At 40.1% G+C, this 144,179-nt stretch overlaps 2 protein-coding genes and 1 long non-coding RNA gene across 5 annotated transcripts; 1 reads left to right on the forward strand and 2 right to left on the reverse strand.

Annotated features, from left to right (window-relative positions):
- Window positions 1-1,621: 1,621 nt before the first annotated feature.
- Window positions 1,622-75,943, forward strand: PLA1A (phospholipase A1 member A). The gene is given in 17 exon segments (XM_043995738.1): window positions 1,622-1,787; window positions 2,753-2,947; window positions 6,251-6,596; window positions 9,568-9,928; window positions 11,510-11,627; window positions 23,588-23,672; window positions 32,525-32,723; window positions 35,044-35,221; window positions 35,453-35,561; window positions 38,995-39,096; window positions 52,504-52,593; window positions 55,253-55,420; window positions 61,615-61,704; window positions 62,527-62,639; window positions 72,506-72,550; window positions 72,552-72,670; window positions 75,675-75,943. Coding segments are annotated over 16 exon segments (2,295 nt in total). The 5' UTR covers window positions 1,622-1,787; window positions 2,753-2,860; the 3' UTR covers window positions 75,760-75,943.
- Window positions 14,708-18,724, reverse strand: LOC122749386. The gene is made up of 3 exons (XR_006355675.1): window positions 18,514-18,724; window positions 16,093-16,238; window positions 14,708-14,802 (listed from the first exon to the last, which is right to left on the reverse strand). It is a non-coding gene; the product is annotated as an uncharacterized LOC122749386 (long non-coding RNA).
- A 31,954-nt stretch (window positions 75,944-107,897) lies between the features above and the next one.
- POPDC2 (popeye domain containing 2) lies at window positions 107,898-139,447 on the reverse strand. 3 transcript variants are annotated; one of them, XR_006355484.1, is made up of 5 exons: window positions 138,519-139,447; window positions 123,110-123,218; window positions 117,773-118,310; window positions 113,467-113,609; window positions 107,898-108,513 (listed from the first exon to the last, which is right to left on the reverse strand). XR_006355484.1 is itself a non-coding variant. In XM_043991144.1 (4 exons), exons 1-4 carry the CDS (start codon window positions 139,007-139,009, stop codon window positions 108,419-108,421), a joined length of 1,089 nt encoding a protein of 362 aa, XP_043847079.1. In that variant the 5' UTR covers window positions 139,010-139,447; the 3' UTR covers window positions 107,898-108,418. The 3 variants fall into 3 exon arrangements, 1 of the variants encoding a protein (XP_043847079.1); XR_006355483.1 differs by lacking the exon at window positions 113,467-113,609; XM_043991144.1 differs by lacking the exon at window positions 113,467-113,609 and having other exon boundaries at window positions 117,917-118,310.
- Window positions 139,448-144,179: the final 4,732 nt, after the last annotated feature.

The following is a 144,179-nucleotide window of genomic DNA, read 5'->3' on the forward strand; positions in this document are numbered from 1 at the left end:
GTAATTTTTTTTTGCGGGGAAATGGGGGGTTAAGTGATTTGCCCAGGGTCACACAGCTAGTACGTGTCAAGTGTCTGAGGCCAGATTTGATCTCAGGACTCCTGAATCCAGGACCAGTGCTTTATCCACTGCACCACCTATCTGCCCCTATATTAGTCATTTTGTACAAGAAAATTTGAATAAAAGAAAAAATGAAAGAAAGTGAAAAATAGCATGCTTCAATCTGTGTTCCATCAAATAACAATTTTTCTTTGAAGGTGGATAGTATGTTTCATCAATAGTCCTTTGGGATCGTCTTAGATCTTTGTACTGTTGAGAATAGTTAAGTCATTCATGGTTCCTCAAACAATATTGCTATCTCTGTGCACAATGTTCTCTTGGTTCTGCTCACTTTACTATACAGCATTGTTTTTTTCGGGGCAATGGGGGTTAAGTGACTTGCCCAGGGTCACACAGCTATTAAGTATCAAGTGTCTGAGGTCAAATTTAAACTCAGGTCCTCCTGAATCCAGGGCCCGGTGCTTTATCTACTTCCCCACCTTGCTGCCCCCTCAGCATTTTTTTTTTTTTTAAATAGCAAAGACCTGGAAATAGAGTAGGTGCCCACTACTAGAAAATTGCTAAACAAATTGTGGTACATGAATGTAATGGAATATTACCGTTCTGAAAGAAATGATAAATATAAAGATGAATATGAAGAATCCAGAGACTCTTGGGAAGACATATAAACTGATACTGCATTAAATTAGCAGAAAGCCAGGAAAAATGATATATGCAATGACTACAACAATGTAGACCAAAAGAACAAAACAAAACAAAACAAAACAAAATGCTGTGTCATTGTAATGATCGAGTTTGACCCCAGGGAAAAGTTGAAAGAACACACCTCATTTCTTTATTTGGAGTGGTAGGGAGATTAGGGGTGTAGATGTTCTGTCAGATATCGTTGTAGGACTGGCCGGTTTTCTTGGACTGCTGTTCTTTCTTTTTAATCTTTTAATCTTTGTTACAAGGGATGACTACTGAGTAGGGAATGGTTTTATTTGGAAATGAAGGTGATGTAGAAATATATCAATAAAAATAAAATGTAAAAAGGAACAGGAAAAATACTAAATGAAAAGAAAACCACATCGCACTGTGTTACGAGATGGCTCCTGAGTAGGGAAAGGGGAAGGTGGTTTTGGGAAATGAACTGAGGTACGAACAAAAAACCATCAATCAGGGAAAGGCTTTTAAATTTTTTTTAGAAAAAGGAAATATGAGCTGCATTAAAATCGGATATATCAAAGGCTCCATAGGATTCCTTCTTAAATCGGCTCTGCCTGACGGTTGGGTGAAGTACCCCGCCTTCCCCGGGGCTCAGTTTTCTCATCTGTAAAATGAGGATATTCCACTTTTAACATTCTCTGGTCCTCGGACACATTCCTCGGCCCTTCCTGCAGAGGAGCAAGGGAAGGATAAAATTCTTCCCAACGGGTAGTTGGCAGAAGGTTCAGAAATAGAGAAGTTCTCTGAGGTGCCGCGGGCTCGCCCTGCTCGGGTCCCTCCTGCCACCTCTAAGGGCGTGGTCATCTGGGGAATGAACCTCTCCCCTTGGCCAGGCTTTCGCACGAGAAGACCCGGAGCAAGCGGGAAGACAGCTCCCGGAAGAGCCGCATCCGCCTCCGATCGGCAGGCGCCTTGAACTTCGCTATGATTGGCTAGTGAGTCTAAGCTGAGCCCGATCCAAGGCCAAAGCCAAGAGCGCTTTCTCTTTCCGAACCTCACGCCCCACTTGCGAAGTGAAGGTATGGGGAGGGGGTGGGGAGAGGGGTGTTTGTCTCCCCCTGGGATCCTTGGCATAGAAGCGGGGCACGAGCTTGGCACGAACATGAGTGGATTTCCCCAGGGATTACCTACTGCTAGCTACCTGGGTGGGTGCTGGGTCCCCGATCGCAAGGCTGAGTGGTTTCTGTTTCCTTGTGTTTGGAGAAGGACCCTTCCTGAGCACTGCTTGTTCCGAAACCGCACCGTGGCGCTAGGATTTCCTAACAGCTACTGCCCAAAGCCCTTGCTTGATGAAGCCAGTGAGTGGCTCGCAGCCTAGCTGTTTTGTTTCTCCACCCATAAAGCCGAAGATTGTCAGGAAACCACTGTCTGGTTCTTATTTTAGAGCATCTGATTCTGTAACTGTGAAAGTGAAGGGGTCTTCGCTTAGCTGGCATATTTCAAAAGCTTTCTCTACCCATAAGGAATCTCTTTGTAGGCTACGGGTTAGAAAAGGCAGCAAGAAGTTGCTGCACTCTGGGGGGGTGGGGGTGGGTGGGTGTGGGTGGGTGTGTGCGTATGTGTGTCTGTGTCTGTCTGTGTGTCGAGGTTTGGGTTCAAAACTCTATTCTGAGTCACTAGTTGTGTGATCTGGAGCAAGTTACTTAATGTCTTTGAAAATCAGTTTTCTTACCTGTAAAACTGAGGTAACAGCTCCCTTGTTTACTTAAGGAGGGAGAAAGCTGAGTCTGAGGACATGGGTTCAAATGCTGCCTCACCATTTACTGCTTATGTGACATTGGGCAAGACACTTAAGCTTTGTGGGCCTCAGTTGCCTCACTTATAAAATGAGTGGGTTAGATTATATGACCATTTATCTGTGATCCCAGGACCTTTCAGGATCTCAGTTTCCTTATCTGGAATAATAATAATGATAGCTAATATTTATACAGCACTTTAAAGTTTGCAAAGCATTTTTACAAATATTCTTGTTTGATCTTCATAGCAACCCTAGGAAGTGTTGTTCAGTCATTCAGTCCTGTCCGACTCTTCGTGGACCATAGAACACCAGGCCCTGCTGTCCTCCACTAATTCCCGAAGTTTGTCCAAGCTCATGTTCATTGCTTCCATGATACTATTTATCAGTCTCATCCTCAGCTGCCTCCTTTTCATTTTACCTCCAATCCTTCCCACCCATGAGGTAGGTGCTATTATTATTCCCATTTGGGGTAAGTGACTTGACCAGGGTCATACTCCTAGTAAGTGCCTGAGGCTGGATTTGAGTCTTCCTGACTCCAGACCCAGAGCTCTATCCACTGCCCACCCAGCTGTCCTAATGGGCTATATAAATGCCAGTTATTGTTATTTTTATGGTTATTATTACAAGTGTGACAAAACCCATCTTAAATATTTGATGATGTTAATGGTAAAATGACCAATGATTGTGAAAGAAGAACCCTACCGGGAAAGGTTGAATAATAGCTCTGAAAATTCCCAAAGAAAATCCCTGAGAAAGTAGAAACCCACACAATCTCTAAGATTCATTGAGAAAAGCAGGAGTGTTTAGAACAGAAAGAGCACTAATTTTCCAGTCAGGAGATTATAGATTAGGAGCTAAAAGGGGTTTTAGGGATCATTGAATCCAATGAGAACCAGGGAGTCTGTGACTTGTCCAAGGTTATATGGAAGGGTGACTGGTAGAATCAGGATTTGAACTTAGGTCCCAATTCTGTCAGTCAAAAAAGCATTTATTAAGTGCTTACTATGTGCCAGACATTGTGCTGAGTGCCAATAGGTACAAAGAAAGAGCGAAAAAAGTCGCTGACCTCAAGGAGTTTATATTCCTTTTTTTAATCTAATTTTTTAAATAAACAAGTCTGTTTTTGCTGTCTCTGTCTCTGTCTCTGTGTCTGTCTCCCTGCCCTGCAGCCCCCACCACCACCACCACTGTGTGTGGGGAGAACCAAAACCACAAACAAAAGCCCTCTAATATGCATAGTCCAGTAAAACAAACTTCTTCTTTGGCCAGGTCCAAAAAATATCTTGATCTGCAATTTGAGTCCATCACATCTATCAGGAGATGAGCAAAGCAAAGGTGTATACATTCTAATATGAACTTGGCAGCCAAGTGAGCGGATAGAGCACTGGGTCGGGAGTCAGGAAGTGCTGAGTTCAAACCCTGTCTCTGACATTTATTAGGCATGTGTCCTTGGGCAAGTCATTTAAGTTCTAGTTGCCTGAGTTTCCTCGATTATACAATGAGTATAATGATATCACTTTGTGGGGACCAAATGGGATGATAGTTGCAAAGTGATGGCCACAGTTCCTGGCACGTAGCTGGAGTTATACAAATACTAACTATTATTATGAATGGGGTAGATAATGTGGCTCTAGAAAGGAATATACATAATTACAAAGTTCATGTGAGGTAGCATCAGAGGAGAAGGTAGTGCCTATTTTGAGGACTGGGAAGGGCTTCTTACTTGAGGTAGCCTGCAAGCTAAGACTTGAAAGGAGTTTAGGATTCTAAGAAGTAGTGATGAGAAGGGAGTGTGAGAGCCACTGCAAAAACACAGTTTAAGCCTGTTTTTGTAATAGTTTGAGGGAGAAAGAACGAGGGTCTAAATTCAGTGAATACGGTGCCTGTCACATAGCAGGCGCTTCATAACTGCTTATTTAATTGAACTGGGCTGATGGCTGTATGAGTGAAGATAAAGGGAAATATGTCAGAGATGTTGTGAAGAAAGAAATTATATGATTTGGCAATTGATAGAATATGTAGGGTTGAGAGAGGGTGAGGAGTCAGATAGTAGTGAGGACATGAGCTTGGTGTCCTCAATAGTAATAGGGAAATTCAGAAGCTGGGTGGGTTTAGAGGGAAAGATAATAAGTTTTGTTTTGGCCATATTGAATTTGACATGTCTATTTGACATCCAGTTCAAAACATCTAATAGGCAGTTGGTGATGTGACACAGGAGAGAGACTAGGGTTAGACATGTGTGTATATGTTTGTATATGTTCATGTATACATATGTATACACACACATACACTCATACGTATACACACATTTATTAAGCATCTACTCTGTACCAGGTACTGTGCTAAGCACTGGGGATACAAAAAGAGGCAAAAGACAGTCCCTGCCCTCAAGAAGCTTACAGTCTGGTGGGCAGCTAGGTGGCACAGTAGATAAGGCACTAGCCCTGGATTCAGGAGTACCTGAGTTCAAATGTGGCCTCAGACACTTAACATTTACTAGCTGTGTGACCCTGGGCAAGTCACTTAACCCCAATTGCCTCATCCCAAAGGAAAAAAAAAGAAGCTTACAGTCTAATGGGGGAAGAAAATGTACAAACAAATATATGCAAAGCAAGTTATATATAGGATAAATTAAAAAATAATTAACAAAGGGAAGGCACTAGACTTAAAAGAGGCTGGGGAAGGCTTCCTATAAAAGATGGTATTTTAGTTGGGATTTAAAGGAAGCTATGGAGGTCTGTATGCAGAGTAAAGGAGGGAGGGCATTCTAGATGTGTGTGTGTGTGTGTGTGTGTGTGTGTGTGTGTAAATCATTTGTATTAGAAATGAAAACTGAACCCCACAGGAGCTGATGAGATCACCAAGTGAGTATATAGAGGAAAGAGAAGTGAGGTCAGGACAAAGCCTTGGGGGATTGTTGTTGTTATTCAGTCATTTGGACCTCATTTGGAGTTTTCTTGACAAAGATCCTGAAGTAGTTTGCCATTTCTTCTCCAGTTTATTTTACAGATGAGGAAACTGAGGCAAACAGGGTGAAGTGACTTGCCCAGGGTCACATAGCTAGGAAATGTCTGAGGCCAGATTTGAACTCAGGAAGAGGAGTCTTAATGACTCCAGGCCCAGCACTCTACCCACCACATCACCATCAGCAGAGAAAGACAGAAGAGGATAGGATGAAAAGGTATATATATGAAGGAGTTGGTCTTGGCAAAGGGAAAAGCCACCTTTCCATCTGGTGTGAAAGGAACACCCAGGGAATGGCTTCAATTTTTTATGGTGAAGTACAAGGAAAGATCTTCAGCTAAGAGGGTGAGGGGAGTATGTGGCAGCCAAGGCTTGAGGAATAAAGAGAGGGTTTGGAACAATCACTGTGGTTATTTGAATAGCTCTTAGATAAACAAGCATTCTGTACAGAAAACTGTGCTAAAGGCTAATGAAAATATAGGGTTGGTATAAGAAACAGGTCCTGCCCTCAAGGACCTTACAGATGAACAATGATAGCTATGACATAAGATATTATATCCAAAGCATAAGTGCATCAGGGAGGTACAAAGCAAAATGAGATGTGAGGAGTACAGTAATTCTGACTGTACTCAGTTTATAGGTACAATGACCCTGAGGACATTCCAAAGGTCTAAGTAGGCCACACTGAAAGGAGACTGTTATTTGACTTCATCGGGCCTCTTACAGAATTAAACTGGACATTCACAGATGGACCATTCTTTTCCTTTGTATGTCATGCAGATTTTCCCAAAGAAAGCCCATTTGGGATGCACGATGTGCACAGAACTACAAGAGAAATACGTAGCTGCCATGGTACTAAGTGCAGTAGGTGATGCCCTGGGATATTTCAATAAGAAATGGGAGTTCCTGTTGGATGGGGAGAAGATCCACCAGCAGCTTGCTGAGCTTGGAGGATTGGATGCCATAGATATTGGAGGCTGGAGAGTCAGTGATGACACAGTGATGCACCTGGCAACGGCAGAAGCCCTCATAGCTGCTGGGCAAGAAGAGGACTTGACCCGGGTGTATTCCCTTCTAGCAAGATACTATAAAGCATGCATGGATGACATGGATGGCCGAGCTCCAGGTAATCAGCATTTTAGGGGACTGGGAAGTCAGGTGTGTTTAGGTGGAAGAGAAATGTTGGTTGAATTAGATCAGGTTATGGAGAATTCTTCAGTTCCTTCAACCATTACCAGTCCATTTTGTAAAATAGCTGTAACTCCAAAATGGTAAAATGAAAGAACTATGGATTGGAGTCAGAGGACCTGGTTTCAAATCCTGCCTCTTCTCCTTGCTACCTAGGTGACCTTAGGCAGATCACTTAACCGCCCTGGGCTTAGTTTCCTTATCTGTAGATAGACTGATTGGGATTGGGCTATATGGCTTCTAAGTCTCTTCCAATTCTAAATCTATCATCCTGTGACCTTTCAGGGGAATTGATGCAGGCCAGTTTTCCTTGTTGTACTTAAGTGACATGCTTCCTGGATTATCTAATTTACTAGTCTTATGCCCTAGCCTAGGAGAGATGTTTCCTTTATATGGAATCTGCTCTGCTTTCATTTTTCCAACTTTCTATATTTTGTATCAACTGTCTACTGGATAAATCCTTTTTGACGTCTCAGAGTAAAGTTTGATTCAGCACAATACCTCCGTGATGAACAATTCATCATTTCCCCCCTGTGAATTGCATCTTCCTTCTCCCTAACTTCTCCATTTCTGTGGGTGATTCCACTGCCTTCCCAAGTCACCAAGGCTCGTAACATCATCGATTCATAATTTCCTTTGACTCTTCTTTTTCCCCTTACTGTATACTTCCACTCATTAACAGCTCCTTTTGATGCCACTGCCCTAAGAGCTCCAGCTTCACAGCTGCAGCTTGTTGGATTAGAGGCAACATGGTTCATAGAGTGTTGGACTTCAGAGTCAGGAAGACCCAACTCCTGAGTCAAATTCTACGTCAGATACTTAATAGCTGTGATTTCATTGCTTTGTGCCTCAGTTTCTTCTTCTGTAAAATGAAGGGATAGACTAGATTGCCCCTAATATCCCTTTACATTCAGAATTTAATGGATTCAGGAGGACCTGAGTTCAAATCCAGCCTCAGACACTTGATACTTACTAGCTGTGTGACCATGGGCAAGTCACTCAACCCTCATTGCCCTGCAATAAACAAACAAACAAACAAACATAATTAAATAAATAAATATATTTAAAAAATGGCTAAATAAATAAATGAATGAGTGGGTGAATGAATAAATAAATGAATGGATGGATGGATGGATGGATGGATAAATAAATAGATGGATAGATGAATGAATGAATAAAAAATAAATGAATGAATAAATGGTTAAATAAAAAATAAATGAACAAATAAATAAAAAAATCAATCAATAAATAAATGGATTTGGAATTTAAGATTGACTCCTTCCTTTCTATTCCCACTGCACTCATAATTCAGGCCTTCATTTTTTCTTGTACCAACTTTTATAATAGTCTCCTAACTCATCTTTCTGCATCCAGGTTCTTCCCTCTCTGATGCAGCCTACAAACCATTACCCAAATCTCCTTCCACTCTGATCCCATCCTTCCCTTTTTCAGAAACCTTCAGAGGCTCTCTACTGCCCATTAAATAAGGGACAGGCTTTCCATTCTTGCTTTTATGGCCCTCCACCACTTGACTTTGGTTTTCTTTTCCAGCTTTATCTCATCATACTCACCTTCTCTTAGAAATGTTGCCTCTCTTTTGTCTCACATTCTCTGTAAGCTACTTGCCATCTGAACCTTTATTCACACCATTCCTTATGCCTGGAATGGTCTCCATCCACCCCACCCTTATCTCTATTTGTTGAAGACCCTCCTTTCCTTCAGCTCCAATTATCTCTTCTACAAAACCTTTCCTCAACATCCATAGGTGAAAGGAAACTTTCTCCTTAATATTTTTTTTTTTTTGCAGGGCAATGAGTGTTAAGTGACTTGCCCAGGGTCACACAGGTAGTAAGTGTCAAGTGTCTGAGACTGGATTTGAACTCAGGTCCTCCTGACTCCAGGGCTGGTGCTTTATCCACTGCACCACCTAGCTGCCCCCACTCCTTAATATTTTTTCACAGTGTTTTGCCGTGGATAGAGCACTGGCGAGAGAGAGAGAGAGAGAGAGAGAGAGAGAGAGAGAGAGAGAGAGAGAGAGAGGCAATCTGTATTAAGTGACCTGCCCAGGGTTACAAAGCTACTAAGTGTCTGAGGCCGGATTTTAATTCAGATCCTGTACTCTATCCATTGCACCACCTAGTTGCCCCTAGAAGACAGCTACTCTTGAAAAGTGACATTAACACATGGGGATGGTAGTTAGGGAAGGAGAGCAGATGCCAATGGGGAAGAGCATAGGTATTTGGCCTCCACTGTCAATAGTTACACAGGCAGTATATAGCTGATGGCTCAGACATGCTGAAGGATGCTCACTCTGATCCAGGGCCCAAAGCCACACAGGTCTCAAAACTATAGAGACAAAGAGCTGGTGTGACAGTATTAAGAGGCTTCCCCATCACAAGTGGATTGAAGAAATGAGGTAGTGAGGACCATTGAATAAGGCTATTGTCTGAATTGTCTAGTAGGGAATGAGAAATGAGGAGCAGGGACCCAAGAAACTTAATTTCGGCTGTGCAGAGGCAGCTGGTGGCATGCTGGTAGAGTGCTGGGTCTGGAGTCAGGAAGATGAGTTCAAATCCGGTCTCAGACACTTACTAGCTATGTGACCCTGGGAAAAACATTTTAACTCCTATAGTTTCCTTAACTGTAAAATGGGAATGATAATAACACCTGCCTCTCAGGGTTGTAGTGAGAATCGAATGAGGTAGTATTTGTAAAGTACCTAACACAATGCCTAGCATATAATAGACTTTATATAAATGCTTATTCTCTTTCTCCCTCTTCCCGCCTCCATAAAAGAGGCTGCCGGTGGGATGAGGTGTGGGCCCTTGGGGCTGGGGCCAAACTAGTTAAGCTAAGTTTAATCAGCCCACAGCTGGCACTGATACATTCACAACTCTAATCCTTTACAGGTGATGCCTCTTGGAACAATGCATTGAAACTGAAACCAGATGAACCCAATGGATGGAGGATTCCTTTCAACAAGAATGAGGGGGGTTGTGGTGCCGCCATGCGTGCCATGTGTATTGGGTTAAGGTTCCCACATCCTGAACAACAGGACACTCTGATCCAAGTGAGCATTGAGAGTGGCCGCATGACCCATCACCATCCTACTGGCTACCTTGGGGCTGTTGCCTCTGCTCTCTTTACCTCTTATGCGGTGAATGGCAAACCACCTCAAGAGTGGGGAAGGGGATTGATGGAGGTCCTCCCAGAAGCCAAAAAGTACATTGTCCAGGCTGGCTATTTTGTGAAAGAGAATCTTGAATCTTGGTGAGTCAATATGCATAAAGTGCTATTTGTTGGTTTCCAGAATGCCTTGGTTATATGGTGGAACTGATGTTTTCCAAACAGTGGCTCAGAGAGAAGCCTTCAGTAAGTACCTTTACCTTCTCTAGCCTCTCTGCCCACTTACTTAGGTTTTCAGGAATAGCTGCTGAAAAGTTGGCTGTAGAGGGAGACATCTTGGTTCAAATCCCACCCCTAACGTTCATGCATTCAAAATCTGTAACCTAAGATAATCAAGGAGGTCTGAGTGAACATACAGACGATCAGTCTAAGACTCTCTTCCCCCCCATTTTATTTGCTGAGTTCACATCGTGCTTTCCAGCTTCTATTTGCTACTTAGAAGCACCCACACGTGATGGTGATTTTCATGATGTATTTGTTAGTACAAATTCAAAGATACACTATTTTCTGTCTTCCCTTGATTCGTGTCACTGATGCATTGCAACACTTGGCTATGATCATTGAGAGCTGGCTTTTTTCCCCCCTTAGCTAATTTTGCAGTGTAGGAAGCCAGTCCTACAATTTTGCAGTGTTGGAAGGTAGTCATATAACTTCCTTTTTTCTTGGCATTCTAGAGCTCACTCTACTCTATCATTCTTAAAATAAGAAAGGCATGGGCAGATTTCTCCTGAAGACTCTGGTTGGTTGTGTAAGAGTCTAGTATTCCCCATTAAAAGGTGAATATTTGCATAATGCCTCCTTCTCTCCCAACACCTCCCATGAACATTTGATTTTCTGTTCCCATTCTGCTATTTGTAGTAATATACTTTGTATCAATTTCATTTGCACTTAAATCTCTATATGTTGCTCCTCATTCCCTCCCCCCCCCCAGTATACCTTAACATCCTTGAAGTCAGGGAATATTTCATTTTTATCTGTGTCTACAGGGCATTATAGCACAGTGCAAACTTGGTACACAATAAGCATTTGATAAATGCTTGTTGAATTGAATTCCTTTAGTTGAGGGAGAACTGGTTTTGCGTGGACAAATATATCTACAGGTATAGACATATCTCCTAGATCTAGAGCTTGAAGAGACTTAAGAGCCTTCTAGATCAACTCCTTCATTTTACCTATTTGGAGAACTGAGGTCCTGGCTTATTAAGTGGGTTGTCAGGGTCACACAAATAGTATCAGAGATGGAATTTGAACCCAAGTTCTCTGACTTCAGAGCTAATGTTCTTTCTCTTATACTTTACATCCATCCATCCATCCGAAAGAATACTTTGTTTGGAGCCAGGATTCTTGAGTTTGAACCACAACTCTGACACTGCTCATGACCATAGACAATTCATGGATCTTCTCCACATCTATTTTTCACATCTGTAAAATGGGGCTAATGCTACCAGCATTATGTACCTACCTCATAAAATTGTTGTGAGGAAAGTGATCTCCAAATTCTAATTAAGCCTCATGGAAACGTCAGTAATTTTCATTTTTATTCCTGCAGGCTGCTTGCTATCAGTCTGCAGATTTCCTTATCTGCCTTGTTTTTCTACTATGGGTTGTTGACTTTGGGATTTAGAATTTACTGCAGATTTTCCCCCTCTTATTTTTTGGCTACAGGGACTACTTCAAAGATCAATGGGAAAAGTACTTGAAACTTCGAGGAATTTCAAATGGTGGACCCCCTACTTTCCCAAAGCCCTACGGTGTGAGAGAGAGAGAACAATTCTACAAGTCAGTGAGTTATTCTGGCTGGGGAGGCAGTAGTGGACATGATGCTCCCATGATTGCCTATGATGCCATCCTTGCTGCAGGAGACTCTTGGAAGGAACTTGCCCATCGGGCTTTTTTCCATGGTGGAGACAATGACTCCACAGCTGCCATTGCCGGCTGCTGGTGGGGGGTCATGCATGGATTTAAGGGGGTTAGCCCCTCCAACTATAAAAATTTAGAATATAAAGATAGATTAGAGAAAGCAGCCAAGGCTCTATATGCTCTCCAGTCAAAGAAAAGTTCAGCAATTACCTGTTAGGGACAAAAATGGTTCTCTCCTTATTGGTAATAACTATTTGTTGAGGGAGAAAATGATTATAACCTCCTTTCTGTCTAATCTAGCACTTAGCACAATGCCTTTCCCATAGTAGGCACTTAATATATGTTTATTGACTGACTGTCGTGCCTCACCTTTTCCAGAGCCAAGAGATTTAACTAAGTAGTCAAGGGATTTTAAAGCATTGTCATATTACCTTTGGAAGATTGCTTTATACCCATCCTACTCTCTGAACCCTATGCAATCATAGACCAGGCTCCATACGGTCATTACTCTCTTCAGCTCCAACAGTGACATAGGCAGAACTCTAAAAGAAATCTGAGCTAGTATTTCAAGAGAGGAGGTGCCTTGTTTGCAAATCTCACTTTTCACTCAACGTTTCACTCACTTTTCATCAACTGCATGTCTCAAATGAGACAGAGAGGTAGGGAAGGGGAAAGGAGAGAGCTAAAATATGAACACAGAATCAGGATTTTGAATGGCAAGGGACTTTAGACGTCTATTCACTTAGGGATATCTTAAGCTTGAGGAGCAAGGGGCAGGATAGGTGAGGCTGCTGAACAATACCAGTAAAAGATGCAGGATGGCAGAATCTGTATCCCTGTGGTATACTTCAAAATTGAGTGTCACTTGGTTTCAGGCCACCATTAAAAATGTTTGCAGTGAAGACTCTAGCTTTTGGGATAGGAATTCAGTATTTGACAAAAACTGCTGGGAAAACTGGAAGATAGTATGGCAGAAACTAGGCATAGACCAACATCTTACACCTTATACTAAAATAAGGTCAAAATAGGTACATGATTTAGACATAAAAGGTAAATTAGGAGAGAAAGGAATTGTTTACCTCTCAGATCTTTGGAAAGGATAACAGTTTATGACCAAACAAGAGATAGAGAATATTATGAAATGCAAAATGGATGATTTTGATTACATTAAATTAAAAAGGTTTTGTACAAACAGAAGCAAGGGATCCAAAATTAGAAGGGATGCAGAAAGCTGGGAAACAATCTTTATAACCAGTATTTCTGATAAAGGCCTCATTTCTAAAATATATCAGAAACGAAATCAAATTTATAAGAATCCAAGTCATTCCCCAATTGAGAAACGGTCAAAGGATATGAACAGGCAATTTTCTGATGAAGAAATCAAAGCTATCTATTGCCATATGAAAAAATGGTCTAAATCATTATTGATTAGAGAAATACAAATTAAAACAACTCTGAGGTACTACCTGACACCTATCAGATTGGATAATATGACAAATAAGAAAAATAATAAATGTTGGAGAAGCTGTGGGAAAATTGGAACACTAATGCATTGTTGGTGGAGCTGTGAACTGATCCAACCATTCTGGAGAGCAATTTGGAGCTATGCCCAAAGGGCTATAAAGTTGTGCATACCCTTTGACCCAGCAATACCACTATTAGGTCTCTTTCCCAAAGAGATCTTAAAAAAGGGAAAAGGACCCACATGTACAAAAATATTTATAACTGCTCTTTTTATGGTAGCAAGAAATTGGAAATCTAGGGAATGCCAATCAGTAGGGGAATGGCTAAACAAGTTGTGGTATATGAATGTAATGGAATACTATTGTGCTGTAAGAAATGATGAGCAGGTGGATTTCAGAGAAACCTGGAAGGACTTACATGAACTGATCCTGAGTGAGATGAGCAGATCCAGGAGAACATTGTACCCAGTATCAACAACATTGTGTGTTGATCAACTGTGATAGACTTGACTCTTCTCAGCAATACAAAGGTCCAAGATAGTTCCAAAGGACTCATGATGGAAAATGCTCTCCAAAATCCAGAAAAAAAGAACTATGGGATCTAGATGCAGCTTGAACTATACTATTTCTATTTTTTTTTGTTTTTCTTTTTTGAGGTTTTTCCTTTTTGCTCTGATTCTTCTTTCACAGCATTACTTGCTGTCCTGGGGAGGGGGAGTGAGGGGAAGGAGGTAGAAAAATTTGAAACTAGAAATCCTATAAAAAAAATGTTGAAAACTATCTCTACATGTAACCGGAAAATAATAAAATACTTTTATGGAAAAAAATGTTTGCAGTGATTTGGAACTATGCCCAAAAGGCTATAAAACTGTGCATGTGCATACCCTTTGATCCAACAGTACCTCTGCTAGGTTTATATCCCAAAGACATCCAACAAAAGAGAAAAAGAGCTATTTGTACAAAAATATTTCTAGCAGCTCTTTTTGTGGTGGCTAAGAATTGGAAATCAAAGGGATGCCCATCAACTGAAGAATGGCTAAACAAGCTATGGTATATGATGGTGATGGAATATTATTGTGCTATAAGAAATGACAAGCAGGATGATTTCAGAAAGTCCTAGAAAAACTTATATGAATTGTTGTATAGTGAAGTGAGCAGAACCAGGAGAATGTTGTGCACAGTGACAGCAGTACTGTTCAATGAAGAACTATGAATGACTTAACTAGTCTCAGCAATACAATGATCCAAGACAATCCCAAAGGACTAATGATGGAGCATGCTATCCACCTCCAAAGAACTAATATTGACTGAACACAGACTGAAGCATGCTGTTATTCACTTTTTTCTTTCATTTTTCCTTTTATTTGAGTCTTCTTGTAGAAAATGACTAATATGGTAATGTTTTATATAATTGCACATGTATAACCTATATCTGATTGCTTATTGTCCCGGGGAGGGTAGAGGAAGGGAGGGAAGGATAGAATTTAGAACTCAAAACTTTAAATAAAAATGTTTATCAAAAAAATGTTTGCAGTGGCAGGGGACATCAAAGTTTCTTTGTTTCAAGTGGCCTCAAGGTCCTTCATCTGCTTCCGGCCAGCAGGGTGCATGTTCCAGCTCTCCGGTTATATCCATCTAGACAAGAATCAGAACTATCTTTTAAAAGAAAAGGCACCAGATCAGAGAGACTACTGACATTTGATTTAAGCCTGTGCCAATGTGTTCCACATCTACACTGTTTTATTACTTGAGGGAATAAACTTTCAGTGTAGGAAAAAAAAACCCAAAAAACAAAGAAAAAATGAAATCCTTCCAACTGGTCCTGGGATATCACGCTTATTAGACTACTGACCTCCAAGCGCAAGAGGGAGAATGGCAAGAATCATTTTTGCCCATGGAAGAGGGCTGTTTTCCTTTTGTAGCCACATTTGCATATGTGTAGTAGGCACTCACGGAGATACAAGATTATGGTGAAATCCCTGCCCTCATGAAGTTTAAAATCTAGCAGTATGTGAGCTAACAAAGGAATTTCTTCAACTGTCTTTGGTCAAATTCATTATACACTGCTCCGTGGATTTTGAAGCAAAGCATGTGTGGAACCATAATTGTAGTTGTCTGAGATTGCCAAGTACATTGTAGAGAGTAGGGAATAAAATGACATTTTCCTGGGCAGTCATTCATAACAAAATATTTTGGCCTGCAGCATTTTCACAGGCCCCGCCTACACAGAACCTTGTTCCCCTTAGCTGCACTTGACGGTACCCACTTCCTTTTACTTGTCCTCTGTCTCACTAACGTAGGCAAGCTGGAACATCTGCGGGCTACAAGTTCCTGTGAAGAGGCTTTTGTGTCCTATGGCACAAAAAGAGGCCGGAAAGGAGATCTATATTTGTGTTTCAAATTTCCTTCAGTGTGTCTTGATTTCCTTGAAGTTGGTGAGCATGTGGATTGTCATCACTGAGTACAGACCCCCACATGTCCTAGAGGTTTGTCCATAATCCTGATTTCAAATCTAACCTTGAAGACCTGAAGCTGAGAGTGTTATACCCACTCTTTGATCTGTCCCCAGGCCTGTGATTTTGATTGGGCTCAGTCCTGGGGAGCCCGGGCTTTCATGAGAGAAGGCTCCTTTTTCTCACATACATTGGCTCATTGAACTTCCTACTCTGGCACCACCAGGGTTTTTTTTTTATGTAAGCCTTATATCTAGGACTTTCCCAAAGAGGGAGATTAAAAAAAAGTCTATCATGTACAGATTCAATACAATATGACACTGAACAGAATAGCATTGATTCCATAACAACTTATAGGTATTGGTACAATCTGATGGGAGAATGACACTTAAACCCCATCAGAACATATTGTAGTTTACTGTACTGCTAATTAGACATTCGACATCTCCTTTTGGCATTGCACTGTCCATACCATTCCCGGTCCATTTCTGGTAAATTGGTGAGGCTTGGACTGATCCCCTTTTTGGCAGTCATCTTCTCTACCAGCAGCCCACTCTTGTTGTGACAATCATCCACTCCTGTAATTGGATCCAGGACCTCACAAGGTCAGCTCCAAGCCTGGACAAAATGTCTACCTTGAGAATGGTGTTTGTTTACCCATTCCCAAAAGAAAACACAAAGCAGAAAAGACTAGTAGAGACCCAGAGGCAAGTTGAGTGCCACATATTCCCCACCCCCACTCCCCATGCAATCTGTGCAAGAGAGACAAAACAAAGTGCTTCCTCCTTGCTACACAGGAGAGTTGTAGCCAAAAGGCTGAACTGGAAGCTATCTATTCTTTTAATTGATGCAGTCAGTCATTCAGGCAACTAAAATTTAGTAAGTACCTAATTGTATCAGAAATTGCACTAAGTGCTCGGGATAAAAAAAAAAAATGTGTGAAAGACAGTCCCAGTCACAACCTAATGCAGTTCCTGCCATCTTCACCTTCCCCCCCCTTCCCCCTGACTCCCACTGTCATGAGGGATAGGGACAACTAATGCATCACTCAGCATTCCCCACATCATCATAAAATACAATGTCTGTTTGGTCCCGAAACACACAGGCCCCCAAACACCCATGTGGTCACTGGAACCACAAATGGCAACCTAAGCATGTTCCATGGTGGGGAGAATGTCTCTCATTATTCAATTTTTTTTTCTTGCCCTCATAAATGATCAACCAATAGTTTGGTATAATTGCTAAATGAATCAAGTCAGTGCACACTGCAATAAAAAGATGCATGAATCACTAAAGAGCCGTCCAAGCCAGTGAAGCTCTGAGATCAGTTGTGAAGGGAGGAGAACACTAGCCTGTTTCATCATATATTTCTATAGCTATTGTATGTCAAAAGTGTACATGTGACATCTGTAGTATAGTCGAGGTGACAGCTGTCTTCAATGTTTCTCATCATATGACCTGTGACCTATAAATAGATTCACAGTAGGGGGGAACCATTCATCAGGTCTCATGTCTCAAATATTGGTTTAAACCATATGGCCATTGTCACTACAGCTGGAGGAGAATGACATGAAGTTTGTGATTTCCTGCCATGAGCTTCTTTTGTTTTTGGTTTCCACCTTGCCAGGGTGCTGGGAGATGGGAGGAGGTGACAGTTCATGCATGCCTACTTTTACTCCTCTCTAGACAGATGATGAGGATGCAGTACCTACTGTTCAGTTGCTGCTATTGCTCCAGTAACCAATACCCCATTACTCAGGAAGAGGTGAAGTCATTCTCTTGGACACTTGGGATCAGATGACATCACTTAGTATCTGGTTACAGAGAATTAGAAAAGCAAGGAAGGACTGAATGATGGAGTCTATGGATTCTATACCATCCACAGCATGATTTGTAGACTACTACAAATTATTTACTCCTACATTGTTTTAATTTGATCTACCCCACATGAAGTAGGCAAATAGCCATTGTGTCCATTTCACAGATGGGAAATTGATGTTCAGAAAGGTTAAATTGCTTGCTCTAAGTCATAGGACTGGTATGTCTCTACTTCTCATTTTTTTTTCTACCCTACCTTTTACATCACCCTCTTCAGATTTCAGTTCAAAATCAAAGTTTCTATTCTTTGTCCATATTTCAGGATGCCTAAATCATTTTTTTTTTTTTTTAGTGAGACAATTGGGGTTAAGTGACTTGCCCAGGGTCACACAGCTAGTAAGTGTTAAGTGTCTGAGGCCGGATTTGAACTCAGGTACTCCTGACTCCAGGGCCGGTGCTTTATCCACTGCGCCACCTAGCCGCCCCCTTCCTAAATCACATTTCTGATCTAGCCCAGTGCATAGCCAGGTGCTGATAGGCTACAGCCACAGGGGCTGGTGACTTTCAACAATCTCTCTCCTTTACCTGTCTTTCATGTTTGTCCTGGGTTCATTGCTCTGGGCTTCTCTGCCTTCTCAATAGAGGATCTTGGCTCCCAGTGAAGAACAATTCTATTTTTGTCTCTATGGTAAGGGGGCCTTCCCAGTTGGGGAATGGCAGGGAGGACATAGATACTGGTATCCAGAATTCTACACCTGATGCAGGAATAGAACCGGCAGTATTATTACTCCATAGAAAGGGGAATGCTAAACAGTAGATAATTATAGTCATTTGAAAGTCTAGTTTCCAAGCCTCGTTGGGACATTTGCTATTTTACATTTCACTTCCACTGAAGACAGCTCAATCAACCTCAAGTGGGCTCTTTCCTTTCCAGTGAATTGATTCTTTCTATGGGTTACTCTATCCCTGTTAACTTCTCTGCCAAGGCCTCTGCTGCTGACAGTGTTGCTGTGGCCACTGCCCCAGTAGCTGGTGCTCAGGACAAAACTACAAAGTAGGCAAAGCTTGTTCTTACCTTTCACTGCAGCATCCTTTCTCTATCTTGGGAACCTTTCTTCTCCCCTCCACTCACATTCACTGGTGCCTCCATGCAGTCATCTCTGTAAGCCAGGGTGCTTTCTCTCCCTAGCCCCCAACTCTGCTTCTCCTTTTCCTCTCTAGATATCACTCTCCTTCCCCCTAATTAAATTTTGCTTCCTTTGTCACTTAGGATCTGACAAACTACTTTCCACAGGGAGGTTAAAGGGAGAGACTTGCTACTGTAAGGGAGTAAAATTCTAGCTAGTCTGTCTAAAATATCTAATGAGTGGTCGCCAATAAATTAGAAGCTTTAGCAAGAGTTAGACTTTTAAGCATTTATTAAGGAGAATAAGAATTTGGTGAAGAGAGAAAGGCCTAGATTCATCTATCTATCAAAGGGAGAACGGAGCAAAAGAGTCCTCATGAAAGAGAGCGAGAGAGCCAGCCTCACCCCCTCTTCCTCCCATCAGCAAACGTCACTTCCTGACGCCAAAGAAAAGCCTTCTCCTCAAGGTGGAGCTTTCCTACAGTAAGTCTCCAGCAGGTGGCATAATTCCAATCGTTACACTACCCTCCCCCACCTTCCCCTTTTTAGGACAATGCTTTAACCCAGTAGTTCCTGAACTTTTTTTTTTTAAATATAGTTTCAAAATTGGTTTCCTTTTATGTATTAGTTTCATTTTATGCATTTAAAAATATTATGCTGAGAAGAAATCTCTAGGCTTCACTAGACTGCGGAGATCTAACAAAAGGTTAAGTAAGATTCCTTGCTTAATCAAAGCAATGAGCCTCTTCATAGAATTTTAGGCAGCACTGGGAGGGAGGAGGAGAGGGACATTATTCAACAAGACAAGCAACATAGTATAGTAGAAAGAACATTGTATTTCAAGTCACAATATGTGGGTTCAAGGCCCAGAACCACTGTGTGTTTTGGGGCAAGGCATTTAACCTCTGTGAACTGTGGTTTTCTTTTATGGAATATGGGGGTGACACTGTCTTCCCTATTAAAGGAGACAACAGATGTGGGAGAAAAGTACTTTATAAATTGTAAATGAGTTAGAGTTTTTCCAAGGGCCTCAAATGCTACCAGTGTAGATAGACCTGGGTTGAGGAACCAGGAGCCTGGGGACCTCAGTCAGTGAGCAGTTTGTGCTGTATACTTATGGTGTACTTGTGGTGTATACTTATTTTCAGTGCCTATTGAAGATTCTAGGCCCTGTTCTCTCTTTTTAATTTTTCTTCTTCTTCTTCTTCTTCTTCTTCTTCTTCTTTTTCTTCTTCCTCTTCTTCTTCTTCTTCTTCTTCTTCTTCTTCTTCTGCAGGGCAATGTGGCTTAAGTGACTTGCCCAAGGTCACACAGCTAGTAAGTGTCAAGTGTCTGAGGCCAGATTTGAACTCAGGAACTCCTGAATCCAGGGCCGGTGCTTTATCCACTGCACCACCTAGCTGCCTTAATTTTTCTTCTTAATATCAATGTCCAACAACTAGGACAATCCCCAAGCAGCCCATTCCTAGGCTGGTTCCTGCCACTTAGGTAAATTTCAACTGCTACCATCTGGGAGAGCAGGGGGGATTTCTTCTCTAAAGATACCAACTTGGGAATTAACAGCTTTTCCCCTTTCCATTCTCCTACAGATCTCCTCCCCTTAACCAAGTTCCACCCAAGTAGAGCTCATGCAAAACCAGCCCTTTAAAAGTTTATGCTATGGGATTGAGGGTGGGGGGAGTCACGGGAAATAAACACAGGATCATAGAATGTTAGAGGTAGCAGGCACTTTAGAGATTATCTAGTCCCACCTGCTCATTTTATGAAGGCCTATAGAGATAAAATGACTAGCCCAAGGTCACACAACCATGTAGTGGTAAGAAAAGGACTAGACCCAGTTTGCTTGGATCTCAATCTAATGTCCTTTTTACTATACTAAGCTGTCTCTTTGTTTTGTTTTTTTAAATGAGGCAATTGGGGTTAAGTGACTTGCCCAGGGTCACACAGCTAGTAAGTGTTAAGTGTCTGAGGCCGGATTTGAACTTAGGTACTCCTGACTCCAGGGCTGGTGCTCTATCCACTGTGCCACCTAGCTGTCTCTTAATGGGTTAGTTGCACATGCAAGTCCTCATAAATCAACTTGTTTATCACCCCCTGACCCAATTCCATGTAGCTCACTGCCTGCAAAATGTAGATGTGTAGAATTTTAGAGTTGGACAGGACCTTAAAGGTCATTCAGAACAAATTCTCACACAAAGCAGGAAGCTTCTCTGTAACAATCCTGACAGATTATCATCCAGCCTTGGTTTGTAACAGTTTTAATAGTTTTTTTTGTTTTTGTTTTTTTACAAGGCAGTTGGGGTTAAGTGACTTGCCAAGGGTCACACAGCTAGTAAGTGTTAAGTGTCTGAGGTCGGATTTGAACTCAGGTCCTCCTGAATCCAGGGCCGGTGCTCTATCCACTGTGCCACCTAGCTGCCCCTGTTTTAATAGGTTTTTTAAAAGTTCTTCCTTATATTCACACAAAATCTTCTTCCCTGTAATTTCTCCCATTGTTCCCAGTTTTCCCCTGTGGACATAGATAGATGGATAGATAGATGACAGACAGACAGATGGATAAAAAGAACATTTTGTTAAGCATTTACTATCCATCAGTCACTGTGTTAAGAGCTGAGTATACAAATACAAGAAAATATGATAGACTCCTCAAAATACTTACATTTTAATGGGGGGAAAACTTACATCAAAGAAAGCTGAAAAGTGGGAGAAATTACCAGAATTAGGGCAGAGTTGGGAAAAGGAGGGGGAGGGGAGAAGCAGAAATCAAGGGAGTGAGTTGAGGGTTTTAGACAGGAGCCTTCCCTAAATAGTTGTCTGGGAGAAGGAATCAGGAGATCAGAACCTCGGGCAAAGGTTTCTACAGTGTGGGAAGGTTGCTGGTGAGAAATAGAAGTCCAGACCTCTTCAAAATCTTTGAAAACAGTTATCCTATTCCCCCTAAATTTTCTCTTCTGAAGACTAACCATCTCCAGTTTCTTTAACAGATTTTGACCTTACTACCCCTTTACTTTGCCCCTTTATATTGGGTGTCCTCCTCTGGATAAGCTATAGTTTATCAACAACCCTCTTCAAATCTTGTGTTGAGAACAAAACACAGTAATCCATATCTAGCCCAGGAGACATTGTAGTATACTGGACAGAATGCTGACCCTAGAATTCAAGATTCTGGGCTCAACAGGATGAATCTAAGTGATGAGATGGCAAGTGGTAGTCATTGTGGTGCAGTGGAAAGAGCCCTGGATCTGGAGTCAGAGGAACTAGGTTCAAGTCTGGCCATGCTTACTATACAAGTGACCCTGGGCAAATCACTTAACATCCTTTGGCCTTGATTTTCTCATCTGTTAAGTGAGAGGATTGGAAGAGATGGCCTCCAAAGTCCCTTCTGGATCTATGATCCATAGACTATACTGCCTCTTTTGTTCTGAATACTAACCTTTGAATAACACTGAGGACTTGATACCTTTGTATCCTTAGCATCAAAGTCCTCATCTCTAAAATGTGGATAAAGATACTTTCGTTACTTGCCTCATGAAGTACTTGTGAGGAAAAAATTTTGTAAATCATATAGTGCCATATAAATGTGAGTAATGATGATGATACATATTGTTCATACTGAGCTTGTATTCCACTAAGACCTGCAGGACCTTTTTCAAATAAACTTATTAAACTAGTTCTTCACTTCTCCTGTACCTATGCAGTTAGATTTTGAGCTGGAATGTTTTTCATTTATGCTCCTAAATATATGTCTTTCTACCAACTGAAATTTAACCAGACTGAGTTTAACATGGCTCTATGGATACAAACCAGAAAGCCCAGAAAGCAAATCAAATGTGTGTGTCCTATTGATGGTGAAATGTCCTGGTCTAGAAGCTTTAACCACAACCAATTCACTGCATCCTGCTTATGCCTAGCTCCCCTTCAAAGCCACTCTGTCTGCCATTATCCTGCTCTGGTTATAGATTCACTATAGGAGAGGGAATGAATACTGATGGGCTAGAGCAGCTGCAATGAACCCACCACTCTATCACCACCTCAAGAATCATGCTGTATGTGACAAGGTAATCTCGATGTCAATACCCATTGAAGATGTGAGTTGCTCTTTGGTCAAAGAGGTATTGGCACCATTCAGTAGCACCCATTTACAATGTTCTTTACAACAGCCTGATTTAATATGTCTGCTGTTCACCTCCTTGCCTAGGGAGGCAGTGGTTGCAATGGAGAGTATAGGAAACACCAAGATTCCAGTCCCACTTCTGCTCCTAACTTGCTGAATGACTTTAAACAAGTCCCAAGATTATACAACTTTTCCTTGCTGAACCTCAGTTTCCTCCTCTATAAAACGAGGGGGTTGGATTAGACCAGGAGTTCTTAACCTTTTTTGTGTCATGGATACCGTTGACAGTCTGGTGAAGCCTATAGTCCACCCTTCTCAGAATATTGTTTTTAAATGCATAAAATAAAATACATGGGATTACAAAGGAAACCAATTATATTGAAATTCAGTTCTCAAAATAAAAATTTTTTTAAAAAAACATCATATTCACAAACCCCAAGTTAAGGACTCTACGACTAGATGATTCCATGAGAAGGGGGGGAGGGGGGAATGGAAAGGTCTAAAGCAAGACTACCTAGTTCAGAATGTTTCCAACATTCCAAGTTGAAAGGCACCTTTATTGTAACTCTATTGTTATAGACATATTATAATGGGAAGTGGGAGGGGTACAGGAAACAGTTTCCTGAAAATGTTTGATGCAAAGAGGAAGGAGAATATGTCTAAATATCCTCTGGTTTAAAAAAAAAAAAAGCCAGAAAAGCACCCAGCACATTTATTTCCACTGGGGAAAAAACAAAAACTTTGGCCATTGAACAAACACAGACTGAGTTGATTGCTACATTTTTCTCTTTTTGGGGTCATAAGGCCAGTTAATGATTAGGATAGTACAAGCAAATATTCATGCCTGTCAGGGGCTGGCTTATTTGACTCTTCTACTAAGTAGGAGTTCACTTCATTCCCATGCCCTAGGAAACCTGCTTCATCATGGCCATTAGTCTCAGAAGATGCCTCTGTTTCTTGGGGATACTCCTGTTATTCTCTTCTATGGGTTCAGGTAAGGTGTTTTATTTTTTAAAATCTTATTCTTGACATATTTTGCTAATATATCACATTCATTTCCAAATACATCCCATCCATCTTCTCTTCCCACTGAAGCTATCTCTTTCAACAAAGATTAAAAGAAAAAGAAGGAAAAAAATTGTTTAGCTAAAGCAAAACACCATTGACATGTGACAAGTTTGGCAATATTCTATACACATGGTCCTTCACCTTCCCAGAGAAGGGAGGCCAGGTAAGATTTTAACAGAAATGAGAGGGATCGGGCACCTCTTGTTCAGTTTTGTCCAGCAATGACTTTGGCTCTCAATATTATGTTAATGTGGTATTAATTCTGGGATGTCCCTAAAGAGTCTTTTCCCCCAGTAAGCTTGATTTTTTTGTTTTTAAGTCTGAAAATCACATGAATGACAGTAAAGATAGAACTTTCTCATTCTAGAAACACCAACTTCCCCCAGGGTGATTGACTCATCTTTTAAAAGTCAAAGTTATTCAGATTCACAGACTAGCATTGGGAGGGACATAAGGAGGCCATCTAGACTTGGCTTGACATGAAACTCTATGCAATCTATTTAGGATGATAGCATCATAGGTCTAGAGTTAGAAGGGAGTACAGAGCCTGTCCAGTCTAAACCTCTTATTTTACAGATGATGGAACTGTGGCCCAGAGAAGTTAAGTGACTTGTCTAAGATCACATATGCAATAAATGGCATGGCCAGAGTTTTAACCCAGTTCCTCTGACTCCAGATCCTGGACTCTTTCCATTGTATCACACTGCCTCCCATTTGCCACCTTCTCTCTTAGAGTCATCCCTTCCTTTCCATTCATTCTGCCACTACTCAGATCTAGTCCATTATCACCTCTGGTTTCTACAACAGGCTCTGGACATTCTATCTATCTGTCTCTGTCTCTTTCTCTTTCCTGTGTCTCTATCTCCTATCTATCTTTGTTTTTTTTTTTGTTGTTTGTTTGTTTGTTTTTTTAGTGAGGCAATTGGGGTTAAGTGACTTGCCCAGGGTCACACAGCTAGTAAGTATTAAGTGTCTGAGGCCGGATTTGAACCCAGGTACTCCTGACTCCAGGGCCGGTGCTCTATCCACTGCGCCACCTAGCTGCTCCTCCTATCTATCTTTGTCTCCTGTCTCTCTCCTTTCTTTCTGTCTGTGTCTGTTTCTGTCTTTCCCCTCTCTCTGTCTCTTTCCATTCTGTATCTCTATCTGTTTCTCTATTTCTCTCCCTCCCTCTTATGCACAGTTGCTAGAACAATTTCCCACAAACATCACTTGCATCAGTTTTTCACAGACTTCCTGGCCTGTGGAGAAGGTCCATTCAGACCCTCTGCTCTAACCATGTTAACCTACTCATTATTATATCTCTTCCACTTATGTGTTTCCACTTCCAAGCCTTTGAATGTGTTTCTACTTATTCCTGCAATCTCTGCCAGCCCCTCTTTGCCCATCTATGTTCCCTACTTCCTTTTCCTCCAGGAAGCTTTCCATGGTTGACTGCAGCTCACCATTTATTCCATTACTTATGGTCACATCAACACTTGTTAAGCATTTGAGTATTAGTTTGAATTTCATGGCTTGTTATTCTGTAAGTGTTTTCTTTTGTTCTTGCCTGAGAGGTCCTTCCTAGGACCTGGGTTCAGATCAAAGTTCTGCCACATACTACCTGTGTTACCTTGAGCAAATCTCTGCAGTTCTCTGGGGCCTCAGTTTTTTCATCTGTAAAATGAGAGGATTGGACCAATGAGAGGGTAGTTATACCTTTCCTATCGTAGATTTAGTTCTATGGTAGGAGTCATTATGGTATAGTAGATGGTGCACAGGTTCTGTAGTCAGAGGAACAGGATTTAAATCTTATCTCAAGGGGCAACTAGGTGGTACAGTGGATAAAGCACTGGCCCTGGAGTCACCTGAATTCAAATCCAACCTCAGACATTTAATAACTGTGTGACCCAAGGCAAGTCACTTAACTGTGGCTGCCTCAAAAACAAAATCTTATCTCAGACCCTTACTGTGTGACTTTGGGCAAGTCACTGAGCTTTCAGTTGTAAAATGAGGAGTTTGACTAGATAATTCTCTCTCTCTCTCTCTCTCTCTCTCTCTCCACACACACACACACACACACACACACACACACACACACCTTTAACTATAACTCTGTATATAAATGTAACTATATAATTGTGTATAGCTATATATAGTTAGAAAATAATAAATACATATATATTCATTATTCATTGTCTCATTTGAACTTCACAACAAAACTGTCAGGAAGGTAGCACAGATATTACTATCACCATTTTATAAACAGGGAGAATGAAATTCTGAGTTAAGTGACTTTCCCAGGGTCACAGAGATTATAAGCAGCAAAGGGGGGATCTGGACTAAGATTTGGAACTATTGTAACAGCTTCCTATTTGGTCTCTGTGGATAAGTTTCTCACCACTCTGCTTCCTTTGACACAACTACTAAAGTGATTTTCCTAAAACACAGGTCTGACCATGCTACTCCTTCCCTCAATAAATTCCCATGGTTGTCTATTACCTCTAGGATAAAAATATAACCTTCTCTGTTTCTATCACTACCTGGTCTCCACTTACCTTTCCAGTTTTATCATGCCTCACTTCCCCTTTTGTACTCTACAATTCTGACAATTTGCTCTTCTTGCCGTTTCTATACAGGGCATCCTATTTCCTACCTTTGTATCTTTCCATTGACTGTCAGCTTTTCCTGGAATACCTTCTCTCCTCACCCCACCATTTAGAATTCCTTGTTTCCTTCAAAGCTCATTTTAAGTGCCACCTTCAACTTGAAGCCTTTTCTGATTCCCCAGCTCCATTTATTCCCCTACAAAATTGTCTAGTATTTATTTTCATGGATACAATGTTATAGACATAGATGTTGTGTACCCTGATAGGGTAAAGCCTATTTGATTTTTGTCTTTGTATTTCCATTGTCTAGTACATAGTAGACACAATAAGTGCTTGTCGATCATTAAACAACCTTCTCATTCTTAATAACAAACAAACCAGCCTTCACTTTGTGTTGCCATTCCTTTAAGCTGTTCTCTTGTGTCTTTCCAACTCCAAGAATTGGTTACACTTGTTACCTCTTCTTCCTTACCACCCACTCACTTCTCATCTCTTCTCAATCCCTAATCATCTACTGAAACCACATTTTCAAAAGTTACCAGGGGTGCAGCTAGGTGGCGCAGTGGATAGAGCACTGGCCCTGGATTCAGGAGGAACTGAGTTCAAATCCGGCCTCAGACACTTAACACTTACTAGCTGTGTGACCCTGGGCAAGTCACTTGACCCCAATTGCCTTACCAAAAAAAAAAAGTTACCAGGGATCTTTTCACTGCTAAAAACAAATGTTCTTTCCTTGGTTCTCATACTCCTTGACTTCTGTAGTTTTTGCTTGATAACCATCTCATTCTCCTGGATATTCTCTCTTCCCTCAGTTTCATGAAGGAAGCTATTTTCTCCTGGTTTTCTTCCTACCCAAAAGGCCACTCCTGAGTCTTTTTCTTTGCTGGTCATCATCAACCTCCCACTCTCCATAGAATAGGTGTTTTCCAGGTATGCTTAGGGATCTCTTCTCTATACCATCTCCATTGATCTCATCTCACATGGGTTTAATTATCATCTCTACCCAGATGACGTCAGATCTATATATTCAACTCTAATAGTTCATCAGGCCTCCAGTTCTGCCTTACTAATTGCCCATCACATGTCTATCTGATGGTTCATGTCAATTCTCTTGCCGATTAATCCTTTGTGCAGTGGCCTAAAGATCATTCCAAGGTTTACATACTTCTAGCCTGGTCAGTCGCTGATAAAAACCTTTCTGGAACTAAAAGAATTGTACACAGTATCAACAACATTTTGTGATGATCAACTGTGATGGACTTGGCTCTTCTCAGCAATGCAATGATCCAAGACAATGCCAAAAGACTTAAGAGTGGGAAATGCTCTCCACATTCAGAAAAAGAACTGTGGAGTCCAAATGCAGACCGAAGCACACTATTTTCACTTCAGTTGTTGCTTTTTTTGTTATTGTTCTTGTTTATTTCTTCTTGCGTTTTTTTCCTTTTGTTCTGATTAATGTGGAAATATGTTTAACATGATTGTAATGTATAACCTATATCAAATGGCTCACTGGCTTTGGGAGGAGGGAGGGAAGGGAAGGTGGGAGAAAAATTTGGAACTCAAATATATCTTTACATGTAATTGAGAAAAATCAAAATAAAATTAAAAATACCCAATAAATAAAGAAATAAATAAGAGTCCTTCTGGAGTTCCCTATTGACTAGAATAAAAAGCAAACTCCAGCATTTCAGGCCCTCATAATCTGGCTGTATCTTATCTTTCCAGCCTTATTTCACCCTATTCCCCTACACAAATTCCTCTAAACTGGCATTCCTTCTGGTCTGTACATTTACATAAGCCATTTACTTTCTGGAAATCCACTCCTTTATAATTTATGACTCTGCATACTTATTTTCTGTAGAAATTCAGTTCAGATGCCACCTCCTCTGGAAAGCCTTCCCTGATCTCCTCTCCCCAGAAGATGTCATTGCTCTCTCCCTCCTGAACTTACTTTATATTTGCTCCTCTCTGCAATCTGCAGCTTCCTGCTCTGGCCTCATAGTTGGGTCCATGCTGTTAAAACCTGCATGGCTGAGGCTTCTAATACTGGAGCAGATATAACTATCAGACTGACAAGGTATAAGAGAGTCAGATTCCCACTGCTGGTTTCTTTCAAAGCTCAGCTCAAATCCCACCTTCTGTAAGAGGCCCTTCCCCATCTTCCACCTTTGTTGATGCCTTCCTTCTGAGATTATCTCCCATCTACTCATATCTCTTGTTTGGAACATTGTTGTTTGCATATTATTTCCCCACAATTGAACATGGGCTCCTAGAGGAAAGGGGCTGTGTTTTTGCCTTTCTTTGTGTCTCCAGAACTTGGCACAGTGCCCAGCACGTAATGTTCACTGACCAGTTGACTGACACTTTCCATCATCAGTTTTCAGCATGAGAAAATGGGCATTATCAAGACCTTCTTTTATTTTGCTATTCCGTTCTTGCACAAGAATTGGAAATGGTGCTGTCCCCATGTTTGAGGACTTATGTATTTTATGTAGCACCCTAGTATTTAAACTCTTCCTTACCCCCTTCCCCTCCCCGCCCCCTATTATCTTGGTGCTGTATGGGCATGTCAGTAAATGGGCTTAGGCAATGGAAACTATGGGGGCAGCTAGGTGGCGCAGTGGATAAAGCACCAGCCCTGGATTCAGGAGGACCTGAGTTCAAATTTGGTCTCAGACACTTGACACTTACTAGCTGTGTGACTCTGGGCAAGTCACTTAACCCTCATTGCCCTGCAAAAAAAAAAAAAAAAGGAAATGGAAAATACAAAGTGTCAAAGAATCCAGGTCATTTTGTTACCAGCATGATCACTCTGAAAATAAGGCCAGCCTTTTTAAAAAAATTGGTGTGGTACCAAGGGTTATCAATAATTTTGTGCTTATAAGAATCTATTGGATCCATCGGAGGGTGTACTGTTTTGTTGGGTTTTTTGTTTGTTTGTATTGTGGGGCAATGAGGGTTAAGTGACTTGCCCAGGGACACAGAGCTAGTAAGTGTCAAGTATCTGAGGCCAGATTTGAACTCAGGTCTTCCCGAATCCAGGGCCGGTCCTTTATCCACTGAGCCACCTAGCTGCCCCCTGGGTATACTGTTAATGTTTAACAACTGACTGCAAAAAAAATGCTCAACAGACTTTTAATATTTAATCTGCATAATTGACAATTTCTTCATTACTTTCTTAAATATAGAAATCAACAATAAATCAAACCCCAATTTGTATCATTTGCCAATTTCCTAGGTGTAAATGCTCATGTGGAAAATTTAACAATCAGCTCAAAAGCTGGGTCAGCTCTGGCACACCTTTGTACTTGCTGACCCTTGGTCCTTGTGCTCCTAAACAAAGGAGAGATCATTGGAGATGAGATTTTAGGAATATTTTCGTTTACTTTTTAAAAAAATGAGTTTTTGATATCTTATGTTTTTATATCACAGTCATTTCTGGAGAACACACCTCTTTGCCCCATACCCAACATACTGATTCCTCCTTTGAGACAAAGAAAAAAAAATTGAGCACAAACATTTTCCATTATCCAGAATCTTTACTGGTTTTCTTTCTTTAAAAAAAATCAGTTATTATTGGTTTATTTAGTATTTGGGTTAGTATGCCACTTGAAGAGATTGCCTTGCTGTACGTGTAGAAGGTTTTTCATAATATAGAAATTTATAACAACTGGTGTACATGTGCGTGTGTGTGTGTTTTGCAAAAATCTGGTCCTCTAGAAGGGTTATGCATGGAGACTTACTATGGAGCTCTTAAAGAGAGGCGAAGATATGCTTAGCAAATTACTTCATGGTGTTAAAAGTCCTGCAATGAAATGAATATTGTACAAAGATTCTAGAAACTACAAAGTGTCAAAGAATCCAGGTCTTTTTGTTGCCAAAATGATCACTTTGGAAATTAGGTCAGCCGTTTAAAAAAATGTTGGTTGGCTACCAAGGGGTATCAATAATTCTGAGCTTATAAGAATCTATTGGATCCCTCAGGGGGTATGCTGGAAAAGGGAATGGCAAATCACTCCAATATCTTTGCCAGGAAAACCTCAAATGGAGTTATAGTCAGACATGACTGAAAAATGACTGAAGAATAGCAACGACTTTCTAAAGGGTATGATAGATAAGGGGCCCTGAATGATGGGCTTTTCAAGCAGGTCAAATTCCTTATCTGATTAGTGACAGAAGAAATGTAAAACCTGTGAACATACCCTAGTCTCCTTGAAATGAGAACTGGTAAGGTGGTTCCTTGTGCTTTTTAAACCCTATTTGTTGTTTGCATACTGAATGCTGCATAATACTTGTTTTGCACAATAATTAAGTAGTTGGTATAAAGTACATCCAACCCCCAACCTCTACACACACACACACACACACACACACACACACACACACACACATCACTGCCTGCCTTATATGTGTTGTAATTATTCTTTTGTAGAAGAGCTAGTTATTCAACCTTAGGTCTTTTGAATCTAAATTCAGTGCTATTTTCTTGTTTTTTGTTTTTGCTTTTTGTTTGTTTGGTTTTTTACAGGGCAATGGGGGTTAAGTGACTTGCCCAGGGTCACACAGGTAGTAAGTGTCAAGTGTCTGAGGCTGGATTTGAACTCAGGTACTCCTGAATCCAGGGCCTGTGCTTTATCGACTGCGCCACCTAGCCGCCCCCTTCTTGTTCTTTTGACTTTGAAAGCTATCATCTTGCTTCCACATCAGCATACATCATCTCAGTGTGACCACATCCTGGCCCTAGCTATGGGACACTGTTCCTTATCAAAGATCTCTTGATCAGCATTTCCTCTCTGATCACAACTCTAAATATAATTTCTTCCAGTTTCTCAGCACAACTGCTTTTCTTAAATCATTTTAACGTTTCTATTTCACATGGTCCCTAAATTCCCCTCCTGACTGTGTTGGATTTCCCCCCTCCCCAATCCTTAAAGTCTAAAACCTATGACTGCCTACCTTTATTTTTTTTGAATTCCTATTACTATTTTTTATTTTTATATCTTTATTTCTAAATATATCCCTCCCTTGCCCTACCCATTGAACTATCTCTTGCAATAATGAATAAAAAAAAGACTTCAGCAAAACTAGGGAATTTTCAAAAGAAAAAAAGGAAAGTATCAAGAAAGAAAAAGTACTCCAAATCACTAATAAGAGAAAAAAAATTTAAACAATTCTCAAGTTCTACTTCATAACTCTCAAGTTGGCAGAGATGATTTTTTTTTAAAAAAAGGAAATGGCAGTTGTTTGAGGGGACATAGGAGGAAGAGAACACTAATGCACTATGGTGTGAGTTGATCTAATAATTCTGGAAAGCAATTTGGAACTATACTTTAAAAATCATTAAACCCTTTCACACAGCAAAATCACTACTAGATCAAAGAAAGAGAAAGTAGATTCATATGTACAAAAATGTTCATAGCAGCATTTTTGTAGTGGAAAAGGAATGGAAACAAAGTGAGTGCCCACCACTTTAGGGATGGCTGAATGAATGATAGTATATGAATTAATGCAATTTTATTGTGCTGTTAGAAATGTTAAAAGGAACGGATTCAGAGAAGCATAAGATAGCTTGTAGAAACTGATGCAAAGTGAAGTGGGGAGAATCAAGAGAATAATTTATTCAATGATCACATGATTGTATAGTAGAATAATTTTGAAAGACTTAAGAACTCTGATTAATGAAATGACTAACCATGGTTCCAGATGGCATTCTTCCCAGCCTTTAATAGAAAGGTGATGTGCTTACCAGTGGAGCAGAATGAGATGCACACTTAGGATTATTTTGCTTGATTGTATTTTTTTGTTACAAGGGAAGGCTTTTTGAGGGCGGAAGGGAGAAGTGAAAGTGATGCCAAAAAAAAAAGAAAAAGAAAAGAAAGAAAAATGCCCCCAAAGGTGTTTTTTTTTTAAAAAAATAAGGCACAAACAGAACAGAAGGAACTTCAGAGGGAGACACAGATAAGCAGGATAGTTTTGGAATTAATATGTTAAATTTACTTTATACTTTTTAAGAACTATACTTCATATTCCTTTTGCATAGAGAAATGTTTATTTGTTGATGCTTGTCAAATTCATAAAGTTTACAAATTTGAAAAGAGAATGTAAACCTGAAACATGTAACCCTTTATTATTTTCTTTGTCCCCTAAAACATGAATAAATAGCTTTTACATTTCTTGTTTTCTTCCACAGGTCACGAGCTTCCCCTCGTACAGCAGTGCTCTGACTTTCAGAATGCCAATTTTCTACGGGGCACCAACCTCAATGTCCAGTTCCTCCTCTTCACCCCTTCAGATCCTAGCTGTGGGAAGCTGGTAAGAAAAAGTAGTGACCTTCAGAATTCTGGTTTCAACACCTCTCTGGAAACCAAGATAATCATCCATGGATTCAGGTAAGAACAAAAAAGTCAATAGGATCTCCTTAAAGAGCCCATAGTAGATGCACAGTGTCCCTTGATAGTAAGTAATATTGTGTTCAATAGTACCATGAAAGTACAATGGGAAGAGGGTAGGACTTGCTAACTAACTGCCTATTCAGACACTCAAGATTTTTTTTTTTTTTTGGTGAGGCAATTAGGTGACTTGCCCAGGGTCACATAGCTAGTAAGTGTTAAGTGTCTGAGGCCAGATTTGAACTCAGGTCCTCCTGACTCCAGGGCTGGTACTCTATCTACTGCACCACCTAGCTGCCTGACACTCAAAATTTTAACAGGGCTTTATATAAATACATATTAACATAATATTACCAGTTCCTGAAGTTACATATAACCTAACCTTTCTGGACCTTAGTTTCCTAAACCATAAAATAGGGATTTTGCATTAGATAATCTCAAAGATCCCTACCATCCAATCATCTGCCAAAGGAATTTTCCAAAGTGATTTTTCAGTTCTTACTATGTCACCATCACGACCACCCATGTCCTCTCCAAACTCAATCAACTTCAGTGGCTTCCTATTAACTGCAAGATCAACTATAAAAGTCTTTTGTTTGACTTTTAAAGCCCTTCATAATCCAGTCCCTTCTTACCATCCTAGTCTCCTTACATTTTACTTCCTTCCCCTCCTAGCTTCCCAGACTTATTTCAAGGCTCAGCTAAAGTCTTACCTTCTGTAGATGACCTTTCCTGACCCTAAGTTTCAATAGGCTCTCTGATAATGACTTATTCCATGGGCCTTGTTCTCATTTTCCAGCATAGTGGCATAAGCTTTGGACTGGAAACAAGGGTGTTAAAGAGCATAGAAATGCCAGTTGTAGTTATTATTATTATTATTAACTAATAGTCACCAGGTCTCCAGTCTGGTGATAACTCAGTTCCCTGAACCTTTTACTGCATTCCTGCTAAGCTCAAGCAATGTTTATAGACCAATATAGGGGTATGCTGGTAAATGTTTAACAACCAGCCTGTCCAGGAGAAAATATTTGAACATGTACATTTTAGAATTAGACTGACATATAAATGCTTTCATGGAAAATTTAATAATAATTACCTCTCAGTTTGAGCTGTCTGCAGCACACCCCTGATTAGAACTTAGATAATTTTTGTAATTGGAACTTGAAGGAACTGTAAAGATCATTTAATCAAGTGGCCTCATTTTATATATAAAGACATTAAAGTGACTAACTCCAGGTTAATGGAATAATGGCAGAAACAGAACTAGGTCTCCTGGCTCCTAGCTCAGTCCTAAGCTACTCAGAAGGCCTAGAAGTTAGGTCTAGTTCCATTACTTATTAGTTGTGTCACACTGAGGAAGTCACTTAACCTGTCCTAGAAAATATCCTGAGTGGGAGAGATAGCCAGGTTGTCGAAGGGCTTCAAGATCATACTATATGGTGATTGTTTGAAGGACATGGAGCTGTTTTTCCTGGAGAAGAAAAGCCTTAGAAGACATAACAGCCATCTTCAATTATTTGAAAGCCTGTCCTGTGAAAGAAGGATCTGAATGGTCCCAGAAGGCAGAACTAGCAACAGTGGGTACTACGGCAGAGATATAGATTTAGCTCAATATAAGGAAGAACTTCATAACAAAAGCGCCTCAGGAACCCCAACTAGGTTTTCTTGGCAAAGATATTGGAGTGGTTTGCCATTTCTTTCTTCAGCTTATTTTTCAGATGAGGAAACTGAAGCAAACAGGTTAAGTGACTTGCCCAGGGTCATACATAGTAAGGATCTGAGGCAGGATTAGAACTCAGGTCTTCCTGACTCCAGGCCTGACACTCCAGTCACTGCACCACCTAGCTGTGTGGGTAGATAAAGGAAAACTAAGAGAAATTAGAAGCTTCAGTAGCAGTACAATACAGATTCTTTCACCTGGCACTTCTGAATAAAAGGCAGCTAGGTGGCACAGTGGATAGAGTGCCAGGCCTGGAGTCAGGAAGACTCATCTTCATGAGTTCAAATCTGTGTACCAAGCACTGCTATGATTTATGATAACCTTCTATTCTTTTTTTTTTTTTTGGGTGGGGGCAATGGGGGTTAAGAGACTTGCCCAGGGTCACACAGCTAGTAAGTGTCAAGTGTCTGAGGTCAGATTTGAACTCAAGTCCTCCTGAATCCAGGGCCAGTGCTTTATCCACTGTGACACCTAGCGCTCCCCACCCCCTCCTTTCTACTCTTTCTTAATCTGGGCTCTCTTTCTTGTTTTGGGGCCTTGGAATGGGTCCCAGAATGGAGGGAAGGAGTTTCTTTTATTTCTTTTTATCACCTTCCACAGGGCATTAGGAACCAAGCCATCTTGGATTGATAAATTCATCCACACTCTCCTGCACGTGGCTAATGTGAACGTGATTGCGGTAGACTGGGTTTATGGATCCACGGGTGTTTATTTCTCAGCTGTGGACAATGTGATAAAACTTGGTCTGGAAATCTTCCAGTTCATCAGCAATCTGCTGGTAAGACACAAACAGGATCACTTGTGCACAGGGTGAGGGAGGGACACATAGGACAGGCATTGGGGGTGTTAAACACTTTGGATGATGAAGGCTTCCCAGCATTTGGATGAAGTGTCTCGTCTCCAAGGGTATGTACTAGCTAAAGAAGTCCAGAAGAGTCTGTGCTGAGTTGGTGAGGCCTGACTCGACTTGGCCAGCTCATCATAGCTATCCCATCCCATCCCATTCCAGGTGCTTGGTGTATCAGAGTCTTCTATACACATCATTGGGGTCAGCCTTGGAGCACACGTTGGGGGAATGGTAGGATCTCTCTATAAAGGCCAGCTGGGAAGGATCACAGGTAATGTTCAGTCTTGGCTTTCTGTCATCCACTCTGTGTTTGGAAAGAGTCCCATTAGACTATGAGATCCTTGAGACTCTTTTACCTTTCTTTGTACCCCCAGTGCTTAGCACAGAGCCTGATACATAGTAGGTATTTAATAAATGCTTGTTGCCTGACTGACAGACAGTACTAACAGTCCTAAATATTGCTGGCATAGGAAGAAGAGATTATAATATATTGCTGATTTTAAACTAGTCATTCCTTTCCAGAATAATGCTATTGTATTATATAACAACATTAACCAATATGGCTTAGTAAAACTAGAGGGCCAGCCTTGGAGACTGGAATACCTCAGTTCTCATATTGGTTTTTTGACCCTGGGCAAATTACTTGACCTCTTGGTGCCTCAGGCAATTTTCTAAGATTTTTTTGAGTTGCAGAGAAGGTATTGATCTATATTGGTAAAGGAATTTTTCACTGGGAGCTTCCTACACTGATGAAATAATAGTTCTGGTAAAAAAATAAATACACAGCATGAATATGTCTACATATATTTATATTAAATACATGTGTATCTATATATACATTTATATATTATATGCTATATATGCATATGTATAATATATAATACATAGATGGTATATACGTATATATAGCACATGTATATATGTAGAGGTATATAATATATAGCATATGTGTATATACATGTATATAAATATTATCATATGAAAATCTGCAATTACTATCAGGATCATACATATAGAGCTGGAAGGGACTTCAGAAGTCATCAGTCTAACACTCTCATTTTACATCTGAGGAAACTGAGGCCCAGGGAGTTTTACTGACTTGCTTAAAATTACATAGGTGGCGCAGTGGATAGAGCACCGGCCCTTGATTCAGGAGTACCTGAGTTCAAATCCGGCCTCAGACACTTGACACTTACTAGCTGTGTGACCTTGGGCAAGTCACTTAACCCTCATTGCCCAGCAAATAAACAAAACAAACAAAAAATTACATAGGTAGTAAGTGTTGCTATGCAAAATTTAATAATTTAGATGCAAATGAGATGGTTGATGAGTACTTAAACTATCTGGATTTGATGGAGCTGCCTTATTATCCAAAATAATTTTATGAAACCTTGGATTAATGAGATCAAAATGTACTCCAACTGAACTCCAAATGGAACCCAGATAATATAGAAGTGAGTATAAGGCAAACCCCAGAGTTATTTGGGTGTTACATATCATTTGTCTCTCCAAATGTCTGAGAAGTTTATAGCTAGCATATAAGTCCCCTTTTGAATCATATACTCTTTTCATATTGTTTGTTTTCAAGTTATCAAACTGATTTGTATTTCATATAATCTTGTTATAGTGTTTGCTTTTAAGTTGAACTGTCCAACTGATTTGTATTATGCTAATGGAACTGAAAGCAGCTTGTACTAACGAGCTAGGAAAAGCAAAACTTAGTCAATTTGGATCTGATTGATTTACCAATAGAGACATATACTAAGGTCTGTAACCAATGAATGGTGAAAGTTTATATAACTTCACTAAAAAAAGAGTCGTTGAACTTCTTAGGAAGGAGTCTCTGCATATACATGCCTGCTTGCTCCTGGGACTAATAAACTGGTGCTATGTTCTCCTAACTGTTCTCTGCTCTGTTCTGTGAGATCCTCATTCCATTTTCCCATAGGACAAAGGTATGAAAATATATTTTTTTCAGTGTTAGGAGGTAGGACTTGAACCCAGCTCCTTTGACTACAGAGCCAGTATCCTTCCCACTACACCAAACTTCCTCCCTAGTACCATTTTCATCAGTCTTTGTAATATAGGAGCATATGATAGGAAGAACCCAGGATTTAGAGTCAGAGAACCTGCATTGGGATCAGGGCTCCGAAACATGTGACCTATGTAACCCCAGGCCATTTAATTATATAAATATTTATTAAGTGCCTACTATGTACAAGGCAAGGTGGCTAGGTAGCCCAGTCAATAGAGCACTGGGCTTGGAAGCAGAAATACTCCTCTTCCTGACTTAAAATCTGGCCTCAGATACTTCCTAGCTATGAGACCCTGGGTATGTCACTTAACCCTGCTTGCCTCAGTTTCCTCATCTGTAAAATGAGCTGGAGAAGGAAATGGCAAACCACTCCAGTATCTTTGTCAAGAAAACCCCAAATGGGATCAGGGAAAGTTGGATATGACTCAACAACAACAAAATGTGCAAGACACCACTGGGGATACAAAGTTTTAAAAAATGACCTAGTTCTTGCCCTCAGAGCACTTACATTCTATAGTTAAGTTCCTTAAACTCTCCAAGCCTCAGTTTCATTTTTTAGTAAAATAATGGGGTTAGACTGAGTCATCTCATAGGCTCTTTTATCTCTAAATCCTATGACACTCCAGTGGAGAGAGAGCTGGACTCTGGGTTTGAGTCCTTGGCTGTAGCACTTACTAACTAGATTCGTCACAGTCTCAGTGAGTTTCCGTTTCTTTATAAAATGGAGAGATTAGTACCTGGCACTCTATATCCTAGGGCTATTGTAAGGAAAATGCTTTGTAAACTTTAAAGGATTACATACATAAAATGTGACATTATTCTTATTCAGTGGTGCTTTAAGCCATTCTAATTTTATAGATACAGAAAAAGAGGAACCAACAATACCGCCAATCAATTAAAAAAAATTTTTTTTTAAATTTTATTTATTTTTTGAGGGGCAATGGGGATTAAGTGACTTGCCCAGGGTCACACAGCTAGTAAGTGTCAAGTGTCTGAGGCCGGATTTGAACTCAGGAACTCCTGAATCCAGGGTCGGTGCTTTATCCACTGCACCACCTAGCTGCCCCCACCTCCAATCAATTTTAATAAAAAGGGAGGAGGAAGTATGTGAAGTTAGTCTAATTCTAAACTACATCTCTCCCAACAATAATTAGCTATTTTTCAGTGGGCTCCACTGAAAAGGGCAATAGGCTTTCTTGGGGTGTGGTTCAATGGGACACTTATGTGGGGTGGGCTGAAAAGGGCAGTGCTATTGATCCCCCTTTAAATCTTCTGCCCCAGGTAGTACCCTAGTTTCCCCACCCTGGCTATAGCTATCCTCTCAGCTATCCTCACTGAATGTTCAACAGAAGACTCTACAATTTTCAAAAAAGCAAAATTCAGTTTGTTGGACCCAACATGCCCAGTTCTTTTTTTGTTTTGTTTTGTTTTGTTTTTGCAGGGCAATGAGGGTTAAGTGACTTGCCCAGGGTCACACAGCTAGTAAGTGTCAAGTGTCTGAGGCTGGATTTGAACTCAGGTACTCCTGAATCCAGGGCCGGTGCTTATCCACTGCACCACCTAGCCGCCCCCATGTCCAGTTCTAGAAGCTACAATGATTATAGTTGCCAGATGGCCTTCCTCTTCTGGCAGGGAAAGATGTTTCAGAAATCAGTGCTTTCATTTGCAGGTCTGGATCCAGCAGGTCCGGAGTACACCAAGGCCAGCCTTGTAGAACGACTGGATCCCGGGGATGCTTTATTTGTGGAAGCCATTCACACAGATACAGACAGTAAGTTCTGGAGTCTTTCCTTCTTCTGGTCTCAGGTATTGGGGGGGGTACAGAACACCTCAACGTTGGCTACAACTTTGCTGCTAACTAGCTCTGTGACCTACACAAGTCATTTGACCTCCATGGGTCTCAGTTTTCTCATCTGTTAAATGGAAGGGAGTGACAAGGATGTTCTAGATGATCTCTAAGGGCCCTTTCAGATTTAAAATCCTCTAATCACTGAAGCTAGTGCTTTTATTTTTAGCTCTCAGTGGGTAGGAATATTCTCATTCATAGACCAGAAATGTTTCTTTGGAATTCTTGTTTTCTGACTCAGGCCTAAACACTGCTGATATTTGTAAGTGGGAGGGAAACGGAGAGAGAGCAGGCATAGCATGTTTGGAAAGTCAGTGCTTTTTTTCTTTTCATGGATTCTGTGGTTTGGGGGATTCCATCAACACAACACCCCCACCCCCACCCCCACCCCCACCAAGACATACACTGAGAAAAATGAGTTCAGGCCTTGATTCCAGTGAAGGGAGTGGTGATTTGTATCCTTCCACAGTGAGTTAAGAGAAATCTAGCTTTGGGGATCTTGCCACTGACTGGGCAAGTCATTTAACCCCTGAGTGCCCCAGACCACTCTCTAAGATGGCCACGTACAGATATATTGCCCATCTGGATCATTGGAGCAAGTTTCCAAGCTGAAGTTCATGTAGTGATAAAATCACAGGTTTGGGGTTGGGGGGAAAATGTAGCACTTCTTTCTCTTCTAATAAAAAATAATCACTCTTAGTACTAGAGAATATTAGAGCTGGGAAGGTCCTTAGAAATCAACTACTCCCATGCCATAATTTTACAGATAAAGGAATTGATCCAGGTCCATGCTTCTCTATTTTGCAAGGTGAACAAATCATTCTTTCCCTAAATTTAGTAAGTAGGTGACTTATCAACTACTCACTTGTTTCATCAAGGGTTCTTACCTCTCAGGCATGTATTTCAAAGCTCAACTCAAGAAGCATTTATTAAGTGCCTACTATGTACAAGATACTGAAGAACACAAGGACAAAAATCATGGTGTTGTTTTTTTTTAAACCGGGCAATGGGGGTTAAGTGACTTGCCCAGGTTCACACAGCTAGTAAGTGTCAAGTGTCTGAGGTCAGATTTGAACTCAGGTCCTCCTGACTAGCCGGTGCTTTATCCACTGCGCCACCTAGCCGCCCCAAAAATCATGGTTTTTGTCCTCAAGGAGTTAATGTTCTATTGGATATTTACTGCTATCTCTTCCCTGGGGTATCCGAAAGAAGTCACCTCCAGGACACCACATCAAAGAACAAAGGATGAAAAGGTCTAGGGGGCAATGAGGATGATTATCTTGAAGATGAAGGTTCTCTCTATTATGGGCCCTTTGCATCTATTTCTTTCAACAGCTCTGAATACAGGCAGAAAAGCATTGGAGAAACCTCTTTGATCTGTTTACAGGGTGTTGTATTTTTTAAAATAAAAAATAATTTTATTCCAGAGCTCTTCTTGACCCTCCTTTCTGGGAGGAGAAATAAGGGAGTAAAGGGAAAATCATTTTCACTTCCATACATCAACATACTAGGAGTTGGGGTAATCCTTCCAACTCTGACCCATGTAATAAGCACTAAATGTATGTTTAATGAAAATGAATCTCATGACAGCACCTGAGCCTCCACTCATCAGCTAGGCTAATAGTAAACCATAGGAATCTCCAGGCAAAGACATTGCTAGGGCAGCCGTCTGGGCATAGGGTAAAGAGGACATCCATGGGGCACACTAAGACTGGCCTCCAGGGAAACCACACTCTTGACTTTGATCCATACTTCCCACTCTCCCTGGTAATAGAGAATCATTAGATTTCAAGGTAGAAGGGACTAACTTTGGGCAAAACATTCCATCAAAACTAACAAAGAAACAACCATTTTCCCTCTTTAATCTCAAGTTTCCTTAGCTATAAAATGAGGAGATTGGATTGGAGGATCTCTGAGGTCTCTTCTAGTTCTAAATGAAGTTCCTTTCAGTGTTGAATCATATCCTAATGTCAATGTGAGCCTTGAATTGTGAATTGTTGATAAAAATTATACTACAGTGGGAAAAGTGCTGGATTTGGAGATATGACATCAAGTGGTAGTTCTACCTTTGTGATTTTGGGTAAGTCACTTAACTTCTGGGGGCCTCAGTTTCCTCATCTGTAAATTTGGGAGTGAGAGATAAGTTGGCCCCTTCTACCTATAAATGATTCAATGAGACAATATAGAAATATACTCTAGTTGTCCCTCTGTGTGGGAATCACCAGCAAGCATGCATCTGTAATCAAATTTTGTTTTTCATACCTGGCATCCTATGAAAAAAAAAAACAGACCAGAGACAGGGAGGAAAAATAAAGTACCAGTTTATGTGTCCCAAGAACAAGCAGGCACGAATCATGTAGCAATTCCTTCCAAAGAAGGAGCTTGAAGACTCATTTTTTTGTGGAGATATATGAACAGGGTGTTATCAATTTCATCAGCATGATACAAATCAACTTAAAAGCAAACACTATGACAAGAATGTATGAAATACGAATCAGTTTAACAAGTTCAACTATAACAACATATGAAATATGAATCAGTTTAATAATTTCAACTATAACAAGAACATATGACATGCCAATCAGTTTGATAGTTTGAATTAAATAAGATTATATGATTCAAAAAAAGGGTTTGTTAAGGACAAGGTTTCACAGATATTTTTATAAGCTAGGAACTTACTATCCTATAGAAAGAAGTGGTTAGATAGGGACTTACCTGCTAGCTATCTGGGTTTGGTTTAGAGTTCATTTGAAGGGCATTTTGATCTTATTAATCCAGGTTTTCATAAAATCCTTTTGGATCATAAGGCAGCTCCATCAAATCCAGGTGCTTCATACATTCCTCATCACACAATTGATTCATAAACATCTCATTGAAAATCAGAAAAGAGATAGGAAATAATAGTCAAGGAAACATTCTTTTAATAGTGTGCCCTTTGCTTCATCAAAGCATGGAGATATCTGCCAGAGCACTGGTAAACGTTTAACAACTGCCTCTCCAGGGGGAAAAAAGTATGGTCAATATATTTTTTAATGTAATCTGCATTTTTAACATTTTTCCATCACTTTAAAAAATACATTTTTATTGATATCTTCTATTTCTTATCATCATAGTTAACCCAAATATCCCTCCAAGAGAGTCATCCTATATAACAAATGATATTTTTTGGAGGTTAAAATAATCAGCACAACTGATCAATACATTGAAAAAGTCTGAAATTATGTACAATGTGTAGCATCTGTGGACTTTCCACTTCCATGAAGGGGGAGGTGGAAGGGTGTTCTCTCATATCTCTTCAATTAAGTCCTGCTTGATTTTTATAATTTTGTTGCGTTCACTTTTGATTTTTTGGTGTGTCTTTTTTCCATTTACATTGCTGTAGTCATTGTGTATTATTGTTTTCTTGGCTGCTTATTTCACTCTGTATCAGTTCATATAGATCTTTCCATGCTTCTCTGTATTCATCACAAGCACCACTTCTTAGATGCTACAATTTGTTTAGTCATTCCCCAGTTGATGGGCATCTACTTTGTTTCCAATTCTTTTGGTTTTTTGTTGTCCAGTAGTTTCTGACTCTTCATGAACCTTTCTGGGGTTTTCTTGGGAAAGAGACTGGAGTGGTTTTGCCATTTCCTTCTTCAGCTCATTTTACAGATGAGGAAACTGAGACAAACAGGGTTAAGTGACTTGCCAGGGTCACACAGATAGTTAAGTAAGTGTCTGAGGCCAGATTTGAACTGAGGAAGAAGTGGCTTCCTGACACCAGGACCTGTCTTCTATCCACTGTTCCACTTAGCTGCTCCTTCTAATTCTTAACTATCCCAAAAAGTGCTGCTATAAATATTTTGGTGTGTATAAGAAATTTCTTCTTACCAATGTAATAATGGAGTCTCTGATTCAAAGGATATGGACATTTTTTTGTCACTTTATTTGAATAATTTCAAATTGCTTTCCAAAATGGTTGTACCATTTCATAGCTCCACCAAAAATGAATTAGTGCAGTGGTAATTCCACAACCCTTCCCACATTGATTATTGCCATTTTGGGGTCATTTTGGCCAATTTTCATGTGTGAGGTGAAACCTTTGAGTTATTTTTATTTTCAGTCCTCTTATTATTAGTGATTTGGAGCATTCTTTCATGTAATTGTGAAAACTTTGCAATTCTTCTTTGGAGAACTGTTTATTCATATCCTTTGACCACTTATCTATTGGAGAACAGCTATTAGTCTTCTATATATGTATTGATTGTTTATATAGCTTAGATACTGTCACAGGAGGTGGGGGGGGGTCTTACATATTTCTCTTTAAAGAATTACACCCTCTCACACAATCCAATTAGAATAAAATAGTCTTTTATTTAGGTGCTTAGAGAAAGTGACCAAGATGGAATTCAAAGACTTCCCTTGAGGGGAGGAGGGAAGGATATAGATGGGGTGACCACCTGAGTATGGAAAGTTCCCTTTGGTGGGGGAATATTCCTGAGAGTAAGGGAGAATTTTCTTTCTTTCTTTTTTAAAAGCAAAATGATCCCATCTTTAATACAGTTTATAAAATCTATACAGAAATAGGCAGATTTATACTTGATTTTTATCTTGCATGGGCATGAGAGATAATGGGAACATAAATCTCTATGGAATAATAAAAATATAATTTTCTTTTGAAATGATAGTCCTGACCTGTGGAGTTATCTCTGTCTCCTAGATCAGGTAATAGCCATGCTTAACTGACTTTTTTTGCTATAGAATTTAATCTTCTCCTACTTAGATGTGTCTATCCTGATAGCTAGTTTGGCCAGTTTAAACTTTAATAGTCCCAATTCCATGTCATTCCCTACTTCTCTACATGTAAGGGAAAAGGGGGGGGGGTGAAGATTCTTATTCTGTAACTGCTTCGAGCTGAACAGGGTTGAAGAAATCACGGCGGGGGGGGGGAGAGGAGGGAGGGGCTTGGTCTGGAGGGGGAGAGGAGATGTAAGGGCACAGGATGTAGCTGCCATGAGATTGAGAGACTTGAGCCTGGATGGAACAGACTTTAACAGGAGGTCAAAGAGGTATGGGCAAAAAAAAAATGAAAAGGATTTGAGGTGACAAGAATGCATGTCAAATAAGTTATACTTAAGGTTTTTATGATTCAGTTTTAAAATGTATAACTAATAACAGACAGATGACAAAGCCAGATTCTTTTTGTTTTGTTTTTCGGCAGGGCAATGAGGGTTGAGTGACTTTCCCAAGGTCACATATCTAGTAAGTGTCAAGTGTCTGAGGCCAGATTTGAACTTGGGCCCTCCTGAATCCAGGACTGGTGCTTTATCCACTGTACCACCTAGCTGCCCCCTCAAAGCCAGATTCTTATACACTTTAGTTGTTTAGAATATAAAAGGCCTAGAGTTTCTATACATGCATCTCACTATAGTAACCCATTTGCAATACCAACCTAAGGGATGAAGAACCAATAGTATTCATGTTGAGAAGAGGGACAAAGCTCTCAGGCAATAATGCTTCCCTAAGCTTCATGTACACTGTAGGCAGAAGCTGTATAGATAGCCAATTGCAGTGGGCCAGGCTTGAAATAAGTCAGGTGGGATAGTTTTCATCCAATGTGTGATATTGGGGAAATTAAGTCAGGAGAATCCTTCAGCCCTTGCTAAAAGTCATTTTCCCAGCCTTTCCCATGACAACCCACCCCTGCTGGCACCATGGCTCCTCAATGATCATACCTGGAGTTAGGCTCAGAATAATATAACAATCCTATAATGTCAGGTGCTTTTCATCCTTAATTTAGTATTACACAAACAAATTTTGCCTCAAGATGCTTAATAATAAATGAAAGAGTTGGGATAGCTATACTGCCTTCAGAATTCCTTTAAAGAATGGGAACATATTTAAAGTGATTAAATAACAAACATAGGTAAACTCAGATTTCCCATTTTAACAGAAAAAAATTTTCTAAATTGATATCCAGATATAAGAGAAAGTGCTTTTCCACTATAGCTAATACAATTGTTCAGCAATTTATACATTATAAGGAAATTTAGAAACATAATACCTTAAAGCAATGTTAGGACTTTTTAAAAAATTTGAAACAAAACCACTTAATTAACAATCAGGTGTTCTTAATTCAGTTGCATGTGCTTTACTTTATACTTTACACAGAAAATCTATCATTATGCATTATGAGACCATAAATGGAAATTTTCTAAGGCCTAATACTTTTAGCAATTTAAAAGAAAAAGACAATTATCCATAAATTCACATAGTACATCTGATAACATGGCAAGTTTCCCAGCTAATGTTTAAAATTTCTTTACTCCTTTCCTCTAAAGAGCTGAGACCATACCTTAGAAACTTATCAGATAAGGAGTTGGTGTGGCTGATTTTTTTTCCCTTTTCTTCAGCAACTTTTTTTTTTTCAAGATTTTTGCAGCAGCAAGTCTTAATGCAGACAGGGTATGATCTGCTTTACCAGAGTTAACTAATTAAATCAAAGCCAGAAGCTGGGCTTAGGGTAGTGTTATTCAACGGTTAGAGACTTAAAAAAATATTTTTTTCTTTAAAACTTTTACACATTACAAATAATTCCTGATTTTAAACTATTCCACTACAAAAGATTTCAAAAGTAGCAGTATATAACAGATTTCAACCATACTAAATCCTTGGGCACTAGATGTTATCAGATCACTCCTCTCCCCCCACAGCAGAAACAGCCTTGAGGAAAGGGGCTCAGCCTTATAGTAGAAGCTTCCATGTAGAGACAGAGGGGCTTTAGGGCATGGGGTATCCTCCATTTTGATTCAAGCCCCCTGTAAACATTTCGGAAATTAAAAAGAATCCATCAGACTCACTCTTCTTGTGGTGTTGCAGCGATTAACCTTGTAAGCAACAACTTTCTGTCCAGGCACATAATCATGGCAATTGATAGATACATATTGATAGGCACATAAGACAAGATAGCAAACTAGAGCCCACTGCCAGTGTGGTAGAGGCTGATTTGGCTTAAGGCCATGAGGGCTTTCTCTAGTACAAAATGAGTCCATTTTTTTCCTCAAATTTCTATGTTCCAAGGTCAAATTTAGCTCAATCGTTACAAATGTACGCAAAGGGAAATCCCTCAAAATATTCTCTCTATCCCATGGCATAGGCCATTAGTCCAATTAGTGCTGCCAAAGGGGAATCCCTCCAAATATTCTCTCTGCCCCAGGGAAGGCCCAGAATATGTCCAGACAGCGGGCAGAGCTTTTAGTGAGGAAGGGAGACACCAAGTTTCCGGTTGCCCCTTGCCATCTTGTGGAAAGGCTGACCCCCCACTCCCCCACACAGTACCCCTCCGTGAGTACAGGCAAGGGGTAAGGTCAGGTGGGAGAGATAATAAATGAAAAGGAATTCTTACCTCTGGGTTTTGTGTCCAGAGGAAAGAGGAATTTCCTTTGCCCTATGTTGGGTGCCAGAAATATGTCACTAAGGAAATAGGTGGTGGGGGTCCTTTGACATTCCTTTTTAAAGAATTACACCCCCCACACAATCCAATTAGAATAAAATAGTCTTTTATTTGGGAGCTTAGAGAAAGTGACCAAGAGGGAAGTCAAAGGCTTCCCTCCAGGGAAGGACAAAGCTTTTATAGATGACTGATGGTAGGGGTGGGGGATGGATGGGGTGACCACCTGATTATGGAAAATTCCCTTTGGGGGTGGGGAAAAGATTCCTGAGAGTCAGGGAGAATTTTCTTTTGAAATGATAGTCCTGACCTCTGGAGGTATCTCTGTCTCCTAGCTCAGGTAGTAGCCATGCCTAACTGATTTTCTTGCTACAGAATTTAATCTTCCCCTACTTAGGTGTGTCCATTCTGATAGCTACTTTGATCAATTTAGACTTTAATAGTCCAAACCCCTACGTCCACCCCACGCCCAAAGGGAACTTTCCATAGTCAGGTGGTCATTCCATCCTCTATGAAAGCATCAGCCTTTCTTCTTTTAGAGGATCTAGATGTCTTTAAGATATCTCCCCTTGAGGGGAGTCTTTGACTTCCCTTTTTGTCACTTTCTCTAAGTGCCCCCCCCCAAAGGACTATTTTATTCTAATTGGATTGTGTGCAAGAGGATGTAATTCTTTTTTTTTTTTTTTTGCAGGGCAATGAGGGTTAAGTGACTTGCCCAGGGTCACACAGCTAGTAAGTCTCAAGTATCTGAGGCTGGATCTGAATTCAGGTTCGCCTGAATCCAGAGCCAATGCTTTATCCACTGCATCACCTAGCTGCCCCCAGGTGTAATTCTTTAAAGAGGAATACCTTAGGGTCCCCACCACCTATTTCCCCATGACAGATACCAAACCTTTATCAGAGAAATTTAATTAAAAGATTTTTTCCTTTTCAACCATTTCCCTTCTTATTCTAGATGCATTAATGTTGTCTATGCTGAAGCTTTTTCAGTTTTAAGTAATCAATTATTCTATCTTTTGTAATTGCCTCTATCATTTGTTTGGTTACTCATACCTGTGAGAAGTATATGATCTATTTCTCTTCTAACTCTTTTATAGTATGATCTTGAATGTCAAGGTTGTGTATCCATTTAGAACGTATTGTGGAATATGGTATAAAGTATTGAGCTAAGCCTAATTTCTGACAGACTGCTTTCCCAATTTTCCCAGCAGTTTTTATCAAATAAGGAGTTTTTTCTCTAGGTATTTTATGTTTTCTATTTTACCAAATGCTAGGTAATTGAATTCTGTAGTTTCTGATTCTCTCTTGTCTAGTCAGTTCCATTGATCTCTTTATTCTTTAACTAACATCAGATGGTGGGTTTTTTTATTGCTGTTTTCTAAAATGGACAACTAGCTGGAACAGTGGATAGAGCACCAGGCCTGGAGTCAGGAAGATCTGAGTTCAAATCTGGCCTTAAACACTTAGTGGCTGTGTGACCCTGGGCAAGTCACTTAACCCTGTTTACCTCAGTTTCCTTATCTATAAAATGAGTTGGAAAAGGAAATGGCAAACCACTCCTGTATCTTTGTCAAGAAAACCCCCTGGATACAATCCATGGGGTCAAATAGAGTCAGACATATCTGAACATCAACAAGCTTTAGTCTGAGGCCTGCAAGTGCTATTCTCCTTTGATCCCTATTTTTTTCATCATTTCTCTTGATATTCTAGATCTTTTGTTTTTCCAAATGAGTTTTGTTATTATTTTATCAAATTCTATGAAGTAACTCCTTAGTATTTTGATTGGTGTAGTATTAAAAAAATAAATTAACTGTGGTAGTATCGGCATTTTTATGATATTGGATTAGCCTTACCATAAGCACTGAATATTTTTCCAGCTATTTATGTTTTTTCTTTATTTCTATATTTAGAACTTTGCAATTGAATCTATACAAGTCTTTTAAGTGCTTTAGTAGGTTGATCCTCAGATATTTTATGCATTATGTAGTTATTTGGAATGGGATTTACCTTTCTATTATTTCTTCTTTGGTTTTGTTATTATTATATAGAAATGATGTTGATTTGGTGGGATTTATTTTGTAGCCTGAAACTTTGCTGAAGCTATTAATTGGCTAAATTAGTATCTGAAAGAAGATAAAAATCTATTAGTATTGGGGCAGCTAGGTGGCGCAGTAGATAAAGCACTGGCCCTGGATTCAGGAAGACCTGAGTTCAAATCCAGCCTCAGACACTTGACACTTACCCTGGGCAAATCAATTAACCCCATTGCCCCCCCCCCAAAAAAAAGAAAAGAAAAGAGAAAAGTTTCTCTATGCCTATACTTTGTTTTGGGCATAAAAGAATCAATTAAAAAAAAACAAACTTCTATGCAGTTCTAAGAAATATGTATATTCTTTTACTTTCACATTTAGAAGATGCTAAAAGTCTTTTAACTCTAGTTTCTCCAGGAATTTGTTCAGTTCCATATTTCTCATTTTATTTATCTTTCTGTTAGATATCCAAAACAGAGAAAGGAATATTAAGGTCACCTGTCATTGTTGTGTTACTGTCTTCTTATAGCTCAGATTTTTTCTTTATAAATTTGGATGCTAAGGCATTTGAAGCATATAAGTTTATTACTGATATTGGTTTGTTGTCTATGGGTTCTTTCAGCAAAACATTGTTTTGTTGTTTATTCCTTTTTATCTTTTGAATGTTTGTTTTTGCTTTGTCAGATAGCATGAATGTAAATCCTGCTTTTTTGATTCACTTGATGCATGGTTAAAATTTTTTTTTCTCCATTCTCTCAATTTTATTTTATGTATTTCATTGTTTTTTAAATGTGTTTTGTAGGCAACAGATTGTAGGGTCTTTTTCTTTATCCAATTTGTCCCTCTTTTTCTTTTTATTGGATCATTTGGTCAATTCACATTTAAAATTATGAGGGGTTTAAATTTTCCTCCATCTGTCTCTTATATACTTTTCTAAGTTATGATTTTTTTCCTCTTATACTGCAAACACTGTATTATGTTCCTTCACTTACTTTACCTTAATCTTTTTTCTGGGGGGGATGGGGCAATGAGAGTTAAGTGACTTGCCCACGGTCACACAACTAGTAAGTGTCATGTGTCTGAGGTCAGATTTGAACTCAGATCCTCCTGAATCCAGGGCTGGTGCTCTACCCACTGTGCCATCTAGCTGCCTCCACCTTAATATTTTTTTAAAGATGACTCTGTTTCCACTGGCCCTTTTTGTCTCACTCCCGATCCCCTCTTCTCTTTCATTTTCCATTTCCTTTTGGAATTTTGCTTATTAGTTCCTTTTTCTCTCCTGCCTTTATCTGATTATATTAGTTCTGCTTTTCTTTTTTCTCTCTCATCTAGATAAGTAGATTTTTCCTTCCTTTCCTTTCCTTTTATTTTTTCTATCCTTTTCCAAAAATAATTTTTTTCACTCTCTTCATTATTTATCTTCTCCTTCTGTCTATTCTAGACCTCCATTCTCTGATTCATAACTGCTAGAATTATCTGGTCTCTCTCTTTTCTCTGTATTCCTATGCTATCAAAATTTGCAGGGTATCCATTCTGGGTTCTCCCCTATAGGCGGTTTCTGCCACTGCCTTGTAAAGTTTGTCTTGTGTGTCCTCCTTTTTCACTGGCATTCACTCCCAGAACAATGCCAGTTATTTCGGTTGTCAAGGAGACCACTTCCCTATGGTAGGATCCTGTCTGAACCATGTTCCTGATTATGAAGCCCACCATTGTTCTATACTCTTCCCTGGTTACCTTTCTTCCCTTATTTTCCTTACTTCTCCTCCCTGGGTCCATGTTCTCCCACTCTGGGACTAATTGCCACTAGGAATACCAACTTCTCCATTTCTTTTTTTTTTTTTTTTTTTGCTGGGCAATGAGGGTTAAGTGACTTGCCCAAGGTCACACAGCTAGTGTCAAGTGTCTGAGACTGGATTTGAACTTAGGTCCTCCTGAATCCAAGGTTGGTGCTTTATCCACTGTGCCACCTAGCTGCCCCCAACTTCTCCATTCCTGAAGTAGGACAAGTGACTTTTCAAGCACACATTCCTGAAGCCACATCCAGTATAAGGTCCCCATCTTCATAGATCATCTCTCTTCATCTATAGGAGTATTTATCAGTAGAGCTCCTTCCCACTGCCAAAGCAAGGCCTCCTTCCTTTTCCCTACTTTTCAATCCTTCCCTCTTCCTCCTCCCACTCCAGTCACTCTTCTCTTTTTGAGACATTGAAGGTCACCTTCCCCTCATTGTTAGCCCTATGTTTGAAGGGGGCATATCTCTCTATTCATCTGCTCCCTTCACCCCATTCATGTACCCCCCAATGTTGTTTCATATTCCAACAAAAAAACCCACAACAAAACATCAATTCATTGGTAGATAGGATGTTGCCAGATTATGTCCATAATGCCCTAGGCCTTTGTCTTTACTGTTACCTCTACAGGACTTATGCTTTTGTCTTTGTCTCCTTGTGCACATTTAGAAAGAAGTTTCTTATTGGTTCTCTGCTATTACTTTATTGTTGCTACTGTCTTTGGCTACTCTATGTATTCATTATTTTTGCATTTCTGTTTGGGGTGTTTGAGAAAAAAAATAATCTCTTTAGTTCCAGTTTTCTTTCTAAAAATGTTTCAGATACCTCTTTATTATTGAGCATCTATCTTTTTTCATGTATGGTTAAGCTCAGGGTAGATTAACCTGAGCTGAATCCAAAACTCCATTGCTCTTCAGAACACATTATTCCATTACCTTTTATATTTTATGGTGAGTACAAAATAGTCTTGTGCAATTCTAATCTCCTTTCCTTTGTCTTTGAAGGTCTTTCATTCTCACCTCCTTTGTATCTGAAGGTCTTTCTCCTGATGGCTTACAGAACTTGTGGTTTCTGAATTGAAGCTTTACATTTAACCATTATGGAGTTTGCAACTTTGAGTTTTTCTGGAAATGATCTGTGAATTCTTTCAAATGATATTTCATTTTCTATGTTCAGAAGTTCTAGATAATTCTCTTTTATTATTATTTATTATTTCCTGCATTATGATGTTAAGGTTTTTGTTGTGGTGGTGGTGGTGGTGGTGATCCTTTTTTTTTTCCTTTTTTTTTCTTGCATTCTAGGCATTCTAGTGCTTGGAGACAGCTGAAGTTACTTTATTTTTGCTGCATAATTTATGTTTTGGAAAAGTTTGAGAGGACAAAAGGGACAAGAGAAAATGTTTAGTCTTCCATATTGTTCCTCATGTGACCTCTCCATCACTTAATTGTAGACAGTCAACAAAGCAATACATCAAACCCAGCCCTCATTTATAGCATTTGCCAGTTTCTGAAGCATAAATGCTCATGCTGAAAATTTAACAATCTGCTCCAGAATTATATTCATATATTTTTTAATTACAAAAAGTTAAAGTTCTTCAAAGTATGGAACTCTTATACATTCATAGACCTAGATATAGAAGGGACATCAAAGGCCATCTAGTCCTACCTGCTCATTTTATAAATGAGGAAATAAAGGGTGACTTGTTCAAAGTCACACAGGTTAGAGGCAGGATCGGGACCCAGGTCTTCTGTCTCTAGAACCAATGTCTTATACGTAACCTGCCCTATATGCTTTGAAGTCTGGAAATAGGCTCAGTTAAAGTTTGTTTTCCCCAACTCTTAGGGGAAACAGAAGCTCCTTTGGGCCCCAAAGAAAGATACTAATATATTTTTGTTTCATTTTTGTTTTTGTTTTTTGCAGGACAATGAGGGTTAAGTGACTTGCCCAGGGTCACACAGCTAGTAAGTGCCAAGTGTCTGAGGTCAGATTTGAACTCAGGTCTTCTTGAATCCAGGGCCAGTACTTTATCCACTGTGCCACCTAGCTGCCTTGATACTAATAGATTTTAAACTTCTTACAGATTTGGGTATCCGGATTCCAGTAGGACATGTGGACTACTTTGTCAATGGAGGCCAAGACCAGCCGGGGTGTCCCTCATTTATTCATGCAGGTATATTGGCACATAACATCATAGATTAAGAACTATAAGGAATGTCAGAAGTCTAGCTCCCTCATTTTACAGTTGACAAAACTGAGACCCAGGGAGACTAAACAGCTTGCCCCAAATTACACAAGTGGTGAGAATCAGAGGTGGGATTTGAATCTGGGTCTCCTGATTCCAAAGCTGTGCTCTTTCAACTTCCATATAGCTAGAGACAGGGGGTTCTTCTACTTCCCCTTAACTCAGGAAATAACTGACAAGTAATGTTGACCTCTGGAATAAGCTCCTGAATGTAGATCACAAGGACCAATGACTATGATTTCCTTTGAAATTGTCTAAAGTACTTACGATGATATTTTAAAAGAATGTTTTTATTTTATTTTTTCTTAATTACATGTAAAAACAATTTTTAACATTTGTTTTTTGTAATTTTTGAATTCCAAATTCCCTCTCTACCCTCCTACCCCTTGAGACGGCAAGCATTTTGATATAGATTAGATATATGCAGTCATGCAGAACATATTTCCATATTAGCCATGTTGCAAGAAGAAGGAAAAATAACAAAAGTTTAAAAATATGCTCCAATCTGCATTTAGATTCCATTAGTTCTTTCTCTAGAGGTGGATAGCATTTTCTAAAATCATAAATCCTTTGGAATTATCTTGTTTCATCGTATTGCTGAGAATAGTTGTCCCTTAAAGTTTATCATCATACAATATTGCTGTTACTATGTACAATGATCTACTGGTTCTTCTCATTTCACTTTGAATCAGTTCATATAAGTCTTTCCAAAATCCACCCACTTATCATTTCTTATAGCACAATAGTTTCTGTTATAATCATGTACCATAATTTGTTCAGTCATTTCCTAATTGATGGGCATCCCTTAGATTTCCAATTCTTTGCCACCACAAAAAGAGCTGCCATAAATATTTTGCTATATATAAGACCCTTTCCTTTTCTTTTTCCTTTGACCGCTTTGGGATACAGACCTAGTAGTGGTATTGCTGGGTCAAAGGATGTGCACAGTTTTATAGTCCTTTGGACATAGTGTAGGATAATTAATATTTTGAACAAGGAAGAGTGTAGGGGATATTGAACAGGTGCCTGTGAGGCCCAGGGTCCTAGGTGGCAGGACTAAACTTAGGTGTTTTTGAGACTGGGCTACAATCCAGAGTACCCACCCAAGTTTTTAACAACCCCAACTGCTCCCTAACTAATCTCCTAAAGCAGCAACATCTCTTTCCCCTAGGGCTCTGACTCCTGGCTAAGCCACACTTGCAGCACCCGCTACAAAGCTGAGTAGGATGGCTTCTCAATTGCCTGACAGCTGGGTCGTGGGGTGGGGAAGTGAGAAATATTTATGTGGATGACTAAGGTGAACATAAAATGTGTGCTGTGGGAGACTTGAAAACATTTTTGCAGAGTGACAAACAGTCATTTTAAGAAAGTGGTGTAGAATTTCCAACAAGATGAGCAGGCAGCTGCTCTCCCCTTAGCACTTTCTCCAAGCAGTGGAAAAGTCCTGAAGGGGCAGTTTGAAATCACTTTATCTGTCATCTTGCATTTTAGGGACACAAATACTGAATAGGACCAAAAAAAAGGAGGTTCACAACCCACTTTGGCTCCCAATTCTAAAGGCTTTATAGGGCAGCATTCCCTTCAGTGGTAGGAAAAAGATTATTTTTTATGCTTTGGAGATATTTATTGAGAACCCTTAACCATGAGCATACTACGGCTATTTTTTTCAGGGAGGCAATCTAGACCTCTGATTTCATTGGTATCTTGGAGAAGAGAACCCCACCTTATGTAGAAATTCCTCTTAGTGACACAAATCAACAAATCATTGTAAGGAATAGTGTTAGAGTCACCTGAGACACAGATGTCAAGTACCCACATTTGCCTATTATCAGAGGCAAAGGAGGCAGCTAGGTGGCTCAGTGGATTGAGCCCTTGGCCTGGAGTCAGGAAGATCTAAGTTCAAATCCAGCCTCAGCCACTTACTTAGCTATGTGACCCCAGGCAAATCTCTTCATCTTTGACTGCCTCAGTTTCCTCCACTGTAAAATGAAGACAAAAACAACACCTACTTCACAGAAGGGTTGTTGTGAGGATCCAATGAAATAATTTATGAAGTGCTTAGCACAGTGCCTGGCACAAAGTAGGTGCTTTATAAATGTTTATTCCCTCCCTTCCTTTCCTTGGCAACTCTCTCTAAATATTGTTTGCTTCTCTGTTCTGAAAAACATGCTACTCCATCAAGTTGGGAATTATTTTTTTTTTTGGAGGGCAATGAAGGTTAAGTGACTTGCTCAGGGTCACATAGCTAGTAAGTGTCAAGTGTCTGAGGTCACATTTGAACTCAGGTCCTCCTGAATCCAAGGCCAGTGCTTTATCCACTGTGCCATCTAGCTGCCGCCTCAAGTGGGAATTTGGCTCAGATTGAACATTATTGGGGTGGGACGGTGTGGGGTGATGGGTGGTGCAAAGAAATCAGATCCAGTATTAGTTATGTCGCTTAACATTCAAAGTGGTGTTTCAGTGGGGGAAGTCCCGAATACTTACAGCTGGATAGTTTAGAAGTGAAGGATAGTTACTGGCAATCAGTGGAGAGGGGGGAATTTCCATTTGCCTTCATTTATTGCCTCACTTTTATATTTCTGTTCAGGTTACAACTATCTGATTTGTGACCACATGAGAGCTGTTCATCTCTACCTCAGTGCTTTGGAGAATTCCTGTCCGCTGATGGCCTTTCCTTGTGCCAGCTTCAAAGACTTCCGTTCAGGACAATGCCTGAATTGTGCTAACCCTTTTCAACATTCCTGTCCCAGAATCGGTAAAGCCTTCATCTTCACTGGGGCCAGTTCAAATGCTAGGAACTACCCCAACTTTAAGTCATGACCGCTTGTGGTCAAGAACAATCTTTTCCCTAAGGGAAAACAGGAAACAACTAATGAAATTCTAAACTAATTCTAATTTGTAGAGTTGTATTCTGTGTTTAGCTCCCTAGCCTCCTCTGATTCACTGATTCATTTACATACTGGTTGGTTCATTCATTTTACAACTACTGTATGAAAGGTGCTGGAAGATAACTGTGGGAATAGCCCTTTCATGGTTGTGATGCACTTTCACTTAGAAGACTGCTGGATTTGAAACCAGACAATCTGGGTTCAAATCCCAGCCCTGATACTTATTTACTTCATGGCCTTAGTCAAGTCATTTAAATTCTCTTAGTTTTAGGAAGTTTCCTTATCTGTAAAGTTCTTGACTAGGTCTGAGTCGTCAAAATCCCTTGAAGTCAAAGACATTTAAAAATGTAATTGGGAGATGTTTAATAAAATGTCATTCAGTCATTTCAGTCATGTCTTTGTGACCCCATTTGTGGTTTTCTTGGCAAAGATACTGGAGTGGTTTGCCATTTCCTTCTCCATCTCTTTTTTTTGTGAGGCAATTGGGGTTAAGTGACTTGCCCAGGGTCACACAACTAGTAAATGTCAAGTATCTGAGGCCAGATTTGAACTTGGGTGCTCTATTCACTGTGCCACCTAGCTGTCCCTTGTCCTGCTCATTTTGCAGATGATAAAACTGAGGCAAACAGGGTTAAAGTGACTTTTCCAGGGTCACACAGCTAGTAAGTGTCAGAGGCTGGATTTGAACTCAGGTCTTCCTGACTCTAAGCCCTAGCTGCCCCAAATAAATACATTTAATAATATAAATAAATATAACATAAGTAATGTTAACTTGTGGTTTTCTAAGTCAGTATGGAGCCTACAGGGATCAATTTCTATTTGAGTTTGACACCCCTGGAGTAGATGACCTCTAAGGTCTCTTCCAGTTCTCATTGTTTTGATCTCATTTGATCCTCACAACAACTCTGTGAGGTAAGTGATATAATATATATATCTCATATATGATAATATATAATTATATAACAACTGATCATTAATTATCATCATAAATAGGTAATGTTATATAAGCATGTAATATATATGATAATTATATAATATCATATGATAACAGTAATAATAATGACTCATTTCTATAGAACTTTAAGCTTTAGGAAGCATTTCCTCATATAGTGGAGGGAGCTGATTCCCACTCCTCACTCTACCCTAGCTGATGTAATCACTAGGTTTTGCAGTGGTTAGAGTACTGGACCTAGTCGGGAAGACCTGAGTTCAAATTTAGCCTCAGACACTTATTATCTGGACAAGTCACTTAATCTCTGCCTTCCTGTTTTCTCAACTGTAAAATAGGGATAATAATATGACCTACCCCCCAAGGTTGCTTTGGGGGGAAATGGCATAAAATTTATAAAGCATTTTTTGAACCACAAAGTTCTACATAAACACTAGCTATTATTGTGATTAAGGGAGTAGATAACAGAGAAGAGGAGATGTTAATATAGTAAAGAAAGTGCAAAGGTATGTCTATGCCCTGTTATCCCTTTGCAAAGTGTGAAGAAGTTTCTTGGATGGAATTATAGAAATAGCTTGTCATTGGCTGGTTGAAGATTGGCCTTTAAAAAGCTAAGCTTGTGGAACGCTAATTGATTGTTGGTGGAGTTGTGAAAAGATCCAAACATTCTGGAGGGCAATTTGGAACTATGCCCAAAGGGCTATAGAAATGTGCATACTCTTTGATCCAGCAATAGCACTGCTAGGTTTATATCCCAAAGACATCCCCCAAAAGAGAAAAAGACCTATTTGTACAGAAATATTTCTAGTAGCTCTTTTTGTGGTGGCTAAGAATTGGACTTCAAAGAAATGTCCATCAATTGGGGAATGGCTAAACCAGCTGTGGTGGTGATGGAATATTATTGTGCTATAAGAAATAACAAGCAAGATGATTTCAGAAAGTCCTGGAAATACTTGTATGAACTGATGTATAGTAAAAAGAGCAGAACCAAAAGAGTGTTGTGCACAGAGAAAGCAATATTGTTTGATGAAGAACTGTGAAAGACTTAACTATTCTCAACAATACAATGATCCAAGACAATCCCAAAGGACTAATGATGAAACATACTATCCACCTCCAAAGAAAGAACCGATATTAATGGAACACAGACTGAAGCATGCTATTTTTCACTTTCATTTTTTGATTTTATTCAATCTTTCTTTTTTTTTTTTTGGAGGGGGGGTGCAGGGCAATGAAGGTTAAGTGACTTGCCCAGGTTCACACAGCTAGTAAGTGTCAAGTGTCTGAGGCTGGATTTGAACTCAGGTCCTCCTGAATCCAGAGCCAGTGCTCTATCCACTGTACCACCTAGCTTCCCCCCCTTTTCAAACTTTCTTATACAAAATGACTAATATGGTAATGTTTTACATAATCATATGTGTACAACCTATGTCTGATTGCTTACCATCTCAGGAAGGGTAGAGGAGAGAGAGGGAAGGAGGGATAAAAATTAGAACTCCAAACTATAAATAAAAATGTTTATTACTTAAAAAAAAAAGCTAAGCTTGGCAGTGCTCCAGAAGATCAAGGAAGGAAACAGCTTTGTGAACTGAGACTCCTTACCTACCAAAAAGGGGAAGGGAATTTCTGTCTCCATTCTCCTCTCTTAACCATAGTGTCTTTTAGCAGAACCACTTGCCCAATAGGAAATACCATATCCAGTATGGAGGGAGAAAAAGTGAAGAGACAAGTTGAGAAAGCCTTTAAAGCAATGTGAGCCTTGGCAGAAGAGAAGAGAGCTAACTATGCATTCAAGAAAGAATTCGTTCTGGAAGTCAAAAGTTGAATTATGGACATGAGAAGGCTCAGGGAGCTCCCCAAGAGGGAGTAGAATGACTCTACCACGAGAAAAAAAAGCATGTGAAGGCCCTGCAGGGATAAAAGGATGAGTCAGCTGACTTGATCAAATATGTTCCCTACATGTATATCTCACTATCCACATACGCTATGTAGAAGCATAATCTTCCCACTGTTGCTATGTGTATTTGTGGGAGAATGTGGCTCAGAGTCATGGAGGGGGCAGGTATCTTGCAGTTATTGTTCTTATTAGTCATGTTAGAAAAGGTTTTGCTTTGAGCTAATTGTATTGGCTGTCTGACTTAAAGGTAAGTAGACTGGTGGGGCAGGAAGTTGGTGAGCTATAGTTTTAGGAGTGTGAACCGAAAGTTACCTTTTAACCCAAGGCAGTAGCAGTCAGCTCCCTGGGGACAGAATTCAATCTGCAAGTACAGTTGGGAGGGGGCACTACCCTTACAGCAGCCCTGTGAGATAGGTACTACAGGAATTATAACCTCCATTTGTCAGGTAAGGAAACTGAGGCTAAACAAGGTAAATGGGTTCACCCAAATTCACCTAGTAAAGAACCCTGAATTTGAGCTCAGGGATGCTGATGCCAAGTGCAGTACTCCTTTTTTCTTCCCACCCCTCCTCAACATAAACACACTTGAGTGTTTGGAGTAGGGAAGACCTGTGCTCAGATCCTGACTCTAAAAGTTTTATGATCAGAGCCAACCTCTCAGGGCCTCGGTTTCCTTATATGAAAAAAAAGGGTATTGAATAGGAGGGTAACCTAATTAGATCTGCACTTTAGGAAAAAACACTTTGGCATCTGAGTGGATAGTGTATTGGAGTGGGGAGAGACTTGAGGCAAGGAGCTGCAGTAGAAGCCACTACATTGAGTTGAATAGAGAATCAATGAGGAAGGAGTAGGATTGTCTTACCTAAGTGAGGGTCCAGCTGAGATTAGGTAAAATAGATTCGTAGCACACCCAGCCAGCATTTTTGGTGACTTTCTAGCACCATTCAGTAGCTTTTATACAGGAATAAAGTGGGTAGAAAGTGGGCTTTAGATTTTGCAATGTCTTAGGTGGAGATAAGATGAGGATATTAGGGATTTAAGAGTAGAAGATGGTGAAGAATTGAACTGGTTCAGCAAAGGGATTGAGAATGTTGATGGAGAATGCAGCCAGTGAAGGGTAATGGCCTAGAAAATACTGAGAGGCAGAGGAACTAGAGACCACCATGAGGATACAAAATAAGTTTGGGAGTAGTAATGGATAAAGATGCAATGATTGGGGCAGTTAGGTGGGGCAGTGGATAGAGTACCCTGGATTCAGGAGGACCTGAGTTCAAATCCGGCCTTAGACACTTAACACTTACTAGCTGTGTGACCCTGCACAAGTCACTTAACCCCAATTGCCCTGCCCCCCCCCAAAAGATGCAATGATTACAATTTATGACTCGATGAAATAATTTCAGAGTTCTTGAACTTGGGAAGTGGAACACTTGTGGGTGATGTCAAAGTCAAGAGTGTGATCGTCCTATGTGTAAGTAGCTGAGGTTGAATGAAGGAGAAGGTCATGGGGTTGAGAAGACTGGAAAACTGGGCTAACTTTGGAGTTGGGCTGGAGAAGGAAAATGTGAGCCAGGAAGCACTGAACTAATTGAGAAGGAAAGGAAAATGTCCTGGGAATCAGTAGATAATGGTTGCCAGGATCTGGATTGGATGACAAATCTCGATAGAGTAAACCTCAAGGGAGAAGCTTTTGAAGGAAAGTGAGAGTAGTCCTACTCCTTCAGTGGCACCAGTGAGTTGAGGGGCATGAGAGGAAATACAACAAGTACTGGTGAGGGCAGCCCAGAATGCAGTGACATGGAAGGAACCAGTCTTTGTGAATGACGGAAGATAAGGAGCAGAGAGGCAATGTGCTGAACTCCTTACAAATGTTAACTCATTTGGGCCTCACAAAAGCGCTGTGAGGTAGGTGCTATTATCTCCCGTTTATAGTTGAGGTCACTGAGGCAGATGTAAGGAAGAGATCCTTGCTCAGGATCATCCAGCTAAGAAATAACTGAGTCCTGATTTGAGCTCTGGTCTTCATGCAGGCCCAGTGCTCTATCTATCCACTGTGCTACCTAGTTGGCTCAGTTGTTGTTTGTCCTTCATTCTCAAAGAGGACCATGACATCATGGTGATGTCATGACTAGCAGTGAATTGGATTTAAGTGAGGGAGGGCTGGGCAAAGTCATCAGCCTCACTCTCTCTTCCATAAGTCATCTGGGTCCAATGGCATGATATATATCAGGACGACCAGAGATAGCCCAGGATGCTCAAGGCAATTGGGGCAATTAAGTGACTTGCCCAGGGTTGCACAGCTGTTAAGATTCTGAGGTCAGATTTGAATTCAGGTCCTCCCAACTTCAGGACCAGTACTCTATCCACTGCTCCATCCAGCTGCCCCTGCATGAGGATACATGAATACCTGAAGGGTCTATGATTTTCTTAGTGTGGAGAAGCTCTTGCTGTGGAAACTCTCTCCACTGATACAAATCACACTATTTATGACTTAGTAGAGAAAAGCTAAGGATTTGCTTGAGTTATCCAGTAACTTGCCTAGGGTTATCCTGCTAGTAAAGGTCAGAGGCAGGATTTGAACCCAGGACTTTTGGACTCCTAGCCTCACCTTCTATCTGCTACATCAGTGATGTCATACTCAAATAGAAACAGAGCTACTAAACAGTACATAAAGATATCTGTGGGTCACATGTTGATTTAGAAAATGACGAATTAGCATTATCTACATTTTATTGCATTTTTATCTATTTTGTTAAATATTTCCCAATTAGATTTTAATCTGGTTTGAATCGCACTCTGAAGTGTTGCTGCCCACATATCTGCCACCTCCATACTACCCTATCCTGCCTCTACAGTGTGGGCATATCCAGGCCACAGAGACCATGATAAATGCATCCCTCTGTTGTGGTGTCACCTAAGGCTTCCAAATGTAATTGCAATGGCCAAGACTCTTGCCTTGAGATGTTTGTTTTGTAGCAACTCAGCAGAATTAAACAAACAAACAAACAAAAACCTTCCTATACTCTGGTAATCAAATCAAATTTGTTTGTTTGTTTTACCACCCAGTGGGAAGAGAGAGAACAGTATTTCCTGTAAATAAAATATAGCTGTTTGCTGGGTTGCTGCAATGAACAATTATAACTAAAGAGAAACTAGAACACTCTCACTTCTTGATCAGGCCTTTGCAGCCTCACCTCTTTCTGTTTCTTTTCTTCTAGGTTTACTGGAACGAGGAGGAATTGACATGGAAAAGCTTCCCAAAGAAGTGAAAGTCTACCTCCTGACCACTTCCAAGCCTCCATATTGTCGTGAGTTAGCAACTTCCTCTCCTCCCAAATAAAATTGAACAACAACAAATAAGAAAAAAGAAACTCACCTCATCTCAGATTCCTAATACTGAAAGCAGACTTTGTTGTTATTCAGTTGTTTTCAGTCAGGTCCAACTCTTTGTGACCTCATCTTGGCAAAGATACTGGAGTGGTTCACCATTTCCTTCTCCAGATTATTTTACAGATGAGGAAACTGAGGCAAATAAGGTGAAGTGACTTGCCCAGAGTCACACAGCTAGTAAGTGTCTGAGGCTAAATTTGAACTCAGGAAGATGAATTTTCCTGACTCCAGGCCCAGTGCACTATGGTGCCACCTAGCTGCCCCCAACAGCCTACTAGGAAGGAAATTTGGTATCAACATGTTTGATTTCAAGTCCTGGCTCTGACCATTAAACAATGCCACATGAGAACTGAATCAGGAGTCACAGGACTTGCATTCAAATCTCACTTCCGCTGCTTACTACTTCTGTGAGCTTGGGTAAGTCACTCCTCCTTTCTATGCCTCAGTTTTCTCATATGTAAAATGATGGGGTTGGACTAAATGGTTATTGAGGTACCTTCCAGGTCTATACCTGTGTTCCTCTGACTCTATTCCAAAGTGTCCCTCATTGTGGCCTCCCTGGGTCTTGTTCTTTTCAGCATCTGTCCACCTTATCTGCCCCTAGTCCCAGTTCTGGGGGCACCACCACCATTGGGTGATACAAGTAGAAAGTTTCATTTTCCTATTCTCCCCCTCCCCCATCCCTGAAACCTCACCCCCATCTCACTTTCCTCAGTTCTCTGTATGTTTTGCTTTCCTAGTCTACTATAGTCTTGTGGAGTTTCATTTACAGAAGGTGAGAAACAAGAACACCAACATTGAAGTCACTTTGCACAGCAGTAATCACACAGATTCCATCAAGATCACCATGTAAGTAATCTATGTGCCTGCCCCCTCCCACCTTGGACTCTTCATTTCTTTTTCTTGGATGTCTTTATGTGTGGCCTCACCCTATTAAGATGTAAACTACTGGAAGTCAAGAAATGTGTCCCCTTTCCTTTGTCTCCCCAGTGCCTAGTATAGTTTCTGGCATACAGTAGATATTTTCTTTTTTTGTTTATTTTGTTTTGTTTTGTTTTGGGGGGGCGGGGCAATGGGGGTTAAGTGACTTGCCCAGGGTCACACAGCTAGTAAGTGTCAAGTGTCTGAGTTCGGATTTGAACTCAGGTCCTCCTGAATCCAGGGCCAGTGCTTTTTCCACTGCGCCACCTAGCTGCCCCCTACAGTAGATATTTTCAAAATGCTTTTCTCATTCATTCATTGCTTCGTTGGTTGGTTGGTTGGTTCATTCATTCATTCATTCATCTTGGCATCTGAGGCTAGGAATAGGGACTAGGGGACATCAGTGCACTTTCCTTACTAAACACATGGATATGTAGCAAGAGCACCAGATTTCCTGACACAACATGGCACCATTCCACTCCCAAGAAACTCCCTGCTTCAGATCAGAGACTTAGAAGTAGAAGGAAGCTCTGAGGTCATCTAGTCCAACCTCTTCAATTTATAGATGAGAAAACTGAGTCCTGGTGGGGTCAAGTGCTTTGCCCAAGGCCACACAGGGAGAAAGCAGCAGAGCTGGGACCATGCTCCCAAATATCTGTGTGCCTGACTGTGGTTATCATAATAGGTCACAATCCTATAGTGAAGTAAGCTTTACAAAGTATTTCCCTTTTAACAACCATTGAGGGTGCAATGAAGAGTCAAATCCATGGCTGGACCTGGATTAGAATCTCACTTCTCCTACTTGCCGTCTATGAGACCTTAGGCAGATCATTGACTTCTTCAAGTCTCACTTTCTTCCTCAGTACGATGAACAGGTTAGACTATTCTCAATCAACAAGCACTTGTTAAGTGCTTACAGTGTACCAGGTATTGTGTCAGACATTGGAAGTACAAAGACAAAAGTGAAAATAGTCTCTGCCTGGAAAGAGCTTCCAATCTAGCTGGAGAAACAATATGTACATGCAAAAGTATACATAAAATAATTGGGGTATCAGGAAAGGTTTCGTTTACTGTAGATCAGAGGTATTGAACACACAGATCATAACAGTCTTGGTGTAATTAATTGAGAAATATTTAACAAAATGAATAAAAATGCAATAGAACAGAAATGTTTTTACTATGTGATTTTCTAAGTTAATATGTGACTTACATACAATTTTGTGGCTCTGTTTCTATTTGATTTTGTCACTACTGTTGTAGAAAGGGACATTTGGGCTGAACCTTAAAAAATACTAGGGTTTTTAAAAGGCAAAGGTGAACAGAGAGTAAATTTAAAGGAGAGAATGAGGGATGATGCCAAGAGGTTGTGAGATGTAGGGAAGGGAAGAAGAAGGAGTTCAAGGAGATTAGCTTCTAAAGGATGAGACAAGGTACTCAGTTATTAGGGTTAGGGGAATATATACCCTCTACTAGATGCCTTTTCAGGGCAGTTGGTGTCACAGTGAGGAGAGTTAGCCTTGGAGTTAGAAAGACTCCTCTTTCTGAGTTCAAATACGACCTCAGACACTTACTAGCTGTGTGACCCTGGACAAATCACTTAACTCTGTTTGCCTCAGTTTCCTCATCTGTAAATTTTTTATTCTGAATTCTCTCTCTCCCCCCTCCCTCTCTTCCACCCCTTGAGAAGGCAAACCCATTATAAATACATATTGTATGCAATATAAGTTAGCAATGTCTAAAAAAAGCAAAGAAAAAAGAGAATAGGCTTTGATTGCATTCTGAGTCCATCAGTTCTCTATCTAGAGATGGATTAGCATATTTCTTCATGAGTGCTTGGAATTGTGATTGGGCATTGTATAGATCAGAGTTCCTAAATTTTTCAAAGTTGATTGTCTTTACAATATTGCTGTTACTCCTTTAAAAAAATATTGCTATTACTCTATTGATTGTTCTCCTGGTTCTGCTAACTTCACTTTGCAGTAGTTCATATAAATCTTCCCAGGTTTTTCTGAAACCATCCCTTTCATCATTTCTCATAGCACAATAGTATTCCATCATATTCATATACCATTCCCAAGTGATGGAAATCCCTTGAGTTTCTTATTCTTTGACACCACAAAAAATGCTGCTATAAATAGTTTTGTACATATGGGTCCTTTTCTTCTTTGTTTGATCTCTTTGGATATAGACCTAGTAGTGGTATTGCTGAGTCAAAGTGTATGCACAGTTTAATAACTTTTGGGCATAGTCCCAAATTGGTTTCCAAAATGGTTAAACTAATTCATAGCTCCACCAACAGTGCATTAGTGTACCTGTTTCCCACAGCCCCTCAAGTATTTATAATTTTCTTTTTTTATTTTAGCCAATCTGATGAGTATAAAGTGATGCTTCACAGTTGTATTAATTTGCATTTATCTGATTATTAGTGATTTAGAGCATTTTTTTTTGTGGGGCAATGAGGGTTAAGTGACTTGCCCAAGGTCACACAGCTAGTAAGTGTCAAGTGTCTGAGGCCAGCTTTGAACTCAGGTCCTCCTGAATCCAGGGTCAGTGCTTTATCCACTGCACCACCTAGCTGCCCCCTGATTTAGAGCATTTTTCATGTGGCCATTGATAGTTTTGATTTCTTTCTCTGAAAACTGCCTATCCATATCCTTTGACCATTTATCATTTGGAGAATGGTTTGTTCTTATAAATTTGATTCAGTTTCCTACTGAGGCAAATTTCCTTAAAAATGAGACCTCTGTCCAAGAAACTTGTTTCAAAGATTTTTTCAGTTTCATGATTTTCTAATTTTAGATGCATTGCTTTCATTTGTGCAAAAACTTTTTAATGTTATCAGAGTTATCCATTTTACCTCCAGTTTGGTCATGAATTCTTGTTTGGTCATGAATTCTTCCCCTATCCATAAATAGGGGAAAACAGGTAATCCCTTCCATGCTCCACTAATTTGCTTATGATATTACCCTTTATTCCTAAATTATTTACCCAGTTTTAGCTTGTGTATTTGGCGTGAGATTTGGCCTTCATCTAGTTTTCAACTCTCCATTTTAATAAGAAATTTAAATCTAGAGAAGTTAATTAACTTAGCTGAGATCACACAGAACTGGCATATGAACGTGGATGTTCTGACTCCAAATTCAGTGTTCTTTCCACCACACCATGTTGTTCTGGGTAATGCAGGGTCTTACTCACAGAGAAGAAACCAGTTTAATTAACCCTTGTGCCTGAGAATGAACTTGCCCTAACCCTGATGGGGCGGGGAAGGAAAGAGTCCTCAAATTAGGTGAGCCTCCCTCTCCCTTTCAAAATTACAGTAAGGTTTCTCCATTCCCTCTTATTCTAGTGAATTAGAAGAAGTATGAATACCTGTCTCTACTCCTCTCTCCCTTTTCAGACATCAGAACTCAGAGTGGGATGGAAAAGGGTGTCATCAGTAGAACTCTGGCAAGGAAGGAGTTAACCTTTACTTGGCTATGTAGCCCTGCTTTGTTTCCTCTAGCCCAAACTCACAATTCCAGCCTCTTTGTTCCCTATATGAAGCTCTCAGTCTCTTGCTGGGCTCTTTCTAACTACCCATCCCAGTATTCTTCAGATCCTCTATTTTTTTCCTTTCTCCCCTCCCCCCACTTTCTTCCCCCTGAGTTTCATAAAGAAATGTAGTGGATAGAGAGCTGATTGTGAAGCCCAGAAGACTTGAGTTCAGGTCCTTCCTCTGAATGTGTGACCCTGGGCAAGCTAGTTAACTTCTCAGTGATTAAGGCAACTCTTAGAAGATTCTAAATTGCAGAAAAGGTGCTGACCTGCATTGGTAGAGGGAGTTTCTTTACCTGGGAGTTCCCTATACCATGAAATCAGAGGTCCAGTTCCTGTCTTGAGTTTCATATCTCTTTTTTAATCCCCCTGTCTCTGAACTCCCTGGTTCTGATCTGGTAGCTCATGGTCACTCTTTCTGTCATACTGCTCTGCAGAGTTTAGGCAATATTTATGCAAATTCTGGCTTCAAGGGAAGGAAGGTGGGAAAATGGAACCCTAGCTCTGTTCTGTAAGGACAGAATATAGAAAGAGGGCATCTAGTTCTCTATTCAAAATTTCCCCTTAGTTTGAAAGATTGTATACACACATCCCTTATTCTCAAAACCCTTGGAAACATTGATTTTTTTTTTACAGACAACACATACAAATACTGCCACTCAAGGCCTGAAAGGGGCAAGTCTTAGAGGGGCTTTGTCACAATCCTCAGAGTCAAAAAACCTTCCCAAGCCAATCCAAATTAAACCAAAATCCAGGCAACCGATAACAACAAAATCAAGACTCATTCCAAACTCCTAAGAAAGAATAATCCTCCTACAAAATTTTTCAAACTAAGAATTTTTAAGTAAACTTTTCATTTCTAGGTAACTGAACCTGGAAGTGAATCTTTCTTCCAATTGTTTTTGCCTCTTATTAGGAACCCAACTGGGTATTTTCCCCCAACTGATGATAATGTCAAGAATTAGGAGAGCCCCTTCTTGATAAAGTTTTCTCCTTCTCTTTCTTTTCTTCCCTCCACACTCTCTCTTCTTCTTTTCTCTCCTTCTTTCTCTTTCATTCTCTCCCAAACCCCATCTTTCCCTCCTCTTCCTTCTTGTCCCCACTATCCTTTCTCTCAACATAGCATCAAATTTTTATTCAGTACTTAATGTATCCAAGGGACTTTACTATCTCAGTGGTAAATCTGAAGAAGCATAAGATGCAGTCTCTGTTCTCAAGATCTTTTTAGTCTAGTACTAGAAAGAGCATCACAATATTTTTTTCCCTTTTTTATAACAGTATTTTATTATTTTCCAGTTACATGTAGAGATAGTTTTCAACATTTGTTTTTATAAGATTTCTAGTTTCAAATTTTCCTCCCTCCCCCCTCCCCAAGACAGTGAGTAATCTGATATAGGTTATACATGTACAATCACATTAAAGAAATTTCTACAATAGTCATGCTGTGAAAGAAGAAGCAGAGCAGAAAGGGAAAACCTCAAAAAAGAAAAACAACAACAACAAAAACAATAGAAATAGTATGGTTCAATCTGCATCTAGATTCCACAGTTCTTTCTTTTCTGGATTTGGAGAGCATTTTCCATCATGAGTCCTTTGGAACTATCTTGGACCATTGTATTGCTGAGAAGAATCAAGTCTATTACAGTTGATCAACACATAATGTTGTTGATACTGTGTACAATGTTCTCCTGGTTCTGCTCATCTTGCTCAGCATCAGTTCATGTAAGTCCTTCCAGGTTTCTCTGAAATCTGCCTGCACATTGTTTCTTACAGCACAATAGTATTCCACCACATTCATATACCACAATTTGTTTAGCCATTCCCCAATTGATGGCAACCCCTCAATTTACAATTCCTTGCCATCACAAAAAAGCAGCTATAAATATTTTTGTACATGTGGGTCCTTTTTCCTTTTTTATGATCTCTTTGGGGAAAAGACCTAATAGTGGTATTGCTGGGTCAAAGGGAATGCACAGCTTTATAGCCCTTTGGGCATAGTTCCAAATTGTTCTCCAGAATGGTCATCACAATATTTCAGAACTGGAAAGGAACCTCAAAGGCCATCTAGTCTAAAAGATCTCAAATTTGATGGGCATCAATGCTTTCAATGTTCCCTCTCCCCTGACCCCCACCTTTGTCCCTTTATTCTGAGGTACTGTTATATAGTGCATAGAACCCTGGACTTGAAGTCAGGAGAATGGGTTCTATTCTCTTTGACATGGGACCTTTAACAAGTCACTGAGCTTTGTGATATTATACATATATACATACATACATACATACACACACACATATATATAAAACACATGACATGACATATATTCCTTTCCATGGCCCACCCACTAGGTTGTGGTGAGGTTCAAATGAGTTAAGATCTGGAAAGCACATTGTAAAGTTTGAGTTATTAATATTTATTTATTCAGACAGATATTAGGTGAAAATATAGTTAGGGACAGAAACAAATCTATATGTTAGTAGTATGCAATAGATTCATATAATAAGCTTAAAAAGCAAATTTGAGGCTAACCCTTACCTACAGCATGAATTCTCCTATTGAACATCCTAGATGAGAGGTTATCCAGTGACTTATTGGGCAGAGAAGGGAGAAGGGAATCATGCAGAAATACATGTAATGTAAAAACAAAAGATATCAACAACAACAAAAAAGAAATCATCCATTCTCAGCTTTAACAACTCCAGTGACAGGGAGCTATCTAGCTGAAGAGGTAAGACATACAGGTCAAATGAGGGGTTAATTAAAAGTTCCAGGTAATAGCTGATAAATCTTCCACTATAGGTTTGCTATGATGACTCATTATGGGGTAGAGGTGGTGTTAGGTTCTCAAGGGAAATACCTGAGAAATTCAAGCGCTAGCAAGTCCTACCAGTTTGGAAAAGTTTTAAGAATCTAACTGTCAAATCTAAGTCATTAAACATTTGTTGTTATTGTTGCTTGTTGTTATTTAGTTCTTTCTGACTCTTCTTGACCCCTTTTGGGATTTTCTTGTCAGAGATACTGGAGTGGTTTGCCAATTCCTTCTCTGGCTCATTTTACAGATGAGGAAACTGAGGCAGTCAGGGTTAAGTGACTTGCCCAGTGTTACACAGCTAGTAAGTGTCTGAAGCTGGATTTGAACTCAGAAAGAGGAGTCTTCCTGACTCCATGCCTGGCACTCTATCCACTGTGACACCTAGCTGCCCTCATTAAATATTTAGTTAGTGCCTTCTATGTTTCAATACTGGGGGATACAAAGAAATTTAAAAAACAAACCAAAAAAAACCCCACAAGAACAACAAAAAAACAACCAGTCCCTGACCTAAAGGAGCTCATAGTCTAATGGGACACGCAGCATGCAAACAACTATGTATAAACTATATACAAGACCAATTGGAGTTAATTAACAGAGAGCAGTCACTAACATGAAAGGGAATTGGGAAAGGCTTCTTATAGAAGCGGGGATTTTACCTGGTATTTAAAGAAAGCCAGGGAAGCCAAGAGGTGGGAATGAGGAAGAAGAATATTCCAGGCATGGAGGGGGGGACACACCTTAAAATACTCAGAGTCAGGAGATGAAAAAGTCCAGTGTCTTATTTGAGGAGACATCACTGATTACAGTTACAAGCTGGAACAGTAGGAAAGGGGGACAAGTAATGAAAGGCTTTGAATTCCAAACCAAGGACTTTATATTTGATTCTGGATGTGATAGGGAGTCATGGAAGTTTGATGGATAGAGAGATGATATGGTCAGAGCTGTACTTCAGGAAAGTCACTGGCATCTTCTTGGAGGATGGGCTGAAGTGGGGAAAGACTTGTGGCAGGCAGATCCACCAGCAGGCGGTAGAGGCATAAAAGTGATGAGGGTCTATGTTTCTCTCCGTTGAGGATCAGTCTGGCTAAATTTAAAGATGTTCAATACTAGAAAGTTGACCACAGGTGATTAATTTATTTTTTGGTTATAGATTTGAATGAAGACAATCTCCTAAAAGAGTGGTGTGTAAACTTCTTTGATTATGTATTGCTAAAAATGTAAAAAGATACTTTAAGTAATTTTGAATATTATAAATACCCAAATTAGCTACAAAGGATCTATGAAGAAAGATGAAATCTGCATCCAGAGAAAGAAACTGATAAATAGAAGTGTGTATAAAATGGTTTTACATAATACATACATACATATGTATATACACACATACATATTTGTGTCTAATGGTAGCTATCTCTAGGGTGGGAGGGGAGGAGAAGGAAGAAAAAAAAAGAAAAAAGTCACACAATAACTATTATATATTTAAAAGGAATAGCAAATTGTATATAATGCATTTGCAGTTTCATGTACAATCATCTTTTTTCTATTCTATTTTGTTAAGGAAATGCTTGTTTTATTTCTTAAATTCAGAATAAAAAATTTTTAATGTAAGAATATTGTCAGCATGCAATCCTAACATGTGCATATTTTTATCTTTGTAAATTATATACATTCTAGAAAATTAATGAAAAAATGCAAAGGAAGTTAGCCTAGCCATACCAGATCTAAAACTATATTATAAAGTGATAATCATCAAAATTAACTGGTACTAACTAAGAAATAGATTGGTTGTTCAGTGGAATAGATTAGGTACACAAGATTCAGTAGTAAATGACTACAGTAATCTTGTGTTTGATAAACCCAAAGACCCCAGCTTCTGGGATAAGAATTCATTATTTGACAAAAACTGATGAGAAAACTAGAAAACAGTACAGCAGAAACTAGAGCAACATCTTACACTGTATACCAAGATAAGGTCAAAATGGATATATGATTTAAACATAAAAAGTGATACCATAAACAAATTAGGAGAGCAAGGAATAGTTTATCTGTCAGATTTTTAGAGAAGGAAAGAATTTTTGACTAAAGAAGAGACAGAGAGCATTATGAGATAGATGTAAAATGGCTTATTTTGATTATATAAAATTAAAAGGTTTTTGCACAAACAAAAAATTATATATATACTATTATATTAATAATTAAGCACATTATACAACTTATACAAAAGAGAAAAATATTAAAAGTTTTAGATAAAGAAGTAATAATATTTGATCCTAGAGTCAATAGGGAAGCCACTAGAATTTATTTGGGGGTGGGGAGAAATGACATGATCAGATCTGCACTTCAGAAAAATTATTTTAACATCTGCATGGAGGATGGATTTGAGAAGAAAGGTACTTGAGGCAAAGGTCAAGGGGTGATGAGAGTTTCAACTATAGTGTTGGCTACATGAGTAGAGAGAAAGAGACAAATATGGGAGATGTTGTGGAATGACAACGATTTCACAGCTGATTAGATCTGGAGGATGAGGTTGTGAGCCTGGGTGCTTTGGGAAGATGGTGGTGCTCTCAACAGAAATAGGGAAGTTTAGAACAGGAGTGATTCAGGGGTAGGCAGAATAATAAAATGACATCACAACTCATCCCTTCTTGCTAATCTGTATGTCTCATTTTGTCCCAACCAAAATCGAAAGGGAGAGGTGGGACTCTTACTAGTTGGACATTGCTCTGTGGTTCACCAACTCTTTGAGAGGTACCTTTGACAGTCATAGTGAGATGGGGGGAGAAGGGGGGAAAGGGGGGGTGGGGGTTTTTTAAAGAAAGCCTTCTTGCTGTGGTGTTAGTTTGTTATTTTCAGTTATACCAAAAAAGGCAGCATAATATAGTGGAAAGGCTTTTTGCATTTAGAGGACAAGAACTTCCAATCCTACTTCTGCCCCTTTTTACCCCTGGGCCTTTGGGCGTGTCTGCCCAAACTTCTCTGGAAATCAGTTTTCTCATATAAAAGGAGGGAGTGAACTACAGAGGTTCTTTTTCCAATCTAAATCTATGATCCAATTTCCTCTTCCCTGCTCCCCCCCCCCACCTTATCCCCCCCCCCCCCAAGGAGAGGTCGAGAGCTTGAACAAAAAAGGGAGGGGGGTAAAGTGTCAAGTTGTGGGACCGGTATAGTTGTGTTATAAACTCCAGGAATAGTTATTGGGAGGAGGGTAGGAGGTGATCTATCTTTCCACCCTCTGATTGGTTGATCACACACCCCCTGGGGTCAAGCCACAGTCATGTCCCTTATGTTGGGGATGATTGTTCTGAGGATTAGAGGGGTTTCTCTCAGCAGTCATGGAGGGATCATTCCTATCAGTGAAATAAAAGATCCTTGGAATATAATATGGAAGTATATAAGTGCCAGACAAGTTGCCTGGATAATAGATTCCCTAGGACTTGACTGTTGTGTCTCCTTACAGATTGAAAAACAGTTCATTGGCAAAGGACTGATAGCCCACTCAACCCCCACATTGCCACATAAATCAAGTGATCCTGAAGGTGCTTCCCTCCAACAAAGTTTGGAAGAAAGACAAGACCTCCATCATTGGGAAATTCTGTGCCATCCCTTTGCCTGCTAACCACAGGTAAGCAGACCCTTTCAGTGACCATTGTCAAGCACAGACATCTATCCTTTCCACCTGACTATAACACTCCTAATATTACAATCTCTCCGAAACAAACCAGGGCCAGTAAGTGGGCTTGCTCTAGCCAAAACCTATTTTAATCTTGGCTAGCTGGGTCTGCCCTGGAATGCCATCCTGAACCCTTAGGGCTTCTAGTTGATGGGACCAACACAGTCTCATTAAATTTGATATGATAAGATACCATTCAGTCACCACTTTCCCATGTGGAAATATACTAGTGTGTATACACATACATACACACACACATACACACATATATATACACATATATATTAGTGTATATATATATACACATATAAACTAGTGTGTGTATATATATGCTTGTGTGTATATATATAAATATACATATATATGTGTAGATTATATAGTATAGTACTAGTATAAGTAAGTGCTGAGCAGTATTCCCCTGCCCCACTTAGTACCAGCTTCTTCTAGCTTGTCATTCAAAGCTGTATGTATTTCTCTGAGTCAGCCCTATAGTTGTTCTCTTTTATTTTCAATCCACAAGTGTTCTTTTTATCATTTCTTTCTATGGAGGTGGATAGTAAGCTTCCTCAATAGTCCCTTGGGATTGTCTTGGATCATTGCATTGCTGAGAGTAGTTAAGTCATTCACAATTGCTCATTGAACAATTACTGCTATCATTATGCCACAATGTCCTCCCAGCTCTGCTCACTTCACTATACATCAGTTCATGAGTCTTTCCAGATTTTTCTGGGATCATCCTGTTTGTCATTTCCTATAGCACAAGACCATTGCACCACGATCATAGTGCAGCTTCTTCCATCATTCCTCAATCGATGGACATTCCCTTGATTCTCAATTCTTAGCGACCACAAAGAGTTGCCATAAATATTTTTGTACAATTTCCCCCCCTTTATTTTCTATTTATATTTCTTTGATGTGCTAATTTGTCTGTCTATTACACACAATAATTGCCAAGCTGATATTCCAGAAGCACAGAGGCTGCTTCTGAATGAATGATTGCCAATGAGAATGAAGAAAAAGGGAAAAAAAAGAAAGAATTAACTAACTCAAGGTGGAAGCTGCTTATTGTCCATCAAACAAATATTCTAGTGCTGCTGAAAATAGAACCCCTTATAAGACACTATGGAATACCACTGAATCTAATTTTCTGATGAATAGGCTAGACACATGTTTGTTCCTGTTCGAGAGGCAGAGGACTTGCTAAGGTTCCAGTGGCTCAGCAATTTGAGGAAGCTTATTACCCTCTAGGAGGGTGACTTCAGCCACATAAACCTTCACTTTTGTCCTTCCCTTGCCAAAAAATGAGACTAATTGAGGGCAGACCAACAAATGGTTGGGTGTGGCTAAAGAATATCCCATGGGACCTTTCTGCATTGAGAACATGTAAAGGAGAATCAGCATGGTAGAGTGGATGGAATGGTGAACTAGAGGTCAGAGAAAACTGTGGTTCAAGCCTGGCCCTCAGACTAACTCTCTTGGGGAAGTTAAGCTCAACCTCAGTTTCTTCATCTGTAAAATGGGAATTAAAAATAGCACCATCCTCCCTGGGTTGTTGTGAGGGTCAAATGAGATGATATATAGTGCTTCACAAGCCTTAAAGTGTTAGCTAAATAAGTACTAGCTATTATGATGATAATTATTGACTTGGCAACTAAAACTACACTCTGAAGAGCTCATTCCTAGGTGATGCACTATTCCTGGCCAATGTAGCTAGGTGGTGCAGTGGATAAAACACTGGCCCTGGAGTCAGGAGGACCTGAGTTCAATTCTCACCTCAGGACACTTACTAGCTGTGTGACCCTGGGCAAGGTCATTTAACCCCCAATTGCCTTAAACATACAGGGATATCTCCAGTCATCCTGATGTATATCTTGCACTTGATCTAAATGGCTCTGGAGTAGAAAGTGAGATTGGTGACCTTGCACAGCCCTCCCTCACTTAAATCCAATTCACCACTGCAAGTCATTATATCACTCAGATGTCATGGTGATCTTGGAGAACGAAGGACAAACAACAACTATTTCAGTTCTCAGAGTTGGCAGAAGCCTTCACTGAAAAGAGAAACTCCTGTTTTTTTATAGTGCCAGTCAGCTATTTTAGTTTAATAGTACTAAAGCTAAAAACATAAGAGGAAAACAGAAACTTTGAAAAATAAAATAACTTTTCCACAGTTACACAGATAGCAAGTGACAGAACTGGGATTAGGTTTTCAGATTCAAAATTTAATCTCTTTTGCCCTCTCATGAAATTTCCCTAGTGGTTGTTTTTAGTGGTCTGAATAATAACAATGACAATAATAATAACAACACAGTCAGAACAGTACTTTAAAGTATGCAAAATTTGCATACTTTAATCTCATCTAAACTTCAAAATTTTACCTGTGAGGTAGTCATAGATCGGGAGCTGGAAGGACCTTAGAGGCTAGTGATTACAACCCTATTCATTTTCCAGATGAGAATGCTGAGGGTTAGAGAGATTAAGTAATTTACACCATGGTCACAGCTGAGAAACATAAGAAGCACTTTTTTTTTTTTTTGTGGGGCAATGAGGGTTTAAGTGATTACCCAGGGGTCACATAGCTAGTAAGTGTCAAGTGTCTGAGGCCTAGATTTGAACTCAGGTCCTCCTGAATCCAGGGTCAGTGCTTTATCCACTGCACCACCTAGCTGCCCCCAAGAAGCACGTTTTAACTCTGCTCTCTTTCACTCCAAGTCCAGCACTTTATCCACCAGACTACACTTCTGTAAGGGCTTCATAGCTTATGTGCTAGAGTACTGATCTTGTAATCCCTTTTTAACTCCAATATATGAGCTTGAATTTGCAGTTACATCAAAACAGGCTCAGAACAACCTCAACACACTTCAAATTTTGCTTGGCTTACTACCACCTGTTTTATGCAGTTGATCACCTGTGAAATAATGGCTACTCCTAACTGCTTGTTGTTCTTCCCTTGTAGTACGAAAATGTGGTGCTTTTCTGAACCAAAGACCTTGGAAACAAATGTGAACACTTTTGCATCGCTGGAAATACCATGTGCATAGCATAATCCCTGGAGATCTTTGGAGGGGAGCAAGTAGTCTCATTTAGACTGCTCTTACCAGACTAAGAATACTATCTCTGTTATTATTTACTAAGTAGCATGTAACTACTCATCAGTATTTTTATTGATACATCTTGTTTAGATATATGTGCCAATTAGTTCCCAATAAACAATGCCCCCTCGTGCCCCAGACCTTTCTATTTAAAAACTATAGTTAAATATCTAAAACAGCTATTGTGATTGATAGCGCACTCACGCGCGTGCGTGTGCGCGCGCACACACACACACACACACACACACACACACACACACACACAATTTTCCAGTCTTGTAGTTTCAGGGGGAAAAAAGAAAATTACATGGTAATTTTGTAATATATTTCAAAGAAATAGCAAGTTGTGCATAATATACTGGCAGTTTCATGTGCAATCCTCTTTTTTATTATGCTATATTATGGAAATGCTTGTTTTATCCCATAAATTAAAAATAAAATACATTTTTTAAAAGAAAGGAAATATGTTGCCTGGACCAACAATGATCATTGCAATTGACTTGAATTTCTTTGCCTTTTATTGTTGTTCTTTATTTGCATTATTAAAATCATGCTGTATATTGTTCTATTGGCTTTGCTTTTCCTCACTCTGAATCAGTATGTCTTCCTAGTCTTCTCTAGTTTTCTTCATATTCATTATTACTTTCTGTCCAATAATATTCTATACTAATTTGTTCAACTATTCCCAAGTCATTGGAATAATTTTGTTCCCAGCTTTTAAACTATCCTACAATGGTGTGCTGCTACAAATAGTTTGATACCTTCCGGGACTGTTCTTTCTGTCACTGATGTCCTTGGGGGTACAAACCCCAGTAGTGAGATCACAGTTCCTGACACAAATTAAGTACTTCATAAATGCTTGTTGACTGACTGGATCAAAAGGTAATAAACAGTTTAGAAATTTTTCTTATGTATTCTAAATTTTTTTTTTCAGGGTAGTTTGGACAATTCACTCTTCAGTTAGCAGTGAGTGAATAGTGTATGTGTCTTCTAGCATTGCCTTTTTCTATTAGTATTATAAGCAGAAATGACTTCATGCCTTTGGGCTTTCTATCTAGAACTATACCTGTTATTCAGCAGAAACATTTACAGGGGAAATCCCCAAATTCCACAGAATAGTCCAGATGACTTTTGTTTTAATGAAATTGTGTTATGTGGAGTATGCCAAGAAAAAAAAACAATCACATTTGAAATCTGCAGGATCTAGAGGAAAGGAAGGTGAAGTGAATCTTTTCTAGTCTAAAGTACGAGGAGAGGGGCATGTTTGGAAATAATAGGCAAATAAGAGATCATTAAACATATTTCCCTCCTCTGAGTTCCAGGATTTTTTTTGGGGGGGGTGGAGGGTGGGGAGGATGGTATTTTTTATTTTGGTGTAGGCTTGAGAGAGAGCCTGACTGTTTCAGTAGGACAGATATGAAGGGAACTGATAGGTAACTTATTTGTAGGCACAACAGAGTAGAGTTTAGCTATTCTCTCCCATTTTACAATGCAAACAGCAAGCTATCAAGGGTCTTCCATTATAATGGAACAATATGGAGTAGGGCCAGAGAACAATGTATAGAATTCAACAATGACAGCATTAATAAAACACTTTCTCTTGAATGACTATTAACATGAAAATGACAATCATAGATCGCAAGAGTTAGAAAGGATCTCAGAATGTATATACTTGATTCATCCCACTTAAGTGCAGGATCCTCTCCTCTACAATCTTTGGCAAGTAAGTCATCGGCCTTGGTTTTCCATGTCTATAAAATCAAGTGGCCATGCGTATTGGTTTAGGAGGAGATTATTAGAATTAACCTCCCACCTATTTGCTCCAAAAGTATTATTAGCAGGACTGACTGTTTCTTCAGAGTTAAACAATTAGAAACAAACTACGAACTCAGTGACAGAGGAATGCTGATAAATTTTGGTGGTACATGAAGGTAATGGAATATTATTATTCCACAAGAAAGGACAAATAAGAAGATTTCAAAGAAAGTGGTAAGGCATATCAAATGATGCAGAGTGTCAAAAGCAGAAGCAAAAAGCCTGACTGCAACTATAGAAATGAAAATGATAAACTCATGTTTAAAGATATAGGATGCCTTTGTATACCTACCATATAAAAGTTCACATGCACATCTTTGTTTAACAATCAAGTCAAATCAGTAAGCACTTAATATGTGCCAAGCACTATACGAGCACTGAGGATACATATACAAGCAAAAAGAAAGATAGTCCTTGCCCTCAAGGAACTTACATTATGATCAGGGAAGACAACACATAACAGGAGTTAAAATCAGTAAATATGGAAGTGTAAGGTTACATGTTACAATCATTTGAAATTGCTTTTTATTCCATTTATTTTCATTTTTGCATTTTTATTTCTTTTGTTATTGCCTTAGCATTTAAATATATTTGTCAATGAAAGTTAAAATGTATTAATAAAAAATAAAGAAAAGCAAGGCTCTTAGACTAAATGACACTGTTTCTGCCTCTAAAATCCTGTGATCTGGACTTTGCTTTTGAATATTTTCAGGAATTGAAAACTCACTGCCTCATAGGAGCACTTATTCCATTTTTCAATAGTTCTAATTGTTAGAAAATTCTCTCCTATTGAGTTGAAATTTGCTGCCCTGTACCTTCCTCTTGTGGTCTTAGTTCTGCACTCTAGAGTTACATGGAATAAGCCTACTTGGTTTTACATGTTATTCTTTCAAATGGTTGAAGTCAGCTCTCATATCCTTCTTTGTCTTTTTTCTCCATGATAAAAATTCCCAGTTCCTTATAATGTTCCTCATATGTTCTCTTTCAGATACACTCATTTGCTATTATATCTTTAAGAATGTTTTAGGGGCAGCTAGATGGAGCAGTGGATAGAGCACTGGCCCTGGAGTCAGGAGGTCCTGCATTCAAATCCGGCCTCAGACACTTAACACTTACTAGCTGTGTGACCCTGGGCAAGTCACTTAACCCCAATTGCCTCACAAAAAGGAAGTTTTATCTCGAACTCAAATTATATATATGTGTGTGTATACATATGTATATGCATATATAAAACATATTACATATGTGATCTGATCAACTGGGTGCTTAATTTCTATTAATGAAACCTAAGATGGTAGAGTTATTCATTGTCGCAGCCATATTATGCTATTGAGTCTTATTGGCTCACAAGACTTAAGGCTGGACAGATCATCTTGTTAAAATTTTTCCTTTTACAAATATGGAAACAGAGAAATGAGTGGCATGTTCTAGGTTACACAAGTAGTAAATGGAAGAAGCCAAAATTTGAACTCAGATCTTCTGATCACAGTGCTCTTTCTATGATACTACCCAGTTCTTCATTAAGCTTTCAATTAACTAATATTTCTATGTCTTTTTCCCATGAAAAGTCCTGTCCTCCTCATCCTGCTGAATTTTTGAAATTAGTTGCAATTACATTTCATTTTATTGTTATTCAGTTGTTTTTCATTCATGTCTGACTCTTTGTGACCCCATTTGTGGTTTTCTTGGCAAAGATACTGGAGTGGTTTGCTATTTCCTTCCCCAGCTCATTTTACAGATGAGGAAATGGAGGCAAACAGAGTTAAGTGACTTGCCCAGCGTCACACAGTTGGTATCTGAGGCTAGATTTGAACGCAGGAAGATGAATCTTTTCAACTCCAGGAACTGTTCTCTATTGAGCTCCTCTATTCTTATAGCACAGTAGCATTCAATCACAATCACATATCAGAACTTGTTCAGCCACTCCCCAATTGACAAGCATCCCCACAATTTTCAGTCCTTTGCCGCCACAAAGAGAGCTGCTATAAATATTTTAGAACATACAGGTTCTTTTCCTTTTTCCCTGATCATCTTGGGAAATAGACCTTGTAATGGTATTGCTGGGTATTTTGTATATTTAAAACCATAATTCTAAGAAGGGAGTCATAACTGCCAAAGAGTTCCATGACTACAGAAAAGGTAAGATCCCCCACTCTAGAATGCTCCCTCAGCAACTGTGTCAAGCTTATCTTTTTTTTTTTTTTGTATTTTATAGAATCTACCATTTCCCCTTTTTTAGAAAATCAGGACCTTTGTGGTTTCAGGTTCAAGCTAACAAATCTGCTCACTATTTATCAGTGGGGACATAAGGGTCCTCAAACTTATAGCCAAGGCTTGACTCCCTTCCCACAAAATACTGATTCCATAATGAACACATATAGTAAGTAGCAAGAAACCCATTTATCCAATTCAATAGCAAAACAGAAATCAGAGAAAGTATACATAGGAAAAAAAAACACACACACACACACACATATGAAAATTCAGAGTGAAGTTCTCCCATTGGGGTGAGGTAACTCAGCTCAACCATGAGGGAGGGTCCAAAGGAAAATCCCCCAAAGTCTCAAGTGTAGCAAGCTGGGAATAGTGACATGATGAGTATTACCTGCTCCTGTCATGTCAGCTTCTTCCCGAAGTCTTATTTTCCCTTCAGCAACCTGAAGAAGAGTTGACATTGTACATCTTCCCTCTTGAAAAGTGGAAGCCAGGAGCAGCTAGGTGACACAGCTGATAAAGCACCAGCCCTAGATTCAGGAGGACTTGAGTTCAAATCCGGCCTCAGACACTTGACACTGTGTGTGACCCTGGGCAAGTCACTTAACCCTCATTGCTCCACCAAAAAAAAAAAGTGGAAGCCAGAAGTACTGAAGCAACTGAACAGGCCAAAGAGACTCCAGAAATTCCACAAAAGTCAAGAGACTGAACCTCTGTTCTCTCCCACTTTTACCAACTGTAACTCTCCCCTCATGGAGGCAAGGGACATTGGTCTCTATGAATATAGAGAGAGTCCCATACCAATGGGCTTTGGGACTCAGGTTACACTGTAGGAAAACCTTCCTAATTCTCTGAATTTTTCACAATTCTCTGTCCTCTGGATTTTACTCTTTCTGATCCCATTCTTTATTTTCTATTTTAATTTTGATTTTTTTAGGTTATACATGTACAATCATGTTAAACATTCCACATTAGTCATGTTGTGAAAGAAGAATCAAAACAAAAGGGAAAAACCACAAGAAAGGAAAAACAAAAAACACCAAAAAAGTGAAAATAGTATGCCTTGATCTGCATTTAGACTCCATGGTTCTTTCTGTTACTGTGGATGATATTTTTCATCATGAGTCTTTTATAATCATCTTGGATCATTATATTGATAAGAAGAGCCCAGTCTATCACAGTTCATCTTCACACAATGTTTCTCCTACTGTGTATAATGTTCTCTTGGTTCTACTCACTTCACTCAGCATCAGTTCATGTAAGTCCTTCCAGGTTTCTCTGAAATCTGCCTGCTCATTATTTCTTACAGTACAATAGTATTCCCTTACATCCATATATCACAACTTGTTCAGCCATTCCCCAATTGATGGGTATCCCCTTAGGGATACAGAAGCTGAAATGAAACAGTCCCTTTCCCTTAAGAAGCTTATACTCTAAAATCTTTGAGTCTGAATTTTTTCATCTGTAAAATAATGCCTATAAAATTCAACTCCCAGGATCATCTCAAACAAAGCAAGATATGTGTGCAATTGTTTTCTCTAAACTTCTTGAAATCTATTTTTTTGGGCAGGGCAATGAAGGTTAAGTGACTTGCCCAGGGTGAAACAGCTAGTAAGTGTCAAGTGTCTGAGGTTGGATTTGAACTCAGGTCCTCCTGAATCCAGGGCTGGTGCTTTATCCACTGCGCTGCCTAGCTGCCCCTGAAATCTATTCTTTTAAAGTTTAGGGCCCACATCTAAAACTAATATTTCCTTCCTTGGCTATTTTGAACACTAAGATGACAAGATCATCTTCTGCTAAGATTCCTATCGCTTTCTGTCAATGATGAGTTCTTCATTAAGAACATTAAGTCCAAATCAATAGAACCTACCCCCACCCTGATTTTTCTCTTCAACCAGTTCAGGGATGAAACAACTAGCAAGGTTCAAGGCATGTCAAGAATTTACCAAGTGCTCTGCTTTTAAAAGACCTTATGTCACTTTGAGAACTGCATTAGGAAAGTATCATACTTATAACGCTTTAAGGATAAGTAGTCTATAATATATTCCCACAATATCACTTCTGTTTCTCTCTCCAAAGTTCTTCATCATTCTTTTACCCAAAATTATCATATAGAGACATAACTTAGAACCACAAATTTAGAGATAGAAGGAATCATCTAGTCATTTTACAGATGAGGACTTAAAGATGCCTAAAGGACTTAAAAGACTTCCCCAAGATCAAAGAGCTACTTGACATATATATGGTGCTACTTTGCTATTGCTTTTATTGACCTTTTTGTTTTAAAGGTATCCATTCTATTTTCAAAGGGCTAACCAGTCAGAGAGTGGGATTCTTCATGATAGCCAATCACAGAGATCTTCTCCAGCACAACTATTTCCTTCATCCATCCCCAGACCATGCTCCCTGAGTTAGATTGTTTCTGTAGCCGTCCTTCTATGACTCTACTGGGCAGAGTGCAAACTGGGAAGCAACAGCATTGGGAAAATTCCCTCCACCTCATGGTGCCCCCACAGTCTGTCTACCAGATCACTTTGTGACATGTACCTCTCCAAGGCAGTGATTGATGAGGACAAGAATCACCTCTCCCATTTAATCTTTGGTGGAACTGAGTGAGCTGCCCTGGATAAACTTATAAGGGTGGGTTTCAATCTGTATCACAGATCTTGTTACATTATCTTCTCTCTAAATTCATCACTATTCTGAAAGCCTCTATTTCTGTCAAGGAGACCACTATCCTACCAAACTCCTAGGTTCTCAACCTCCTTATCACCTCTAACTACTCAGCCAACTGAAACAGCCTACTTCAAAAGTATTAATGATCCATAGCTGGAATGCTTTCCCTCTGATTGATTGACAGGTGATCTAGCTCTAAAAAATACCAACTACAGAATTTGGGTCATCCATATTGCAGCTCAAGATTCTATGGTATTGATTTGGGGGCTGACTCTGTGATATGAGGGTGCAGTAGAAGCAACATCTATTCACCAGGATCTCTCCTACCAAGTAGATTAGTCTAGTATTTTCCCTAAAGGGCGGCAAAGTAGATGTCCCTGAGGCTTAATTGGTCCAAGGGGCTAAGGACTGAGGTGGTGACCCTTCATTGCTGACCAGATACATTCCCCTGTGAAGATGAGGAGGAAGGCATCTACCTAAACCCATTCTGTATCCTTGTTGAGTACCCTTTCCATGCTATGGCTCACTAAACCTTATGTTAACTGTTAGATGATCGACAAGCATCTCATTACATTTTCGTCTTGAAACTTAAGCATTAGATGGCCTGAGTCAGGCCTGACATAGAGATTTCTTTGTTTTTCATTATTGTATCCAGTTCCCCCTTACTAAGTGATACTAAGATTGAGAAGGAAACTTTGTTCTTTGAAGAAGAATGTGTCTGTAAATAATGCTATATAAAAGCAAGCAAATGGTGATTGTAAAGGATTCCAAGGGGTTCTTTCTAAAAAACACTCAAAATTCCAGGGGGCTTTCAGGAGGAGAGCCCCACTTGGTTTTCAGGAGAAAGATGGTCGAAACACTGCAATCTTTTCTGAACTCATCCCTTTTGAGAACAAGACAAGCAGAGGAATTTTTCAAAAGAGCTACTGAAAGCAGAAAATCTCCTGACAAATCAGACTGGGAGGGCAGGGGTTGGAAAGGTAACTGGTGCCTACTTTATTAGGAGAAAAGTGTATCTACCAAAAGAGGCTTGAGTAAAAATGGAATGGAAGGAGAAAACATCTATGTATTTTCAAGTCTTTCACTATCTCTAAACTGAGAAAAGCTCTTTCCTTTTCACAGACACATCTCATGAATGTGGCCTTGAGAAGTGACCTTTGAGAAAGTGTCTTCCCAGAATCACAATAAAACTTCACAGTAAAAGCCTTAGTGAGGACACAGCTATTTAGCATTTACCAATATGTACAGCTCCTCTTTGATGACTGCGGTCTTAAATTAGAATTAAAAATAAGTATCATTCAAAGGGCAACAGAGAGGTGTATGGTGGGTGTGGGCAGGCTGCAGCCCATAGCAAATAAGGAACTCTGAAGAAAAACCAAAGGAAAGCGTGTCACGCAAGTAGTGTATGATTAAAAAAGATGAGAAAGTCCTAGGGTAAGAGCAAGGACTAATTGATGGAGAATCCTTTTGATGTTGAGAAAAGAGGAAGTAGGTTCCCAGGCTGTTGAGTAGGCCCTCTGTGATGAATGAATGAATGAAAAAAAAAAGTAAGTATTTAGTATGTGTCAGGCTAAGCACTGAGAATACAAATATAAAAAAGACAGTCCTTGCCCTGAAGGGGCTTACAATCTAATGGGGGGAGGGTTTGGCATTATATATATATAGGAGTAGTGCCCAGAGAAGGGTGTTATCAAAGCAGCAGGATGGAAAGAGTGGAGAAGTATGGCCCAGGGAGTTCAGAGCTGAGTAATTCAGTGGCCTGGGTAAGGAAACATCAAAGCTAAGTGGCTTAGTTCCTCATGGGCACCAGCTTGTGTAAATCTATTCTGCAAGGTGGAACAGAAGTAGCAAAGTGACTGGGGTGGAGAAACATGGTGAATGAATGGGAACATTGAAGAGTCTCAGGCCTAATAGGAGTGCATATCCACATTGATACAGTCACAGACCTTTTTTTTTTTTTTTTTTTTTTTTTTTAGTGAGGCAGTTGGGGTTAAGTGACTTGCCCAGGGTCACACAGCTAGTAATTGTTAAGTGTCTGAGGCCGGATTTGAACTCAGGTACTCCTGACTTCAGGGCTGGTGCTCTATCTACTGCGCCATCTAGCTGCCCCAAGTCACAGACATTTGAGTATAACTCCTCTTGTCATAGAATGGCTTAGGGCTGCCCTTTTGTGACTGTGCTTCATTTCTGGGAAGAAGGTTTGTTTTGTTTTTTAATCCAAGTTTTCTTAGTGAGGAAGTTGAGTTCCCAACTGGTGATAGCCAAGGTCACAACTGATTTAAGAAGGTCTTCCTTCCATCTATTGCTTAGCCCACTGAAGCACAGATTTTCCAAGGATAGATAATAGGATGTTAGGGCTGGAAAGGGGCATTAGAGACCACTTAGTCCAACCCCCTTATTTTATAGATGAGGAAATTGAGGCCCAGAGAAGTCAAATAACTTCATAGAGATCAGAAAATTAGCCAGCAGCAGAGTCAGGATAAGAAGCCATGTTGGGGTTATTCAGATTTCCAACTTTTGCCATCCAGACCAAATCGGGTTATACTATTCACCCTTTTCCCACCTTGCAGTATGTCTCCTGACCTCTCACCAATTCCCTGTATACTTCCTCCTTCCTACAAGTTCTTCCATTAGCTAGTATTTATTGCAAAAAATTTGTTTTGTCCAAAGGGACACCAAATCACCCAATTCACAGCCAGAGGGTTGTGTTATAATTAGAGAAAAATCATCAGCACAGAGAGTATGTTCATAACTGAAAAAACTGGCTGGCTAAGTAGAAAAAGAAACTAGGGGAAGGACGGAGGGGAAAGAAAGAGAAAGGTGGAGCTAATGGCAGCCAGAGGTGGCTGGTGCTGGTGCACATAAACACAGGACTTCCTGTGCTCCCCAGGAACCTCAGAGTCTGTTGCCTTGGTCAGTGACTCACAAACTGGTTTAAATGCTTCAGTGATTAGCTTCCCTCCAAGGGCTGTTCCCACCCACCCAGTGGCCTCTTGTCTATCTACATCTAATTTGCCATCTGAATATGAACATGCTGAGCATAGACTGCTGCTTGGTCTAGCCATGAACCTGTACATTTCAGGGGCAGTTTGAGAGTGGGGAATCTTTTTGAACTGGCTTGGGCCTCTTACACCCTGTGACTGCACTCTCTTCCCATCATCCAGTCCAGGTTTCAGTTCTATAGTTCCTCTTCAGGTTTCTAACTGACACAGAGAGTCTCTACCTTTTTCCTGACTTTTCTTTTCTCCATTTGGGGGAAGTGGCAGGAGAGAGAAAAGATACGGCTTCCTTCCTCCAAAAAAGTAAATAACCCTTTTCAAGCTTTTGTTTAAAAGAGTTTGCTACCATGTACTAAAAGGGAATATATATATATATATATAATGGAATAAAATAACAAGAGAAAAATTACTCAGTAATAGTGGTCCTTCAGTTAGATTTGCAAAGGAATGCCCATCAATTGGGGAATGGCTAAACAAGCTGTGGTATATGATGATGATGGAATATTATTGTGATTTAAAGAATGACAAGAAAAAAAAAGAAACATGGGAGCAGCTAGGTGGTGCAGTGGATAAAGCACTGGCCCTGGATTCAGGAGGACCTGAGTTCAAATCCAGCCTCAGACACTTGATACTTAGTAGCTGTGTGATCCTAGGCAAGTCACTTAACCCTCATTCCCCCCCCCCAAATGATAAGCAGGATGATTTCAGAAAGGCCTGGAAAGACTAGTATGAACTGATGTATAAAGAAGTGAGCACAACCAGGAGAATGTTGTGTACAGTGACAGCAATATTGTTTGATGAAGAACTGTGAATGATTTAACTATTCTCAGTAATACAATGATCCAGGACAAGCTCAAAGGACTATTGATGAAACATACTATCCACCTCCAAAGAAAGAACTGATATTGATGGAACACAGACTGAAGCATGCTACTTTTCACTTTTTCATTTTTTAATTTTATTCAAGTTTTCTTATACAAAATGACTAATATGGTAATGTTTTACATAATCATACATGTATAACCTATATCTGATGGCTTACCACCTCAGGGAGGGGGCAGGGGAGGGAGGGAAGGAGGGATAAAAATTGGAACCCAAAACTATAAATAAAAATGTTTAATGCTTTAAAAAAAGGAATCATAGATTTGGAGCCAGAAGGGATCTCAGAGGCCATCTAGTCTAGCTTCTTTATTTTATAGAGGCTCTTTATTCAGCCAATCAAGTTGATTTGTTGTTGTAGTTATTTCAGTCATGTCTGACTCTTTGTGACCCCATTTTGGGGTTTTCTTGGCAAAGAAATTGGAGTGGTTTGCCATTTTCTCTCCAGCTCATTTTACAGATAAGGAACTGAAGCAAACAAGAGTTAAGTGACTTGCCCAGGGTCACACAGCTAATAAGTGTCTGAGGCCACATTTGAACTGAGGAAGATGAATTTTCCTGATTTCAAGCCCAGTGCTCTATCCACTGTGCCACCATCTATTGTTCCCAGGCACTGTGCTAAGTGTTGGGAATACAAAGAAAGCTCACAATCTAATTGGGGAGACAAGAAGTAAAAAAAAATATGTACAGCCAAGCTACACACAGGGTAAATAGAAAATTGTTAACAGAGAGAAGGCACTAGAATTCAGAATGATTGGGAAAGGCTTCCTGTAGAAGGCAGGATTGTAACAGAAATTTAAAGGAAGCAAGGGAAGATATCAAATAAGATACTATTTGTAAGTACTTAGCACAATGCCTAGCATGGAGTAGGAACCATATAAATGTTTATTCCCTTCCCTTTCTTGATCTACAATATCTTCATTAGCTGTCTTATGCCCCTCTTTGTATCCCCAGTGTTTAGCACAATGACAGGCATAAACAGTAATAAATTTTTATTGATTGATTGGTTTTCCAGAAAGACATCCAAAATAACTTGTGGAGCAAAGTTGTTTTTTTCTTCACAGTATACAATATTACTAATGTCTTCTTAAATCACTGTTAAATGTCATTACTGGGGGCAGCTAGGTGGTACAGTGGATAAAGCACTGGCCCTGGATTCAGGAGAACCTCAGTTCAAATCTGACCTCAGAAACTTGACACTTACTAGCTATGTGACCCTGGGCAAGTCACTTAACCCTCATTGCCCTGCAAAAGAACCACCACCACAACAAATGTCATTACCCTCTGACTTGCACAGACACCAAATACAGATTATATAACACACCATAATATAGTAACTTATACACATTACTATTTAGTCATGTCTGATTCTTTGTGATCCCAGGGTTTGTTTTGTTTTGTTTTGTTTTTGGCAAAGATACTGGAGTAGTTTGCCATTTCCTTCTCCAGCTCACTTTACAGATGAGGAAACTGAGGCAAACAGAGTTAAGTGACTTGCCCAGGGTCACATACCTAGTAAGTGTCTGAGGCCAGATTTGAACTCAGGTCTTCCTCACTCCAGGCCTGGCACTTTATCCACTCTACCACCTAGCTGCTTAATACTTATTGACTGAAAGAATCGATGATACAAACATTTGATTCATTCACTGACTATTTCTATACACATAATTGTTGTCTATGTAGCTCTCTGAGGGGAAGATGTTAAATGTATGTGTCAGTAGGCCTTATTCTTTCTTAGCCTTTTATTTCCCTCTCTTATGTGAACTCCCTCTTCTTTCATATCTTGTCTTCCAAAATTTGTAGCCCTCTTACTCACATCTCAAATGCTGGGAACTTTTTTTTTTTTTAAGTGAGGCAATTGGGGTTAAGTGACTTGCCTAGGGTCACACAGCTAGTAAGTATTAAGTGTCTGAGGCCAGATTTGAACTCAGGTCCTCCTGACTCCAGGGCCAGTGCTCTATCCACCGTGCCTCCTAGCTGCCCCCAAATGCTGGGAACTTTTAATATTATATTACCCTTTTCCTTTAATCAGAAAGTGTCTCCCTTTTTCCCCCCTATCCCTTGTCTTTTTTTTTTTTTAGTGAGGCAATTGGGGTTAAGTGACTTGCCCAGGGTCACACAGCTAGTAAGTGTTAAGTGTCTGAGGCCGGATTTGAACTCAGGTACTCCTGACTCCAGGGCCAGTGCTCTATCCACTGCACCACCTAGTTGCCCCTCTTGTCATTTTGATAGTAAATATCTAACACTTTCTAATAATGGATATGTGTGCTAATAGCACATATGAGGTAGAAGGTGATGGTTTACAGACTAAAATTAGAAATTTTTTGTGTGTCGGGGGGCAATGAGGGTTAAGTGACTTGCCCAGGGTCACACAGCCAGTAAGTGTCAAGTGTTTGAGGCTGGATTTGAACTCAGTTCCTCCTGAATCCAGGGCTGGTGCTTTATTCACTGTATCACCCAGCTGCCCCCTAGAATTAGCAAATATTGACTGGTCTCCACCCTCAGGTATAAGGTGCCTTATGATCCCAAAACCTCCTTCGAGCTGTGACTTTCTCTTAAATCAATACTCCCATTTCTGTCCCTTGAGGGGATAAGTTTCTTTGACAAAGGAATCAAATTTGTCTGGAGTAACTATCCTCAGGGCCAACACTAGCTCTTCCCCCTCTACAATAAGGCTCAGTTGTGCCTAGGTTTCTTTTGGTCTAGGTTCAATTGGTCCTTCTTAATGTTTGGGAAGTTATAAAATATGAATCAATAAAATCTCTTTCCAGCCCAGCTTTAAGATCCCAGTTTTATTGGAATATTCTCAGCAACATGAAATTTATTGAGGAGCTCCACTCTCCTACATATACCCCAGCAAAAAAAATTGAAGACTAACAAAAGTACTGAAAACTGAAGACTAACATAAGCTCCTCTGTTCAGTGGAACTACATAAAAAGATGGCCAGAACTCAGAGGAATCTGGGAGAGAGTTTATGCTAGGGAATCTAGTCCAAATCCAAGTAAACAGAATGAAAATATTCTATTACCAAAAAAAAAGTAACTATACCTGGGGGGTAGGGGGAGGAATGAGTTAAACGTAAGAAAACACCACCAACCACCATCAAATATGAGTTAAACATAAGAAATAGCCAAGAGGTAATTCCAGAGAACAACAATTTCCTAGCAAATATGAAATTACTTTGTTGCAAAGGCTTTAGGAATAGCCAGAAGAAATGACACAAGAGATAGCAAAGAGACCAGTGTCACTGAATCAAAGAGTACATTGGGTTTTGGGGGGGGGGTGATATAAAGTGAAGGGTTTTGATGCCCAGGCCTCTATCCAGCACCAGTGTTTCATACTGCCTGCCTTACACATTGGTATATTCAAAAGGTGTCCAGGATCTGTTTACCCTTGGAGGGTATATTTGAAAAGCTCTAGTTCCTTCAGTTTCTTCTCTCTGAGCCCAGATCAGTGTTATCTCCTGTTAGATTGCAGTTGCCTTGAGGGCAGGAACTGTCTTTTGCCTCTTTTTGTAACCCAGTGCTTAGTACAGTGCCTGGCAGGCAATTAATAAATGTTTATTTATTGATTAATTGATTGCCCTTAACCTCTCTTGTCACTCAGACCCAGCCCACAGTTTAGGACAGACCTGGTTTTCTTGGAACTCCCACGTGTGCAGCTGTGCCTCTTAGAGACCAGAATATACAACTGAGAAATTGAGTGGTCAATAAAACCAAATGTATTCTTTCTGAATGTGTGTACTACCACTGATTTGCATGTTATCAAAAACTTTGTGATCATACTTAGATTAAGCTGAGGACTGTGTTTCTGTTCTGCCTATCTAGAATTGAACTCAGTCTTATACATTTCTCTGTCTTAGTAAATAGATTATATTAAATATCATGTAAAATTTCCATAAGGGGATAATATAGTATCATTAGCAATGGGAATTTCTTCCAGTGCAGATGGACAATGGTTCTAGAATTTATATATAGTCTTAGAGAAATGTCTGGGATGCTGAAAGATTAAACATTTGGATTATAGCCAAAATGTGTCAGAGGTTGTTCTTGAACCCAATTCTGCCTGATTTTTAGGAGAGCCCTCAATCCACTTTGCCAAGTTGCCTCTCCTTTCCACTGTGAACATAAAATATTGGTACTATAATCAAGTGGACCCTTCAAGGTCTTGTTATTGAGGCATTTGAGTGACAGGTGGACACCACAGATGGACGAGCAGCCCTGAAAAGTATTCAGCAAGCCCTCACACCAGAGATGCTAATCCTCTCTGAGCACCCTATACACCGCACTGGACTTCAGTGACTCTGGAAGAGAGAAGCTGATGACTTTGGGCAGCTTTGCATTACTTAAAACTAATTTACCCATCATGTCATTGGTCTTCTTGAAGGATGAACAACACTGAGGTATTTAAGACTCAATTTGCACCTGTATTCAATAGCCCCATGATTTCAGCAACATTCTAGGTACTGGCTCTTGTTTTTCTTTCTCTTCCTTTGTGGCCAATTTTATCCTCTATTGTCACAGCTGGAGGATTCTGGTGAGGTCTCCTTCTCTCTCTCCCTTTCTCTGTTATCCATCCTCCTACTCTCCAGTTGCCCTCTAGAGTAGAACTGAAGATTGCCAGGGGAAAACAAGTAGTCAAGTCTTAATATTATGTGTTATAAATAGTAGGTCAAATTGGCACTTTGCCTGTGAAGGGAGGTGGCAGCTGCACTCCTTCCTCACAGAGCAGAATGTGTTGGTTTTGTGACAGCTATTTTCATCTCTACTCACATTAGCAGGGTCACTTTCTTTTTTTCTTATTTACAGGATAAGTTTCTGTTCCAGATGGCTAAGGTTACCAGATGGTTAACTACTGATAAGTGAGGTATTACTATACATTTACACACAGATTTCTATGCAACATTCAACAACAAATGTAATACTGCAACAGTTTCTGAACATCAATCAATCAACAAACATACTATATTTCAGGCACTGTATGAGACTCCAGAGATAAAGATAGAGACAGAGAGAGACAGAGACAGACAGAGAGAGACAGACAGAGAGAGACAGAAAGAGAAACAGACACAGAAAAACAGAGACAGAGAAAGAGAGACAGAGATAGTCAGAGTCCCTGTCTTTAAGGAATTTACAGTGTTATCAAGGGAGACAATATGTGTGTGTGTGTGTCTGTATATACTGAAACTGGACTTGTGATTTCATTGATATAGAGAATACTTGATGAAGAAATTTCTACTTTCAGATTAGGAATTTCTCTGCAATTTTTTATCTTCTTGTGATTGGGTCATGTCATTCTTCATGACCCCATTTGGGATTTTTTGGCAAAGATACTGGAGTGGTTTGCCATTTCCCTCACCAGCCCATTTTACAGATGAGGGAACAAAAGTGAACAGGATTAAGTGACTTGCCTAAGGTCACATACCTATTAAGTGTCTGAGGCTGGATTTGAAATTAGAACTTCCTGACTCCAGACCCGATACTCTATTCACTACACCATATACCTGCCCAACCTTATTTTCTTACAGATCAGTAACTTCTCTACAACTTACATAAGTGCCAGGGGGTGCCAAGAAGTTAGGAGACTTAAGTTACACAGGTAGTATATGTAAGAGGCAGGACCTGAATCCAGGTCCTACTGTCTACTTACTGTGCTGCCTGTCATTTAAAACATACACAAAATAGGGGGCAACTCGATGGCACAGTGGATAAAGCACCGGCCCTGGATTCAGTAGGACCTGAGTTCAAATCCAGCCTCAGACACTTGACACTTACTAGCTATGTGACCCTGGGCAAGTCACTTAACCCCCATTGCCCTGCCAAAAAAAAAACCCCAAAACCAAAACATATACAAAATAAATTTGTTTCTTAAATGTATGTTTAAATACCCAACAATATAGTAAGAATACATTAGTAGTCTTCAATTCTCCTGAGTCAGCTTCTTACCTAGACTTAATCACTGCATGGGTGTTGCCTCAGACTGAGACCTATGAAAAGCCTTAGCTTTAAAAGACCAATGTCTCCCTCTGCATGTGGAGCCATCTTCAGGCATCCTGAATTATATCTTGCCACTGGACCCAGATGTCTCAGGAGAAGAGATAGAGACTGGTGACTTTGCATACCCCTTCATCACTTAAAATCAATTCACTTGGAAGTGATGACATCTCCTTCCTGATGTCATGGTCCTCTTTGAGAACAAAGGAAAAAGAATGATCAATGAATCAGTATAAGGCCACGTAGGTTTACAGGTAGTTGGCTAATGCAGAGCAAAGATTATTTATTGCAGGATCATAGATTTAGAAATGGAAGGTCAGTTAGTCAACAAGCATTTATTAAGTGATTACTGTGTGCCTGGGATTGTGTTAAGTGATAGGGATGCAAAAAAAAAAGGCAAAAGATATCTAGTCCAACTCCATTGTTAGAATGAAAAGCTGACAGAACCTCATGTTAATCTGTAGGGTTGGGCTCTACCTGCCTTGGGTGGAGAGAGCTCCTTTGTGAATATTCACAGAGTAACAGAACTTTTACAATTGGAAGCAGGGATATGATGGTAAATGTTTAACAAATGACTCTGGATTGGAGAGGAATGTATGCATAACATGATCAAATTTAATCTGCATTATTGTATCATTAACATATTCTTCATCACTTTCTTAAGTCCCATCAATCAACAAAACAATAAATCAAACCCTGATTTGTAGGGTTTGCCAGTTTCTGAGATGTAAATGCTCATAGGTAGGAATAATTTAACAATCACCTTTCACAAGCTGGTATAAGCTTGGCTCCAACATCCTCATGGTTAGAAGGGAGGAGAAGGAATAAGCATTTATTAAATGCTTGTTATGGGCCAAGGACTGTGCTAAGCACATTTACAACTATCTCATTTGAGCCTCACGACAGCCCTGTGAGGTAGGTGCTATTATTATCCCCATTTTACAGGTAAGGAAACTGAGGCAGAGATCATGACATCTAGAGACAACTAGCTAGGTAGTGAGCTGAGACCAGGGGAAGAGGAGAGGCATGATATCGTTGCCCTGCTCCTTTGTATAAGGCCTGGAGAAAATGGAGCTTGGCTACCTGGCTCCCCCTTCCAGTCTCTCTTGTCCTGGGACCCTCCTTCATCCAGAGAAAGATGCCAGGTTCAATCCTACAAAGACAGTGGCCCCTCATGCCTCCCTCAGGGAGGGCCTGGTGTCCACAAAGGGTGGCATGGGTGCAGGCCCCATCCATGATCCGGTGGGTCGTAGAGGGCAACAAACCAGCATGTATGGGATCCTGCCATATGTTTGTCCTGCCCCCCTCCAAGGGAAGGTCCCTGGCCCTTTCCCCTCAGGGATGGGGCTTGATCATTCTAGGACTATGTGAGTGCAATCAGAAATCATTGACTTTGGCACTTCTGCCATCCCCAAAAATTAGAAATAAGGGGCCAAATCAGTTTCCCATTGGCTGAGTCTAATCTAGGCTCTGTTTTCACTGATAAAAAGTGGGTGCACTAATGCAGGAAAAAATATACAACTAGAAAATATCAGATGATTTTAGCCATTGCATCAACCCCTCCCCTCTCCTTAGGATTGTCTACCTTGGTGGAGGGAGAGAGGGGGTGCTCTGCACAGTCTGAAAAACTTCTATTTGTTTTTATCCTTAGGTGAAAGCTATAGGGAGGAGTAGAGCACCTTGGACAGAGTGCCCTTCAGCTGGCTAGTCTGTGACTTCCTCTCAGGAAAGGGAGGGATAGAAATATGAGACCTTGGTAAGTATCGTCTTCTCCACAGTGGTTTAGGTTCTGTTGGGAACACTCCCAGAAGCTCAAAGGAATCAAATTTGAACACATACCTCCCGGAAGGGAAGAGAAACTCTGTGTTCTTTGCTCAGGGTTTGGGGGTTGGGGGTAGTGGGAATGGTAGATTAGTACTTTCTATTTGGGAATGTTTGGTTTCCCAAACAGAAATGACTATGCCACTGTGGGATGGGGTGGGTCGGTGGATGGGAAAGACACTAAGTGGCTATATGGACACTGTTTACCATGGGCTTATTTTGGCCATAGGAACCACTTGTAGGCATCTCTTGGGAGGCACCCCAGTGAGGTGCCTGTTGCATATCCCCAAGGCATCTTCACTTTCCAAGTCTATAGCCTGTAATTTCTATGACTGACAGCTCCAGAGGCACTTTCATAGTTACTCCCAGAATCCAGGTTAGAAGATGTGAGAATCATAGCAGAGACCACTGATCTGAGGAAAGCTGTAGGTATGGACTATGAGAGCCTATCCATTTACAAATGGTCAGATGAAACGCTTAAGGACATCTGAGACCATCAGTCCTGACTTGACTTGAGCCAGGCAAAATAAACAAATCACTGTTTTTAAAAAATAGATTTTATTGAAATCTTTTGTTTTATATCCCACTTTTTTTTTACAGGAAGCCTTCCCTAACTCCTCTTAAATCTAGTATCTTCCCTTTGTTAATTATTTCCTATGTATCCTATGTATCTAAAGCTTGCCTTTGCATTTATTTGTTTATATGTTGTCTCCCCCATTAGATTGTAAGCTCCTTGAGGGCAGGGACTGTCTTTTGCCTCCTTTTGCATTCCCAGTTCTTAACAAAATGCCTCGCACATAGTAGGTGCTTAATCAATGCTTACTGATTGATTGATATTGCCTAGATTTCCCCCCATCTGTTCCCCTCCCCTTCCCAGAGAGTCATTCCATCTAACAGATTTTTTTTTCAAAAAAGAGGAAGAGGAAAAGTAAATTCAGCAAAACTAACCAACACATTGAAAAAACATTTGCTAAATGCAATATTCTAAGCCTGTGACCCCACTCCTCTCCAAAGGAGATCAAAGGGAGGTGTCTTCTCTCATTTCTTCCCTAGGAATACTTGTGTTTTTTATAATTTTACAAGATTCAGTTTTGATTATCTTATGGCGGTTATTCTTCCTGTTGATATCATTGTAATGTCACTGGCTCTGCTTACCTCACTTTGCATCAGTCAGCTATTGTCTCTTTCCGTGCTTCTAACACGCATCAGTTCTTACGACATAGCAATATTCCATTACATTAATGTACCACACTTTATTTAGCCATTGCCCAATCAACAGGCATCTACTTTGATTCCTGTTTTTTGCTACTATAGAAAGTACTATTATAAACATTTTGCTTTATATGGAAATTCTAAAAAAAAAAATTTGTTTTGTCAACGACCTCTCTCGGAAACAAATTCTTGTTTTTTCTTGAATTTTATTTTCCCAAATTACAAGAAAAATACAACTTTTGACATCAATTTTTTTAAAACTTTGTGTTTCAAATTCTCTTCCTCTCTCCCCACCAAGAACTCAAGCAATTCAATATAAGAGGAACTCAAAAATCTTACAAAATGAATGTTGAAAACTATTTTTACATGGAATTGGGGAAAAAATAAAATGCTATTAAAAGAAAAAAGAAACTAACTATACTAACAAGTACACATCTTTCATCTATCTCTTGTCAATAATAAGATAAATTCTCTTTTAAAACTGTCTTTTTTTGTATAACCAACTATACTCTAATGAATCATTATCTTTTTTTCTTTGTCTCACGTAAGGTACAAATTCTACTAGCTGAATATGAATGAAGCGTGTTCACATAAATGCTGGTGGGTGGGTTTCATACTCTGGGTCTAATAAAAGCCTATTTCTCTGGGGGAAAAAAGAGTTCTATGCACCTTTCTAATACTATAGATTGCAGAGAAGTCAGGGCAATGACATTTATTAAGCAGGTTCCTTGCTAGGCACTGGCTGGCTATTCAACGAAAGGGAAAAGATAGTCCCTGACCAAAAAAGTTCACAATCTAATGTGGGAGTCAACATGCAAACGGTGATATACAGGAATGAACTAGAGATAAACACAGAAGGGAAGGCACCAGCTTTGGGGGGGCAATTTTAGGGGGACATAAAGGAAGCCAGGAGAACCAGGGGAACCAGTAGATGGAGGTGAGGAAAGAAGAGTATTCCAAGGTTGGGGGACCACCAGTGAAAAGGCCCAGAATTGGGAGATGGAGACTCTTGTGTGAAGCCAGTGTCACTGAACTGCAGAGTATGTGGAGGGTGCACAGTATAAGAATATTAGAAAGGGAGAGGGCAGGTCATGAAGAGCTTTGAAAGCCAAACAGAAGATTTTCTATTTGTTCCTCTCCAGATGGTCAATGGGCTTTCTTGAAATGTGACTCCCTGAAAGGAATCACATACTCTAGGCACAGACTGACCACAAGCAGTGGTTCTGTCACCACTGTTTCTCTTGATGCAACCTAAGATCGAATTAGTATTCTTCCCCACCCTGTCACGCTGGCTACTGGGGCATAGCAGGTAAAGAGCTGGCCTTGGAGTCAGAAAGAACTGGTTCAAGTAATTACCTCTGATACATAATGTCTGGGTGACCCTGGGCAAGTCACTTAACTTTTTACTGTCTTGTTAACTTTCTAGGATTATAAATTTCGGAGAAGGAGTCAACTGTCATTTTTTAGTAGAAGGTTTTGGTTCCAAGTTCCCCACATCAATGAAATCACAAGTCCAGTGACTGGGTTGGCCCTTTGCTGGACTGGGTCAAGAAGATTGCTTCTCTGGGTTGATTCCTCAATGGACTTGGCTGCTGTTGACACTACCAACTCAAGGACTGCAGTCATTGTGGGACTTCTTATGTTTTTGCTGAATATCCTGGTCCTCACTGGTCACCAACCATTTCCCATCTCAAGATACCTCTTTACTTAAGATAAAAGACTCTGGAAAGACTTTGGAAAGAAGAGAAACACATGAAGACTCAGGGACACCCAGTAGCCAGATGGGTAAATAAGACAACTGAAGCTTCTGCCACTCCCCTAACCTGGAGGCACCAGTGATTCTTGCTTTGTTAGTAAAAAGAAAGAAAAAATGCTAAAAGACTGAGAGAGGGGCATATGGATCCTTTTACATGTGGACTCAGTTCTTTCATCGGCCCTTCTGACTCCAAAGCCAACCAAAATTTTTTTTGTCACTGTAGAACACTAGACCCTGTCACTCATGGAAAGAAGAATTCTCATTAAACTTCCCGTTAGATTAAAATCAGAGGAATATTGTATATGCTCTATATAACCACTACAAAGGGTATATCTGCAGGGGTTTTTATATTTTTGTGTGTTATGGTATTCTTGGCTACCTTTGAAGCCATATCAACTAACTCCTTCTTAGAACATTTTTCTTTAAATGCACAAAAACAAAATACATATGATTACAAAGAAAACCAAGGTTAATGCAAAGTAAGATGTATTATTTTTCCATATCCAAGTTCACAACACCTGGCATTTTATCTGTGGACCCCCCAGGTTAAGAATCCCTGCTCTAAGACCAGGGTCATCACTGGCCGGTCCCCCCATTACATACATATGAGGGAAGTTAATTGACTTGTCTGAGCTCACTCCAACCAAGTGTTCCTTTCAATGCACCAAAATACCTTCTAAGCCAATCTATTCAATCCCCTTTAATTTTTACATATGTTAAGAGTTTGTTAGAATCTAAGGAAGTGAACCAAAGCTTGTACTCACAGGGTGCCTACTTAGCACTAAGTTATTGATTTTAAACAAAGGATAGAGATGAGGATATGCAAAATCTGTGATGCAGCTAACACCTGGCTCCTTTTGTCCAATGCTATTGACATTTCATTGACTCCTGATTCTGTTAACCGTGTGTTAACGGTTTCTCCCAGCTTTTTATTATCTGGAAACCTGATAAGCATTTCAACTAGAACCTTTTTCCAGATCACACTTTTTAGGTTAATTCACTCACCCAATTCCCAAATCCCAGAATCTCACAATCATTTAGCCCATGTCTCTCCATCTTGTCCACAAATATAGACCTGGGGTTCTAAGTCTCACCTTCACCATTTAGTTGCCATAGCACCTTCTCTCTGAGAACCTTGATTTCCTTATTTGTAAAATGAAGATAACAGCAATCCCTTAGCTACTTATTTCCCAGGTGAGGAAAGCCCTTTTGACATCAATGCAGATTATTATTATAAAAGCTTGAAGGGAAATTAGAAATAATCTTTTTAAGCCCCTATTTCACAAGATGAGGCCCAGAGAAAGTGAGATTACTTGTCCAAAGTTACCCACTGACAGTGACCGAGCTGGAATTGGTCTTGGAACACTTCAAGTTCAATGTTCTTTCCACTAAATCAAGTGCCTCATTTATTACTTGATGGATTCTAAGGAAGGAAAACCAGAGACAGTTTGGTATTTGTATCACTAGCAGTCCTTTTTCAAAGGTGTGTTGGCAGTTCTGCTTTTAAAAAAAAAATAGGGGAATATAAGTAAATGACGGGGAGGCATGGTTAGACAGCAGTTTGTCGGGGAAATAAATGGGAATTTGGGGGATTGTAAACTCAGCATGAGTCAGTAGCTTGACCTGGCAGGCAGAAAAAGTAATGGGATGATGGGTTGCAATAATGAGGGTTTCGCCAGGCAATGCCCCAACACTACATACTCCAGAGTAGTGGCCAACCTCCATTGTTGGAGGGAGTTTCCTTATCAGGAATTCCCTCTGCCAGTGAAATCTGTCAGCAGGCATTGACTAAAATCCTGCTCTGTTCCAGGAATCATACTAGTCGCCTGAGGATAAAAAGAACAAACAGTGAAGCAGTCCAGGCTCTCTAGGGGCTTACCTGGCTTGGAAAAAAGAGTGAGTGTTCACACACACACACACCACACACACACACACACACACACACGGTAATTTGGGGCAATAGAGCATTAGCAGCTTGTGGGGAGGGGCCATAAAAGGTCCCATGTAGAAGGTGGTACTCATACTGAATTCTGAAGGAACCTAAAGATTTTTGAGAAAGCAGAATTCTGGTTCCCTGTGGGGGTAAAAACAAACAAAAGACCCACCACACTTTGCTCAGGTCAGATGGCCTCTGGAATATTGTGTTCAGTTTTAGGCACATTTTTGGGGGCAGGACAATGAGGGCTAAGTGACTTGCCCGGGGTCACACAGCTAGTAAGTGTCAGAGGTTGGATTTGAACTCAGGTCCTCTTGAATCCAGGGCCGGTGCTTTATCCACTGCTCCACATAGCTGCCCTCTGGACACACTATTTAAGAAGGATGTTAATAAGCTAGAAATTGACCAGCGGTAGGATCATAGATTTTGAACCAGAAGGGGATCTCAGAGACAATCTACCTCCAATCCCCTTATTTTGCAGGTGAGTTAACTGAGAGGTTTTGTGATTTATCCAAAGTCACATAGCTCCGGAGATGGGATGTTAACCTAGGTCCTTTGATTGCCAGAACCAATGTTCCTTCTGCTTGTACCATACTGAATGGTGAAGGACCTTGAGTCCACAACATTGGAGGGTTGGTTGAAGAAACTGGAGGTGTTTAGATAGGTACAGACTTAGCAGGGACAGGATATGAAGTATCATAGCTGAGATTCATTTCACATGTGCGTTGTAGTAGCTGCATACAGAGGTTAGCAGCGAGGTTGTGCAGTGGATAGAGAGCTGGAGCTAGGTAAGGAAGACTTGAATCCAAATCTAACTGTACACACTTCCTAGCTAGTTGTCTCTATGTGTCATGATCTCTGCCTCAGTTTCCTTACCTGTAAAATGGGGATAATAGTAGCACCTACCTCACAGGGCTGTCGTGAGGCTCAAATGAGATAGTTGTAAATGTGCTTAGCACAGTCCTTGGCCCATAACAAGCATTTAATAAATGCTTATTCCTTCTCCTCCCTTCTAACCATGAGGATGTTGGAGCCAAGCTTATACCAGCTTGTGAAAGGTGATTGTTAAATTATTCCTACCTATGAGCATTTACATCTCAGAAACTGGCAAACCCTACAAATCAGGGTTTGATTTATTGTTTTGTTGATTGATGGGACTTAAGAAAGTGATGAAGAATATGTTAATGATACAATAATGCAGATTAATTTGATCGTGTTATGCATACATTCCTCCCCAACCAAGAATCATTTGTTAAACATTTACCATCATATCCCTGCTTCCAATTGTAAAAGTTCTGTTACTCTGTGAATATTCACAAAGGAGCTCTCTCCACCAAGGCAGGAAGAGTGAGCTATCAGAGAAGGCAAGGGTTTCTGACTCCAGATCCAGCATTCTATGCACACTAATGTATCAATTTAATTTATTTTTTTCAATGAACAAGCATTTATTTTCTCTTCCTTCTGCCACCCTTCCCTCAATTGAAAAAAAATTTAAAAAAAAAGAAAAACTCTTGTAACAAATATACATAACCAAGCCAAACATGTTTTTGACCATTTCCAAAAATGTATGGTTTGTTCTACAGCTTAAGTCCATCTCTTCTCTGTCAGGAAATGGGTAGCATGATTCCTGACTGTTTCCCTGGAACCAATTGGTCATTGTATTGATTAAGTCTTTCAGAGTTGTTTACAATGTTATTGTATAAATCATTCTACTGGTTCTGCTCACTTCACTCTGCATCAGTTCATGAGTCTTCCCAAGTTTCTCTGAAACCATCCCTTTTGGCACAATGGCATTCCATTACATTCACTTTTCCTATTTTTTTTTTTACAGCCCTAAATTATACTCTGGTCTTACGCAGGACTCACCTAGCCTTTTTTTTGGTGTGTGTGTGGCATTGGGGGTTAAGTGACTTGCCCAGGGTCACACAGCTAGTAAGTGTCAAGTATCTGAGACTGAATTTGAATTCAGGTACTCCTGAATCCAGGGCTGGTGCTTTATCTACTACGCCACCTAGCTGCCCCCTTAGCCTTTTGATTATGAACCAGAAGGGGATCTCAGAAACAATCTACATCCAATCCTTTTATTTTACAGTTGAGTAAACTGAGAGATTTAGTGATCTACCTAGAGTCAAATAGCTCCAGAGATGGGATTTTAACCTAGGTCCTCTGACTGCCAGAACCAATGTTTGCATATGGATAGAAACATGTATACATCACTACCCCTCTCAAGCTGCTTCCCTGGGGTTTTCTGGATTCCATAGTCCCTCCTGAAATCCCCTACACTATTGACATCCACTCTTTATTCTGCCCCTCTACACAAGTAGAGCTGGAAGATGAAAGGGACAAAGAAAAAAAAAAGAGAGAGAACTTGGTAAAATCCCGGGTAAGCAAATCCTGGCATGCTGATAACCAATTGCAGTGACGCTGAGGATGGGGCACCCTGAATGGCTTAATTATGGCCTAGTATGGCCCCTGATTCCCTCTTCCCTAGTCTCCCAGGATCCTATGACATCACCTTCCCAACTTTCCAGTCCTCAGATGCTCCCCATTGTGGTTTAGAATTGGATCCTGGGTCCCCTTAAGGATGTCCAGCTCAATACTGCTTTTGCTTTCTCTGACACAGTTACAGGAAGGTGGGCAAAACTGTCTAAAGACATGAATGCCCACTTCAGAAAACCTCAATGAAACAAAGCAAGAAAATGATCTTGAGACACCAATGGAACATCATAAGCCAGAGTTGGGTTTTTTTTGTTTTTGTTGTTGTTGTTGTTTTGCAGGGCAATGAGGGCTAAGCGACTTGCCCAGGGTCACACAGATAGTGAGTGTCAAGTATCTGAGGATGGATTTGAACTCAAGTCCTCCTGAATCCAGGGCCCATGCTTTATCCACTGCGCCACCTAGCTGCCCCCAGAGTTTTGTGGTTTTTTTTTTAACCTGGGAATTGGCAGAGAGATTTCAGTGTTGGGAAGAGGAAGAGGATCATGAATTTGGATGGGGTCTAGATTATATTTTTATTTTCACAAACTTCTAATTGAAATTTACCATAACCTTCAATTATTTAAAATCATTCTTCCGAGAAGGGGTCCAAAGGTTTCACCAGACTGCCAAAGACTCAAAAGAGGTTAAGAACCTCTTGTCCTAAGCTATATCCAAGTCATTCCATCCCCCTTCTTCTCTCTATTTATACTTCTTGAGTCACACTTAAAGTTGAAGCTGAGGGGACTAATGACTATCTTGTCAAAGGTGGAGGAACTTGTACTTCCATTTGAGGATAGAAGATGGAGAATGCTAATTAGAACTAATACTTGCAAACTTCTGGGGAAAAACTAAGAGGAAGAGTTCTCTTTCCGTTTAGGTAGTGATGGTTGTCATTTTTGGCTTTATATGCTTGTGGATTAATTGACTGACTGATTGTGATTCAGAAGGTATAGGCTAGAAAACTTTATCCCTTCCTACAAAAAAAATCTGGATAAAAAGAGACAGTGTGGAATACAGGGTGGTAAAGGAAGCAGAACAACCAAACCCTGGGGCTGCCAAGAGAAATAAAGATAGGGGTACAGATAGAGAAAGAGATCTTTCTAAAGGTTTAACAAATACTGGCAGGCATCTACATATGGATTTCTTCTCTCTATTCCTATTGTTTCCTAGGCAAGACTGGCCCATCCATCCTCCTTTTAGAACTTTTAACTATCCAAATCAAGAATATCTTTCCGGGGGCAGCTAGGTGGCGCAGTGGATAGAGCACTGGCCCTGGAATCAGGAGGACCTGAGTTCAAATACGGCCTCAAACACTTAACACTTACTGGCTGTGTGACCCTGGGCAAGTCACTTAACCCCAATTGCCTCACCAAAACAAAACAAAACAAAAAAGAATATCTTTCTGGCTTGTGCCATGATGGAACATTCTAATGCTTTGGGACTGTGTGCCAAAAACTACACAACATTTGCCCATGTGCCATCTGGGAACTAAAAAAAAAAACAAATAAAAACAAAACTCTTCCCAAAATATACATGCACTGGATTATAACTGGCTTTATTGTGGGTTTGGAATGTGTAGACTATAGTAAAGATTCAAATGAGATGAGGGGACATATTGGGGGACTCTGGATCATTTTTTTTTTTAGAAAAGCTGTGATTTCACTGATAAAGGAAATCTCAGTGAAGCAATTCCCTCTATAAATGCAAATGAGTATGTGCTCTGTGAATTACAGTCTTGGAGAACTTCCTGGATCGTTGAGAGGGTTAAGTGTCTTGTCCAGGTTGATATAGCCAGTATATGTCAAAAGGCAAGACTTGAACCCAGGGTTTCCTTACTGTAAGGGTAATTCTTTTTTTGCTTTTGTTTGCGGCAGGGCAATGAGGCTTAAGTGACTTGCCCAGGGTCACACAGCTAGTAAGTGTCAATGGTCTGAGGCCGGATTTGAACTCAGGTCCTCCTGAATCTGGGGCCGGTGCTCTATCCACTGTGCCACCTAGCTGCCCCTGTAAGAGCAATTCTTTATCCTCAGTGATGTGCTGTCTTCAAGCAAATTGAAGTGAAGCAGTTTAGGAGCAAAACCAGAAGAGCTGTGGGGAGAGGAGAGTGAAGAGGAAGCTGTTAGAAGGAAACTGTCAATTAAATAAAGAGGAGAAAGTTGTTAAGGGGCAAGAAGGGAAGATAGAAGCCATTTTACAAAATGTTTTGGTTTCCTGGGCTCTAGGTTCAGGGTAAGAGACAGAGACTGGATCAGGAAGACTTCTTTCTGTAGGGGAGTGAGGCCCCCGGAAGGTATTATTGCTGATATTTCAAGGGGCTACCTAAGTCTAGCCTAGCTTTAATGGAGGAAGGAGGGGTAAGGTTGGGAGAAATGAGTCAGAAAGGACCAGTGATCAAGGGAGCCAAAGAGAAAGGGGGAAAGCGCCCTGGTTTGAACTGAAGGGAAAAAGGAAAAAGAGGAACTGGGAAGGAGAACTAGAGATGCCTGTAAACCCCTGTTTTATGTCAAGTAGGGCTGAGCAGCAAGTGAGTCATGAGACACCTTGTTCCAGTAAGTTGCATGGTTTGGTGTTTTGTACCCTGAAATGGAGAAAAGTTGTTTTGCACTTTAGATAACTGAGCTGGGCCTTAAAGGGAAGGATATATGGGAGAAGAAAGAGAGTAGAAAGGCTTTCATGCCAGGGGAGATACCTTTAAATATTTGAAAAAGGGAACTCGGGAGAAGAAATCTTCCAGTAGTAACTTAAAAACAATTGTTTAATATAGAATAATTTAGTTTCTACAGACCATAGATAAAATCTTGGTGAAACAAACAGGTAAATTACAGATACACATACACAGTGTATTTATAGAATCTATTTTCTTTCATTTTAATAATATATCTGGCTTCTCTCTTCAAATTCCTCCTGGCTTCCCTTCAAGGTCAGCCTCTCTCTCTCTCTCTCTCTCTCTCTCTCCTCTCTCTCTCTCTCTCTCTCTCTCTCCTCTCTCCTCTCTCTCTTCCTCCCTCCCCTCCCTCTCCTTCTCTTTCTTTCTCTCCCCTCCCCCTCCTCCCCCTCTTTCTTCTCTCTTCTCTTCTGACACTTACCAACTCTACACATATACAACCAAAGATTCACACAATTCCTACTTTCTCCCTCTCCATGTCACCACTCCCATAACCACTTGGGCTCCTTTGCAGTGCCTACTCTGCCCCACCCAGCAGTTAAGAAATATCCTAACCTCTCCTTTATAGCCACCCAGAAGGTGGTAAGATGGGAATCAATGACAGTAGACCTCTATTCAAAGTTGCCTCACCTAGAGGCAGATGTATTGTCTTCCACTGGGTTTTCTAGCCTTGACAGCCAATCCTTAGACAACAGACAGTCCTTTTACCTCCAGCCTTTCTAAATTGCTAGGAACTTCTAGACACTGTGTTCTGCTGACATAACTTGAGAATACAGGATTACCTCCACAGTAGGATGAGGCAGGATTTTGTCAGTAGAAAGACTAAAATTATTTTCAGGAGCCAAGAGATAATATTATCAAAATCCTAGTCAACTCAACTCAACACGCAAACCCCCCACTTTTTCAATATCAACTATGTTTAAGTCACAGTAATCAGATTGTAGGTGTATGTGTATGCAAATCTCTGCAATAGACTTCCTATTTTCTAATAGCTAGAAAGTAAGATTGTTGAGAGTTTTAATCACTATTTTCCAGCCCTCTGGACATTTGGGACTTTATAGGAAGCAGTGACACAAGGCATAAAAAGTAAAGACTCATAATTTGAGTAATTTTCTTTTTCCTCTTCCCCTCCCCCACTTCTTCCACCTCCAATCAGATCTGTGGATTCTTTGGGGGGGGAGCAAAGAGGGTTAAGTGACTTGCCCAGGGTCACACAGCTAGTAAGTGTCAAATGTCTTATGTCAGATTTTAACTCAGGTCTTCCTGAATCCAGGGCCAGTGCTTTATCCACTGCACCACCTAGCTGCCCCTGTGGATTCTTTTTTTTGGTGGGGCAATGGGGGTTAAGTGACTTGACCAGGGTCACACAGCTAATAAGTATCAAGTGTCTGAGGCCAGATTTGAACTCAGGTACTCCTGAATCCAGGGCCAGTGCTTTATCCACTGTGCCACCTAACTGCCCCCCTGTGGATTCTTAATAGGTCATTTTTATATAACACTTTAAGGTTTACAAAACTCTACCATCCTCACCATAACTCTATGAAGTAGGTAATACAAATTTAATTATCTCCATTATCCAACTGAGGAAACTGAGGCTCAGAGATGTGAACTGATTTGCCCATCATAGCACACCTACTAAGTTTAAGGGTCAGGAGGTGAACCCAAGTCTTCTATTTCTAAAATCAGTTCTCTTTTCACTCCACCACACTAATTTCAGACTATCTCAAACTGGTCCCCTCCTCTTCATTCCCACTGGCATCTTCCTAGACCTTATCACCTCACTCCTGGAAAGCCTCATTATTAGTGCCCCCTACCAATTAGTCTTATTCCCTTTAGTCTCTTTCCCTCTAATTCAGCCTATATTCATTCGCACAAACATTTGAAAGTATCACTTTGATCATGTCACTCTATCACTCAGAAACTTTCAATGGCTCCCCATCACCTTCTCCCAATAAGGTCAAACTCCTTATCTTATATTCAAGGCTCACCACAAGCTTATTCTACCCTATCTTTCTCTCCTTATCTCTTACTACTACCCAATATGAATTCTGTGTTCCATTGGACACACCTTTACATTCTCTGAAAAATTCTATGTCACTTCTAAGGTCTTTAATCATTCAGTTTCCTGTCTCCTCCTGCCCCATCTTTGACCATCAAACATTTTTCCTATACTTCAAGTCCCAACTCAAATGCTACTTCTTTCATGAAGACTTCTCTGACCACACCAGATGAAAATAATTCCTCCCTCCACTGAACTTAACATAGCATTTTGTTTTTCCCCTTCATATGATTCATCACATATGGCCTCATACTGAAGTCATTTGTACCTATTTTTGATCCTTCTCGAAATCTCCAAAAAAGGTAATTCTTTGTATCCTCTAGAGTAGTTTGGATATAGGAGATGCTTAATACATATCTATTGAATGGATAAATAGTATTTGGACCAGATTTGGAATACATGTTTGGGTCATATACTGAAGAAAGGATTCTTCAAAAAAAAAAATATATATGTAGCTAACCACATGTGCTGCTATATGATCATTTCCTAGATGCAGGGCTGGGCAAACTATAACATATGACAAAGGTACCAGTATGGCAGGGCTGAGATACATCATGAAACAGTGGAAATTTTTCTTTGGTATTCTCTTTTGCTTTATTCAACTGCAACTCCACTGTCTACCACCTTACTCATTTCTCAGCATCTTATTGCAGAATCCTATTGCTTCACTTTCAGATGGTACCTTAAATCTATGACATCATAGAGCAGAACTCCCCCACTTCCCACCTGCCTCCTGAACCCAAACTAAGACCGTACAAATGGAACTTTGTCCCTGGTTGCTGAAATTTAAAAGGGGAACTGTTAGCACTTGCAGACCTTAAGCAGCTTTAAAACCAAGTTTAACACTTAGTTAACAAGAATAATTGGTTAAAATATGAAGCAATCGGGGCAGCTAGATGGCGCAGTGCATAGAGCACCGGCCCTGGAGTCAGGAGTACCTGAGTTCAAATCCGGCCTCAGACACTTAACACTTACTAGCTGTGTGACCTTGGGCAAGTCACTTAACCCCAATTGCCTCACTAAAAAGAAAAAAAATATGAAGCAATCGAGTTGGTAGCTTTTCCTCCCAGTAGCCACACCTCACTTTAGCTCCTAACTAGTCTAGCTCTGGTTCCTTACCAATAGAAGTCTCATGATATACTATTCTTTTTTCCCTACCCCCTTCCCCCTACCTTCCACCTACCACTGTAAGTGGTGCATTAGATAGATCACCAGGCCCGGAGTCAGAAAGACCTGAGTTTGGATCTCGCTTCAGATACTTCCTAGGTGTGTGACCCTAATCAAGTCACTTAACTACTATCTTCCTCAATTCCCTCAACTGTAAAATGGAAGAAAACAATAGAACCTGCCTCCTAAGGTTATTGTGAAGATTAAATGAAATAATATTTGTAAACCACTTTGCATAATCCATAGCATGTAGTGTTGTTGTTGTTCAGTCATGTCTGATTTTTTGTGACCCTGTATGGAGTTTTCTTGGCAAAGATGCTAGAGTGGTTTTTCATTTCTTTCTCCAATTGATAAAGGCAAACAAAGATTAGGTGACTTGCCCAGAGTCACACAGCTAGTGAGTGTCTGAGGCCAGATTTGAACTCAGGTTTTCCAGGCCTAGTGCTCTATCCATTGAGCCACCTAGCTGCCTCCACATAGTAAATGTTCATAAATCTTTATTTTCTTTCTTCCTTCCCTCTCTAACTCAAAGAACAGGTTAGAACTTAAAAGGCTTTGGGGATAAACCAATACAGCCCACTTATCTTATTGGTCGGCCTGGAAAGGTCAGATGATTTGTACAAAGTAAGACAGCAAGCCAGGATAGTGCCACTGAATGAAAAAGGAACACAAATCAAGGCTTCTTAGACACATGGTACTTTCTAGGCATTTTAATTAAATGACCTAGAGAAGGAGTGGGGAGAATACAAAAAGGTACACGTCAAGATCACTGTGGTGTCACACAGGTGCAAGAGTCTTGTGTGTCTCAAAGGCAGGTGCAGGTGAGGAACCCAGTGCATGAAAATCCAGGAGGTCAAGTTCATTGGTGGCCTTCTCATGAATAATAGCTTGTATGGAGAGCAGGGCTGGTCATTGCAACAAGAGTTACCAGTTGATCCCTAAAGTTCAGGGGTATGTGTTGGAGCCAAAGGGGCCTGTCCTTTTGAGCTTTTGGCTTTAACGTGTGGGTGACTCCTAAGAGGACTTCCAGAAGCTGGAGAGAGAGAAAAGAAAAAAAAAATCAGAACTATGACTCCCAATAGTTTGGCATGCTCCAACTGGAGCCTTTGCTAGGTTTTGTATATGCAGTTAGTTATCCCTTCCACATCTAGACTTTCCCCATCAGGGTTCTGACATATCTTGGGTCGACATAAGAAACTAAATGGGAATTTGGGGTGAGTTTTGTGGAAGCTGCACATGACATAAGACCAGCAGATGACACAGAAAATGCTTGGAAACTCAGAAATGCAAATATATATGCATGGTATTGTATAAATATCAACATATTTTATCTTTTACTGCTGTAAACATCCCATAGAAGAAAAAGAAAAAAAATCTGGACTTCTTCTCTGGTACAAATGGAGGGCCAAAAAATTGTATATGCATTTTCTAGATCAAGAGAGCACCATGCATCCTAACCACAGAGAAGTGTAAGGGATAACTGCACTTGATTTAGCTTTCTGTTTTTAACTCAGTTGCCCAAATTGTAACAGTCTTAAAATCAATTGATGAGAAAGACATTGCAGTTATGTTGTAGAACTATAACTAAAAGAACCAGTTTCAAATCTTACATGGTGGTATTCAGGTTGGGTTTTTTTTTTCTTATTAAGGAACAGATATTTGGACTTTACAGTAAACTTTGGATTATTCAGGGTCTAATTATTGATTTGGTAGCTTCCCTGGGCCTCTCACTTCTCCTTCTCCAATATCTTTGGTAAATGGACTAAGCTGTCTTCCTTCACAGTAATATGGAGCTAGGGCAGCTAGATTTTCCAATAATACCTCAAGCAGGCTGTCCCAAACTGAACTTCATCTTCCCCCTAAAAGCTTTTCTTTTTGACTTCCCTATTTCAATGAATGGTACCACCATTCCCTCAACTTAACCAGACTAGAAACCCTTACATCTCCAATTGGCCACCAAATCCTATATATTCTACCGCCCTCTCCCCATTATAGAAAACATCATGATCCGCTCTGCAACATAGGCTGGCCATTGGAAGTACTTAGTTATAGACCCCTGGATGAACCATGAACCAACTGTGGCAGCTTGGAAAAATTACCACACTTCAGTAGGACAAGGAGACTGACTGATGTGATGACTGCAATGATGTAAAGGGAAACAATATTGAAAGACTTCAGAATTCTGATTAATGCAGTGACCCATCATGCTTTCAGAGGCAGCTGGTGGTGCAGTGGATAGAGCACTAGAATCAGGAAGACTTGAATTTAGATCAAACTGTGTGCCCCTGGCCAAGTAATTTAATTTCTCCATGCCTCAGTTTCCTCAACTGCAAAATGGGGATTAAAATAGCATATACCTATTGATGTGAGAATCAAATGAGATAATATTTATAAAAAGTACTTAGCACAATGTCTAGTACATAGTAAATTTATATAGATATAGATATAGATATATAGACATGGATATATAAATATAGATATAGTGTGTTTATACATATACAAATACATATACACACGTGTGTATATGAATTTCGTTCCTGTCTACCCTCCCTTTCAGAAGACCAGTGGAGAAGTATATCCCCTACTTCTCAGAAGAGGAGTGTGGAATGAGGCATATACACTTGTTTGCTGTATGGGAGGGATCTGGAGGTGGGGAACAGAGGGAAAGAAGCAGTAAGAAGTGATAGTCATCTGAGGGAAAGAGTATCAATAAAGCTTTTTTTTTTTTTTTAAATCACTTTTCCTGTTGGAGCTGTATTTTCATCACCTGGAGTGAGAATAGGTAATGCCCATAGCTCACTTCTTAAATTCTGCTTATTCTCCAACTTAGTTCTTTAGACTCTGTTATTACATGACAGGGAGGTATACTCTATCTCTGGAAGAATATATATTAAAAAAAAAGAACCACCCTTTTTTTTTTTTCAGGAATAAGTTCATGGTCATTAAAAGCACTTCGTAGTTTTCCAAAGTAAGTATGTCCATGTTTCTCCTCCTCCTGAATTCTGATACCAACTCACTGTTCAAAGCATCTGTCCAAGACATAAGTATTTTTAGACCACTTCAATGGGTTATCCATCCAACCAAAAATTATAATCTAGACCTGAGTTCCAATCCTGCCTCAGTTAATTAATAGTTGTGTAACCCTGGCCAAGTCACTTTACCACATTCAGTGTCAGTTTCCTCATCTGTAAAATGGGGATAATAATAACACCTACCTGGCCTCAGACACTTGACACTTATTGGCTGTGTGGCCCTGGGCAAGTCACTTGGCCCCAAAACACACAAACAAACAAATCAAATCAAATCAGTACCTGTTCCTATTTTAAATAATAATAATAATAATAATACCTACCTCTTAGGATTGTTGTGAGGATCAAATGAGATGATATTTGTAAAGCTCTTTGCAAACCTTAAATAAATGCTACATAAATGCTGGCTGTTATAGCTATTACTATCAGACAATAAGCATTCTTCACATTTTTCTATGAAGATATTCCAAATTCTTTTGATCTTATTTAGGATTGCTCTGCAATACTCTGGGGCTCAAAGTAATTAGCCTGACATCTACAAACAGGAACACCTGGAAGACCTCTTTACCTACAAGGAATCCCTCATCTGTTTGTATTCTGTGCTATGTATCCTGAAAAGTTGAGCAGTAAGCACCTTTGGCAAACATTACCTCCCTCTGTTTTACATGTCACTTGTTATTAATAACCAGGGGGTCATCAAACAGATAGGTGGTCATATCTTTCGAGGAATTACACAATTTTGACAAGATATATTGGAGAAACCCTTTTGGAGGAGAGTCTTTTAAAGTAGTGAAAAATCAAATTCATTTTAAGAATCAGCAAGCAGTGGGTCCTTGCAATGTTTTTAGACCTTTCTGTCAATTGTGTGTAACTAAAGATGTGCTTTGCTATAATATTGTTTTCCAAAGCCTGATTATTCCCTTCTCAAATCAGGTCATATCTGGTACTAAGATCAAAGATACTAAAGATGCTTTCTGTACTTATATCGATTATCCTTATGAAGATTTTGTAGAGATGGGAAAGTAGGCATATGAGTGGGTACTTGTGGATATTTTCTCAGTTATCTTTTTAAAATAAGGCCTATAATTCCACACACCCCCAGCACCCCACAAATGTCTGGCATTTCCCTCACTTTTAGCTATCTGAAGAACTGATCTCTCAATGTCCTCAAAATTATGTTATGTCCAGAGTGGGTTTCCTCTATGATTAGGTATCTAGGCAAGGTGCTATTCCCATCTCTGTTTTATTTAGTGTCATTTCTACTTCTTTAAGCAACATATCAGAGCCTATGAAATGAGAATATAAATGGGGTGGTTCTACTGTCTATGATGGAGGATACAGCAATCTTTACAGATTCCCTACCCCACATTTTTGTCTTTTTTTTTTTCTTGTGGTCAATCCATTTTCATCCTTAAATGCTTTTAGGATTATCTGGTTTAATTGGGCCCCATGCTAAACTTTTTGGAAACCAATTTTTCTCTTTACTCTTTCTCTGTGATTTATGAAATGATATTACTCATCATCTTCTATCATCCTCTTCTGTAAAATTTCACAAATAAGTTTATACTCTAAACCAGTTTTTCCCTTATCTACCATATTTCTCTGCTTGCCAAGGAAATACTTTTTTTCTGACTAAGACAGTTTCCAGGCTTTTATGGTATTCTTATTCTAAGGACATCTTTACATTGGTTAAAATGCTTTAAGAAATGTTGATAATCTATGTCAATGTCTGTTCTTTTATCCATTTTCCACTTCCAGATTTTAGTTACCCAACTTGAATGCCATAATTTCTTATTTTTATTCTTTCTTTTGATTTGGTATTGCTTTTTATCTTTGTTCTATCAAGTTAGTGGTCTGACTGTACACAGAAAGCTGATTTCAAAGTGATTCCCTCACAGCAACTAGTCATTTCCTCTCTGTGAAAACATAATCAATTTCATTATCTGCGATGTTATTTTAAAAAATATCTTGCCTCTCTTCTTGTAGAAAGTATTATAAACCTTTGACCTATCTTATTTCTTATTCCTAAACCATATTTATGTGTATGCACACATGCATGCACATGTACATATACACAAAGATGTCTGCATATATACACATAAATATATTATGTAATGCATATCTTATGTTACATAAAATATACACACATAGATATGCATACACATATAGATGCATGTATATTGATAAATATAGTATATAATATAATTAATATAATATATAGATATGTATGTATACCTATAAATATGAGTATACATATGTATATGCATATAGATATTGATAAATATATAATACGCATACATATACATAGATATACAGATAGATACATGTTGATAAATATATAGTGTAATTAATATAATACATCTATACATAAATATGTACACGTTTACATATAGATATGTATGTATATACATTTCTATGTGTATATGTACACACATATCTTCCATGTCCACTTATGTATTAAAGTATATGGTGATTTAATTTGGAGGGTCTTACTAAGATTTCAGGCTCTTTTGGTCTCCTTGTGAGTGTTGATTTACATTGGCCTTCCCATATTCACATACTCACACTGAAAGTTCAAAACATGAATAAAGTTTCTGGAAATACTATTAGTAACTTCCCATCTGACCTCAGTTTCATAATCTGTAACATGAAGGAATAGGACAACACGCCCTCTGAAGTCCCTCCAAGCCCCAAAGCTCTGAATTGTGTTTTGTAGATACCAAATGCATATCACATAACACTCTATGTCCCTAGAGCTATGCAGAGTAGCTTTAGTTGTTGCTTCTACTTCTTAAGTTGTAGAAAAGGACAAATATGAAAAAGAATACTTTAGACGAAGACAATATTAGTGACAGGACAGGACTGGGGGACTCTGAGGCTTTGTTTCAGAAACTTTAGTAGATGTCAGGGAGTTCTAAGTACTCCTAACTTTGAATCAACTGTAAAATGATCCTAACAGGTGCAGGATGATCGGGAATCCCAGCCACCAGGGGAGAGGGACATTCCAAGGTCACCAGATCATATTTAGTGACATGAAGAACATCACGTTGTAATGGAGAAAAACCCTGTGCTGGCCCAAGCTCAGCCTCTGAATGAATCACTGTAAGAAACAGAAAAGTCACCTAATTATTCTGTGTATAAAATTGAAATGATAGAAATCACAAAATCTTATAAAATTGAAGCAATTGTAACAGTCATTGTATTATACCACTAGTATATATCATATTAATAGTATATTAATATGTTATAATACCTTGGCAATGATTACATGATATTGCATATTATGTTAATAGTATATTAATAATGTCATATTGTGTTATTTTGATTATATATTAATAACATGATATTATATTGTATTAATAATTAATAATATATTGTGTTAATAGTATGTGAATAACATAATATTATATTAACAATGATATACTAGTATATATTATATTGATGGCATGTATTTAGAACTTTAAAGTTGGCAAAGCATTTTATACATATTATCTCATTTGATCATCTTAACAACCCTGTGAGATGAGTTCTATTATTATCCCCATTTTAAAGATGAAGAAACTAAGACTGAGAGTGATTAAATGACTTGCCTACGGTCACACAGTAAGTGTCCAGGGCAGGATTTAAGCTCAGGTCTTCCTGATTCCAATCTCAGCATTCTATCTGTCATCCTCTTTTATAGAGAATTTTCTATTATGACTATCCCTCATCGCTTCAAAGGGATACTTGAATTTTAGATCTGATGAAGTCTTGAGAGACTAACCAATCTGGTGCACTTATAAAGGAAGAATCAGAGGCCTAAAAAAAAAGGTTGCATCTTAAAGTGACTTGCTTAAATTGATATAGTTAGAAGTGCCAGGATTTGTCCCTAGTTCTCCTGACTCCCAATCCAGCGTTATTTCTACATCATCATTCTTTCTTCAGAAGACAACATGGTCACCATAGCAGGGTGATAGAGAAGAACAATGAGAAAGGTTGAATATGAACAGAATGGGAAGATGGGAGAGAGAGAATCTGGGTAGGCCTAAGGTGGTCAGCAAAGTGACAAAGCTCACCAGTTCACTAGATGGAATGCTGCTTTGAGAGATGCATTTTATATCTATAAAACAAAATTCATAGTTTTAAGAGCTGTAGGGAACTTCAAAGATCCCCTGGTCCAAAGCCCTCATTTTGCCAATGAACCAGAAAGGTTAAGTGATTTGCTTGAGGTCACACAGCTAGTAAGTAGAATGGCTGAAACTCGAATTCAGGCCCTGTGGCTCCAAACCCAGAGTTCTTCCTGGCTTTTTCACTCTGCCTCTCCTCTGTAATTATCCTGCTCATTCTACAATAACTAATCAGTATAATGATCATGATATAATTTGTCTCTTAAAATATGCAATCATTCATTAATGTCCATTCTACAGTCATAGATATCACGCCGTTCTCATTTTGAAACCTTGCATCTGGAGAAACATCCCCCACAGATCCCCTTTTTGAGCAGAGAAGTGGATGGGCAGTGGGGGTGACCTTGAGCTAACCTGACTAAAATTGAAGGTGTCTGCTGGATATTAATAGAAAAAAAGGTTGGATGGGCAGGATGGGGCTAGATAACGAAGGGCCTTCAGAGCTGGATAGAAAAATCTGTTTAGACAAGGCAATAGGCAATAGTGTGCTAGACTGGGACCTGAGAGCTCAAAAGAGCTGATTGTTAAATTTTCAGTGTGAGTATTTACACCTTAGAAATTGGCAAATGCAGGGGCAGCTAGGTGGCAAAATGGATAAAGCACGAGCCCTGGATTCAGGAGGACCTGGGTTCAAAATTGACCTCAGACACTTGGCACTTACTAGCTGTGTGACCCTGGGCAAGTCACTTAACCCTCATTTCTAAGGAAAAAAAAGAAAAGAAAAAAATTTTAAAATTGGCAAATGCTACAAATCAGGGATTGATTTATTGTTTTGTTAATTTTATTGTCTAGACTTAAGAAAGTGATAGAAAATGTTAGTAATGCAAATTAAACTTAAAAGTGTGTCTTGGGGCACCTAGGTGGCACAGTGGATTCAGGAGGACCTGAGTTCCAATCCAGCCTCAGACACTTAACACTTACTAGCTGTGTGACCCTGGGCAAGTCACTTAACCCCAGTTGCCTCACCAAAAAAAAAAAGTGTATCATGCTTCCTGAAGGTATATTTCCTCCTTGGCATGAACCAATTGTTAAACTGTTACCAATTGTTAAATTGTTAAACATTTACCAGGCTACCCCAGCAATAGGCAATGAGGAGTTCCATGTGAGCCTCGGTTTCCTCATTATTAATATGAGAGAGCTGGATTAGATTGTCACCAAAGTCCCTTTTATCTGTGATTCTGCATTCTTTGCTCAAAAGTGTCTTCCTGGGAGATGTTCTCTGCATCAAATGCAATGGGATTTTCCTCAGGAAGACCCATGTAAGCTCTGGCCATAACTAGGTAGAGTCCCTTGGGGAAGTATCATAGCCTTGTGAGAGACCACTGTGGGAAAATATGCCAACAAGTCTCTGGAATTCATTGGGAGCTTTTTTTGTCCCGTTCTAGGCGAGGAAATCCCATGAGCAGCCCCAGGCAGCATGAGATTCATTTGAGGAAGTGCTGCTGCGCCACCTTGATAGGTGTGGTTTTCAGGGGAATGCCATCTTTGGGTACACCTCAATCAACTAACAGCAGGATCTGGTCAGGTTGGTGTCTGCTTCCCCCCTGAGTACAATGCCTAACAGATCCTCATCTCTGTCTTTGACAGTAAATCAGTCCAGCATTTTGGATCCTCCATGGGATGGGCATTTCCAAGGTCCAGAGAATACCCCTCTCCTTCCAGCTCCAGGCCCAAGGGACTTTTAGCATATTTCCAGTACTGACTAAAGGCCAATAAGACAGCCTGCCTAGAATAAATGTTGGCAGGTTTTTGGGTTGAACTAATGCCACAAATGATGTACTTCAGCCCTACCAGTCCCATCTAGCATTTAGCACAACTTTGCAAGCCAAGGAGAGCAATCTGCCAGTCCACACAAGTAATTAACTAGCCCATAGTATATAAACAGGGGGACAGGTGAGATGGACCAGTAATGTCAGTGGTATAGAAATGAGGAAACTCCCTCTACTAAGGCAGGTCAGATCTTCCTTTGCAACATAGTCTTAGATAATGACCTAGAAAACTCAGAGGTTAAGTGACTTGATTAGGATCACACAGTCAGAGAAAGGACTTAAACCCATGTCTTCCTGTCTCCAAGACCTGATCTTTGTCTACTATACCACACTATAAATTACATACATATATACATACATATCTTATGTACATATAAATCACATACACACAGAATACACAGTATGTGTATATAATGTGTGCATATATTATAATATTAATGTAATGTATGTATAATGTGTATATATAAATATATTTGTAACATTATAAATCACACATATTTTACATACATATACACATTGATATTATACATATAAAATAAATTACACACATACAGAATGTGACAAATGTATTATGAGTATGTGTGTATAGACAAATGTATATAATCGTCATACCATACATTACATTTACATGTATATATTTTACATGCACCATACACACATATTTACATGTATACACTCACATACATATTATACATGCATATACATGCCTATAAACCACACATATAGAATATGGAAAATGTATTATAAGTATGTGTGCATAGATAAATGTATAGGTTTACCATAATAGAAATTACACATCTACATATCCTACATACGTGTTACATATACACACATATTTACGTGCATATACACATATATCTTGCCACTGGACCCAGATGGCTCCAGAAAAGAGAGTGAGGTTGGTGACCATTTCACTGCAAGTCATGACATCGCCCCAACATCATGGTCCTTTTTGAGAATGAAGGACAAACAACATACACATACCTTTAAATTACACACATACAGAATATTCGAATGCATTATGTTTGTATGTGTATATATATGTATACGTAAATATACTTGGTTCTTTAAGGAAGACAAAGTTACTGAACATCTACATAGCATACATTATGAGTACGTTACTATATGCCAAGTTGGGTTAGCATCTCTTAATTAGGGAGTTCCATTATGATGCTGGCATCCCCAAGGGAAAATACTTTTTCGATTATCTGGGCCTGGTCCCTGAAAGCAAAATTAATGGTAGGCTCTTCCCAGCCACATGCACCAGCCATCTGCACACCACAGGCATGGTCAGGAGTGCCCCCTTCCTTGAGTAGGCATGTACTTACACGGGGCTGGGGGGTCTTAAACCAGATGGCTGTGCCCGTGTTAGAACTTCCCTCATCTCATATACTCCCCTTCACTCCCATAATCCATAAATGATCCTGGCAACTCTGCAAAATCTTCCAATACAAGACTGGTAGAGTCCTCACCCAGGCCATCGCTGCCAAGTCGAGATGCCCTGACCGGGGCTGGGGCAGCAGGGGCAGCAGGGACTGGAGGAGAAGGGAGTGGGGAAACTTTCACAGACAGAGGGTGAGGAGGGAGGGCTGGTTCCTTGCTTTCCTCAGCCTCCTTCTCGGCTTCAGGCTCTGAGGAAGAGGAAGCAGGACCTAGGACATGATAGAGGCTGGGGAGGCGGATGTCAAAACGCAGGCCAAACTTGGCAAAGAGCTTGTCGTTGAGGGCATACAGCTTCTCTGAGATGTCGTAGCCGAGCAGGGCCGAGAAAAGGCGGGAGATGTAGCGCTCTTTGTCCAGAAGGTGGTAGAAGGTCTTGCGCGGCCAGGAAATGTAGGTGCAGTCTGTCTCAGCAGTGAGGGTGACCTAAGGGTAGATGTTGCAAGAAGACGAACATTAGGCTAGGGGTTTCCTGGTGCCTTTAACAGTTCTGTGATCAGAAAATTATTTTAGGTGAAGATCATGTGTGCTAAATTAATTTCCCCATTGTATTAAATGTTTGTTAGGTGCTTACTATGAGCCAGGCACTGTGCAAAGTGTTGGGGATACAGAAAGAGGCAAAAGACAGGACCTGCCCTCAAGTTCTCTACAATCTAATGGGGGAGACAACATGTAAACAAATTTATACAAAGCTTTCTTCTGATACTTGGGCAGCTAAGTGGTGCAGTGGTTAAAAATCTGTGGCCTGGAGTTAGGAAGACTAATCTTTGTGAGTTCAATCTGGTCTTAGATATTTACTAGCTGTATGACCCTGGGCAAGACATTTAACCTTATTTGCCTCAGTTCCTCATCTGTAAAATGAGCTGGAGAAGGAAACGACAAACCACTCCAGTATCTTTGCCAAGAAAACCCCAAATGGGGTTGGGCACTAGTGAAACAACTTAAATACCAACAAAACCTCTGATACTGTCACTACCCCAGTGCAGGCCTTCATCACCTCACACCTTGACTATTGCCACGGTCCTCTGGTTGCTGCCCTTAGTGCTGACTGGTCTCTGCAAATACATTTCATCATGTATCTAAGGCAATTTCATCAAATTTCAATTTTAATTTTAAATTTAAAGATCAAATTTCATATTGTATCTAAGGGGCATGAGTGTAGGCCAGTCTTCCAAAGACTTGAACATCTTGCATATAGCAAACACGTACATTGATAATAGCTCATTTGTTAGAGTACTTCATACTTTATAGAGGACTTTCTTAACAACAACAGCTTTAAGGCAAGTTAAATAAGAATTATTTTCAATGTACAGATCAGTCAATCAACAAATATTGATTAAGAGTTTATTATAAGGGGCAGCTAGGTGGCGCAGTGGATAGAGCACCGGCCCTGGAGTCAGGAGGACCTGAGTTCAAATCCGGCCTCAGACACTTAACATTTACTAGCTGTGTGACCCTGGGCAAGTCACTTAACCCCAATTGCCTCACTAAAAATAAAAAAAAAAATTAATTAAAAAAAAAAAAAAGAGTTTATTATAAGCCAGGCACAGTGCCAGGTATTGGGGTCACAAAGAGAAAAGCAAAATAGTCCCTGACTTCAAAGAGTTTACATTCCGGGGATATAAAACATACACATATGAATACATACATACATGCATACATGCACAATACATGCATATACATGTATACACATATATAATGTATAATGCAAGGTTATTTGGAGGGAGACACTAGCAGGTGGGGGGGCAACATATCAAGAAAGTCTTCCTGTAGAAGGTAAGTTAAGCTGCATTTTAAAAAGAAATTTGGATTCTAAGAGGCAGGGGTGAGAAGTGAGTGCATGCCAAGCAGAGGACACAGCCCATGGAAAAGCAAAGAGAAGGGAGGTGGAGTATTGTACATGAAGAGGAATAAGGGGGCAGCTAGGTGGCACAGTGGATAGAGCACCGCCCTGGAGTCAGGAGAACCTGAGTTCAAATCCAGCCTCAGACGCTTAACACTTACTAGCTGTGTGACCCTAGGCAAGTCACTTAACCACAATTGCCTCACAAAAAAAAAAAGAAAAGAAAAAAAAAGAAGAGGAATAAGAAGGCCATTTTTGGCTGGACTGAAGATAGCATGAAGGGGAGTATTTTGTATAATAGGGTTGGAGAGGTAGGTTGGAAGCAAGTTGTGAAGAAATTTAAATGCCCAGTGGAGGAGTTTATATTGGATCCTAGAGGTAATAGGGAATCATTGGAATTTGTTGAGTAGGAGAGTGGGATGGTCAGACCTGGGTTTTAGGAAAATCATTTTGGCAGCCCTGTGGAGGATGAATTGCAAGGGGATGAAGTTTGAGATAAGAAAACCAATTGGGAGGTGACTGAAAGAGTTAAGGTGAGAGATGATGAGGGCCTGAACTTGGGCGGTAGCTGAAGGAGAGAGAGGAGACATGAAAGAAAAGTTGTAAAATCAAACCCAACAAAATTTGGCCAGTGATTGGGCATGTGGAAGGAGCCAAGGGTGATGGCACATGTCGACAGCAGTAGGGAAGTTTGGCAATTCTCCGGTTCCATTTCACACCCTTAAGATTGTCAAAGTTGGAAAAAAAAAAAAAGGAAAATAGAAGAACTATGAGAACATAGAAATTTTATCATTTGGTTGATGGAGCTGTGAATTGGCCAGATCGTTCTAGAAAGCAATTCAGGACTATGTCCCCAAAGTCACTAAATGGTCTCTGGCTTCTGACCCAATGATGACAGTACTAGGTCTATATGCCAAAGAGATCAAAGAAAGAAAATAGCATCAATATGGTGAGCCCTTGGGGGAGGGTTTGGGGAGGAGAGGGAAACACCAGCCTATCTAAGGAGAGCAAAGGCAGTCAGGTCAGAAATGGAGCACTTCAAGCCAGTATCGGAACCAGGCATTCTGGCCTGGGTGAGATGGTGAAACTCAATTTCCTTTTTTTTTAAATTAAAAAAATATAAAAAAAATTTTACTGCACACAAATGTCTTGGTTACATTTATTAAGGAGACTCAATATCAGAAAAATATTGGGAAGGGTCTTTTCAGTTGAATTATACAACTGGAAAACATTTTGCAAGGGGTTGAGAAGGGATAGAAGGGAGAGGAAGGGGAGGCAATGAGTAGAAGCAAATTTTTCTAGGAGTGTGGTTGTGAAAGGGAGGAGAGACATAGAACAGTAATTTACTAGACAAGAGAAACATAGCTGATAGAGATTGAGTGACTTGACCAGGGTCAAACAGCTAGTATCAAAGAGCTAGGACTTGAACCCTGGTCTTCTGGCCCTAAGACCAGTGTGCCTTCCACTATACCATACTGTTTTTCAGATTATAAAGGAATTTGCCCAAGCTATCTCCATTCATTAACTCTACTTCTTATTTCATTCCTTTTTCTTTTTTTTCTTTTTTTTTTTTTTTTGCAGGGCAGTGAGGGTTAAGTGACTTGCTCAGGGTCACACAGCTAGTAAGTATCAAGTGTCTGAGGTCACATTTGAATTCAGGTCCTCCTGAATCCAGGGCTGGTGCTTTATCCACTGCGCCATCTAGCTGCCCCCTTTTCACTCCTTTTTCAACCCTGTAAGTTTGGTAGCACAAATTCTATCATCCCCATTTTGCAGGTAAGAAAAAAAAGGAGGCTAAATCCACAATTATGGCAGAGTAAAGAGCATATCTGACACTCAAACTTAGTTCTTTTTATTTCAAATCCAGTAAACTTTCCTCTATACATTCTGCTTCTTAAACTCATTTAGTACATATTTACACTTAATAAATGTTTGCTGAATGGATGAGCTTTCATTCTACTGGGGTTACATCTACTTTATGATGGTCAATTGTTGCTCACACAAACCTCAGCCTACTCCTACATGCCAGGCACCTATGGCTATCAGTGAAGAAGGGGGTTCCATGTCTCTAAGTATCTCTAAGGTCCACAGTGCCCTCAGTCTCTTCAGCCAACCAACCTACTGCCACCCTCACTGGGATAGATCAGAGAACAACAAAAGGCCACTCCAGGATCAGTACTCGTAGTAGCTAGGTGGCGCTATAAATTGAGTGCTAGATTGTTAGGAAGACCTGAGTTCAAATCTTGCCTCAGACGTTTACAGGCTCTGTGACTCTGAGCAAGTCACTTTACCTTACAAAGCCCCATCTGTAAAATGGGATAATAATAGTAACTACTTCCCAGAGTTTTTGTGAAGACCAAATGAGACAGCGTGTATAAATCACTTTGCAAACCTTAGAGCTCTCCATAAATGCTAGTTTTACAAGAAAAGACCCACTTTTGGTCAAGTTATCTGCCCAAGATCACATAGCTAGTCAGTGGCAAAGTTGGAACTTGAACCCAGCCCTTTAGACCATTCTAACTCTTTGCTTTAACTGTAAATTCATTTTTTCTAGTGGATGTGTCATCTCTCCAATAAGTCTCTAATGAACCCATCTGGGGTAGGGGCTGTGTCATACCTATTTGTATCCACCTCAGTGTCGGGCAGCTAGGGGGCACAGTGGATAGAGTAAAGCACTGGGCTTAGACTCAGAAAGATCAAAATTCAAATCTGACCCCAGACACTTACTAGATGTGTGACCCTGAGCAAGTCACTTAACTCTCATTGCCCCACAGGAAAAAAAATGATACACCTTCTGCTCTCAAAGAACTTACATTCTGTTGGGGAGAAGAGACATATAGTTATATGTTCTATACAAAATAAAAGCAAGGTAATGATGGTGGAAGGTTAATAGTTAGAATAGAGAGGCAGGATAAAAAAAAGTCTCCTACAGAAGGTATCATTTAAGTTTTACAAAGTGCTTTACAAATATCATCTCTCTTGATCCTCACAACAACCCTTGGAGGTAGGTGCTGTTATTATCCCCATTTTATAAGATGAGGAAACTGAGGCACAGAGAGGTCAAGTGAGATTTGTTACTTGACTTCAAGTTCAATGCTCTCCCCACTGTACTACCTGGCTGCCATCACATTTGTCTGTCTCTCTATCTCATCCTCACACATGAGGTCACACAGATTTCAAGTGTCTAAGGCAGGATTAGAACTTATGTCTTCCTGACTCCAAATCTAGTACACTATCCACTATACCATGCTGCCTCTTTAGTAAATGCTTTTTTCATTCATTCATTCATTCACTCACTCACGCACTCAAATAGCCAATCAACCAACCTAGAGATTAGTTTAGGATATTCTGTAGCAAACATCCCAGTGGGCCTCCAACTCACCTGAAATATCCCTTCCTCAGACGGTTGCAATGATTCCCACTCTGGGGAGTCCATAAACTGGTAGGGGAAGATATAATGTAGAAACTGCCCATCCTGGCTCACACGGATCCTGAAGAATGGAGAGAACATAGGGATTGAGAAATCTAGATGTTAGTTCCAGCTCTCAGATAAGTAGCTGTACAACTTTGGGTGTGTCACTTAAACCTCAGTTTTGTCATCTGTAAAAACTGCAAAGGAAAGGGAAAAGAGATAACAGCTGACTTTTTTTTAGTGCTTTAGAGTTTGCAAAAGTACTCTGCCTCCTTGTCTCATTTGAGCCTTACAGCAAACTTGTGAGGAAGCACTACATATATTATTGTTCTCACCTGACAATTAGGACACTGAATTTAAGAAAGTTGAGAGCGCTTGACTGTGTTCACACAGAGGAAGTGTGATAGGCAGCATCCAAATCTAGCACCATATCTACTTGTTGTTCACTCATGTCTGACTCTTCATGACCCTGTGGACCACAGCACACCAATACTGTCCATAGGATTTTCTTGGCAAAGATATCAAGAATGGTTTGCCATTTGCTTCTCCAGACAATTAAGGAAAATAGAAGTTAAGTGAATTGCCCAGGGTCACACAGGTAGTAAGTGTCTAAGGCTGGATTTGAACTCAAGTCTTCCTGACTCTAGGCCTAGAGTTCTATCCACTGGGCTAACTAGCTCCTATATAAGATTTTTTTCTCCATCTCTGATATTCTAGGGTTATCCACATCTGTGTTAAACAAGGACCTTTCAATGGAGCCAATCCAGTCCTGACCCTATGATTGAACAGTTCAACATCACACTGTCCTTCTTGGTCCCTTGTCCTCTCAGTACTCAGGCCTTGCCAAACTCTGGCCCTGGATGACTCCCACTACCTGCTTCCTCTTCTCTCTCTGACGTGAGGCTGAATGGATCTGGAGGAAGTCACACAATTATGCTAGCTGGGTCTACAACAAAATTATGTATGATCTACCTTTTGGAAGTCTGCCAAAAGGCTTTGAAACAGAGCAAGGGAAGACAAGAACATCAGAGCTGCCGGTTGTCTGTTTTCCAGAATTTCCAAGATGATTTCCTACTTTCCCTGAAGGGAAACTACCCAGAATGCCTTTGACTCTAACCTTGGAAGAAAGTGTATGTAGGTTAAAGACGTGGAAACCAAACCAAGCAAGTGACTCTCCCTCCCCCCAAATAAGCAAAAAAGAGGAGAAAGCAGATGATGTGGTGAGTACACAGGAGGCTGGGGTCAATCTATGGGAGTCCTGAGCTAGGACACTGAAGACAATGCAATTAAGAACCACGTCTGGAGTGTATCCTGTGCTATTGTTCCCATCTGACTTGGAGGTGGTAAACAAAGACCTTCTTCCCATCCTTCAGTCCTCCCACCTCTGTGTCCTGTAGACTGTGGCCACCAATTTTAGAACTACTATTTCTATAAAAGATATTGTCTTCAATGTTTTTGTATGTGTATGATGTATTAAAATCCAGATGGCTACTCAAATTTGTGGCAATTCTGCTTTTTTTGAATGCTAGGGGTGAAATCAGGAATGGAGAAAGGATGCCTGAAAGGAAAGCAAATGTAAGGTATTGAGGTTTTTAAATCTAGCATGGATTTTTTTTTCCAGTTCAAACTGGCAGGGGCAGCTAGGTGGCGCAGTGGATAGAGCACTTGCCCTGAATTCGGGAGGACCTGAGTTCAAATATGACCTCAGACACTTGACCCTGGAGAGACTTACTAGTTGTGTGACCCTGGGCAAGTCACTTAACCTTCATTGCCCCCCCCCCAAACCAACAACAAACAAAAACCCACTCAAATTCAGTGCAAACTGGCTAAGGGTTTGAGTAACATGTTTAATTGCAAGTATGTCAAATCCCCCAGGATACTAAGAGAGCAGGTATTCTTTTATTTTCAAACCAATGGTGGGCATCAGTTCTAGGGTTTTTAAAAAAGATATGCTCTTGGGTAGAGTGAGTTGAGAGATACCCATTCCTTCATGAAAGATGGAGGGAGAAGGGGCAGCCAGGTGCCCCAGTGGATAGAGCATCGGCCCCCAGTTGCCTCACCAAAAAGAAAAGATGGAGGGAGGAAGTTTCTCCCTACCCCCCTCCACCCCAAGATTGACATTTCAGCCTGACATATTCATTAGAAACAACAGCTTGTATATGTTGCCAAATCTCAATTGTTGTTTAGTTGTTTCTTAACTCTTCAAAATCCCAATGAGGTTTTCTTGGAAGAGATACTGGAGTAGTTTTCCATTTCCTTCTCCAGGTGATTTTACAGTTGGGGAAACTGAGGCAAACAGGGCAAAGTGACTTGCCCAGGGTCACATAGCTAGGGAGTGTTTGAGGCCAGATTCGAGCTCAGGAAGATGAATCTTCCTTAACTCCAGGCCTAGCACTCTAGCCACTGTGTCACCTAACTGTAGACCAGTCTTCCCTATAGAGGCTGTTCAAAATGTTCTCTCTTTAAGCTTTCTGCAGCACCCCTTCTCCCAACCTCTGAACTGAGGACCTTGCCTCATACTTAACTGAAAAGACAGAGACCATTTTCAATGAGCTGCCTTTTCTCCCTTCTCTATATTTCAAGTGCCTTTGATATCATCCTTCATCTCTCCTCCATTACTCTACTCTCTGATAAAGAAATGGGCCTTCTCTCCTTTTACTTATCTTTTATCTCTTCCAGCAGTTTGGCCCCAGAAATTTTCCCCTGTCTCTAACATCCATTCTCTCCTTGTTTAGTGCCTTACTACCTATAGCCAACAAAAGGACCTGGTCTCCCCCATCCTTTAGAAAGCAACAACAATGGGGCAGCTAGATGATGTGGTGGAGAGAGCACCAGCCCTGGAGTCAAGAGGACCTGAGTTCAAATTTGACCTCAGACACTTACTAGCCCAAACCCCTCCCTTCAAACATTTTTAAACCCCTGACAATTGGCTTGTGACACCCACCTTCCCCCACTCAACTGAAACTGCCTCTCTCCAAAGATCTCTTGACTGCTAGATCTGATAGCCTTTTCTCAGTCCTTGTCCTTCCCGATTTCTCTGCAGTCGGGTTTGACTACCCTTCTTCTTTTGTGCACTCTCTCCTGTCTGCATTTTTCATACCATCTTTTTCTTTCTTTTCTTCTTACTTGCCTTACCTCCATCCCAGACTCTAGGCATTTTCAGTGGCTGCTCCCAGTCCTGAAATTCTCTCCTTCCTTCATGTCACCACTTCCTGGCTCCCCTGGCTTCCTTTAAGTCTCAAATTAAAATCCCACTTGCATGAAAAGCCTTTGCTGATCCCCCTCAATACTAGCCCTGTCCCTCTGTGACTATCTCCAGTGTATCTTGTATATTTCTTGTTTGCTCATAGTTGTTTTCATGCTGTCTCCTTCATTAGACGGTGAATCCCTTGACAGCAGGGTCTATTTTTTGCCTTTGTTTGTAATCCTATTGCTTAGCACTAGTGCCTGGTACATAGTAGGGAGTTTTTAAAAATCATTATTAAATTTATTTTTTTTAACATTCTTCTTTTTCTTTTCTTTTTGCGGGCCAATGAGGTTAAGTGACTTGCCTAGGTTCACCACAGCTAGTAAGTGTCCAAGTGTCCTGAGGCCAGATTTGAACGCAGGTCCTCCTGAATCCAGGGTCAGTGCTCTATCCACTATGCCATCTAGCTGCCCAACATTCTTCTTTTAAAAAAAGTTTGAGTTCTAAATTCTCCTCCCTCCTTCCAGCCCTCTCCCCACCCACTGAGAAGGCAAGCAATATGATACCATTTAATCGTGCATGTGGAATTATGCAAAAACATAAATTCCCATATCTAGTCATATTGGGAAAAAAAAGCAAGAAAAATAAAGTGAAAAAAAAATCATGCTTCAATTGACACTGAGAGTCATCAGTTCTCTATCTGGAGCTAGTAGAATTTTTCATCATGAGTCCTTTGAAAGTTGTCTTGCATCATTGTATGATCATAGTGGGGCAGCTAGATGATCCAGCAGGTAGAGTGCTGAGCCTGGAGTCAGGAAGACGCATCATCTTCGGTTTCAAATCTAGCCTCAGACACTTAAAGGGCTATGTGACCCTGGGCAAGTCACTTAACCTTGTTTGTCTCAATTCCTCATCTGTAAAATAAGCCAGGAGAAGGAATGGCAAACCACTCCAGTACTTGTGCCAAGAAAACCCTAAAAGGGGGTCACAAAGAAATCAATATACAACTGTGAGTGAACAATAATAAAATTAGTCAGAGTATTGAGGGCTTCCACAATTGACCAACATTACATTACTGCTGTTTACTGTGTACAGTGATCTCAGTTCTTGCTTACTTCACCCATGCATCACTTCATATAGGTTTTCTTTTTCCCCAGGCCTTTCTTGAAACCATCTCCCACTCATTGATTCCTTGTATAGCAACAATGGTATTCTGTCACAATCATATTATACACAAACTTGTTCAGCAGTCCCTAACCTATGTGCATCCCCTCAATTTACCAATCTTTGCCTACCGACAAAAAGCTTACAAATATTTTTGGACATCGAACTTTCCCTTTTTTCTTTTGCTCTCTTTGGGATACAGACCCAGTAGGGGCTTTTGCTCGGTTCAACGAATAGGGCACGGTTTTATAGCTCTTTAAGCATAGTTCCAAATTGTATTCAGAATGGTTAGAACAGTTCACAAATCCACCAAAAAGTGCATTAGTGTCCCTACTTTCTCACATCCCCTCCAGCATTAGCCATTTTCCTTTCTGTCATGTTAGCCAATCTGATAGGTATAAGGCGGTAGCCTTAGAGTTGTTTTAATTCACATTTCTCTAATCAATAGTAATTTTGTAAAAATATAACTATTGATAGCTTAATTTCTTCTTCTGAAAACTGACTGTTAATATCCTTTGACCATATATCAATCGGAGAATGGCTCTTATTCATAGCAGGCAAGATTCTGTCCTAGGCTTTCTTTCTCTCTATTCTCTTTCTTCTCTATGACTTCATCAGCTATCATGGATTCAAATACTCCTTTCTGTACAGATCTCCCAGATGTATAGTGCAATGTAGTTTTTCCTCCTGAGATCCAGCCCTATATCAACTGTCTATTAGAAAATTTAGAACTAAATAAACTGTAGATCCCTAAAATTTAACATTTCCAAAATAGAACTTCTCATCTTTCATCCAAACCCTTCTTTCTAACTTACCTATTTCTATCAAGGGACATCATTATCATCCCAAACTTGCAGATTCACAATCTTAGAGTCTGTTGTATTCCTCACTTTCCTTCCTTCTCTTTACATACTCTAGTTAATGACAGAGTCTTGTCAAGATAAATATTGTCTACAGCATCTGCTGTCCTCCTATCTCCTTTTCTCCAGTTCACAGTGCCAGCAGTCTAGTTTCAGGTATTCATCGCTTCGTCCCCTAACTAGTCTCTCTGCCTTTAGCATTTCATCCTCTCCAATCCATCCTCCACACAGCTGACAAAGCGATACACGTGAGACCATGTCACAATCCTGCTTAATAAATTCCACTGGCTACCTTTTGCTTCTTGGATCTAATGCAAACTCCTCCATTTGGCATTTAAAGCCCTTTACAACCTGGCTCCACCTACTTTTCCAGTCTTATAGATGTCTCTCTTCTCCCCTTCATATACTCTTTAGTCCAGCCAAATTGGCCTTCTTGTTATAGGTTACACATGAAGTTCCATTTCCCATCTCTATGTCTTTGCACAGGGCTATGCCCCCCCCCATGCCTGAAATACACTCACTCTTCACACCTTTGCCTCTTAGAATCTGTAATCTCCTTCCAACCTCAATTCAAAACATCTTCCCCTACATGAAATCTTTCCTGACTCACCTAGCTCCTAACGCCTCCCCACAAAAATCACCTTATATTCATTCTGTATGTATACATGTTGTCTCCTCCTTCAGCAGGGATTCTTTTGGGGGGGGGGCAGGGCAATGAGGGTTAAGTGACTTGCCCAGGGTCACACAGCTAGTTACATGTCAAATGTCTGAGGTTGGATTTGAACTCAGGTCCTCCTGAATCCAGGGCCAGTGTTTTATCCACTGTGCCACCTAGCTGACCCTCAGCAGGGATTCTTAACCTTTTGTGTCATGTATCCCTTTGGCAAAATTTGGACCCCTTCTCAAACCATGTTTTTATTTTTTTTAATTCATAACTGAAAGAAATGCTAAAATTTCAGTTATGGGTTAGTAACTTAGTATATGTTTAGTATAATTTTTTCTATCCAAGTTCACAGACTCCCTTGAAATCTATCCACAGAACTTTTCCACGCCCCAAGGGAATTTTTGTCCTTAACAAAATAAACCCCTTAAAAGACAGAGACTTTTTCATTTATGTCTTTGTATTCCCCGGTGCCTAGCACAGCATCTGGGAAGCAGTGTTGTTGTTGTTTGCTCCTTTCAGTCATGTCCAGGTCTTTGTGACTTCATTTTGGGGTTTTCTTGGCAAAGATACTGGAATGGTTTTTTTCCATTTCCTTCTCCAGCTCATGTTACAGATGCCTCTTGGAGAATCCTTAAGCCTCCTTCGAAGCTCAGTCCAGACATCACCTCCTACTCGAAGCCTTTCCTCACACCCAGCTCCTAGTGCCTCCCCACAAGAAAATTAGCTTCATTCCTACTTCATTTTTCAGCAAAATGAATTAAGGGTTAAACAGCTCATGCTCATTGTTTTACTCAGGTCCTTGCCCTATCATTTACAGAAGTGACACAATTATGTTTATTTCAAGCCTGTATTGCAAAATCTGAGCAGGTGGTCATCATGGAGGGGGAAGCAGGTCTAAATTCGTCTTTTGTGTTGACTCAGAATATTGGTAGTTATCAAAAACCAAAACCAAATAAACAAACAAAACCCTGCCCCACAACAAGTGTTCCTCTTAAAGCCTGGAAAGTAAAACCATAAGAAGGTTTTGTAAAACGTGTACAAATCCTAAAAGAACTGAGCTTGGGTTATGGAGGGTGGGAAGTGGCCCCTTGTGTAGGAGGGGGAAGATCAAGGAACACCTAAAAGCAACATTCTTTCTAAAAGCTTATCTACAGGCGCTCATATCTCTTGTCATCTCCTACCCTCTGTCTGGGAATATAAAAGTATATCAGTCAATCCACAAGCAAAAATTAAATGCCTACTGTTTGCCACAGGGCAAATAGGTGGTGCAAAGGGGTAGAATGTCAGGCCTGGAGTCAAGAAGACTCATCATCCTGATTTCAAATGTAGCCTCAGACATTTACTAGCTGTGTGACCCTGGGCAAGTCACTTAACCATGTTTGCCTCAGTTTCCTCATCTACAAAATGAGCTGGAGAAAGAAATGGCAAACCACTCCAGTATCTTTGCCAAGAAAACCCAAATAGGGTCATGAAAGTCAGACACTGGAACCCAAAAACTATAAATAAAAAATGTTTATTATTTTTAAAAAGGTCAGACACGGCTGAAATGACTGAACACCAACAAATGATAATTCAGAGGAGAAATGATGAGTACTTGCCTAGGGTATTTGGCCATGAACGTGGAGAAAAGGTGAGGGAGAAAAACAGATGTTGCCGAGGTAGACAAGACTCATTACCTGATTGAATATGTGAAGAGAAGGAAAGTGAGGAGTTGAGGATGACTCTGAGATAGGACCTCTGTATGATAGAGGGTGGTGCCTGGCACACAGTAAGGTGCTTAATAAATGCTGGTTGATTGATTTATGGTGTTAGACTAGATGACCTATTTTTAGCTCCAAATCAATCACCCACTATTATTAATATAGTATGAAGCCTTCAGATATATGTTGGGCATTTTCCTTTTACAAAGAGTATTTATGTTAGAGTCTAGATAATTAATTATTTCAGGGTGAATAATACAGGGATTATAAAAGTATGAGGGGGTCAGCTGGGTGATGCAGTGGCTAAAACACCAGCCCTGGATTCAGTAGGACCTGAGTTCAAATCTGGCCTCAAACACGACACTTACTAGCTGTGTGACCCTGGGCAAGTCACTTAACCCTCATTGCCCCATGCCCCCCCCCCAAAGTATGAAGGAACCTTGGAGAAGGGGAGGCAAAAATAGGCTTTAGAGCAGGTTTGAACAGTTGTGTTAAAGTTGGGGGGTGGATTTTGAACTAAGAAGGGGAATTGTACTGTGGGGTTATTAGAAAGGCATGGAGGGGGGGTCAGCTAGATGGTGTAGTGGATAAAGCACCAACCCTGGATCCAGGAGGACCTGAGTTCAAATCTGACCTCAGATCTTGATGCTTACTAGCTGTGGACCCTGGGCAAGTCACTTAACCCTCATTGCCCCTCTAAAAAGAAAAGAAAAGGAGAAAGAAAGAAAGAAAGAAAGAAAGAAAGAAAGAAAGAAAGAAAGAAAGAAAGAAAGAAAGAAAAGAAAGAAAGAAAGAAGGAAAGAAAGAAAGAAAGAGAAGAAAGAAAGAAAAGAAAGAAAGAAAGAAAGAAAGAAGGAAAAGTCATGGGGATGAAGATGGGGACAGGGAGATATGAGGAAGCAAAGAGGTCATGGAGGGAAAAGGAGAGATAAAAATGAGCCTTGGGTCAGGTTTTGAGTTTAATTCTGCAAATCAGCGGAGGTGAATTTCACACCCCACCCCCTCTCACTTCATTTTCTTAGCTCTGCTAATCACTTTGTATTGGCTCCTTCTCTAGCTGCCTTAGGGTGGGAATGGACCCCAAATGCCCGAAAGCCCTGTTCCATTTTATTAATAATACCTTATATTATATGTGAACAGGGCCAAAATTAGACATGTTTGCACCCACCACAAGTGGTAATCCTGAAGGAAACATGCATGGCTGTGTATCCTGGGGTATGGTGAAGCATTTAGAGGTGCCAACTATCTGATAGTTTCTATTTTAAAACTGATTATTCTTTTGGGGAGTGGGGGTGGCAATGGAGTTAAATGACTTGCCCAGGATCACACAGCTGGTAAGTTCCTGAGGCCACATTTGAACTCAGGTCCTCCTGACTTCAGGGCCCGTGCTCCATCCGCTGAGCCACCTAACTGCTCCTAAATTGACTACTCTTGATAATTAGGTACTAAAGTTCAGTTGTTTCAAGTACTATCAGCACCCCTATTTTGGTGCTCTGGTGCAAAACCCCCAGTTTTCCCATGCTACTAATAGCTCTGCACATGGTTATCTCATAAAATACATACATAAGGCCATAACATAAAACATCCCATAAAAATACAAATTTAAAGGCACTTATCCAACTCCTCTCTTAGTCTCATAACCTGAAAACACAATACCCTATTTAACACTTAGTATTTCAAAATGTCTGTGATTTCTTTACTGTAAGTGCTCTCTCCACTCCAGGGAATGTTAGTTGCTCTATGCCTTAGTAGTCCATTGATTTCAGGAGTTGCTATGACCAAAATAAATTTCTCACTCATGGAACAAACATTCTGGTTTCAAAAAAGGGATATGTTCTTGGTTTCCTCTATGGAAACCCTAAGCATGATTCATTTTGCAAATCAAATATTTAAGTTTATGAATGTAATAGTGTTTAATAGGATAAGAAAAAACAAACTTCATCACCACTAAATAAGACACATGAAGGAAAACCAACAACCCCGGAACAGAAAATTCTTAACAGACTGCTAAGTTTGAGGTAACTAGACAACCATGAATGATATAGGCTTTTCCCCCTTTAACTAGTTCCAAAAGCAAACGAAAGTAAAATTCTTTTTCTAGCTTGGGAATTTAGATAAAGCGAGAAGACTAACATTAAAATGCATGAATCACAGGTCCAAAGAAGGAAGATACCTTAGAAGCAATCTAGGCCAAACTTCTCATTTTACAGATGAGAAAAACAGAGAACTAGGGAGGATTCAAACTCAGAATCCTGTGACTCCAGGCTCAACATTCTTTATATTTCACCATAGTCGTGTTTTGCTATAGTGTGGCCTTTTGGATATTGGTCTAGGAACGTAACTATAATTAAGTTGTTAATAAAATTGTTAAATTGATAAATAAATTGTTATACTTGTTGTCATTTGCATGGGGAAAAAAGTTCCAAACAGGTGATTTACAAATATAAGTTTCCAGAATCTCATTTTAAACTCCTTTAACTGGGCACATAAAGTGCTTTTCTTCATTCCAATTTTACTTAAAGAAAGACTTGTTTCCTACGTTGCATGTACAGATAGGATGTTCTTTACAGTCACAGATAATGAATTTGGATTTCCATTTGTTTACTTACAACAGCACTGCCTTATTCATACCCTCTGTGTTTTTTCTACCTACACAAATTATTTGGTGAGTTCAAGGGCTGTGAGGGAAATAGCAAATTGTGGGGAAAGAGCCCTGACTTAGTACAAAGAGACTTGGGTTAACTACTTCCTACCTATGTGACCCTTGGAAGTCACTTAATCTCACTAAATCTAGTTTCCTCATCTGTACAATGAGGATTCTTATTTCTGAATTATCTACCTCATGGGGTGGTTAGTTGTGAATAAAGTACTTTATAAGTTGCAACGGTCGTCTAGGCACTGTGTATAAGTGGATAGGGAGCCAGCCTCAGAGTCAGGAAGATGTGAGTTTGAGCCCTACCTCTATCCAAGCTGGCTGTGAGACCCTGAAATTAGCCTTTCATTCTGCCAGGCAAATTCTCTCAACTCATAAGTTACAGAATAATTGCTGATCTGTACCATCATGGGGAATTTTCTTGTTGGGAGTTTCCTACAACAGCAGTGCTAAACTCAAATAGAAATGGGGCCATTAAAAAATGCATAAGAATCACTATGGGCCACATATTGGCTTTAGTTTTAAAATGTAATGTTAGCATGGGGGGATTGTATTTTTTATTTATTTCCCAATTACATTTTAAATCTGATTTGGGGCAGTAACCTGGGAATTGTTGTGGGCTGTGTATTTGATACTTTTGTCTAACACCCAATGAAAAGAAAAGTATAGACCAAGCCTCTCATCCCACCCTATGTATGGCAGTCTAGAGCAATGTGCAAGGCCAGTTGTAGCAATTTTATTTGTACCTTTATTTCCTTTATTTCAAGAATCCAGGCCAGTTCTCTGTTCACTATGCCACATTGACTTTCTCAATCCATTATCACCCATATTTTATTAAAATTGATTTTATCATCAGTATTTGTTTTCTTAGCTAAAATGTATACTACCAGAGAGTGTAAGATCAATAAATCTTAACTGATCATAGCTGGCTGCATCTGGCTGTGAAATGGCTTAATCGTACAATTGACAAAAGACCACAGAGTTTATTACCTCTAAATTGATTGTGGATCTTTGTTCTGATTGACCCTGACAAAAAAGACATTTCTAACCAGTTTGTTTAAAGGCCTACAATTTAATGAGTCGAGGATTTTCATTAAATTTCAGTGGGACAACTCTTTTTCCTCTTCTCCCTCAGAATTATGCAGTTCATAGGTTCATAACTGGAAGAGAATTCAGAGACCATGTGGTCCAACCCCTTCATTTTGAGAGATGAGGAAAGAGAGGCCTCCTTGTGACTTGCCCAGGGTCACACAGCTATGAATAGGCATTTCAACTCAACAAATGTTGTTTAAGCACCTACTAGGTGTAAGGGCTTAAGCTAGGTAGTAGGTACACAAAGACAAAAAATGAGATCTTCTCTGACCTGAAGACATTTATAATCCCCTGGAAAGATGCAACATGTAAATGCAGGGGGATTGAGGAGAGAAAGCGCATGATCGACTGGGGAGTGCAGAGAAGGCTTCATGGAGGAGGTAGAAAGACAGAAAAAGGAAAAAAAAGGAAAACAAGGATGCTGAGAGGCTAAGATTCCTTCAAAACTAGAGTAGTTGGAGGGAAAATCCATATCTACAACAAAAGCAATGGAGCTTTATCAGTACAGAAACAGGAAAGGGGGGAAATTTTATGGAGGGGAAGGAAGGGAAAAATGCAGACCCATGATTTCAGCAAACCAATTAGATAATACATGTAAATGATACTTATGCATATGATAATATATGTAAAAGGATCTTGCAAACGTTAGAATACAATCTGCTAGTTAGTCATAGTAACAATAGTAGTTATTTTGTTGGTTTAGAGAATACCCAGTGAGTAAATATTCTCTACTGTGTTCTCTCCTTGGATTTTCAGACCACTGTTTGGGTCACATTGGACCTCTAGGTGGCACAGTGGTTAGGAGCCTCAGACACTTACTAGCTGTGTGACCCTGGGTAAGTCACTTAACCCTGTTTGCCTTCAGTTTCCTTATCTGTAAAATGAGTTGGAGAAGAAAATGGCAAACCATTCCAGAATCTTTGCCAAGAAAAACCCCCAAAGGGTCACGAAGAGTTGGACATGACTGAAAACAACTAAACAACAAAAAAAACTTGGTCAGTTGCCCTTCCTAGATCTTTTTGGAGTAGTTGTCCAGGGGCGGGGCCGGGGGGGGCGGGGGGGCGGGAGGGGGCAGAACCTGGGCTGTAGTGCTTCCTCCTACTCTTCTACTTTGGTCTCTTTCCTTTAGAAATCCCTCTACCAATGCAAACCTGAAATTGTCTTACAAATGATGCTTTTAGAGAGTTGCTTGGGGAACTGAGAGGTTAAATGATTTGCCCATGATCACACAGACAGTATATGTCAAACTTAAACCCAGTTTTTCCAGAATCCAAGGCCAGTTCTCTGTTCACTATGCCACATTGACTTTCAATCCATTATCACCCATATTTATTAAAATTGATTTTATCATCAGTATTTGTTTTCTTAGCTAAAATGTATACTACCTAACACCCTCAAATCCCTTGTTCCTTTTTCTGCCTTCCATTCATATCCTGCCAATCTTTCATCGCAGACCACTCTGCCTTTACCTCTCCTGCTTCTGGGATGCTGAACATGGGAAGAAGCCATTCGGTTGTATTGGCTGAGAATGCTACAAATTCATCTCAACTTGAATTCCTTTTGTTTGGCAAAACTTTCATTAATCTCTGATTGGCTTATTCTCCTCCTCCCTAACACAGCTTCTATAAAACTTCCCCTCTCTCCTTGGAAGCTCACCCTGATTATCCTTGTTTCTCACCTTCCCTCCTCCTCTCCTAGAAAATAGAGGCCATGGGTTGTAAGTTCCCTTGTCTCCTCTATTTCATACTTCAAAACCTCTCTGTATATTTACTCATCTTCTCCTCTATTCCTCTTTCTGGGGAAGAGATAGCTCTTTGCCTTGCTAAAGATAAGACGTCTATTTGTGCTTCAACCCTAAGCCCTCGCTTCTCTTCCTGGAGCTGACAACATCCATCATTCCATCTGTTTCTTCCATCTTATGTCTCCCTTTCAACTGGCTCCTTCGTCGTTATCTACAAACATTCTCAGGGTCTCTCTTGGCATTAAAAAAAACTTTGATCGTCCAAGCTGTCCTCTCAAGATGTCACCATGTCTATCACCTTCCTTTCACTGCCAAACTCCTAAAAAGACTCATCTATACTTTCTGTCTCTACTTTCTCACCCTCGTTCACTTCTCAACTCCCTGTAATTTGGTTTCCAGCCCCATCACTCTACTGAAACTACTCTTCCCTTATGTCTGATTTGCTAAATACCAAGACATTTTTGTTGTTTTAGGGGGGAGTAAAGAGTGAGGAATGATATCAAGGTTGTGAAACTTGATGACTTGAGGGAGGGTGGTGCCTTCAGCAAAAAGTAGGGAAGTTTAGAAGAAGGCTGTGTTTAGGGGGAGAGAGAAGATAATGAACTCTGATTTTGACGTGTCAAGTGTCTGAGGCTGGATTTGAACTCAGGTCCTCCTGAATCCAGGGCCAGTGTTTTATCCACTATTCCACCTAGCTGCCCCCAGGTTTATAATTCTTAACCTTCCCTCTCCTTCACTTCCCATATCCACTCGGCTGCCAAGTCTTATTCATTCTACCTTCATAATATCTCACAGATCTACCTATCTCTTTCTCTCTTCCATTCACTGGACCCTTGTTCTAGTTCAGGGTCTTGTCACCTATATCCCTATGGGAGAGGCACTGTATTACAGAGGGAAAAGTTCTGGCCTTAGAATTCAAGACCTGGGTTCAAATCCTGGTGTTTACTACTTTTATGATCTTAAGTTGCTTGATCTTCTTGGGCCTCAGTTTCCCCATCTATAAAATGAGGGGGTTGGACCAGATGGCTTTAGAGGTCCCTTCCAGTTCTAACTCTATGATTCTATAGTTGGTCTCTTGCTTCCAGTCTCTCCCCTCTCTAATCACTCTTCCACACAATTGCAAAAATAATCTGCTATGGCATCAATCTGACAGTGTCACTCCCCTGCTCAAAAACCTTCAGGGGCTCCCTACTGACTCAAAGGTAAAATGTAAACTCCTCAGTCTGGCACTGAGAGTCTTACATAATCTGACTATTACCTAGCTACTTGTCCAGCCTCATTTCATATTACTCCTCTTCATTATCTCTATGTTCCATCCAAATTAGACTACTAGCTGCTCCCCAAAGTCTCTCTCCAGCTGCTGTATATTCTCACAATCTACTTCCTATGTATGGAATGCAAATTGTCCTCATCTCTGCCTCTCATCAATATCATCAACATCACCCTAGCTCACAGTTACTGAGCACTTCGAAAGAAGCTAGGTGGTACAGCAGATAGAATGCTGGTCCTGGATTCAGGAACACTCATATTCATGAGTTCAAATCTGGCCTCAGACACTTACTAGCTGGGCCAGTCACTTTGCCCTGTTTACCTTAGTTTCCTCATCTGTAAAATGATCTAGAGAAGGAAATGGCAAACCACTCCAGTATCTTTGCCAAGAAAACCCCAAATGGGGTCATGAAGAGTTGGACACAACTGAACAGCTAAGTACTTTAGTTTCATTATTCCATGGCTGAGTCCCATAGGCACTAAAGTGAATTCACCAGGGTCACCCAGCTAGTAATTACCTGAGGTGGGAATCTGAACTGCCTCTTGAATTCTTTCTTCAAGGTTCAGCTCAAGTGCCACCTTTTCTGTGGCACTTGACTTGTGTCACTTTCCTTCACTTGTTAGTATGTGATCTTTACCCAAATCACCCAAATTGCCTGTGCGATGCCATTACACCTGCACTTGTATCCCTCAGACGTATACAGGAAGCACTTTGAAAACCTTAGAGTGCAATGTAAATGTTAACGACTATTGTCATTTCATTATAAGCTCTCTGAAGATCGAGATGATCACGTTTGTCCTTATATCCCAAGAACATAGCCGCATAGTACATGGAATATGGTAGGCACTTACTAAGTGTTTCTTGCATCTCGCTGAATTTCTCATGGTCACACAGCTAGTATATAGCAAATGTAGGATTTGAACCCAGGTCCTCTGTCTCCAAATACAATGCTCTTTCTATGATTCCAGATGCTGCTACCTGCCCTTTATATAAAAGGGGTTCTGAAGTCTGGCCAGGGAAAGGGATTGGGATGAAAAAGGAGACTTACCTGCCTTCAAGCAACAGAGAAAGGCGGTTGATAGGTGTCTCCCCTTCCACAGCATAGGTCTGCTCAGTGGCCAGTGATAAGACTCTCTCCTCACAGCAGTGGACAATTTCTTTGTACATCTGCAGGGGCACCTGCAAGGGCAGGTACAAAGTCTTGTAGAGGTGGTCAAACTCTTCCAGGAAGACGTTCTTCCGCAGTTGGTACACCAAATGAGCCAGCTGGGTCAGGCAGACCATGATCAGAAGGAAATTCCAGACAAAGATGTCCAGCCCGCAGGAAAAAAACCAGCCCCACAAAGCATAGCATAAGAAGCCAGTTGCTAGGAAGCTGAAGAGATAGAAACAACCATAGACACCGCTTCCCCCCATGAAGCCCAGCAGTAGGATGAAATTAGCAAGGTGATAAAGTCCCCTTTCCATATCATGCCTCCAATGTTCACACAGCGGGACCTGCCAAAGAAGTTGGTCCAAGATCGTGGTATTGCGACCCATCTTTCAAAGGGATCTGGGATCTGGGTACTTGGCTTTAAAACTGCCCTGACATGTAAAATCAAGAAAATAAAGGATCAGCTTCTACGAACCTTCTCACCTCCTGGTAATTTGATGGCCCAACTCACCAACTCAGACTGCTTTCTTCAGGGGAGAGTTTCATTCAGCCCAATTTTGGAGTTAAAAGCACAACAGAGTCCAAACCCTGAGAGTTAAGGGGCTTTTTTCCCTTTGGAACTTGTGCCAGCCCTTTCCACTGTTGACCTGGTGGGTCTCTTTGGCTACAAGCCCCTGACAACGACACCCAACTGCTTGAATCAGAAGGGGAAAAAAATAAAAAAACTTCAAGAAATTTGCATTAGAAAAAAATATGGCCTGTGACTAAGATTTCTCCAGGTTATTGTAGAAAGCCAGTCTCAAGCTGTTCACCGCTTTGCAGGAGGGAGAGTAAGGGGAAAGAGAGTGAGAGCATGCCCACGTGTTTCACTTGGAATGCCTATCTCTTGGCCACGGAAATAGGAGTGACCCCACATGGATACCATGTTTGGAATTAGAATGCAAGGAGCAGAGACGGTGAGAAAAAGCAGGAACCAGGGGGACAGGCAGGCAGGCATGCAAAGGTCACTTAACATAACTCAGGAGAATTAGATAAGCCCATGGCATAAGTTGAGGGAGAAAAACGTTAGAAGGGAATAGAAGTAACCCTTTATTCAGAAAATAGTGAAGTATACCTCCTCTACATCAAGATTCCCTTGTCTTTTAGCACTGAGGTTAATGGAAGTTTAAAATGTCCCCGTGTATGAATGTCTTAATATAATAGGAAATGGTTATTCCAGAATATATTATGTCTATATAATAAGTTTTTTTAGATGTTGAGAAACCACCTTTTATAATAATACTTAGTTAGCTTTGTCCAGTGATCCATTAAGGATGATTGAATGCCTCTCTTGAGATAGTATCATAAACAAATATTACAAAATATTCTATTTTCTAATGCATTACAAAAATATGAGATGATTGTGGGAAAACTTTGTGTTGTCTGTGTACAATCTAGTAATCTCTCATAAATTCTACATCTTTTAAATTGTCAACCTCACTGACAAATATTTATTCAGTGACCAGAGGATAACAGGAATATAGGATTTAGAACTGCCAGGGGTCATAGAGGTGACACATCTAGCCTGATCCCCTCATTTTCTCACATGCTTGGAATCATGGATTTAGAGCTAAATGGGAAGTTAGAGATTGTCTAGTTCAAAGTCCTCATTTTCTAAAAAACCCAGATCACTTCACGCTGTTTGCCTCAGTTTCCTCATCTGTAAAATGAGCTTCTGGAGAAAGAAACGGCAAACAACTCCAGTATTTTTTCCAAGAAAACCCCAAATGGGGTCACAAAGAGTCAGACGTGACTGAAACAACTGAATAACAACAAACAAAAAAAGCCAAGAACAGTGACATGACCATGGTCATAGCAATAGTAAGCAGCAGAGTCAGAATTTGAACCCAAGTCCTCTGGCTCGAAATCTAGATTTCTTTCCATTGTATCACTTCGACTATGCAAAACAAAATTACTAGAAGCAAAGTTTTCATTCCAGACTGATTTTTCAGGACCATCTGGCATACTTTGGGAAGAACACTGAAACTATAAGTCCTAATTCCTAGGATTGGTCCCAGCACTCCCCACTCCACCTTGCTATCTGTAGAATGTTGGGCAAGTCACAACCTCTGTGGGACTCAGTTTCTTCATCTGTAAAATAAGTGGGTGACCTCTGCATGACCTCTAAGGTCACTTTCCAGCTCTAAAATCTAGCATCCAATGGATCACTGTGAATCACTAGTCTTCCTCTGCAAAATGTGGTTAGGATAACAAAACTTGCTTACCCCCATATGTGCAGTACTTTGTAAACCCCCAGGTACTATGTAAATATCAGTGTTGTTTTTGTTGTTTAATCATTTTTTCAGTGATGGCTGACCCTTTGTAACATTGGCAAAGATAGTGGAGTGTTTTGCCATTTCTTTCTCCAGCTCATTTTACAGGTGAGGAAACTGAGGCAAACAGGGTGAAGTGACTTGCCCAGGGTAACACAGTTAGTAAGTGCCTGAGCTCAGGTCTTCCTGTATCCAGGTCCAGTGCTCTATACACTAAGCCGCTAGCTACCTCATAAATGTCTATTATTATATTATTATTATTATTATTATTATTATTATTATTATTATTATTATTATTATTATTATTATTATTATTATTACTGCTTCTGGAGTCAAACAACAGAGTTATAAAGGTTACTGGGTTGCGAAAGCCAAGTCCCCTTCCCCTATTTCCTGCTACGTATATATTCTAAATCAAAAGTAGCACACAAATAGATGTTTTGATGTGTACAAAGATTCTGTTCCAGTTTCAAAGTTACAGATTAATTGACTCTAAACTGGGAAACTGAACGTGACATGAAGGGCTGGCTTGGTCACTGACTCTGAGGGATCCTAGATAAATCTCCACTCCCTGCACCTCAGCTTTCTCATTTATAACATAGCATTCTGATACTTTGACCATCCTCATTAGGACTAGATGAAGATGATGTCTGCTGATACTGCTAATAGTAATAAGAGCTAGTGGGCAGTTAGGTGACACCATAGTGCATAGAGCTCCAGGCTTGCAGTCAGGAATACCTGAGTTCAAATCCGAATTCAGGCACTTACTAGCTGTGTGACCCTGGGCAAATCACTTTACCCCATTCACCTCAGTTTTCTCCTCTGTAAAATAATGAGCTAGAGAAGGAAATGGCAAACCACTCTGGTATTTTTGCCAAGAAAACCCCAAATGGAATCATGAAGAGTCAGACATGACTAAAAACAACTAAACAACAACATTAACAGTCAGCATTTATATAACACCTACAATATGTCAGGCACTTTACAAATATTTTTTTCATGTTATCTTCTCAACAACCCTAGGAAGTAGGTGCTCTTATATACTTTTTACAGATGAAGAAATTGAAGCAAACAGAAGTAAGTGATTTGCTCTGGGTCACACAGCTAGTCTAAGGTTGGATTTAAACTCAAGTCTAGAGCCCTATCCATTGCAACCACCTAGCTGCCCCTATTTGATGCTTTTGTTGTTGCTATTATAACCATTTGAATATAGTGCATTTCCAAATAAGGGCTTAAAATACTGCATACATGGGGCAGCTAGGTGGCGCAGTGGATAAAGCACTGGCCTTGGATTCAGGAGGACCTGAGTTCAAATCCAGCCTCGGACACTTGACACTTACTAGCTGTGTGACCCTGGGCAAGTCACTTAACCCTCATTGCCTCGCGCGCGCGCGCGCACACACACACACACACACACACACACACACACACAAATACTGCATACATGACCACATTCATCAAAAGAGAGTGGTGTGATGAGAGCTCAAGGGAATAGCAGGGTCAAAGGAAGACTCTGCTCCGCCCCCAGGGCAATGAGGGTTAAGTGACTTGCCCAGGTTCACACAGCTAGTATGTGTCAAGTGTCTGAGTCCAGATTTGAACTCAGGTCCTCCTGAATCCAGGGCCCGTACTTTATCCACTGTGCCACCTAGCTGCCTCCCCCAAAGGAAGACTTTTAAGGAGATCAGAGAAGTAGAAGTGAGGGAGTGGGAGGATTCAGAGTTTGAGATGTTGGAGGTGAAGAAACTGTGATGGTCGGGAACAGCAATGATGAGGTGCATGGGGAAGCCCACACAAGTTCTGAATTCACAGGATCTAAAATGACAAGAACTTACTGTAATAATGTGAAAGAAGGTAATCTGGGAAATAAAACCTTCAAATGTGGCAGGGAGGAGATGACTTTCTTTAAACACACACACACACACACACACACACACACACACACACACACACACACTCACACACCCTTCTCCCTCCCATCATTCTATGGGGCTCTGAGCCATTATTTGAAGTACTAAGGATACAAAGATGAAAAATGCCACCTTAAGGTAGAGAAAGGAAACTAATAAAGACCTCCACAGGGTAAAAGGACAGGGTCTCTTCCTTATGGCAATAATAAACCACACGCTGTCATTTTAAGTCGTTAAACCAGGGGATTTCTACCTCTTTTCTTTTGTATCCCCCACCTTATTTTAATAAGCAGTTACAATCTTCCACTCTTCATTTGCATTTGAGGCTGCCAAAAAAAGCAATTTTATTTTATTTTATTATTTATTTATTTATTTATTTTTACTGCCAGGATTAGGAAGGGCATAAGGGAGCCATCAGTGAAACACCATAAGCCTCTGCATGGCATCGAATTTCAAAGTAGGTCATCTTTCTGGGCTGAATTCCCAGTAAGCATACCTGACATGCTATTGTTGCTGGCATTGGTCCTTTAAAGAAACACTAGTGTTTTGCGGTGGTTTACTGACCATTCACCTGTTCTCAAGTCTATTCATTCATTCTGTCTCTCCTACCAACCCCTGCACCCTTTTAGATATCTACCCGTTCACTCTTTGGAGTTTGCAAATTTCTATGGATATGCCCATCTCTACGCATGGTACTATGACAACTGGGAGTTCCCTTTATGGTGTCCAGTTTTATATACCAGTGAATTATTAGCTGGAATAATAGCCTGTAGCCAGTTGAATTTCTATTTAATAAATGCCTACTATGTGCAAGGAACTAGGAATTCAAAGATGAAAAATGTTACCACCTTTGAAGAACTTACAACATGATGGGAGTGGGGATAGAGTATTTACATAAATATGTATGATATAAAGCAGCTAGGTAGCCCAGTGAGTTGAGTCCTGGACCTGGAGTCAGGAAGACCCGAGTTCAAAGTCCTACCTCTCTGGACAGGTAACTTACCCACTGTCTGACTCAGTTTCCTCATATGAGAAATGGAGATAATAACACCTACCCCCCAGGGTTGTTGTGAGGGTAAAATGAGATGGTTGTAAAGGGCTTTGCAAACCTTAAATGAGTGGTGGTGGTGGTAATGATGTGAAAAGGGCAAAAGAAAGAGTTAAGGTGTTTTCAGAAAAGGTTGAGACTCCTTTTAGCTTTAGGGTGGGGTGCATTGGGGAGGGCTTTGTGGAAGCTAGGACTAAAGGAAGATCTTTTGATAGGTGGAGAGGAAGAGAGAAAGTATTAAAGGGGAAGGACAGTGACTGACCTGTGCAAATGCATGGAGGTGGGA

The sequence above is a fragment of the Dromiciops gliroides genome, chromosome 3, assembly GCF_019393635.1.
Source record: "Dromiciops gliroides isolate mDroGli1 chromosome 3, mDroGli1.pri, whole genome shotgun sequence".
Classification (NCBI taxonomy): domain Eukaryota; kingdom Metazoa; phylum Chordata; class Mammalia; order Microbiotheria; family Microbiotheriidae; genus Dromiciops; species Dromiciops gliroides.

Bases quoted from the DNA above. Each gene is read 5' to 3' on its own strand.
- POPDC2 (XM_043991144.1), bottom strand. From the start codon at position 139,009: ATGGGTCGCAATACCACGATCTTGGACCAACTTCTTTGGCAGGTCCCG. The intron at 118,311-123,109 runs GTGAGTTGGAGG...ATCTACCCTTAG, and splicing joins CTGAGGAAGGGATATTTCAG to GTCACCCTCACTGCTGAGAC. The intron at 108,514-117,916 runs GTGAGGACTCTA...CTCTCTCTCCAG, and splicing joins ACTTGGCAGCGATGGCCTGG to CTTCTGGAAGTCCTCTTAGG.